Source organism: Prionailurus bengalensis, chromosome B4 (genome assembly GCF_016509475.1).
Source record: "Prionailurus bengalensis isolate Pbe53 chromosome B4, Fcat_Pben_1.1_paternal_pri, whole genome shotgun sequence".
In the NCBI taxonomy this organism is placed as follows: domain Eukaryota; kingdom Metazoa; phylum Chordata; class Mammalia; order Carnivora; family Felidae; genus Prionailurus; species Prionailurus bengalensis.
In genome coordinates, this window is record NC_057358.1 from 77,810,328 (window position 1) to 77,954,506 (window position 144,179).

Consider the following 144,179-nt stretch of genomic DNA (forward strand, 5'->3'; position numbering starts at 1 on the left):
GATCATCCTTAACTAGTTTCTGACTTTCCTGGGAATACTTGTAGTGTTTTCCTGCTAAGAATAATGTGGCTTTGTTGTTCTGGTTAGAGTCACACATGAATGCATCTGGGCTTGAGTTCATTCATCTTTTTTTTTAATGTTTATTTTTGAGAGAGAGAGAGAGAGAGAGAGAGATGCATGAGTGGGGGGAGGGGCCCAGAGAGACAGAGAATCCGAGGCAGACTCCAGGCTCTGAGCTGTCAACACGAAGCCGATGCAGGGCTTGAACCCATGAGCTGTGAGATCATAACTTGAGCCAAAGTCAGATGCTTAACCGACTGAGCCACCCAGGTGCCCCTCATTCATCTTTTCAGTGGAGAGTATTTGAAACTTTCTTGTCTCTCCCTCTCCCCACTGCCATCCACTGGATTTTCTTTTTCTTCTAACAGTCTTCCTTTTTATAGAGCATTTGCCATTTAATTGATATTTTTACTTACACAGAGTTGAGCAAAATTTCTTCGCATCAAAGAAATAGTCTCATTTACATATTCTTGTTTACTATTTTTTGCATTTATGTTTTCCCCTTTACCTACCCTTCCCCCATGCTATGATTTGGTTAGCTGATGGTTTTTTCCCCCCTAAAGAATTAGTTTTGAGGGGCACCTGGCTGGCTCAGTCAGAAGAGCATGTGAGTCTTGAGCTGGGGGTTATGAGTTCGAGCCCCATGTTGGGTGTAGAGATTACTCAAAGGAAAAGAATTAGTCTTGAGTATATATTTTCCCAGATTTATTGAGATATAATTGACATAAAACTTTGTGCAAGTTTCAGGTGTACAACGTGATGATTTGATACAAATGATTTACAAAATGATTTACAAAATGATTACCACAATAAGGTTAGTAATACATCCATTACTTCACATAACTTTGAGGTATATAATACAGTCACCATGCTGTACCTTAGATCCCCAGAACTTATGTATCTTATGACTGGAAGTTTGTGCACTTTGGCCGACACTTCCCCATTTTCCTTACCCTCCAGCCCTTGGCAACCACCATGGTACTCTCTTTCTATGAATTTGGCATTTTTAGATTCCACACATAAGCGATACTCTACAGTAGTTGTCTTTCTCTGTCTGACTTATTTCACTCAGTGTAATGCCCTCAAGGTCCATTCATATTGTTACAAATGGCAGAATTTCCTTCTCTCTTTTTAATGGTTATATAAGCTAAGTAATATTCCAGTGTGTGTGTGTGTGTGTGTGTGTGTGTGTGTGTGTACATGACATTGTCTTTACCCATTCATCTGTCTATGGATACTTAGATTGTTTCCATGTCTTGGCTATTGTGAATAATGCTGCAATAAACATGGGGATGCAGGTATTTCTTAAACATAGTGATTTCATTTCCATTGGGTATATATCCAGAAATGGGATTGCTGGATTATATGGTAGTTCTATTTCTAATTTTTTCCTTTTGAGGAAATATCATGACTTTTTTCCATAGTGGCTGCACCAATATATATTCCCACAAACGGTACGCAAGAGTCCCCTTTTCTCCACATCTTCACGAACACTTGTTACTTGTCTTTTTGAGAATAGCCATTCTAACAGGTGTGAAGTGATAGCTCATTGTGGTTTTGTTTTGCATTTCCCTGTTGATTAGTGATGTTGAGCATCTTGTCATATTCCTGCCGACCATATGCATGTCTTCTTTGGAAAAAATGTCTGTTTATATCCTTTGCCCATTTTTAATTGGATTTATTTTTTTTGCCATTGAGTTGCATGGATTCCTTATACCTTTTGGATATTAACCCCTTTACCAGATATATGGTGTGCAAATATTTTTTCCCGTTCCCATAGATTCTACTTTTAATTTTTTGAGATTTTTCTCCCATTGACTGCCTTTTCCTTTTGTTGATAATTTGTTTTGATGGGCAGAAGCTTTTAAGTTTAATGTAGTCCTACCTATTCATTCTTACTTTTGTTGCTTGTGCTTTTGGTGTCATATCCAAAATAATCATTGCCAAGACCAATGTCAAGGACCTTTTCTCTATGTTTTCTTCTAGGAGTTTTACGGTTTTAGGTCTTACATTGAAGTCTTTAATGCATTTGGAGTTAAGTTTCGTGAATGAAGACTTTCATTCTTTTGCATATGAATATCCAACTTTCCCAACTGCATTTGTTGAAGAGACTATTTTCCCCACTGAGTATTCTTGGCTTCCTTGTCCAAACGTTAGTTGACTGAATATGCATGAGTTTATTTCTGGGTTCTTGGTTCCGGTCCATTGGTCTATGTGTCTGATTTTATGCCAGTACCATACTGTTTTGATCGCTATAGCTTTGTGATATAGTTTGAAAAGTTCCCAAATACATTTATAAGCTCTATTGTTTTTCTGTTTTCTCATTTAAGTTTCTAGTTTTATCTTTAGGAAGTCTTTAGTTTTTCTGTGGCTCCTTTTTTAACTTTGTGAGTGGGATGTTTAATTCATTTATTTTCATTTTCACATTTATGTGTTTTACTATTTAAATCAATAAAATATTTTTGTCTCCAGGCTTCTGCAATTTCAGTTTTAATTTCTCTTCTTATGAATTAATTACTTAAGACTTTTTAAAATTCCATTTAGTAGAGTTTAAAAAACTTTGTGTTACCTATTTCAAGTTTAATTACATTATCATAATAGAATGTCATTAAGCTATAGAATTTATTCAGTTTTCTTTTGGTCTAATAGTCGATTCTGGTGAATTTTCCATAAGCCCTTCAAAAGATGTATTTTTTGTTTTCAAAGTATAGAGTTCAATATATATCAATTAGATCAATCATTTCAATTTTGTTACTCAAATGTACGTCTTTATTTTTTTGTATTGTTCTGTCACAGGCTAAGAGGGGTAAAATAAACTCTTACAATAATAATATCTGTGTTGATTCCTTCTTGTTTTTTCAGTAAACTTTGTTGCTATGTTATTTGGTTGCACAGGTATTTGTTAAATCCTCCTGGTAAAGTAAATCTTTATTGTTATAAAGTGCCTATAATTTTTACCTTAAACCAGTATTAGTAAGGTAGGATCTTGCTTTCCTGCTTTTCATTCCTTCCATTATTCCTTCCCCCCCGCCTTCCCCCACATCTTTCTTTATTTTGTCTATGTGGTATATTTTTTAATGCTTTAAAAAAAATTTTTTTTTTCAACGTTTATTTACTTTTTTGGGGACAGAGAGAGACAGAGCATGAACGGGGGAGGGGCAGAGAGAGAGGGAGACACAGAATCGGAAACAGGCTCCAGGCTCTGAGCCATCAGCCCAGAGCCTGACGCGGGGCTCGAACTCACGGACCGCGAGATCGTGACCTGGCTGAAGTCGGACGCTTAACCGACTGCGCCACCCAGGAGCCCCTATTTTTTAATGCTTTAAAAAAAATGTTTATTTATTTATTTTGAGAGGCGGGAGGGAGGGGCAGAGAGCGAGAGGGAGACAGAACCACAAGCAGGCTCCTCACTGTCAGCACAGAGCCCAATGCAGGGCTCGAACCCACAAACTGTGAGATCACGACCTGAGCCAAAATCAAGAATTGGACTCTTAACTGACTGAGCCACCCAGGTGCCCCTATGTGGCATACTTTTGCCCATCCTTTAAAACATACTGCGTCATCTTGCTTTGGGTGAGACTCTTCTATTTCGATGACAATCTGTACTTTTGTCCTTTGGCCAACTCAGGACAGCGATGTCCTGAAGTAGTGCCCACTGGCCTAGGGATTTGCCTGTTTGATGGAAGCCTTTTTTTTGTTTGATTATTTGTGTTTTTGAAAATGTCTTTATTTCACTTTCATCCCCTGCCTTTTTTGGCTATTTCCCGACATTTTTTTTTCCCAGGAGAAAATTGTGTTTTGTTTTAAGAGCTAACGGTGTGATTTTAATTAAAAAAAATTGCAGTATAGTGGATATAAAATATTACATTAGTTTCAGGTGTACAATATATAATTAGATCCAACAATTATATACATTACAACTTTTAATTATGAAAATTTCAAACATAGTGGGGAGATGAAAAACAAGGACAATGGACATCGGTAAAGCCTCCTCTGGATACCAGAATTGTTAACATCTTGCCATATTTACTTTATTCCTCTCTCTCTTTCTCTCTCTAGGCATATCTGTTTCTATATCTATATTGATCTATCATTCATTTTTAAAAGTTTATTTATTTACTGAGAGACAGAGGCAGAGAGAGGAGAATGAGAGAGAAGAGAGAGAATCCCAAGCAGGCTCTCCACTGTCAGCGGGGAGCCCGATATGGGGCTTGAACTCATGAACCGTGAGATCATGACCTGAGCCGAAATCAAGCATTAGACGCTTAACTGACTGAGCCACCCAGGCGCCCCTATATTGGTTTATCATTTAAAAGTAATTTGTATAAAATTTACATACATATGTTTTGTAAGTCCCTTCCAACAATTCTTAGGGGACAGGGACCAGAAGTTCTGGAGAGACCCAAACTAATAGGTTAGAATTAAATTGTGCTGGCATTAGTTCATTTTGCTTATGCCAAACAAAGTTGATTGTTTCTATATCTGTTTTAAGGCTGGATTTTTTTTTTTTTTTTCTCAGCTCTTCATTGGCTGGCCATCTCATAGCTCTGGGTGTCCTTGGTAAATCTAGCAAACACTCTTTCTTATATTTTATGAGAAAAGACCAGAGAACCTCTGCCTTCTTTAAAGAGGAAGCTGGCCTTTTCAATGTGGCACAAGATTAGGGGTAGAAAAAGACATATCAGGGAAATACGTTCAAATTCTGTGTCTGTTCCCTTTTGCCCCAGCCCAAATGTCTGAATGGGTCTCCTTTTTATTAACTGCAAAATAAAAGGCCTCAAGGGATGTTACCCTAGGAGCAAGAGTAGCTTGGCTTGAATTTATATCTATGTCAGATAATGCGATTCTAGAGATAAGTAGTTACGAGTTATTTTGAGAACTTCGTGAGAGTTTGTTCAGTGAGCTAATGAATGGGTATCCCTAGCAAGCTTTCCAAAGTGGAAACGATATGAAACGGTCATCTGCTGGGAAAGGGTAACAGAGGAGGAGCTCTGGGCTTTTGCTATGGGGAGTTCATGTTAATTCTAAAGGAGATTCACACTGTCGCAGTTCAATTGAAACCAATTCAATTTTATGCAGGAAGTGGCTGAGTGGAAATGTATTTCTAGGAAGCCACACAATGAAGTGCAAAGCATTAGTAGTTCTTGACCCAGCTCTGCTATTAACTGGCGTGGGCAAGTCCCTATTCCCGCCACACTTCAGCTTTAGAATCTGTCAAATGTTCTGTGTACATTTACAGATCCAAATAAATAAATAAATAAATAAATAAATAAATAAAACTACCATATAATCCAGCAATCCCATTTCTGGATATATACCCAGTGGAAATGAAATCGCTATGTTTAAGAAATACCTGCATCCCCACGTTTATTGTAGCATTATTCACGATAGCCAAGGCATGGAAACAACCTGAGTATCCATAGAGAGATGAATGGGTGAAGACAATGTCAGACAGATCCAGATAAGGGGATACAGAAAAGTTAAGAGTATATAGAATTCTAGGAATGTGAGCTGTTGAATGTGCTGCCACCTTAAGGATATCCTAGGCATACTGGCTAAAAGGGAAGGGAAGAACTTCCCTGCTTAGCATAATAACAAGCTCGAGAGGTCTTATCCCCAAGCAGATAAGATGTGGAATGAAACTGCCTGATTTCTAAGCATCTGCGTTTGACTAGAAACGGATAAGACAGATGTATTTCATTAATACAGATGTGTTTGGATCTGATATCAAGGACTTAGCAAATGGATCTTGGTTAACACCCACTTCTCCTAAATTCCTGAATGATCGCCCACCTGGATCTGGAAATCTCAAGGCTTCTTTTCCTCAAAGGCCTGCTTTTCTCTTGCGGTCTGCTCCCTCCTACCTCTGCCTCTGTGCAAATATCTTACTCGTGATTCCACATGAGGCAGAGTGTTGGTTTTTGCCATCTTAAGGGGGTTGCCTCTACTTGGTCTGGAGCAAGTTGTGAATGAGTACAGTCTGGGGAATTTCTGTGGACCACGTTGATGATGACGAATGGCGGGGGAGGGATTTTCCCAGTCAGGAGTCCACTTTCGTGGCGTTTCATTGTTCTTCCCTTATGATGTGTAGTGTTTCAGGCTGGCAGCAGGCTGTGAACAAAGAAATTATATGCGATAGTCTCTTCCGATATGCTGTGACTTGGCAAAGGGCTGAAGGCAAAACCATGCACCTGCATGACCTTTTTAGCTAGACAAAGAATCCTCTCTCCCCCCAGCCCCCCAGGAAATGCTCCCAGACCACAGCACAAACAAGCCCTAATTAAGTCTTTCCTCGGATCCTGATGTCTTTTCCTCTAACCTTTCCTTGGGTTTAGATGTGTAATTAAGAAGAAAGGGTGGGGGAGAACAGAATCAGGTATAAGACACAGCTGGGAATTGGGAGCTACTTAATAGCAAGTGAAGTCTGGAATCTGTTCTGGTGGCTCTTCTGATGGTTTGAACACAGCAAGGGATATGGTAAAATGATGGGGAAATTAAGATGCTTTTGATGAAAAAATTGGTTGCAGTTATGTGACTGAGCAATTTGCTCAGACATTTTGAGTTTCTTGTGTTTTTGCCTTTTTGTTTCTGCATAAAAGAATTTCAATGTTTTTCAGCCAATATTTAAAGATAATATAGGTGCTTGGTGCTTCCCTGGGAAGGCTGTGAACACACCCTTACAATTATATGCAAAATTTGAGGCTTTGTGTAGTTATCTGAAAAGAGAGTCCCATAGATTTTAATCATGTCCCCAGTGGGTTCAAGACCTGTTGTCTTCCCCCAAAGTTTAAGAACTACTGGAATTAGGGGCCCCTGGATGGCGCAGTCGTTTAAGCGTCCAACTTCCGCTCAGGTCATGATCTCGAGGTTCGTGAGTTCGAGCCCCGCGTCGGGCTCTGCGCTGGCAGTGCGGAGTCTTCTTGGGATTCTCTTTCCCTCTCTCTCTGCCCCTCCCTGCTCATGTGATCTCTCTCTCTCTCTAAATAAATAAATAAAAGCTTGAAAAGAAACCCTGCTGGTATTAGAGAAGGATCTGGAGACAAAATCTGGAAGGATAGCCATATTTGGAAGCCATGGAGGCATGATGGAGCCTGTAAAAGTTAGGGAAGGAAGGAAGCCCCAGACAGACTCATGGGAGGCAGTGAGTGGTTAAGCCTGTGTACTCTGGAATCAGATACACCTGAGCTCAGAGCTTAGCATCCTCTTCACTTATTAACCGTGCTGGCTGTATGATGGGGCAAGTTGTATCTCTAAGCTTCAGTCTTCAGTTTTCTCATCTAGCGAATGGGATGATAGAACCTACCTCGCAGAGTGATTGCAAGGATTGAGGTCATCCATGTAGCATGCCTCCTTGCTTCCCTGTGGAAGTGTGTGCACGTGTGTGTGTGTGTCTTTGTCTCTACTCGTACTTTGCTTTTTCCTGTGCATCGTATGCCTCCTTCTGGGCCAAGCACCTGTATAGGCCTCAAGAGGCCCTGCATTCGATCCCACTGTTTTTTCTGCTTTCTTTGGAAAAGTGATCTTTGCGACGTGGTGTCCTTGGCTGAATATCCGCCTTCCAGCTCCTCTAGAGACCGCTTTGCTGGCCGGGTTGAGAGCTGCATATTTGCACTTTTCCAAGCAGTTTAGGGAGAATTAGAGCCTAGAAGCCTAGAGCCTGGAGTGTGGAGCCAAGTGAGCCAGCCTCCTCTGGGAAGGAGAGACCAAAATAGTGCTGCTAGGGGAGAGCCTGTCTTCTGCAGCGCCTCGGATAGTGGCTGCCTCAGGCAGCCTCAGAGGCAGGTTCTGTGGCCTAATTCCTTTTGTAATTTGCACAATAGACCAGAAGATGGGGCTCTTGACCTTGGAGTCAAGGGCCAGAGGCTCTGACTTTTTCCACATTTGAACTGCAAGAAAATAGACCCACCAGAGCTCCCAGGAATGGTCTACCTCCTTAGGCCTCTCCCTACTCTACCCACTCATGCCCACTCCCATGGCTGGGAGCCGTATTTCTGGGGAGTGGGCAATCTGGGGGCACATCTTCCCTTTGAACACCGTTCTTGGCTCCTCCTCAATTACCATGTTGCCAGAGTCCTTCCATCTGACCTCCTGCCCCAGGTTTTCCCCTGCAACCCACCTTGCCCCTGTGGCGGATCCCAGCTGTGTTGCGTAGTGGCCAAGAACTCCAGAGTCAGACAGGCTCATCCCTGACTCACGTCCTCAGAGGAGCTCACCCTACCCCCCCTTGCCAATTACCATCTATCACATAGCCTTGCTATTGAGTTCCTAGCAGCCCTCATGATCTGTGATTACTGTTTGTTTACTTGCTTACTGTCTCCCCACTAGATCCTAAGGCTCAAGAGGGCATGACCCTGTTTTCTTATTCTTTCTCTGCCGTGTAACACAGGCCTGAATACACAGGTTCTTGGTAAATGTATTTTGAATTAATAAATGACCAAAGCCCAGCTTCACACCTGCCCGACCTTAAGAAAGCTGCTGAACTTCTCTAAGCCCCAGTTTTCTTACCAGTGAAATGGAGAAATAATGGAGATATTGTAACTATTACATAACACGATGCATGTATACCACAAAGCCTGGGGCCTCGTACACGGAAGCATGTTCCAAACCTTTAGCAGTGTCTTAGTTGCTATCATATGAGAAAAATAAAGTCTGAATTAATCAGCTAGTTCTCTATAATTTGGCCATATGTTTTATTTATTATTATTATTATTTATTTTTTAACCACAATTGGTACTTCACTACTACTCTTTATAACTTTTTGCTTTGGCTCAAATCATGGCTACTCTGAACGGGCCACGTACATTCCTGTTATTAAGCCTTTGCCCAGTAGCTGAGATGCTTGCTCTCCTTACCTTGGCTCAATTATTTGCAGATTTAGCTGTAACCCATGTCCTCTGTGTCATGTTCCTGAAGTGTCCCAAGTCATAAAGATCATTTTCTTTTCTTTTTTATTTAAAAAAAATTTTTTTTTTAACGTTTATTTTTGAGACAGAGAGAGACAGAGCACGAACGGGGGAGGGTCAGAGAAAGAGGGAGACACAGAATCTGAAACAGGCTCCAAGCTCTGAGCAGTCAGCACAGAGCCTGACGCAGGGCTTGAACTCACGGACCACGAGGTCATGACCTGAGCCGAAGTCGGACGCTTAACCGACTGAGCCACCCAGGCAGCCCGATCATTCTTTTCTGACTGTTTATTACCTTTGTTGTTGACATTACTCCTATCACTCTTATTTTTGTGAAAAAATTTTTAACATTTATTTATTTTTGAGAGACAGAGAGAGACAGAGTGTGAGCAGGGGGGAGGGGCAGAGAGAGAGGGAGGCACAGAATCCGAAACAGGCTCCAGGCTCCCAGCTGCCAGCACGGAGCCCGATCTCACAAACTTTGAGATCATGACCTGAGCTGAAGTCAGTTGCTGAACTGACTGAACCACCCAGGCGCCTCACTCCTATCACTCTTATTTTATGTCTTATCTTGTCGTTATGTTCACATGTCTTCTGTTTCCCTGATTAGATTGTAAGTCTTTTGGAGATAGTATTATATTTTAAATTTGTCTGCATCTTTGGTGCCATTTGGGCTTGTAAATAGCAGGCATTCAAAATATTTTCAATTGAATTAAAAGCACGTATATTTGTTAACTACTTTCTGTATGTCTAGCCTTCTTTGAGACTCCGTGGAGTATAGAAGGACATAAAAATAATTACTATCTTCAAAATACTTACAATATTATTTAAGTTAAAGTCAACATATACTAAAGTACTTAACTGGGGGCACCTGGGTGGCTCAGTTGGTTAAGCGTCCAACTTCGGCTCAGGTCATGATCTCACGGTTGGTGGGTTCGAGCCCCACATCAGGCTCTGTACTGACAGCTCAGAGCCTGGAGCCGGCTTCAGATTCTGTGTCTCCCCTCTCTCTGTGCCCCTCCCTCACTCACACTCTGTCTCTGTCTCTGTCTCTCAAAAATAAATTAGAAAATAAAGTACTTAACTAACCACAGCATGGTAACTGATAGAAGAAATGTATGGAATGCTATGAGGATTCACAGAAGGGAGAGATGACATCTCTAAGAAGTGTTGGAGAGAGTGGGATAAAGAAAGGTTTCTTGGAAGAGGTGGCCTTTGAGATTGACTTTGAAGGATGCTTAAGATTTTGATGGGCAAAAATGGGCGGGGAGGGGGGTGAATTCCAAATTCAAGACAGGATTAGTGAAGAGATAGAGACTGTGGCAATGAATGCTAAGGCTCAGAAACAGGACCAGGGGCTTATACAGGAGATCAGAAATATGGTTCTGCCCCAGGGACACTGAAGCACAACCTTGTTTCAAATTTTAGGGCCAATGCAAGGTGTGGTATGCAGGGGTTGAAACTTCAACGTGGACCCGACTATGTTCTCCAGATGGAGTTTCTTTCGGGGCTAAGGATTATTTGCAACCTTTTTTCCTCCTCTCTGATAATATGGATTCACCTACAGTCTGATGTTATAGTGCGTGTAAAGCAGAGACTCCTTTCCTCCTCTTGGGGACAGAGGGTTGGTCGGATTATAGCCAGCCTCTTTTCTTTCAAGCCCAAATCAAATGGAATGCATTACTTACGGTTTTCTAACCTTGCCTTAGATCAGTAGTTCTGTTGTTAAATCATAATTTGTCTTACATCATTTCTCGGAAAAGTTGGAAGCGTTTTTGTGGAATTATTTCAACCATCAGCCTGAGCTCAACTCTGTGCTTTTTTCCTTGCCAACCTAAGACCCACGGAGAAGACCTAGGTCGTACGGAGTCTGTGGAGGGGGGTCGGATCACTGCCTGCCCGCTTCTCTTTAATGCTCTTTCGTCTATCTGGCCACTAGTTCAGAGGTTGGCAAGTAATTTGAGAAGGGCCTTTCCCCTCATCGTCAGTTACTTCCTTCTTCAGTTCCAAGGGATGCTTCCCCAGAATTTAAGAACCCTTACCTAAGGAATAACATCAGAATTAGACAGAAACTTTCTCCGTTTTCAAGGGTCAGGTGCAGCCGCAAACAGAAGCATGAGATTTTCGATTTCTAGCAAGCGGTTGGAAGGACCTTTAAGCCTAGAGGCCCCTGAAGGGAGGGAGGCGGTTTCCAAGGCAACCGGGCCGGGCGCGGTAGCCTCCCCGGGCTCCCTCCCTCCTCCTCCTCCTCGCGGTAGCCCAGGGTACCGCCGGACAGCGTCCTCCCGTGCTCCGCGCGCTGATTGGCCGCACAGGCCGCACGCTGATTGGCTGCGGCGAAGCCTCGCGGGCCGGTGGCAATGGAGGCGGCGGCGGTTGATGGTTGACCGTTGGCTCCGGGGTAGGGGTCGCCGCTCGGGCGATCGGCTCAGAGCCGAGCGGAGCGCGCGGGCTGCTGACGCTCGGCCTGGAGCCCGCGGGCGAGACCTAGCTGGGTTCCGCCATGCCGGCCGGGAGTAACGAGCCGGACGGCGTCCTCAGCTATCAGGTAGGGCCCCGCCTCCCGCCCCTCCCCGGGGCTCAGCCTCCTCATCCTCTGCCCACCCTCCTGCCTCTGCCCCCGAGCCGGGCTCCGCAGGCCACTCCCTGAGGGCGAGGGGAGGCCGGCCCGGGACACCAGGGGGCGCTCCGGGCGTTTGGGGATCGGGCCGGGGCTGCGAGAGGGTGACCTTGGGCCGAACCTGGGAGCCGGCGGATCACTGCCGCATCCCTTGCGAGGCCGGCAGAGGAACCCTGACGGCGGCGGGCGGTGACCTCTGTACTCCTCGGGTACTCCCTCTTGGGAGAGAGGCTGGCTTCTGGCCTGGCGGTGTCCTGTTGGAACGTGGGAGAAAGGGTGCCCAGGGACCTCGCTCCGGTGGGGCAGGTCTCCTCTTTGTGTTGTTTCTGGAGACTTCTGGTTCCTCAGCGGCTCAGAGAAAGAGCTGGAAAGGCTGGAGGCTGGGGCCAGACTCCATTAGTGTGGCCAGCTTTATGAGTCTCGCCATCCCATTGGGCAGACAGCTGACAACTTCTGGCAAGGGAAGGGGGAATGGGCTGGGGAAGTGTTGAGAGGTCAGGAACAGGTGTTTATTTAAGGGAATGAGGAAACCAGGCTTAAGTAAGCCACAGCTCAACTGCTGGGGTGGCAAATGTAAGGAAAATCATCGGGCTAGGTGTCAGAGACTGCAGGCTCAAATCCTACATCTGCCTTGCGCTGGCTTTGTGACCTTGAGTAAGTCACTTGCCTCCTTGAACCTCAGTATCTCCATCTAGTAAAATGCGAATGAGAATACCTGCTTTGCCTTCACAGTGTCGTTTTGAGGACTGAATGAGGTGCTATTTGTCAAATGTCTATTGTGTGACAACCAGTAAGAGAGTGGTAGCTCACTGAATTCTCACTCCCCCCTTTCCTGTACCGTCAGGTGGTTGTTACTGCTCTGGAAAGAGAGATTGAAGGGGGGGGGCAAGTCTGAAGTGGGGGGGCTGTGGCGATGATGATGGGCCTTCTTAGGAAGGATGGTAAGTCTTGGAAACAAGTGCCATGTTGATGTCAGGGATGGTTTCTGTAAGGAGGCAGGGGAAACATTCTGAGTTTGTAGCAAAATAGGCCTCAGGCATGGACTCTCTCCTCTTCTTCCTGGTACTAGTTTGCCTCTAGACGACCCATGATTCCCTCTTTGCTTGCTCCATCAAAAAAGGAACCACATCTAAGATTTTGGAAAATCTTTCCATATCTGATCCCCCTAAGGCCTAAAAGCGTACTCAATCTATGTGGTGGGGATACAGGGATGAGCAAAACTATGCAATGTTCTTGTCCCCTTGGAGCTTCCTGTCTTGGAGGGTGGGGAGAAATAACCGTGTTTAAATCAAATAACCACACAAGTGTATTATTATGAACTGTGATAAGTGTTTTCAAAGACAGAGAGGCAGTCTCTCAGTGTTTCCAGCCTTGGTCTCAGACGAGAGAAGATTTTGCTAAGGAAGAAAATTAGAGATCTAAAGAATAAGTATCAACTGAGGGAAGAGGGAGATCAAAGGACCTTGGAAACAAAGAGAATAGCAGAAAGGGAACACATCTAGTTAGAGGGCCTGAAAGAAGGTCAGCGTGGCTGGAGCCACAGACCAATGAGGGGAATGGTGTGAGATATACTCTGGGGTCAAAACACAGAGCCATTATAGCCCGTCCTGAGAAAGTTGGTATTTATTTAAGCAGCGAGGGGAAGCCACTGAAGGGGTTTAAGCAGGGAGGGGAAGGAGAAAGCAAGAGCGAGAGTGAGAGCGAGAGCGAGAGCGAGAGCGAGAGAGAGAGAGAGAAAGAACGCTCGAGCAAGTGCATAGAGTGAGTGGGGAGGGGTGAGAGAGCAAGCGCCAATGAAATCATGATCAGATTTTCCTGTTGAAAGATGTCTCTGGCTGCAGTGGGGAGAATAGAATAGGCTGGAAAGAGTGTGAGGAGACAGTGTGCTTAACATGCAGAATGTGTACCAGTCGTATTGTCGAGATCATAATAACCCACAAGCTTCTGTTAGTGCTTTGTGAAATTGATAATTCCTGAGTGCTTCTGGGGTCGCACAGAAAATAATTATCTCCTTTACATCTAGTTCATGTAACTTTCTTGATCAGTGGGGTGAGGAGACAAAAAGGAATAGAGTAGGAACAGTAGGACCTCATGAAGGCTGGGTCAGGTGATGGGCAAATGGATACTTGAGATATAGGGAGGAAAGGAAAGGAGGACAGGAGGGGGAAAGGAAGTAGGGGTGATTTGGGGGACAAAAAGTCAACCGATTGAAAATTGCCAATGAAGCCTCCTATGTGCCAACTAGGCTGTGGGGGGTGGGGTGGGCGGAATGGACCTTGCAAAGAGAGGGATTGTGCAACTTGCTGTAAAGAGATTCTAGGCATCACATCTAAATATCACAAGTCTAGGCTGTTTTTTTTCTGGTTTGGACTATTGCACTAGCCTCCTACACTTCCCTCTGCTTTCTCTCTTGCCCTTCTATAGTCCACTTTCCACATGGCAGCCAGAGAGAGCTTTCAAAAACACAAACCATGCCTGATCCCATCTTGAAACCCTTCAGTGGCTCCCCAGTGCATTTTAGAGTAAAATCCAATCTCCTTATCATGGCCTACCAAACTTTAATGTGCTCAGGGACTTGTCCACCCTTTCTGACTGCCTCTCCCCCATTCTCTCACCATGCACCCCTGCACTGGCTTTCTTTCTGTTTCTTCAATATGGCAAGCTCCTTCATACTTTAGGACTTTTGTTCTTGTTGTTTTCTCTGCCTAGAACATGATTCTATCCAGGGTTTTATGGGACTTAATTCTAATATTACCTCCTCAGAGCGGCTTTCCCTGACCCCCACAGTCACTGTCTTTCATATGATCCTGTTTTATGTTCTTAATAGCACTTATGACTTGTCTGACGTGTTCTTGCTTGATTTCTATATTTTCTTTTTTGGAGAGAAGCTTGACGGGGGCAAGGACTAGGCGGAAAATCTTGCCATATAGCACAGTTCCTGGTATAAGATAGGCGCTCAGTTGCATGAGTGAATGAATGCCTTTCCTGTATCCAAAGTCAATGTGCTTCTCCTTCAGGAGCTCGCGGTCTTGGGGTTAGCACGGAACATCAGGTGCCCATGCTTGCTTACCGAAAAGCTGTCCCTTGTGTGCGGCTGTGCCTTTACTCAGGTGTTCCAGCTGGGAAATCCTTCCCCTCCTCTTCACCTAGAATATCCCATTTAGCTTTCAGGGTCTGGCTCTTTATCACTCTCAGAATTCATCACTCAGTCTTCTCTGCTCACAGCACCCACCAAGGGCTATTACTGTCTCCGAAGTATGTGCCTTTAATCACTCTGCATTACTGTAGCTTGGTCTTTGACATCTACACCAATGCCTGGCTTGCAGCGAGCACTTAATAACTGTTTGGGAAGATATATGTGGCAAGGTATACAAAGGTTACATTGGAGTGGGAAGAGACTGCACTGAGGGAGGCCAGCTAGGAGGCTGTAATTTAGGATGAGTTAATGAAGGCCTGCCTTTCTGAATTTTGATGGGATCTCTGGAGGTGGTTATCGAAATTTTAGGAGTCAGTGAACTCTTAAAGGGGTTAGGTTGTAAGGGAGGAAGAAGGGCAGGGGCGCCTGAGTGGCTCAGTCAGTTGAGCGTCTGACTTCAGCTCAGGTCATGGTCTCACAGTTTGTGAGTTCGAGCCCCACGTCAGGCTCTGTGCTGACAGCTCGGAGCCCGGAGCCTGCTTCAGATTCTGTGTCTCCTCCTCTCTCTGTGCCTCCCATGCTCATGCTCTATATCTGTCTGTCTCTCAATAATAAATAAACGTTAAAAAAAAAAAAGAGCAGAAAGCTCTAGGGAGAGCCCCTAGTTTGGACTGGAACTGAGGACGTCTTGTATCTTCTGAGTCCTCCTGATCAGCACTTTCAGAACTGAGCAGAAAGGAGTACTGGAGGAGAAGGCCGGAGTGGTTGGAACCATCAGCACTCCAGCCAAGTGGTTCTGGGAACTGCAGGGAGGTTCAGGGACCGTGTAAGTGACAGAGGGGGGAGCAAGTGAGTTTGGGTATTCACCAAGGTTTTTATGTGAATCAGGCCCGCTCAGAATGGAAAGCTTTGCAGAAATCTTCAGCATAGCGAGCCCTGGGAAATGGGTGATGATTGGGAAGGGTGGCCGATGAGAAGACAGTCACATTCCGTACCTTATGGTAAACCTGAAAAAACTCCTCTAAGCCAAGAGTTCGTGACAGAGACTGAATGCTAGCGCCCAATGACTGGCACGTGTCGGAGCCCAGTCAACACCTGCTGAATGTTGTTGAATAAAAACATCAGCCATAGCGGTTTCGCCTCTCACTACATTGCAGTGTACAAATCCGTATGGTCCCGCCCCCTCCCGACAGATGGGAGGTGTTCCTTTCCTAGGAGGGAGTGGGGGAAAACGAACATTCTCTGTACCTGGCTTTCCCAGCTCTGCTGGGGAGCTTCGGTAGGGGAGGGGTGGGCAGTCCTGACAAACAGAACTGAGGTAGTCTGGGGGACAATGCAGGCTGCAAATTTACTTCCTTCAAAATTTGTGGATAATTGCCTTAGCTCATAGTTTGCCTTGGCAGGGTAGCCGGGGCTCTCAGTCAAGACTGCCATAGTAGTTAGTAATCATTAGGACACAGAAAGCAACCGTGTTTATTCTAGATCTGCTGCCAGGTTACGGCAACAAATCTTAGATAATGGAGAGGTTGGTTGTTCCCTGTAAGGTAGTAAGTAATAAGTTTACTCTGGTCTTGGTAGTTAGGGAACCCTAATGTGTGTATTAGTTTCTATTGCTGCCATAGCAAATTACCACAAATTTAGTGGCTTAAAACAACACAAATTGATTATCTTTCAGTTCTCTACTTCACAAGTCCAATGCAGCTCTCACTGGGCTAAAATCGAAGTGTTGGCAAGGCTGTGCTTCTTTCTGGAGGCTCTGAGGAAGAATCTGTTTCCTTGATTTCTTCAGCTTTTAAAGGCTACCTTGTTTCCTTGGCTTCTAGTTCCTTTCCTCCACTCCAAGCCGCCAGCATAGGGTGTCTCAAACCCTACTTTTGGTATCACATCTCTTTCTCTGACTCAAGTCTTCTGCTGCCGCTCCCCGCCCCCCCCCCCAGCTCTTTAGGGATTCTTGTGATTGCATAGAGCCCACCAGATAATCCAGGATAGTCTCCTTATTTTAAGTTCATCTGATTAGCAACATTACTTCCATCAGTAACCTTAACTGGGGGGCCATTATTCTGCCTACCACAATGTACTAACTAGCAATCTTAATACAGAACAGGAGTTACTCTAGGTGGGGCTCAATAAAAGAATCATTTAGAAACTATAGCTACTTTGGAATTTGAGGCCCTAGCAGGCTGCTGAAGAGTCAGAATAGGAAGCTCATGGGTATTTAGGAGCTCATGGCCACTGAGAGGAGGTCCGGAACAGCTGCACGAGTCCTTGCGGAACCTTTTTTTTTTTTTTCCCCCCCCTCGCTATAGCAGTCTGAATTCAGTGAGGAAGTCAAATTCATGGGCATCTGTGGGCCAGATTCACTGACAGGGTGTCTAAAGGACCAGAATTCAGAGACTTTGCTGGCTGAAGAGAAAGGAAACGAGATGGAGAATTCTTGGAAGTCTGGTCAGTAAAAGGGCAAAGTACAAGTTTGAAGTACAAGGTTCTGGCACACTATGGGTTTAAGATGGCAATAATGTAGATCTTGAACTGTGGACATGAATGCATGATTGGGTGACTTGAGCTCTCTGAAATGACAGGGTTCTTTGCTTTTGGCAATAATAGCGTGTAATGTTAATTGTAAGAATACAGAGGCTTGAGTTTGAGTTCCTCCCATCCCACTTACCTCTTGTGTGATCTTACTTAGCCTTGATTTTAAGACTGTTGTGAGGATTAAGTGGGGTAATATACATATGTAAGGCACAATGCTAGGCGTATAGGAAGTGCTCAATAAATATTTGTTCCTGATACTCACTGTGTCAACTCAATTTGCTGATCAGAAACCCTGGAAGTCACTTCTGTATTTGCTGTTTTAAAAATGGTTAAAGGTGTCAGAACTCAATAACTGCTTGACTCTTTTTTGTTGGGCGTAAGGATGGGAGGGTGGTGGGGTGGAAGGATGTCATACACCATGTCTGAAAACATCGGATCTTTAGGAAAAAAGATGACAGGGGTCTCTGGAAGTGAAAAGTCGGAGACTGACTGCAGGCATGGAGGGGCAGTTGAGTTGGGCAGGTCCACCACCCCACAGGTCCGGAGTGGCGCTGCAGGGGACACGAGTCAGAGAGAGGGCTCCAAATGGACTCCACTGCCTGCCACCTTCCCCCTCCCCTGCAGCCTCCGAGGCTGCTTCCAGGAGCTGGAGCCATTATGTAAGACTCAGCCCTGACCCTGCCTTTTAATTTGTCCATTAACTGTAAGTAAGAATCTGGTCTGCTACTCAGGTATAGTTCATTCATTTTTCAAGGCTCATAACAAGATGTGCCTTGAAATTTCAATGTTTTAATGTGTATTTAACCCCCTTAGTTCTTTTTATCTTATCTAGTCCTTGAGGTAGGCACCCAAGTCAATTCACATTTACATAGTGGGCCATTGTCAGTGAGCTAGGAGGAAGGACAGAAAAGAGGAGACTTAGAAACATTGCCTTTTCTCTAGTTCACTCTCCTTTCCCTCCTCCCTTCTTTCCTTTTTCTCCCACACTTATATAACGTGGTTCTCATGATTTTAATCTTTTCTGAGTCACAAGCTTCCCTGAGAATCTGGTGAATGTTATGGACCCTCTTAAGAAAAATGTACACTTACACATAATCCTCTGAAGTTCATTCATGGGAACCCTGGAAATCTATGGATAAGAAATCCTCTCTGCCATAAATAATGGTGGTATCAGAGGACATAATAGCCAACTGGGGAGGAATCTGTAACAAGCACAGACCAATGAGACTTGATATTCTTTACTTTTTTTTTTTATGATTTTAAACAAACTTTGTATACACAGTACTTGAAATTTATGGAACATTTCAAGCAGACAACGAAATAGAAAGACTTGTAAAAGTGACTTGCTATGTACCCATGACCTGGCTTCAGCAATGAACACACACCTATGTTGTTTCATTATGTCCCCACACACTCTCCAAATCCCAGACATCATATTATTTCATCAGTAAAAACTTCAGTATGGGGCGTGTGGGTGGCTCAGTCGGGTAAGTGTCTGACTCTTGGTTTCGACTCAGGTCATGATCTCATGGTTCATGGGATAGAGCCCTGCAACAGGCTCTGTGCTGACAGCATGGAGCCTGCTTGGGATTCTCTCTCTCCCTCTCTCTCTGCCCCTCCCATGTTTGCTCTCTCTCTCAAAATAAATAAGCTTAAAAAAAAACCTTTAGTATGTATCACTAAAGATTAAAGACTTTCTTTTTATGATATCACTACCATGTCACAATATTGTTATTTTTTTTAATTAACAGTTAACTCCTTAATACAATCAAATGTCCGTGTAGTTGTTTAAATTTATGAGTGCCAGGGGTGCCTGGGTGGCTCGGTCAGTTAAGCATCTGACTTCGGCTCAGGCATGATCTTGCGGTTCGTGGGTTTGAGCCCTGTGTTGGGCTCTGTGCTGACAGCTCAGAGCCTGGAGCCTGTTTCAGATTCTGTGTCTCCCTCTCTCTCTGTCCCCCCCCCCCCCCATCTCTGTCTCTCTCTGTCTCTCAAAAATAAATAAACGTTAAAAAATAAAAGATAAAAAAAATTAATTTAGGAGTGCCTTTTAGTTTTTTAAATAGTTGGTTTACTTGAACCAGGATCCAAATGAGGTCCACACATTCACATTCAAGCCTGACATTTCAAATGCTTTGCCTAATGGTGTTTGACAGTGGCTCTGTTTTCTTTGGCAAGACAAAGAAAGTGGATGAACAATTATTCAGTGAATGTAGGCTGTGGTTAACCAATCTAAATTACCGAAACAAGTAGATTTTTCAACCTGAATATTTCAGGTGATTGACCTTGCTCTCCATATTTTGCTTTTATAGTTCTTAGAGTCATAAAATCAATTATGCCACCCTCCCCTCCTTCCTCTAGATTTCTGCTGTGTTCTATGTAATGCCAGGTATCTGTGGACAGTGCTAAGCATTGTAACCAATTGGTCCCTGTCCTTTGGATATTACAAACCTGCGGGGAAGCCAATACGAAAAATTATTCATATATATGAAGTTTTATGAGAAAATATATGATCATATGATAAAGAGTTCAGAAAACTAGTATTTATTCATCACAATTTTTATTTATTTATTTATATATTTTTTTAACGTTTATTTATTTTTATTTATTTATTTTTTCAACGTTTATTTATTTTTGGGACAGAGAGAGACAGAGCATGAACGGGGGAGGGGCAGAGAGAGAGGGAGACACAGAATCGGAAACAGGCTCCAGGCTCTGAGCCATCAGCCCAGAACCCGACGCGGGGCTCGAACTCACCGACCGGGAGATCGTGACCTGGCTGAAGTCGGATGCTTAACTGACTGCGCCACCCAGGCGCCCCTAACGTTTATTTATTTTTGAGACAGAGAGAGACAGAGCATGAACGGGGGAGGGTCAGAGAGAGGGAGACAAAGAATCTGAAACAGGCTCCAGGCTCCCAGCTGTCAGCACAGAGCCCGACGCGGGGCTTGAATTCACGCACTGTGAGATCACGACCTGAGCCGAAGTCGGCCGCTCAACCGACTGAGCCACCCAGGCGCCCCTCATCACAATTTTTAGATACTTACCACGTACCGGACATTATACTGGCTGCTAGGTACATAGTGGTGGACATAGGGACAGCACCCCCACTTCTGGAACTTACAAGCGTGCAAACCACTTACAGCGGTAAGCTACTGTATTGGGCTCTAAGAATATAAAGATGGCAACTTGTGGCTGGCACCATCAAGAAATCCATGATCTAAAAGGTAAGCTAGGCCAACAGGCACATGAAAAGGTGTTCAATGTCGCTCCTTATCAGGGAAATACAAATCAAAACCACACTCAGATATCACCTCACACCAGTCAGAGTGGCCAAAATGAACAAATCAGGAGACTATAGATGCTGGAGAGGATGTGGAGAAACGGGAACCCTCTTGCACTGTTGGTGGGAATGCAAATTGGTGCAGCCGCTCTGGAAAGCAGTGTGGAGGTTCCTCAGAAAATTAAAAATAGACCTACCCTATGACCCAGCAATAGCACTGCTAGGAATTTATCCAAGGGATACAGGAGTGCTGATGCATAGGGGCACTTGTACCCCAATGTTTATAGCAGCACTCTCAATAATAGCCAAATTATGGAAAGAGCCTAAATGTCCATCAACTGATGAATGGATAAAGAAATTGTGGTTTTGGGGTGCCTGGGTGGCGCAGTCGGTTAAGCGTCCGACTTCAGCCAGGTCACAATCTCGCGGTCAGTGAGTTCGAGCCCCGCGTCAGGCTCTGGGCTGATGGCTCGGAGCCTGGAGCCTGTTTCCGATTCTGTGTCTCCCTCTCTCTCTGCCCCTCCCCCGTTCATGCTCTGTCTCTCTCTGACCCAAAAATAAATAAACGTTGAAAAAAAAAATTAAAAAAAATAAAAAAAATAAAAAAATAAAAATAAAAGAAATTGTGGTTTATATACACAATGGAATACTACGTGGCAATGAGAAAGAATGAAATATGGCCTTTTGTAGCAACGTGGATGGAACTGGAGAGTGTGATGCTAAGTGAAATAAGCCATACAGAGAAAGATAGATACCATATGGTTTCACTCTTATGTGGATCCTAAGAAACTTAACAGAAACCCATGGGGGAAGGGAAGGAAAAAAAAAAAAAAAAGAGGTTAGAGTGGGAGAGAGCCAAAACATAAGAGACTGTTAAAAACTGAGAACAAACTGAGGGTTGATGGGGGGTGGGAGGGAGGGGAGGGTGGGTGATGGGTATTGAGGAGGGCACCTTTTGGGATGAGCACTGGGTGTTGTATGGAAACCAATTTGACAATAAATTTCATATATTAAAAAAATAGAAAATAAAAAATAAATAAATAAAAGGTAAGCTAGATAAACAAAGGACAAATCTAAAATAAAGGCAAGTTTATCCACCTAAAAGTTATTCCTTAGAAAGATCTTTACATGAGAGTTTTTTAGAGCTTAGATAGAAGTGAAACTGACAAGCTTTGGAAAATTGACCCAAAGTGCCTATGGTGGTGGGGAAGACATTGATGTTAAAGATGTATTAGAAGGTTTTTTAATAATTTTAACTAATTATAAAATGTGAAAAATTCATATTTCTAAATTAATATATTATTTTACATATCTGTAATCTTTTCAGTTTTATTGAAATATTTAGTATTTAGTAACTTTTTGTGTATCACTCAAAGATAAGAGTTATTTTTCAATTAAATTTTTAATTGAAATATTTGGTATTCAGTAAATATTTATGTATCACTCAAAGATAAGAGTTATTTTTTCAATTAAATTTTTAAAATTATTTTAATTTCCGTACAGTTAGTTTCAGGTGTACAATATAGCAATTCAACACTTCCACACACAAAAAAAAGATAAAAATTCTTTAAAAAATAAGCATAGTATCACCTAAAGAAAAAATAGCAATTTCTTTACTATCATAAAAGATCTCGTCAATATTCAAATTGGCAATTATCTCAAAAAAATCATTTAAAAAATAGCTAAAAAATTATTTGTTTGTTTGAATCAGGATTCAAATAAAGTCTGCGCATTGAGATTGGTTTTTTAAACCAATCTCTTTTAAACTACTGGTTTACTTTCTTTCTCTGTCTCTGTCTTTCTCTTCTTGCAATTGTTTGTTTTAAAAAAGGGGGAGGAGGAGGGAAAGGATTTGTTCTATAGCTTTATAATTTTGCTGATTGTATTCTCATGCTGGTGTTTTTCCGTGGAACTCTGTTTCACTGTATTTTCAGTAAATTGGTATTTCGATTTAGAGGCTTGATCAGATTCAGGGACAATTTATTTGTTAAGATTACCTAATGGGTGGTGATATAGTCTCCCATTAGGAGGCATATAATATCTGGTTGTCTCTCCTTGTGATGTTAGTGGCTGTTGAAAATCAATGCAATCCATTAGGGATTGAGAAATGGTGATGTCCTAATTCTAACATTCCTTTTTTGTTTATTCTTTTCTATAATAGGAAACTTCTCTCATCTCTTCTATGGTACTACTCTATGGCACAATTTATATAGGAAAGCTAGGATACATTTTTAACAGTTTCGAAAATAATGGGTTGGTTTGTTAGCATTCTTCTCCAATGGTGACCAATTAATTTTTATTTTTTATGTATTTTTTAACGTTTATCCATTTTTGAGACAGAGAGAGACAGAGCATGAGCGGGGAACAGTCCGAGAGAGAGGGAGACACAGAATCTGAAGCAGGCTCCAAGCTCTGAGCTGTCAGCACACAGCCTGACGCAGGGCTCGAACCCACGGACTGTGAGATCATGACCTGAGCCAAAGTCTGACACTCAACCAACTGAGCCACCCAGGCGCCCCACCAATTAATTTTTAAAGTGACATTGTGAACTCATAGATTTTAACATATCTGATCTATTCAATCCGTTGCAGTTACTACTGTTACTGATGCTCAAATTATCCTAAAAGGCAAGGGATCTCTTTAAGTTGACTTCCTAGTGGTCTGTGAGTGCCTTTTAGTAGACAATGGTATTTTAAGAGACCACAGTCTGGGTGCTAAGGATACTCATTGCTACTGGCTGATCATTTTTTCCAGGGCTTTTGAGTGGACGGAGCTAGGAAATGTAAATTTATAAATTTAAAAACATTTAAAGATAAAAATGTATTCTATATTCTTGTTGACTCATCCAATTCAAAATCAGGACTGAATGGTTTTTACTTAACTTCTGTCCTAAGACTGTATTTCCTTTTACCCCTGCTGAGAATGCCAGTTCTCAATGACATTGAGAGTGACAGAACAAGTTGACATGATCACGAATATGTTTATCTCACAATGCACAACAGCCTCAGAGTGATAGCACCAACACTCCCACCAACAGATAACTAAACGGTAGTTTAAGATCTTCTTAAACTCTTTTTGTCTTAGGGTATATACCACTGAGGATGTTCAGGCAGCTTATTGTATTTTACAGTTACTTGGAATAATATCTCTTGGAATAGTTATGTCATCAATTTGGCATTTGCTTTCATTTGATTTTTCATTTCTGGGAATTGCTTTTAAAATTTTTAGTTGTTTTAAAATTATGTGAGATATTGGGGCACCTGGGTGGCTCAGTCGGTTGAGTGTCGGACTTTGGCTCAGGTCATGATCTTGTGGTTGGCAAGTTCAAGCCCTGCATCTGGCTTGCTGCTGTCAGCCTGTCAGTGCAGAGCCTGCTTGGGATCTTCTGTCCCCCTCTCTCTGCTCCTCCCCCATGTGCACGCTCCCCAAAAGCAAATATTAAAAAAATAAAATAAAATTATGTAAGATATTTACAAAATAAGGTATTTTCAAAGAAGTCTAATTTTCTGTCCTTTTCTCCTCTAACCTATTCCCTCACTCCTCTATGGGTAACTCTTTAAAAATTTTTTTCATGGTGGGGAAGCTGGGTGGCTCAGTTGGTTAAGCATCCAACTTCAGCTCAGGTTATGGACTCATGGGTTTGTGAGTTCAAGCCCCACATCAGATGAGCTTGTGCCCCGCTTCAGGATTCTCTCTCTTTTTCCTTTCTCTGCCCCTCATTGGATTCTCTCTCTCTACCTCTCTCTCTGCCCCTTGCTCACTCATGCTCTCTCTCTCTCAAAAAATAAAAAAAGAGGGGCGCCTGGGTGGCGCAGTCGGTTAAGCGTCCGACTTCAGCCAGGTCACGATCTCGCAGTCCATGAGTTCGAGCCCCGCGCCAGGCTCTGGGCTGATGGCTCGGAGCCTGGAGCCTGTTTCCGATTCTGTGTCTCCCTCTCTCTCTGCCCCTCCCCTGTTCATGCTCTGTCTCTCTCTCTCCCAAAAATAAATAAAAAAAAAAACCGTTGAAAAAAAATTTTTAAAAAAATAATAAAAAAGAATAAATAAATAAACAACAGGAATTTATTTCCTAAAATTTTTTTCATGACTTATTCTTCCTTTATAGGTTTTTAAGTATAAGCAGATGCTTATGTTCTAATACCCTTTCTTTTTTTATATATAATTTTTTTTAAGTAAGCTCTATCCCAATGTGGGGTTTGAACTCACAACCCTGAGATCAAGAATCTCATGCTCCACTGACTGAGCCATCCCAACAACCTTTCTCTGATAAAAGTTAGCAAACAGCAAACAGTTTTCTCTACGTTGCTTTTTAAACTTAATATTCTATCTTGGAGATTATTCCATGATAGTAATAATATGAAATTTTAAATGTCTATAAACTAAATTCGTAAGTAAAACACTATAAGTATTGGAAGCAATCCAAGTGTCCATCGATAGATGAATGGATAAAGAAGGCATGGTGTATGCACACACACACACACACACACACACACACACACACACACTGGAATATTACTTAGTCATAAAAAAGAATGAAATCTTGCTGTTTGCAACATTGTGGATAGATCTAGGAAGTATAGTGCTGAGTGAAATACATCAGTCAGAGAAAAGAATACCATATAATCTCACTTATCTGTGGAATTTAAGAAACAAATGAATAAACAAAAAACCCAGACTCTTTTTTTTTTAAAGTTTATTTATTTTTGAGAGAGAGAGGGTACAAGTGAGTGAGAGACTGAGAGAAAGGGAAAGAGAGAATCCTATGAGGCGCAGGTGGGGCGGGGTGGGGGGCAGCGAAAAAAATACATATATATGTAAACATTTGACTTTCATCTACTTCCCTAGAAGTTAGTCTATTCAAGTTGCCCTCAAGAACTTTTTTGATTCTTCTTATCGGGGAAATGGATTGCTTTATATTCAGAGTTGCCTCATTTGAGGACATAGATGATAACTTGAAAAAGTGTTAGAACAGTAAGCTGGAAGTTTGAGCAGGATCTGGAAGATGATAAGGATTTGATGGAGAGTTGGGGGGATGGGGGAACGTTAGATGCAGGACATGTGAGCAAAGGCGTGAAAGTGGGAGCATGCAGAGTGCCCATGGGATCAGTGAACTTGGCTGGAGCTGCAGGTTTGATCAGAGAAATAGACTTACAGGAAAATCAGTTAAGATTAAAAAAAAAATAGTTCAGGGTCTTGATAAGGTAGGTGCCATTATAGTCATGATTTTAACAAAGAATTATTGAGCACCTACTCTGTGAAAAGTCTGTGTAGGGTGTTGGAGGAACAGTGGTGAGGAAGGCAGACAGCGTTCCTCCCTCAAGGAGCAGAGACATGTCATTACAGAGAAGCGCAGTGTGCAATGAGGGCTTATAAATGGGGGGACCTCACTTAGTTCAGATGAGGGAAGCCTTCCAAGGAAGTGCATTGAGGCTGAGATCTGTGGGATGATGAGTAAGTATTGGCCCCTGGTGGTAGGAGGTGGGGCTAGCAGGGAGAGGATGATAGTTCTAGACCGAGGGAGCAACACTCAAGGAAGAAAGTGAGTCTGGTTCCAGAACTGAAAACACGTCCAGTATGACTGAAGGGCACAGGAGTGTGGCATAGAGTAGATGAGAGATGAGAGTAGATTGGAGAGCAATCGCACTGGAGGACCTGATAAGAAAAGGAAGCTATCTCCCTGAAGGCATATAATAGGCACTTAATACACGTGGAATGGATAAATAAATGCATTTGAAATTTCCAATGTGGACTAAGAAACAGTCCTGCCGTGGGTAAGTGTAAGTAAATGAGCACAGGGTGCTTGTTTTGGAAAGAAGATCAGTTTGGTTTTAGACAACGTGGGTCTTGTGGTCAACATCCCAATGGTTTGTCAAATACTGAGTCAACAGTCTCAGGCTGTAGTTGAAATTGGAAGACTCAAGTGAGGGAAACCAAAGGTAGAGCGCTCTTGCTTGGGATTTATGGTTAGAGGAAGAAGACGAGCCTTAGAATGAGACAGGAGAGACTTGATCAAAGGAGCAGGATGGAGAATTTCAAGGACAACAGGCTCAGATACTGAAGAGAGATCAAGGAGATAAGTCGACACTAAAAAAAACAAACAAACATGTGGTTGACACCGCTTGCAAAATGCAGACGTGCTATGCACTTGCATTTGTGGGGAGGTAGAAAAGGCGTGATATCTGCAGTCACAAGACCAGAGTTCATCCCACCTCTGCCTTTTACCACATTTGTGCCCTTGGGCAATAATTACTTAATCCTCTCTAAGTCTCGGGCTGTTCATTTATAAAATGAGAAAGAGAATGGCTGTCATTAAAAAAAAATTTTTTTTAACATTTATTTATTTTTGAGAGACAGAGAGCAAGAGCGGAGGAGGGGCAGAGAGAGAGGGAGACACGGAATCTGAAGCAGGCTCCAGGCTCTGAGCTGTCATCACAGAGCCCGAAACGGGGCTCGAACTCACAAACTGTGAGATCATGACCTGAGCTGAAGTCGGTTACGTAATCGACTGAGCCGCCCAGGCGCCCCTGAGAATGGCTGTCATTTTTGCATCTCAAAGTTATTGTGAGGTTCAAATGAAGAACGTATGTAAACCATTGTGTTTTCTCCCCCAGGGGTTGCAAAAAGGGTCTGGCATACATGTGCTACTTAAGTGGATGTCTGAATGAACGTATGCTTATTACTATGGCTACGTATTTATATTTCAACAGAGACCGGATGAAGAGGCCGTGGTGGATCAGGGTGGGACCAGTACAATTCTTAACATTCACTATGAGAAAGAAGAGTTGGAAGGTAAGAACTGTCCTTCTTTGTGGTGGGGAAAATAAATGAGAGGCAGCCTGGTGTGGGAGGAGAATTTTGCCATCAGGAGATCTGCGTTTGAGCCCCGCTGACTCTTTTCTCACTACCTGTCAGACCTTGGGGGAAACTCACTCAATTCCCCTTAGCCTCAATGTCCTCATCTGTTAAATAAAACTAGGGATATTAATACAGAGAACAAACTGGTGGTTGCCAGAGGGGAGGTGGGTGGAGTGGGGATGGATGAAATAGATAAAGGGGACTAAGAGGTACAAACTTCCAGTTATAAAATAAATAAGTCATGGAGATGAAAAGTACGGGGATGTAGTCAATAACATTGTAAGTGACAATTGACAATAAATATTGTAATAATGTTGTTTGGTGACAGATGGTGACTGCACTTACCATGATGAGCACGGAGTAATGCACAGAATCGCTAAATCGTCATGTTGTGCGCCTGTATGTTAACTGTATAATTAACTGTATGTTAGTTATAATTCCACTTTAAAAGTAGGGATATTAATACCTTACTATTAGGTTCTAATAACATGTCCGATAGCAATAAGTCCGATAGCAATATTAACAAATGATCTCTTCTTGAGACTGTGAAGGACTCAGGTCAGCTTGTCAATTCCTGGCAATTGCCCACAAATATAAATGTAAACATGTACACAGTTTGTACAAGAAAATAAAATACGGATAGTTTTAAAAATTCAGCTTGGTTATAAAACCCTGTTTTTGCCCCATCTCCAATGTTTCCCATTCTAATGATACCCATTTCTGCCTGGTGTTTTTATCTAACTAAGACAAGAGAAGACATACACCCCTATTCTCTAATTCACAGCACAGAACTGTATTTAAAAAAACCCAAGTGGGGACGCCTGGGTGGCTCAGCCAAGGAAGTGTCCCGCTTGGTTTTGGCTCAGCTCATGATCTCATGGTTTGCGGGTTCGAGCCCTGCACCGGGCTTTGTACTGACAATGCAGAGTCTGCTTGGGATTCTCTCTCTGCCTCTCTCTCTGCCCCTCCCCTCCCCTCTCTCTCTCTGAAAATAAACAGGCATCAAAAAAAAAAAAAGCCCAGTTGAGGGGCGCCTGGGTGGCTCAGGCAGTTAAGCGTAGGGCTCTTGATTTTGGCTCAGGTCACGATCTCACAGTTCATAAGATGGAGCCCCACATCTGACAGCACAGAGCCTGCTTGGGATTCTCTCTCTCCCTCTCTCACTGCCCCTCCCCAGCTCACATGCATGCTGGCTCGAGAACACACACATACTCTCTCTCTCTCTCTCTCTCACTCAAAATAAATAAATAAACTTAAAAAAAAACCCAACTCAAATGCAAGGGAAAGGAGAGGGGTTTTTATTGATCTGCTCTGTCTACTTTACCTTATTAAGGCTCTTTTTTTGTCCCTGTCCCACCCCTAGATCCCCACATGACCGTTGGTAGTGCCCTTCCATTTTTCTTTTTCCCATAGGACCGGTTTCCTGATAAGTGGTGATGTTCGGTTTTATTAGAGAAAGGCTTGTGTCCAGTGTAGCTTTAATGAGAACCCACATTTGGCTCAAAAACCTTTGTTAAGTCTCTGCAGCGTCCCCTGCAATGTGGAAGACTATGATACAGCAACTTTCTAATGACTGAGACAGCATGTAAAATGTTCTCTCTGTACTGCTTGTTCCCGTGACTTTTTTTTTTTTTTTTTCATCAAAGTTGTGTAATCCTCAGAGAAAACTTGTCCTCTGGATGGGGAGAGTGAGAGCTGTAGAGGCTGACTCAGCCTCTGGGTTTGTTACCATGAGAACTTATGTGGGTGGCTCCTGGAGGTCAGTGGAGGTTGGACATATCAAGGTCAGGTTTTCTAAGTTATTTTTGACCAGATGGAAGAAGAGCCAATGTGGGTTTCAGCGACGGGGAGAAAGTGGAGAAGGGGAGGGCGTGGAGGTGAGAGGCTGACATGTGTTGAATGGCCCTCATGTGTTAGGCATTTGATGAGGCACTTCGTACCCGTTGTCTTTTTCATCTTCGCAGCAGCCCCGGTGGGTAGGTATCATCCCTATTTTACAGGTGGAGAAACTGCTCAGGGTCATTTAGCCTCATGGCGGGTGAGACTGGGCTGGCATTCTGCCCTTTCTATTCCAGCACACGGCCCGCGAGGGAGGCCAGCACTCAGCATTAATGCAAGGAAGGACAGTACTCAGCATGAGCCCCCCAGCCTCGACGTCTTGCTCCGTCACATACACATTTTTATATGGTATAAACATCATAGGGAATTTCTCTTGTTGCCTCACCCCTCCCTCAGCCCTGATAATCCTATTGCCTCTCTACCCTCTCACTGCACCGTGAGAGCACTGTTGTTCTCCGTTCAGCTGTCTGCGCTCACCAGACCTTTGCCCTCAGCAAGGAGGTAACCGTTGATGAACACTCTTGTCTGCCTGGGAGTAGAATAATAAACATGAGCAAATCCTCTTGGATCCTGAGGACCGGGTTCCACTCACAGAGGTCAGCTGAGTAATTGGCAGTGGGAGCATCTTCTCCAGACGACATCATCTATTCCTTATGCACTCACCATTTTGCTCCAAAAGGAAGCTATCTATCACGTCATTTCTAAGGGATAGTGTCTTGGGAAATGGTCCTTTATACATACAGCTTTTTGAAAACTAGAATCTTATCTTAGCACTTTTTAAAAAAGTTTATTTGTTTTTATTTTGAGAGAGAGAGTGTGCGTGCATGCGGGGGAGGTGCAGGGAGAGAGAGGGAGAGAGGGGATCCCAGGCAGGCTCCGCAGTGCAGAGCCCGACACGGGGCCTGAACTCACGAAATGTGAGACCATGAGCTGAGCTGAAACCAAGAGTTGGACACTCTGCCGACTGAGCCAGCCAGGTGCCCTGTTAGCACTTTTTAAATCAAACACTGTTGGCAAATGGAGGACAAATGGTGCCCACTTCTCAGGCCTGATGTGGCTCTCGAGCAGCTCGGGAGAGGGAGCCGGGGTCTGCTATAGGCTTGCTCATGCTGTAGGCTCTGCCCTGACTGACTGTGACGGAGGCCCTAGGACTCGGGCTGCACTTGAGTGCTGTCATCTCGAAGGCATGAAATAAAGTCAGTCCCACTTTGATAGAAGACAGAAGTAAATTGTGTTCCACCTCAATGTGTATGCCGTGATACAGGGTTCTGTGGCTGCAGATTAATCTCTGGGTCTTCTTTCCCCTTAATTTTCTACCTTCTGCTCCACATCACATAAATCATTCCCTCGCCCTTTTTCAGAATTACTTCAGAGATTTAGTCTTGGGACGTCGCTACAGACTTTGGAAGTGTGCGTCTTTTGGCGTAAGCTAATTCCATTAGTAGGAGAAGGCACATTAAACCATGACATTGATTCTTTTTGTATACAAGAGTCCAAACCAAATATTGGAACGGATTTCCAAAGATAAACTCAATGAAGAGCAGTAGTCGTCCATGATGTGCTCCAGTGGACTGTCCCGCCCCCAGAGGGACACAGAACATTGCTTTAGTTACAGGAATAATGGCTTTTTCCATTTTTCCTGGCGGGTCATTATTCCTGATTCACTACTAGACTTAAGGATCCTAGAACAGGTTTAGTGTCCTCTAATAAGTTTGTAACAGAGGTAGGAGCCTTTTGATCCTATTTATAAATTAAAAAAAAAAAAAAAGGCTTGCATCTGCTTCGCATGTTAGATTCCCCCCTGTGGTTATTGACTTTGAGTCATCCTCTAGCCCAGGGGGTGGAACAGTCTTCTGTATGTGCTAATGAGTTCTGCGTGGGCACTGGCTAAACAGTGTGTATGACATGCCCTCTGTGTTGGTAGGCCTGGTCTCCATCCGCAAGGTAGGTCACAGCTGTGACTTCTGTCCTGCTCCACACGATGCAGCGCCAGTCCACTGATGGTTACTCTCTGTACGTGTATACGTATTTATTTTGGGCTTGTTGGAGGGGAGGTGGGTTAAGTGGGCGACGGGCATTACTCTTGAAGCCAAGACTACACTGTACGTTAACTAACTTGAAAATAAACAAATAAAAAATAAAAAATAAACACACTAACGTCACAGCTTTCCCATAAGTCTTTCAAACGAATACTTGTATTTGCATACAGATAGCCCCCTTTGCACCTGGGTGGCTTAGTCAGTTGAGCATGTGACTTCGGCTCAGGTCATGATCTCGTGGTTCGTGGGTTTGAGCCCCGCATCAGGCTCTGTGCTGACAGCTCAGAGCCTGGAGCCTGCTTCGGATTCTGTGTGTGTGTGTGTGTGTGTGTGTGTGTGTGTGTGTGCCTCTCTCTCTCTCTCTCAAATAAATTTAAACCACCATAAAAAAAAAAGTAGCCCCCAAAGAGTAGATTTAGAAGGTGGAGTCTGGGTGAGTTGGTAGGTAGGTAGCGGGAAGAAGACTGTGGATGGGAAAGCAGTTGAACGGCCAGCAAGCTGACCATAGGATTCGTTTAGTGAAGTCACCAGACTGCCAGAGTCCAGTTAAATGGACTAGATTTTATTGACTCTGTGTTCATTTCCTAGTGTCCATTTGTTTGTCTTCACCTCTGCTGATCTCACCCAGAAAATCCAAGCCCCTGTTTCAGAGTCCTCAGCCTAGAAACTGAGGCCTGATTTTCTTACAGCCGCTTGGCCCTTCTTAGCTCTGACCCCTGCTGGGGTTTGTTTTCATTTCTGCCTGTCTCTGGCATTTTCAAAAGGTAGGCACTGTGGTTGGTTAGTGTTTGTGAGAACTGATCGGACCAAAAAAATTCTTAGAGAAAGAAGAGTCTTCCTTCCCTAAGATTTAAGCTTTACCTTCCTACAGAGGCGCCAAAGGCATCTGAAGGGTGTCTTCCCCACTATCCTCAGACTTGCCTAGTGGGAATTTTGGATACCAAGCAAAACCATGCATCACTCGCTCAACATTTACTGAGACTCTGCTGGAGTGCCTTTTTGCAGCAACAAGTAAGAATAGTGGGAACAAGTGAACCATCTTGGCTTCTCCAAAAACGACCTTGCCTGAGCCTTTCCTAGTTTGGACGTAGACCCTGGACTGGACATGAGAAGTCATTTGATCCAACCTCTTTGTTTTACTTTAATAATGGCAGCAAATTCGCCGAGAAAATGAGATCTGATAAAACAGGTTCTAACACCTAAGCACTGCCCCTCAATTCCTATTTAGAATGTACTTAAAATTACATAATACTAGCAATATACCAACAAAAGCCCCCAGTGGAAGTATTTAGAATGTGCTTAAGGAGAAGTGGGGGTCCTAGCCTGCCCAATAATCCTCTGGGGGAATTACTAGGAAAGGAAGCTAATGGTTGGGATGCCTCTGTTGAAGGGCTGAGAGTCACCCCTCGGTGAGGCTTTTCTTCACGCAAGCCAAGCTCGACCTGGACACAGTTTTACAACACGTAGGTCACTATTTTATTTTTTATTCTTGTTAAAAAAATTTTTTTGAAGATTTTATTTTTAAGCACTCTCAACACCCAACATGAGGCTGAAGCTCATGACCCTGCGATTAAGAGTTGCACACTCTACTGAAGGAGCCAGTCAGGCAACCCCCTAGGTCACTATTTTAGGGGCTGGTTGAAGTGGTTCTCTGGGATCTAATTATGCTTTTCACTGCCCATGGGTTCTTCATGATCTGTCCCTGCCTGCCTCTCTGACCTTTTCCTCCTCCTCTTCTTTCCTCTTTCCTCTTGCTCTGGCCCTACTGGCCCTACTTTGGCTTCGGAATTCGCACATTCCCACTGTAGAGCCTATGCACTTGATCTTGCCTTGCCCTGGACTGCTCTTCTCATGGCCTCTCCTCATCACTCAGATGTCGCCTGTGATCATCTTAGCTACAATCTCTCTTCTTCATTCCACCCTCTACCCCAAACCCTTCAGCATGTTTTTACTTGGGATAATTATCAATACTTGAAATAATATGTTGTTTTCATGGTGTCTGTCTCCCCTAACTAGAATCTGTGTCTTGAGGACAGGGACCTTGTACTTTTTGCTGTTGTATCCCCAGCCCTTGGAACAGGACCTGGAACAGTTCTGTGACTCCAGCCCAGGTCGGTCTCAGCGGTATACTACGGGGAACTAATTAACATACTATAGTGGAACATTATTAGTTAACAGATGGTATTTTATTGAGATGGCATTCAACTTAGTCATTTTCACATTTTATGGTTTTCACTGACAATGTCAGAGGTTTGGAATCCCACATCTTAGCAGATGACTTCTTCTGGCTCTGTATTTTTATTTCAATAAAGTTATGAGGTGACTACACTATGTTCGGAGATCTGCCTGTCAGAAATGTCCTGAGATGTGCATGAGTCAACACAGGATTGCCCTGAGACAGGATGAGGATGGGAGGTGTGATTCCACTGGATACTGAATATTTTATCCTCCTGCCTCTCAGCATTCAAATAAATCTCTCATCAGCTTTCCCTCCAGTACTGTTCCTTTTTTTCTTGAAGTATAGTTAACATACAGTGTTACATTAGTTTCAGGTACACGATGTAATGATTCAACAGTTCTGTATAGTACTCAGTGCTCATCATGATAGGTGTGCTCCTTAATCTCCATCATCTCCTTCACCTGCACCACCACCTCCCCTTTGGCAAACACTAGTTTGTTCTCTGTATTTAAGAGAGTGTGTGTTTGGTCTCTTTCTTCTTTGTTCGTTTGTTCTGTTTCTTAAATTCCGCACAGGAGTGAAATCATACGGTGTTTACCTTGCTCTGTCTGATTTACTTCACTTAGCATTATATACCCTTTAGGGTCCATCCATGTTGTTGCAAATGGCAAGATTTCATTCTTTTTTATGACTGAGGAATATTCCATCGTTTGTATGTAAATTGGTATAGCCACTGTGGAAAACAGTATGGAGGTTTCTTCCCCCCAAAATTAAAAATAGGATTACCGTATGATCCGGTAATTCCACTACTGGGTATTTACCCAAAGAAAATGCAAACACTAATTCAAAAAGATATATGCACCCCTATGCTTATTATAGCATTATTTACAAGAACTAAGATATGGAAGCAATCCAAGTGTCCATCCAGAGATGGATGGATAGAGAAGATGTATATATAATCCTGTTTCTTTTTATTTTTCTTTATTGCTTTGGAGTTTGGAAGGCAGGAGAGGTTAAAGAAAAGGAGGGAGACATAGAGAAAGGACTGTTAGAGCTGCACTCAAAGGCATGTTAACTCCACTTGGAAGTGGAGAGCACTTACTGAGGAATCCCTAAAGAAGTTGAGCGCAGTCTTAGGAAACCCCATTGCTATGGAAAGAAGATGAAGAGTTGGTAACTCTTTCCATAAAGTTCCCCTATCCAGGAAGTCTTCCTGGATTAAGCTTTACATTCTCAGGTTGGCTTGGACCTTCTCAATCCTCTCATGCTTTGGTGAGTCTTTCTTCTACCCTAAACACATTCACTTTGGTGACACATTCCTTTTGTGGCTCCTTTCAGATTAGAGGCCCTCTTAGGTTAGATTTTGGACTCCTGAGAAGTTATCTTCCCGAGAGAGGCTCTTAAGAGACGTTCCATTTTCTGTACATTTGTGCAGCAATGGCCATCTGTAAAACACTGTGCTTTGTTATGTGAGGGATTCCAAGAGGAAGAAAGTCTGACCTGGGACCTTGAGAAGCCTGCAGATGAATAGTGGGCGGTATTAATTCTAGTTCAAGGCATAAAATAAGTGCATGAGAGAATGTAAGCCAACGGCTCTGGGGATTTAGAAGGAGGAGACAGCACATCTGATTGGGGAGATCAGGAATAATAGCAGGAAGGAAGGAAGGTGCGTTTGCTGTGAATCTTGTGGAGATGAGCCAAGTCCGTGTCTGGAAGGCATTGGCACATTTGTGGAATAGCAGGTTGGTTCAGGTAAAGAACGTGAGATGGTGGCAGGCGTAAGCATCTGAGGCTGTGGAGAGGAGAAAGGGTGTCTGGGGTGGATGCAGAAGGGGTACATCTCTAGACCTGCACCCCCCACCTCCAGAATGTTTAAATGAGGTGACCGTGTGTGGGATTTCCACTTGAGTCTCTCTTGAGCTGATCACTCAGTTCTTTTAGAAGCCCCTTCCCTTTCTTTTCCTAGTGAATGCATGATTTGTCCTAGTAAAGAAACGACTAGAAAGGAGACTGGGGCCTGAGGGTCCTGGCTGCACAGAAGTGAGCTGTGATCAGAGCAATGCTTCAGGAAGACTCATTTGTAGGAATGAATCGATATGGGAGGAGGAAGGAGACTCCTGCTGTTGTCAAAGTGGGAGGAGAGAAAGCCTTGACATCCCTAATCTGGAGGATGTAACACTGAGGGGCATGGGGAATAGCTCTGAGGTTTCAGGCCTGGAAAGTGGAGAGAATGGTGATGCCATGAACAGAAACATGGAAGAAATGGGTATGAGCCTGACTTGAAGTGGAGGATCATGGGTTTGCTTTGGGATGTATTGAATTGCCATAGATAAAGATTTGGGTGTTATTTGAAGAAGTAAACTTTCAAATCGTGAGAGTAGATGCCAATAGAAAAAGGGAAGGGCCCAAGACCAAAACCTAGGGATTTTTCCTTTGGGGGATTGTGGAAGGGATGGAGAAGCATAGTCAGAGGAGTGCAAATGAGCAAGGGAGGGCAGGGGTACAGGAGCTAAGGGACCCTGGACCATCCATGAGAGGAAGTAGTCTAGGGATTTGGATACCAGGATAGCCTGGCACATGGTGGGCTCTCAAGAAAGGCTTTTGAGAGAGACATAAGATGATAGAGATTTGGTGATTAAGTGGTCCCTAATGAGGACACTTTCAGTGGCAAGTAGCCACATGTAGATGCTATGGAACAAGGAGATGGTGAGGAAAGGGAGCTAGGTGGGTAGACTGTTCCCAAAAGTGGTTTGATGGAGAAGGGAAGAGGACAGGTAGAAGCTTAGAGGGTAGCACTATATTGGGAAAGTTTCTTTTTACGATAGGAGAGACTTGGGGTACCTGGCTGGCTCAGTTGGTAGAGCATGCAACTCTTGTTCTGAGGGTCATGAGGTCGAGTCCCACATCGGGCCTAGAGTTTACTTAAAAAAAAAAGAGAGAGAGAGAGACTTGTAATCAAGAGAAAGCTGTGGAAGGGGTAGATAGAAAGGAGAGACTGGGGATAGCTGATGGAGTAGGATTCCAGATGCATGGGAGGCCACGCTCATTAGCCTGGCAAAGAGGAGAAGCTGGGGGAGAAAGCAAGCCAGGCTGAGATGGACAGAGGTCACATGAGACAGCCTAAGTCTTCTTAGTAACATATGAAGTGAGGTCGCCTGCCAGAGGGAGGAAGTGTCAACCAGGCTTGTGGATTTGAGGACAGTGACTGAAGATTGGAATGCTTCTGTAATGGAAGAAGCAGGGGATCAGTCCGGGATCTAGAGTGCCAGTGGCAGTAACTGGGCAGCACTGCGGGGGAAGACTAAGGCTCTGCGTGTCGGGGGTGGTAGCATCCCAGAAGCTACTGATTTTGCGCTTCAGGCCTGGCAGGAAAGCAGGGAAAGCCAGTGGAGGTGAGAGAGGCCTAGAAGTCACGAGCAGAATAAAATATTGCCTATAGAAGGAACAAATGAGTAGAAAAGGAGGACCTATGCAGGTATGCTGCGGGATCACTTGTTTTCTCACGTTCTTCTCTTCTTGTACAATATTTACTCTCTCTCCCTACAACCGCAGACTTGTGCTTCTTATGGTTTGTAACTAGTCTCTCACTTCTATTTGAGCTTGTTTATTCTACAACGAAGGAGAAAAAAGTAATGGAAACTGGTTCTAGAATGTATTGGCATCGTGTTAAGCATTGTACATACATGATCTTATTTACTGCTCATAAAAACCCTCTGAGTTTAAATAATAAGCTTTTAGTATTATTTGTTTTAAAAACAGAGAGAGATTAAAAAACTTGTTCCAGGTTACATGGTTAGTGAATGGTGTCGTCGAGTGTGGGACCCAGGCAGGTTAACTTGGGCATTTAACCACTTTTCTAAACTACCTCCCTTCCAAGACTTGCTGCGGTTGTCAGAGTGACTGTATTGCTTTTTTCCAATTGCTCAAATTGTCATAACAACGACTAGCATCTGTGTTGACCTTTATGGTTTGCAAATCAGGTTCATGCACGTTACTTCCTTTGATCTTAACACTCCTGTGAGGCTTGCAGCCACTGTAGGGTGAAGGAGTCTGTCAACTCCAAGGTCTCTATACATCTTTAGTCCTGGAAGTCTTTGAAGTTCTGCCACTAGAGTTGTGACCAGGCCAGAGAACTATGATTTTCTTTCTCTCTTAAATATGCTCAATTCCTTTTACTAATGGCATTCTCTGGGGTGCCTGGCTGGCTCAGTCAGAGGAGCGTGAGACTCTTGATCTTGGGATTGTGAGTTTGAGCCCCGTGTTGGGTATAGAGATTACCAAAAATAAGTAAATAAAAACCTAAAAAAAAAAAAGAAAAAGGCATTCTTTGCACAGACCTTCTGCTTTGTTCTAGGTCATAGAACTCTGTATGTGGGGGTTCGGATGCCTCTGGGCCGGCAGAGCCATCGTCATCACCGAACCCATGGCCAGAAGCACCGGAGACGGGGGCGGGGCAAAGGAGCCAGCCAGGGGGACGAAGGCCCAGAGGCCCTGGCCCACGGTAACACTCTCGGGACAGAGGGTGGGTGTCCATGGCTGGGACCTCGGTGAGGCTGAGGGAATGTGTGATGGACGTCAAGTAGGTGGTCTTGCTTCTCTAATCCTTTTGTAGAGTTTTCAGAGCTTGCTTCCAAGAAGAAATGCCTCTAAGAATCAAAAATACCTTCCTGAAAAATTCATATAGTTCAGGTCCCCCCAAATCAATGCCTATATAGATGAAATCATTTGCCGGAAAATTATCCATGCTTTTTGATCAAATTAATCAGATTTCCAGTTTGTTGTGGGTTTTCTTCAAGTGGTCTTAGCTCATAATTTTTCCCTCCCTTCAACTGCTTGCATAGAATAGGATTTTGGGGATGGGGGGTGGTAGGTGGTAAAGAAATGTTTTTGATCTACATTCAGGATTGTCTTCTCTATGTTCCTGAAGTTATAAGGCCCCCAGATGTGCTAAGTATAGCAGAATGTTATTTCTGTTCTAAGTTGAGGCTGGGAGCAGACCTTTCTCTGTGGTTGATTTTCCAGACACACCATCTCAGCGTGTTCAGTTCATTCTGGGCACTGAGGAAGATGAAGAGCATGTACCTCACGAGCTGTTCACAGAGCTGGATGAGATCTGTATGAAAGAGGGAGAAGATGCTGAATGGAAGGAGACAGCCAGGTAAGGCCCTAAAATAACCTGGGTCAAGATTTGCTTGGGTAGACCAACTTGGACCTTTCAGCAAGTGACAGGTCTGCTTTTCGTTTATTTCTTCATGGGAGAAGTAATGACTGACATGGGGATTAATGTTCCAGAGTCTTCTACGCGAAGTCTTGATGTCGGCCTCTTTGTGATGTCTTTGGTGACGTCTGTACCAATTGACCTTGAGCCTGGGATTGGTGGCAGAAACAACAGAACCTTTAGGGAGTCCTCAAACTTATTTAGGGCCCAGAGTTGTTCCTGGGCTATCTTGATATTATAGGTCTGGCTTAGAAGATGCCTCATGGGACCGCCTTGGTTTGGACCCAGCCCAGAAAATATAGCATAGGTGAAGACTTTTCTTCAGGTGAACCATAGAATTTTAATTCATTTGGGTTTTAATTTACTGGGAGTTTCAGAATTTTTGAGACAGCCCAACCTCACGGAGACCCCTGGAGTTATAGCTAACCTGACAGTAGGCTTCTGGGGGTAGCTGCAGAGTGACCAGGCTTGCTTGAGACTCAAACCCCAAAAGAGCCCTCTGATTAACCAGGGCCATGTCTGGGGCCTTCTGTAAATGACCAGTGAGCCTCACGGACAATATAAAGCCAGCATGCCTGAGCCTCAGGGAAGAAGGCAAATTGGGTAACTAGCAAAGTGTGGCTCTAGCTCTTATTGGAACAGCTCTTCCTGGAACCCTGCTATATCCTTGGACGTTTGCCATGGCTGGAGAGGATTAGACAAGCCAATCAACCTGATACCAAGTGAAAAGGCAATTCGTCTTGTTATTCTGTCTTTGCCAACTTCTAAAGGTCACATAGAGCTTTTTAAAAAGAAAAATATGATCATTTTATTAATATACCGAAATGATACCGATGAGATCTTTTTTTTTTTTTTTTTAATGTTTATTTTTGAGAGACAGAGAGAGACAGACCACAAGCAGGGGAGGGGCAGAGAGAGAGGGAGACACAGAATCCCAAGCAGGCTCCAGGCCCTGAGCTGTCAGCACAGAGCTCAATGTGGGGTCTCAAACCCACGAACCACAAGATCATGACCTGAGCTAAAGTCGGACGCTTAACCGACCGAACCACCCAGGCACCCTGAGATCTATCTGTCACACAAGTAATATGTGCTCATTATACAAAATTGGAAAATAAAGATAAGCAAAAAGGAGAAGATGAAAATTATGTATAATTTTACTACCCCAGGTATAATGAGGGATACAGCATTTGGTGTCTTATACATGTGTGTTTGTATTTTTAAATCTTTCTTTAAATAGAAATGGGATCAAACTGTACTCAATTTTGCACTATTTTATAACCTGCTTTTTTTTCACTTACCAATGTACCCTGAACATATAGATTAAATTACAACGTTCAGTATGATTATTCAGATGTCTTTCTTTGTGGCTTACATTAAAAATTCTCTCGTAAGGGGCGCCCGGGTGGCTCAGTTAGTTAAGCGTCTGACTCTTGATTTCGGCTCAGGTCGTGATCTTACGGTTCGTGAGTTTGAGCCCCACATCAGGCTCCACGCTGACAGCTCAGAGCTTGGAGCCTGATTAGGATTCTGTCTCCCTCTCTCTCTTCCCCTCCCCTGCTTGCTCTCTGTCTGTCCCTCTCTCAAAACAAACAAATAAACATTAAAAAAAATTAAAAGAAAATTCTCTTGTGAAAATCCTTCATTTTCTACCTCTGGCGTCTAGTTGTTTGTCACGCTTTCAGGTGGCTGAAGTTTGAAGAAGATGTCGAGGATGGGGGAGAGCGCTGGAGCAAGCCTTATGTGGCGACCCTTTCACTGCATAGTCTCTTTGAGCTAAGGAGCTGCCTTATAAATGGAACAGTCCTTCTGGATATGCGTGCAAATAGCATAGAAGAAATTTCAGGTAAGCGTAGGTGAGAGAAAACAGAGGAATGTTTGTTTAAATTAAGAAGTGTGGTGTGGAGGGGTATCTGGGTGGCTCAGTCAGCTAAGTGTCCGACTTCAGCTCCGGTCATGATCTCGGGGTCCATGAGTTCGAGCCCCGTGTTGGGCTCTGTGCTGACCGCTCAGAGCCTGGAGCCTGCTTCGGATTCTGTGTCTCCCTCTCTCTCTGACCCTCCCCTGCTCACCCCCTCTCTCTCTTTCTCTCTTAAAAGAACGAATAATCATTAAAAAAAAAGGAGTGTGGAGGAAAGAATAAAGTAGCTTTGTGTCATTACGGCAGTCACTGAAACTTCTCGACCTCAATGTCTTCAGCTGTGGGATGGGTTTTAATTTAATTTTGTTTTGTTTTTTTTTCAATATATGAAATTTATTGTCAAATTGGTTTCCATACAACACCCAGTGCTGATCCCAACAAGTGCCCTCCTCAATACCCATCACCCACCCTCCCCTCCCTCCCACCCCCCATCAACCCTCAGTTTGTTCTCAGTTTTTAACAGTCTCTTATGCTTTGGCTCTCTCCCACTCTAACCTCTTGAATTTTGTTATTTTTTTAAGCTTATTTATTTTAAGAGAGAGAGAGTGGGGGGGGGGAGGAAAAGAGAGAGAGAGAGAGAGAGAGAGAGAGAGAGAGAGAGAACAGCAGGCTCTGTGTTGTCAGCGTGGAGGTGGAGCTCAATGCGGAGCTTGATCCCATGACCTTGGGATCCTGACTTACGCCAAAATCAAGAGTCGGACGCTCAACCGACTGAGCCACCCAGGTGCCCTGTGGGATGGGTTTTAAACTAAGAAACCACTCTACCTATTTCATAGCCTATTTCAAATGACAGGGTGTTCGGTCCTCCATTTGCCTATTCATTTAGCACACATTTATTTTGTACCTACATACACTTGGTAATATGCTAGGCACAGGGAAATAAGATATAGTTCCTACTCTCAAGGAACTCACCTTCTAACGGGGGAAATAACCGTGGAACAATTTAAGTAAGTGCAACAACAGAGATATGTCTTGGTAATAATTAGAGGAAGGGGCAACTGGGAGTTGTGCAGAGAAAAAGGTGTTAAGGAAAGATTTGTAAACATGGCAGCTGGGGAAGACATGTAAGAAACTGAGCCACAGTACCCCCATTTTTTCAGCAAGATGTAATGGGAGATGTCTGATGGGGTTTCCTGATGTTGAGTGTTGTTACCATGTTTTAGGAATGGCGTTTGGGAAACACCTGGGTGCATGTGAAGGTTTTTCCCTCAGCTTGGCTCTGTTTGGCTAGACAGTGAATAAAGATTTCTTCAAGCTTTTCTGCAAGTGTCCAAGAGATTCTGCCTCTCCGGGATCACTTGGGGAAACAGGGGAGGGGTCAGCACTGATGAGACCCTGTGTCCCCTCTAAAGGCTCTAGGGGAAAGTTATTCCTTGCTTCTTCCAGCTTCTAGTGGCTCAAGGTGTTCCTTCTCAGGAATGCGTAACTCTAGTCTGCCTCTGTCTTCGCATGGACTTCTCATTTGTGTCTCTCTTGTGAGAATATTTGTCAATATCCTCCACGATGATCTTGAGATCCTTAACTTAGTTACGTGCGCAAAGACCCTTTTTACAAATAAGATCACAGTCACAGGTTCTGGGGGATTAGTACATAGAAGTCTCGAGGGGGCCACCATTCAGCTCGTTACAAAAGCTAAGAAGGGAGAGAGTTTCAACTCCTCAGTGTCAAATGCTGCAGAGAGGTCACATAAACATCCACTGAATTTAGCAACTGGAAGGCCATTGATTTTATCAAAAGCAATTTCATTGAGAGAGCCAAATTGCAGGGGACTGAGAACTTTATTTTTTGATTTTAATTTTTTTTTTTTTAAGATTTTAAAATTTATTTTTATTATTTTTTATGTTTATTTATTTATTTATTTATTTATTTATTAAAAAAATTTTTTTTTCAACATTTATTTATTTTTGGGACAGAGAGAGACAGAGCATGAATGGGGGAGGGGCAGAGAGAGAGGGAGACACAGAATCGGAAACAGGCTCCAGGCTCCGAGCCATCAGCCCAGAGCCTGACGCGGGGCTCGAACTCACCGACCGCAAGATCGTGACCTGGCTGAAGTCGGACGCTCAACCGACTGCGCCACCCAGGCGCCCCATATGTTTATTTATTTTTGAGAGAGAGAGAGAAGATGTGCACGTGCATGTGCCCACAGCATGTGGGGGAGGGGTAGAGAGAGCGGGAGTGGGCAGAGGATCCCAACTAAGCTCTGTTCTGCCAGAGCAGAGCCTGACAGGGGACTCCGACTCACGAACCGTGAGATCATGACCTGGGCTGAAGTTGGACGCTAACAACCTTAGCCACCCAGGTGCCCCTCTTTTGAAAACTGTAAATGATAGGAGAGAGAGAGAGAGTGAGACAGACAGAGTGCCAGAGTTAAAGGAGGGTCTGGGTTGGACATTCTTCTTTTACATTTTTTTTCAAGATGAAGGATCTTGGGACACCTGGCTGGCTCAGTCAGTGGGGCATGTGAACTCTTGAATTCGGGGTTGTGGGTTCAAGTCCCACGTCGGGTGTAGAGATTACTTAAAAATAAAATCTTAAAAAAAAAAAAAGATGAAAGATCCTGAAGCATGTTTATAATATGGGAGCAATAAACCCATCAATATAAAGGTTAAATATAGAGAAACCATGGATCTTCAGCTTGAATATTCAAAATAGATTTTCTTCTAGACTTGGATAGTCATGGATGGAGTTGGGGTTGAGAATAGGTTGAAGTTTTGGGAGGCTTGGGGATAGGGAGGTAGGACTGAAGTGTAATTGCTATAGTTCTTTACATTAGGTACCTGATGTATTCATGTTGGTGATAAGGATAGGTAAACTGTATCAAGTATTTACTGATACAGCACTTTGTATTTATTATCCCATTAATTTTCTGTAACAACTTTTGAAGATGGTTAATAATATCAGCGCCGTATTACAGATGAGGAAACTGAGGTACGGAAAGGTTATGTAACTTGCCCAAGATCACACAGAAAGTGATAGAAGTGGGACAGAATGTGGGCCTCTAGAACTCATACTCATTATTGGGATTTTTTTAACCCCCCTCAACTGTGTTGGTCTGACAGGTTAAAGGTTGATGGTAATTGCCTGCCTGGGGCACTTAGTTAACTGAATCATACACATCGGTTCCACCTTCAAATTGTCATTCGGAGTGTTCTACAGCTGTCGTTCCTCTTGACGAGTATAGCGATGTTGAAATGTTGGAGGAAGGGACTATAGAGGAACTTTGGCAGATAACAGAACAAAGTGGGTAACGGTGTGGGCTTTTGAGTCAGATAGTCTTGGGATTGAATCCCAGCTCTGCGACTTGCTAGATGTGAGATCTTGGGAAATTTTGTAACGTTTGGGCCTCAGTTTTCTAGATCTGTACAAATTGTTACAATACCACCTCCTTCTCAGAGGTTTCATTAGGATTTGATTGGATAATCTGTGTAAAGTTCATAGCATAGTTCTGGCACCTATTAAATGCTTGATTGTTTCTAATAATAATGATCTGTTATCTGCATAAAGTATAATTTGTCACAGCTGCTGTTGTCAAATAGATCTTTCAGGCCCTGAGGAATGATTGTACCTTGTACCTTAATGACCCTCGTGGAACTGTTTCTCCCACTCCTCGCCCCTCACCTCTCATACCACCCAACGCGGGCCTCTTTGAGTTCACTGACTGTCAGTCTGAGTGTTCACGTTAGCACCTGCTTTCCAGACCTGATCCTGGACCAGCAAGAACTGTTCAGTGACCTGAATGACAGCATGAGGGTTAAAGTACGGGAAGCCCTTCTCAAGAAGCATCATCATCAGAACGAAAAAAAGAGAAATAACCTCATTCCCATTGTTCGCTCCTTCGCTGAGGTTGGCAAGAAGCAGTCAGATCCACATTCGATGGATAAAAATGGTAAGATTATTAGGAGTGACCGTTCTTTTATTAATAAGACACTTAGGAACTAGTTGAAGATGCTAAGTTACCAGAGGGTACAGGCTATATTTGTCTAATATGTTTCCATGCTCACTTATACACAATATGGTTTGGTTACTGGCAAGATGGGGGGCTGGGACTGATGACCATCTATCTCTGGCCCTAGGGATGTTGCCTCAGATTGATCTTAGATTAGGGACACAAAATATAGTAGTATAGGTTCTTGAGTCAGACTTCGAGGCTTGAGATTCAGGCTCCACTATTTGCAAAGTGTGTGACCTCGGGCAGCCTCCTAAACCTCTTAAAGTCTCACTTTCTCCTCTGTGAAATAAGGATGATAATAGCATCTGCCCCATCAGTTTAATGTGAGGTTTCGATACGTGATTCTACGTAAATCCCTTAATCAGGTACATGACGGGTTGTAGACATCCCATGAATCTCAGCCGCTGTTTGGTTTCCTTCTCTGTGGCCAGGCAGGGTCTAATCTCTATGTCTCCCTGTCCCCACATTTACTGAATCACAACGTGCAGGGGATATGCCTGGGAATCTACGTATTTGAAACATTATCCAAAGGAGTCTCTGATATGCACTCCTGGTTAAGAATTCCTGCCTTAATAGAGGAACAAATATGTTCAGGAAGAAGGTGCGAAGTAGTAAGACTTCTGCCCTCCCTTTGGTAGTCCGTAAGGAGACATGTATGTGTGGGTCTTATCTGCACAGTCTTCTTAGCTCTTCTCTATGGGCCTTGCAGGACAGAGAGCCATAGCCAACGGGTGACGGATGGGGTGTGTCAAAGGGGGGAAAGGGCAGAGGCTCAGAGGATTCTGTCTTCTCTGAATAGGTCAAACTGTGTCTCCTCAGTCTGTTCCAACTACGAGTCTTGAAGTAAAAAATGGCGTGAATTGTGAACACAGTCCCGTGGATTTAAGCAAGGTGAGCAGAGACACGGGAGCTTGGCTTGTAGGCCTAAGAGTATTCCTAGTGGAACCGAGAGTCCGATCGCTGGAAGCCCGGTAAGCTTTGGTAGCTCAACACCTTTTGTCTAAGACCAGAACCCTTTCTGCAGAAAAGGAGGCCCCTCTGCCTGGGTCTTCTCCCTTTCACTCCAGCCTGCATGGGGCGGACTCAAGTTTATTCCACCAGGTTCGATGCTAGAACTGAGAGGAGCCCCCGATAAGCCTCCCTGACACAGACCTCCCGATTCTTCCAAAGTTGTTTTTGGTGCTTACTCTTCAGCAGCCCCTTCTCACCTTCCAGGGTTTTGCGGAAACAATATTTTTGCTCTTGTCTCCTAAAACTACTTTGCGGTCGAGGCTCTTCTTGGGGACTGTGACTTGGGCATCCTAAGATTTCTGCGGTAGCAGTGCCTCGCTGCAGCTTCTGGCTCAAGCCTCGATCTCCCTGCCTCCAGCCTCTCATTGCCCTGGTCTGTCCTCGACACCAGCCAGAACACAGATGGGGTCGCGTCACTTCTCTGCTGGGAAGGTTCCCTGTTTTATTTAGAAAAGCTGAAACCTCTGACAAAGCAGTCAAGTCTTTTAAGAGGGAAAAAATTTGACCGAGAGCTTCAAAAACAGTCGGTGAGAAAGCGTGGTGTAATGAAATTCAAATCAGAGGACCTGGATTTAAATTCTCTCTCTTAAAGGCTCCACTGGGCAAGTCAACTTCACCTCTCTGGGTTTCAGTCATTTCGTTTTTTTTGTAAATAAAAAATGAGGCTAATACCTATTTTATCCACTTTACAGAGGTATTGCAAGGGTCAAATGAAAGAGTGTGAGCAAACATTTGTTAAATCATGAGACGACAGGTGAATGTAAGGTAAGGGAGGTGGTTGATGTGTGAGGTGACAGCTCCTAGGTTGTCAGAGGGTTCTTTTGGACTTTCAGGTGGATCTTCATTTCATGAAAAAAATTCCCACTGGGGCGGAGGCTTCAAATGTCCTGGTTGGTGAGGTGGATTCTCTGGACCGCCCCATCGTTGCCTTTGTGAGGCTCTCTCCAGCCGTTCTTCTCTCGGGTCTGACAGAAGTGCCCATCCCAACAAGGTAAAGACAAGGGCAGCGAAACTCAGCGCATTCTGTCTAAAGCACAGATTTGTGTGAGCTCTGGTAGAAGAAACCAGCTAGTGCCAAAATTTGGGATTAACTGGGGAATGCTGTTTAAAATTCAGCAGTGATCTCACTGGGGGTATGTTGGATTAACCTCCACGCAGAAGAATTCTAAGACTTTTAAGGCTATGACTTTTAAGTAACTATAGTCTTGGGAGTGGAGAACTGAAGAGCATCCCAAGGGCGTATCACAGGCTAATCACTTGTTATGGTGAGAAGCCTGAGTCTTACCCTCTCAGTTCCACAGAGCCGTGTCTCAGGGAAATATGTCTGAGCCAAAGTACTGATGTCTCTTTCCACGGTTCTGGCAGGATTTGTATGGTTTGCAAATATGTCCACATTTGTTCAAAAGGCTATTCGTGCACTCTGAAGGTGGTGATTCAGGTGATTCAGAGCCCCATTAATTACAGAGTATTCAGATGTCCAGAACACAATTTCGACTCCTCTACAGGGCTTGATCATGTCAACTTTCTCTCCCCATCATTTGCTTATTAGAGCAATGAATGAGATTCAGAAAACCTTGACTTTGCACAACAATGGCATGTTTTAAAAAAAGAATTAAAAAAAAAAGAATTTTTTTTTTCCTATAGCAAGGAATTGTGTCTATGGAAACCCTAACAATTATAACCGCATTATTGGATGGAGTCGTACAAATACGTCCAATGCTCAGAGTGGAGCTGTTAGGTCAAGGCCACTTATATTGCTCCATCATTAGTCTGTCTCCTTTTATTGAAGTTACCACAGTGATTTCTGGTTGATAGGAGAGAGAAATGTTTCGCTGTTTGGAGAGGAATAAGATGCCACTTCTTTATGTCTTCTTATATAGTTTATAATTTCATCCTCTGTGTGTGTTGCCAGATTTTTGTTTATCCTATTGGGTCCGGTAGGGAAAGGTCAGCAGTACCATGAGATTGGCAGATCCATGGCCACCATCATGACAGATGAGGTATGCACCATTCTGCTTTTTGTTTATGCTGTAAATATGTGTTGAGTATTTACTCTGTGCTAGACCCTGAGTTATTTGTTGGGGATAAAATAATCACCCTTGCGGTGTCTTCTGGGAAGCAGGTTCAGGTCACTTCTCTGAATGCTTTTTGTGGGAAGACCAAACCTTCTGGGGTTATTTCTTCCTATATCATCTCTTCCAAGGATGCAGAGAAATCTTTTTCTGGGAAAATTATCATTGGCTCTTAGGATGCCTAGAGAGAAAGGTGTTAAGGCTGACAACCTTCTAGAGAGGATGGCTAATTGCATACATAAAAGCTATTTACATAAAGAACCCTCACTCTTATTCCACGTGAGGGTCAGGGGTATGAGCTTCCTTCCTAATGAAGGAATTTCATCCACTTTTTCCAACCATTATGATAGGAAAATTTTCCCATGTATCTTGCCTTGCCTTTTGTCCCATTCTTTGGGGGGATAACAATTATACAACTTTAGAGTCTCATCTTTTCTTGTACTAGCATACAGATATCTAGTTCTTTTTTGACCCATCTCATCTTTAGTTTCATTTTTTTATGCTTTTATCCTTGCACTTTTTTAAATGCTGAAGTTTTCCACATTGTCATGTCATTCCCCGTGACAGAGATAAAAATCATGAGGTTGTATCTGTCCTTCACCACATTCATTGGTGATTGTTGTTGTTGTTTTTAAGTTTATTTATTTATTTTGAGAGCAAGAGCATGAGTTGGGGAGGGGGAGAGGAGAGGGAAAGAGGGAATCCCATGTAGGCTCTGTGCTGTTAGCGTGGAGGCTGATGCAAGGGCTCGAACTCATGAACCGTGAGATCATGACCTGAGCCAAAATCAAGAGTTGGACGCTCAACTGCACAACCGACTGAGCCACCCAGGTGCCCTTCATTGGGGATTGTTTTAAGTAAAGTTATTTTCAACTTTCCTAAGGGTTTTTTCTTCTCTGTAGATTTTTCATGATGTGGCGTATAAGGCAAAAGAGCGAGACGATCTCCTGGCGGGGATTGACGAGTTCCTAGACCAGGTTACAGTGCTCCCTCCAGGGGAGTGGGACCCCTCCATTAGAATCGAGCCACCCAAAAATGTCCCTTCCCAGGTAATGTATGCACATTAGCCAATGGTGGCTTAAGTGTCACTTACTGAGTACCCACCATGGACAAAGCAAAGACCATGTGGGTAAATACTAAATAACTCAAGCTATAGCCCTGTTTTGGGCACCTAGAATGAACAGAGCAGTTATAAAAAATGAGTATACAGTAACATAGATTGGCTCAGGTGTGATGCGATCAGTCAGGATTACTCTAGGATAATTTTCAAGCCAGCTTTTGGAGGTTTGATGTGGGATGGGATAGGAGAGGAAAGCACATTTCTTGGGAGTATATTGTGAATGAAGCCATGCGACGAAAAGAGCAAGTTGTATAGAGAGAACAGGTGGAATCCCGCATACTTTGGGACAGATCAAAGGTGGCCAAGGAGCCCTTGTACACGAGACACCAGGCCTGGTGCTTTACAGATGCTAACTCAGCCCTCCCGGCAACATCCCCACGCAGGTATTTTTATCCTTAATATTACAAATAAATAAAACTATCTTCAATGAAACTATCTTCAGAGTTTTAAGGTGAAGTGAGATTATACAGAGGCAGATTTGAAACTGGAACTTAGGTCCCACCTGATGTCCAGACCTCCATATTTCTGTCTCTGAGCAACGCAGGTTTAGGAGTTAAGCACTAGTAGAGAGGGTGAGAAATTATATGTTGTTATTGTTTTTCAGGAAAGTCAATAAACTGCCCCAAATCAGTAAATGCATTTGAAAACTACAAACACATGGGTATTTGGGGGCTGTATTTGGATGATCTCATTATCACTCCCCGCTGTTAACAGGAAGGACAGGATAGATGGCTGACTTTACTAATTTTGTGTTCCTCTGTTGAAAGGAGAAGCGGAAAATGCCTGGAGTTCCAAATGGAAATGTTTGCCACATAGAACCGGAACCACATGGGGGCCACAGCGGGCCAGAACTTCAGCGCACCGGGCGGTAAGTTCTGAGACGTTTCACAGCTCATGCTGCTTACTGGGCTGAAGTTGTGTAAAGGAATGAGTCATAGTCTTCACTTTCAGCCTTCTTCTCTCTAGTATTTTGGCTGGGAATGACTTTTCAAATGGAACCACTGACTGTAATAAGCATTGTGAATTTATCAGATCTTGTATTCATTCATTCAAGTTTCTCAAACCACTGACCACGGTCTGTCTCACCTCCAGTCCTTTCCACACGTTGTTCCTTCTGATTTGAACACTCGTCCCGTCCCTCATCTCCTGGCTAACTGCTACTTACCTTTTTGTCTCAGCTTAGGGGTCACTTCCTTTGGGAAGCCTTCTAAGACTCTCTCTAGATGAGGTTAGGTATTCCTACTCTGTGGTGTCACAACTTTGAGCTTTGTCCCTCACCCGTCTGCCACCTTCCTCCTACCCCTTGGTTTACAGCCCTTCCCATACTTTATTATTATTGCTTCATTTGTTGTCTTCCTGCTAGAATGTTTGCTCCGTAAGGGCAGGGTGCCCATTATAATCCTAGCACCCAGCACGGTGCCCTGCACAGAGTGGACACTGAGTATCTGATGAACGAATGAATGAATACTTTTAGAGTGATCCCTGTTCTGTAGCATGAGTGGACTAAATATAGATAAATATTTAGTGGTTATTTATTTATTTTTAATGTTTATTTTTGAGAGAGAGAGTCAGAGAGAGAGAGAGAGAAAGAGAGCATGAGTGGGGAAGGGTAGAGAGAGAGGGAAACACAGAATCCGAAGCAGGTTCCAGGCTCCGAGCTGTCAGCACAGAGCCCGATGTGGGGCTTGAACTCACGAGCCATGAGATCATAACCTGAGCCAAAGTCGGACGCTTAACCGACTGAGCCACCCAGGTGCCCCTTGAGTGATTATTTTAAGTAAAGAAACTCCCTTAGGGTAGGAAAATAAGTAGTATTTTAGGGGTGTGGGTGGGTGTGTCTCAGAATAGTCAATCTACTCTTCTAGGCCCAGACTCTAAAGACAGATGTCCAAGGAGGAGGTTCTCTATGGAAGTTTAGGGAAGCAGGTTTCCAGACTAACTTTGATTTGCCAGGTAAGAAGGTGGTGAAAGAGGATGGTATTTTGGGTTGGAGTGACGTCTAGGGTTTCCCCAGATGGTGGGAGATGGTTGAGACCATAGTTCTGGTTCCATAAGTTGTACTTGTTTCTGAGGATCTGCTGGGTGGAGAGTCTCAGGACAGGACTCAGATCATGGAGTGAAGCTTTGTAACGTCCTCTACTTCCTAGCTTTCACCTCAGTTTTTTTCTTCTTTGCTTGAAGTTGCTTTCCTTATTTTTCTATCTTCAGTACCCAGTGGAAACTCAGGGTTTTCTAGAATTGTAGACAGTCATCTATTTTTCTACTCTTAGAAATTCAGGGAGAAGCTAGGAAAGGGGGCTTAGAAGCAGGAGAGATGGCACTTAGCTAGCAGTGTCCAGAATGGGGGTGTGTTTCCTGGCTGGAGGAATGTTTTTTGTTTTTTTTTTTTAACATTTATTTATTTTTGGGACAGAGAGAGACAGAGCATGAACGGGGGAGGGGCAGAGAGAGAGGGAGACACAGAATCGGAAACAGGCTCCAGGCTCTGAGCCGTCAGCCCAGAGCCTGACGCGGGGCTCGAACTCACGGACCGCGAGATCGTGACCTGGCTGAAGTCAGACGCTTAACCGACTGCTCCACCCAGGCGCCCCGGGAGGAATGTATTTGAGGGTGGGGAAAGATAATTGGGTTCTGGGGAGTGATCATGGAGGAAAAGAACAGCTCTTTGATGGAAGGGATCACTGAAATGAGGGAGCAACCTCCAAGAGTAAATTTAACATTTTCTTTAAAGTTGGGAGAGGTCTGAATTGGGTGGGGAGGCCTGGTATTGAGAAGCAGTTCAAGGGAAGCATCTGTCCCTAGAATAGGTTCCAGGATTGAGACGGTCCTAGAGGAGGTGGTGTTTTTTAGGGAAAGGGTCTTGGGTGTTTGATGGTATTTCAGGGTGGTGATATATCTTTTGAATATAAATGGTGTTCACACCCCAGGACTTAGAGTTTGAAGGTAGTGGAAATGAGAGCAACAGGGTTTCCTCCAAATGATTTGAAGTTTCAGGTTTCTTTTGGTGTTAGAGGAGAATAAACTAAAGTCCCAGGCCTTTTGAGGGGGTCATTTATAATCCAGTCCACGTGGGAGTTTGGGAGACCATTAGATTAGATCTCAAGAATTGTCGATTCTCAGAAATGGTGCCTGACATCCCAAAAGAAGATCTCATGTGGCCAGGATCATCACATGCTTACTCACAGTGTCAAAGTACCTTTACTCGCAAACTCATCTAGGGTTTGAGGAAGTTCTCCCTTCATGTCTTGTCAGGAAGTTAATGGAGTTGATAAAGCTGAAAGGAAGGGTTATCTAGGTTCAGGGCCCAGGGCTGCTTGGTATGGGAGATACCTCCTCTTCCTGAGTTCCCCAAATTTTCCTCAGAGCCCTTAGTAAAAGACCTCAAGACACATAGCCTTTCTCCTATTATAGCCTTGTAGGTCAGGTGACTTCATGCCTGCATCAGAGATTATGCTTCTGTGCCAACCCTTTTCTCTTTCCAAATCTCAAAGTTTGTAGGGAGTCAAAGCAAACCCTCCCCCATAGATGAACATCCTAGAACTTTCTGGACCCGCCTGGACTGCACAGACAAAAAATAGTTCTTCATACCATTAGTTGTGTTTCTCCGAGGTGGAAAACCTGCCTTGTGTGTGCCATGTTGCAAGGCCTGGGGCAAAACCTGGAGACTTAGGGGATGTTCTATTTGTCGGACGGGGAGGTATATGAAGATGGGGGCGTGTAGACTCTTAAGGCAGGAAAGGAGGCAAGTTGAAAACAGTCCTGTATTAACCTGAGGCCGGGCTGGAGCACAGTGTGTTGGACCTCCGTGATGCTGATGCATTCCTGTACATAACAAAGACAAAAGTCTGACTAGAGTGTTCCTAGGTCACAAGTTTCACCACAGGGAAGAGAAGGGTTTTCCAAGAAAGGGCTTTTCCAAGGCATATTTATGTACCTCGTTGGGGATGCCACTTTTGGGAAGGGTTAATGAAAAAAAGAACCAGGAGCTGCTATCTCGATGATTCCCCACCCCCCCAACACACACACTTCAAACAGGTTTCTTCCAAAGCACACCAGACAAATGGATGGCTGGGCTGTCCCTAAAGCCCTCCAGAGAAGGTCTCCCTAAGTCAGTGCTCCAGAGCCTAGTGACCCTCTACACGGGTAAGTCCTTTCTTGCATCAAGCTGAAATTCGTATCCCTGTGTGCCTCCTACCCCCCAAAAAACTTGAACATCAAAGGTAGTGTTGAAAGGGAAAGGAAGTCTCAAATGTGGAGAGAAGCATCCATGCCTGATCTTGTGGTAGCTGTGCAATTATGGTCTGATTCTATGCATGAGTGAGGGATAAGGCTGACTCCATAAATAGTAGTCAGAAATCATTTTATTAATTTATAGTTACATTATCCATAAGAGCCTCAGATCTTTTCTTTCCCCTTTTAATCACTGTTAGGCATGCAGATGCCCCCCCTTTCTATGGCTTCTTATAAATCCATTTCACATACATCTTCTGTCTGTGACTTACAGACGTTCCTCCCTGGAAGGGCCTCCTGCATCCAGGGGCTGAGCAATCGTGGCAGCATCTCAGGTTGCCAAGTGGGGTGAGGCTCATTATTACAGAAGGAGATTCTTCCCCCAGAATCATACCCTTCAGAGGAAGGTCATCGGTGATTAAGAGGTGATATTCACATGGTACTAGTTCTGTCTTGGTAAAGACCCAGAAACACTTGTGTCTTGCCCCAGACCGATCAAAACTGCCTATGAGGTCCTATTTGCACAGAGGAGAAAGCAAGGCATAGTGACACTTTATTACAAACTGGAGCCTTGGTTCCAGACTCTGAGGTGGAACTCTCACACTCTAGGTTAGACCCTATAGATAGCCCCTTACCTAAGCTAGCTTTGCCAGATAGACTACAAACAAAACGAGCTTTGCCTCTCTTCTCTAAGCCAAGAACCAGATTGTGATGTTACCGCTATAAACTGACGACGGTGAATCCCAACTATACCCACCCAAACCAGAGGAAAAGAACAAATAGGTAGAATAGAACAGTGTCCGCCCCGTGTCCACGAACACACTCATTGCACCTGGCTAGGGAGAGAAAGCATTCAAATGGAAAGAGAGAGCTGCCTGGGCCTTTCCCCCTGGTGTACAGGCCCCAGGTCACATGGTTCTCCTCCAGGCTCCCAGGCAGAGAGATGGAAAGAGCTGGCCAAGCCTCCTTTCATGAAAGAGTAGCTCATTTTTTGCTTTTGGCTTATTATAGAAAGTTTCAAACACATAAGAAGAGAGAACAGTATAATGAACCCCCATGTGCCCGTCAACGGTGATTAACATTTTGCCAGTCATGTTTTGTCTATTCCTCCCCACGTAATTGTTTTATTTTTATGTTTTCTAGATTATTTTAAACCAAATCACTGCTATCATGTCACTTTACCTGTAACTACTTCATTATGTATCTCTGTTTGATAAGGACATTTTAAAAAACAACGGTCATGCCATTATGAAATCTAACAAAATTAACAATAATTCTTTAAATTGTCTAATGCTCAGTTCACATTTAACTTTTAACTTTTTTTTTTCAACGTTTTTCATTTATTTTGGGACAGAGAGAGACAGAGCATGAATGGGGGAGGGGCAGAGAGAGAGGGAGACACAGAATCGGAAACAGGCTCCAGGCTCCGAGCCATCAGCCCAGAGCCTGACGCGGGGCTCGAACTCACGGACCGCGAGATCGTGACCTGGCTGAAGTCGGACGCTCAACCGACTGCGCCACCCAGGCGCCCCGACATTTAACTTTTTGTGATTGTCTTAGCCACATCTTTTTAGAGTTTTTTTTTTTTTTTTCTTCACATAGGATCCAGTCAGGGATTGCATTTGGTTATTATGATCCCATTCTGTACTAGCTCTCCTTCCTTTTTTTCTATGCCATTGGTTTGTAGAAGAGACCAGGTGATCTGTCCTGTAATGCTGAGTGGCATTTTTTTGTGACTCCCCTATCAACTTTCACTCTGGTGCAAAGACCTCACTCTAGAAAAAGTGACCCAGTTTGAGAACGCTCTTTCTTGGTATGGGATATCTTGCTCTTGATCTGTCTCATCCTTGGGAACTTGAGAGGGGTCCAGAAGTCCTGCCACCACGTCCTGTGGACTCTACGACTTCCTGATTCAGCCCTTGAGTCCTTCCACTTCTCCTCCTCCCAATCCCCTGCCTCCAGTCTTGCCCCGCGTTCCATTCATTACACCCCCTCCAGAGTGATCCTTCCAGAATGCACGTTTAATTATGTTGTTCTCCTGTTTACAATCCTTCGGTGACTTGACATGCCATCAGGATAAAGTTCTAATTCCTTAAAACAGTTTGCAAGGCGCTCTGTGACTTGGCTTCTCCAGCTTCACCGTTCCCGTCTGTTGGTATTTGCCCCTCACACTGTCTTATCGAGCTGTATCTGCGTTAGCACTTGGACCCCGCCATGCACTCTCACCTCCAGGTGTCACCCACGCTAGCCCCTCTGCCCCATCTGGCTAGCTCCTGGTCCGTTCTCTGAGTCCCCGTTGAAATCTCCCTCCTGTTCTATGCTGCCGTGGCACCCTCACAGCACTGCCTATCACCTGTGAGGCGATAGAGAAGGGCTGCGTGGTCTTGCTCCCTGCTGCATCTCCCGTCCCTGGCACAATATCTGCTACTACTTGTCGACCACATGAACGAATTCTTACGTTAATTTCTCAACAGTAAGGTGGGTAGCTGTTCAGCGTAGGGAAGTGCATGTGATGGGGCTCTTTGGCTAGAATACGTATATAATAAAACTAACGATTTGAATACCTTGAATGGATTTTGCACATTTCCTCCGAACAGCTCAGAATTTGCGGTTTGAAGCGATTACTTAATTTCACGTTAATTTTTTGGGAACTCTTTATTGAATGGGCAATATGCACTCCCAAAGCAATTCTCTTTATGCTCGGGATAATCATTCAAATCCATGCCCTTGTTTGCAAATGGAATGTGTGCTGACCCCGGAGAGATTTCTTGTACTGGGGCTCACATCGAAGCCAAAGCATGTCTTCAGAGCACATTTGAAGTGGCTTTCAAATGTGCGCTGTTCAAATACTTCCGTGGAAGAGGGACTGCGTTAGAGGCCTGTTTGCCATGTTTCCACAGGCTGTTTGGGGGCTTGGTGTTGGACATCAAGCGGAAGGCCCCCTGGTACTGGAGCGACTACCGGGATGCACTCAGTTTACAGTGTTTGGCCTCCTTTCTGTTCCTGTACTGTGCCTGCATGTCACCTGTCATCACCTTTGGGGGATTGCTCGGAGAAGCCACTGAGGGACGCATAGTAAGGACTTTTTACCACTTCTCTTGGCCCCAACAGGAGTTAAAACATTGTGTTGGCAGGGAAGTCTGCTGAGAGGAAAATCCCCCGGGCTAGGGCTGAGGAGATTGGATTCTTTCTACTGAATACTGTGGTCTTCTGATTTCATACCAAGCAGCAACCTAGTTTTCCCTTTAGAACCGACTCTTGTCTGCTAGCACATCAATGTCACTAGCTGACTGCCCGGTTGAATTGCCTGGTGCTCAAAAGGGTGGAAAATGATAGATCAATGTCATTTGAAATTTAATGTGACTCTGAATGACGGTTCATAGTACAAATGGTATCACTGTGCTTTCTGTGTATATTTAAGTACTGAATTGAGTCACTGAAGAACAGGACTTAGTTAAGGAATCCTATGTGGTTGGATTTGGGCACCTGGATTATCAAGATGGTATCCGTTTACAGGAGTATTAGACCGTGTGTATACTTCACTCTTGCTAAAATGAAATACAAGCAAATGGCTTGTCAGGGCACACACGAGAGCTAAGTCAGTAATGTGTATAAGCCCACGCTACTGGTTACAGATGGGCTATGGACTCTGATGATTTTTTTCCCCCCTCAGAGTGCAATTGAATCCTTGTTTGGAGCCTCCATGACTGGGATCGCCTATTCCTTGTTTGCGGGACAGGCTCTCACCATCCTGGGAAGTACTGGGCCAGTGCTTGTATTTGAAAAGATTTTGTTCAAATTCTGCAAGTAAGACATTTGGTTTTCTGAAAACTCTAACTGGATGTGTTATTGTGCCGTTAGGGTTGAATGCCAGGATCCCGGGCGAGCATAATCAGGCAAATATTACTCTGGATTGTAAAAACCTAACGAAAGAACATCATTTGGTCTGTTGCCCTGCCCCCAGGTAGTACTGTACCTAAAATAGTAGATCTCCTAATCTTAAAGAGCTTTATTAATGTCCCTCAGCCATTGTTGAAGTCTTGACTTTTTATCTTTTTAAAAAATTTATTTATTTAAATTCAAGTTAGTTAACACACAGTGTCGTACTGGAGTTTTCTTTCTCTAGCTAAGTCAAATTCCTTCATTTTCATTTCAAATCAAGTTTTTTAAAGTTTATTTATTTATTTTGAGAGAGAGAGAGAGTGCACACAGAGGGGACAGAGAGAGAGAGAGAGAGAGAGATAATCCCAAGCATGCTCCCCACCATCAGCACGGAGCCCATGTGGGGCTCAAACTCATGAACCGTGGGATCATGACCCAAGCCGAAGTTGGACGCTCAACCGACTGAGCCACCCAGGCGCCCCTTTCAAGTCAATTTTTAATTTGGCCTAAGACGCCCCCTTCATATTGTGGTTGCTACTGATGGTAGGGGCTTAGCAGTGCCTCCTTTCCCTATCAAATTTTTTCTTCATTTTGGATTGGACGTAGGAGCATGTGGAACATGGGCCAGCCTCTTTTTCCTAACTGTAAGAATAAGATCTGAATCAAGTTGGGCAGTAATGGCAGAAATGCGTGTGGCCGATTCCTTCCTTCTCCACTTTCCGTGTCCTTGCTGTGGCAGATACTACCTGTGGGGCAAATATTACCCGTGGAGCAAATCTTTGGTCACAGCTGTCCCTGGGCATCATTTAGGAGTAAAGTACAGTCAGAATTAGGGGTAAACTGGGTTGCGGTACTGGAATGGATGAGATGAGATGAATTAACCACATTTCTGACCCTTTGTCTTGTAATTCACCCATCCATGCTTTTTGATGAACTTTGGTTTTGTTTCAGAGATTACGCTCTTTCGTACCTCTCCCTGCGAGCCTGTATCGGACTGTGGACTGCCTTCCTGTGTATTGTCCTTGTGGCAACTGATGCCAGTTCCCTTGTCTGTTACATTACCCGCTTCACTGAAGAGGCATTTGCCTCCCTGATTTGCATTATTTTCATCTATGAAGCAATAGAAAAGCTCATTCACCTGGCAGAGACCTACCCCATCCACATGCACAGCCAGCTGGACCACCTTAGCTTGTATTAGTAAGTATGCTTTCTGCTTGTCTTTTTTTTTTTTTAATTTTTTTTTTTTAACGTTTTATTTATTTTTGAGACAGAGAGAGACAGAGCATGAACGGGGGAGGGGCAGAGAGAGAGGGAGACACAGAATCGGAAGCAGGCTCCAGGCTCTGAGCCGTCAGCCCAGAGCCCGATGCGGGGCTCAAACTCACGGACCGCGAGATCGTGACCTGAGCTGAAGTCGGACGCTTAACTGACTGAGCCACCCAGGCGCCCCCCTTTTTTTTTTTTTTTTTTAAATTGAGCAGTGGGCCTGCGTTTACTGGCTGATGCAGTGTACCAGGCAGTACTTGCGCCTTTTGTTAAGGAAGTGTCTTGCCCCTCTGTGAAATAAGGCTTAGATAGGGATGTGGAGACCCCAGGGGGCCTGCCAGAGAACAGCCAGAAGTGATGACAGAGAGGATGGACTAAGAACGAAACTCAGAGGGGACATGAGGAATGCTTTCCAGAGCACGGGCTTTTGGTTCCAGGCACGAGACAAAAGTAGGCTGCAAAGGTAGCAGGGAGAATTCAAGTGAGTTATTGGGAGGAACTTCTTTTTACAAGGATTTGTGAGTCCCTGAAGCATGTTATCAGGATCGTCTGAATGTATGTACAGGCTCCTCTTAGGAATCGTTAGGTAGAGATATACTAACAATTCTTTGCAGATCCACAGGTCTCTTACTCTGTTTCCTAAGGATCTAGTAATCTATTTACTTACATAGATTTCAATGCAAGAGACTGTTTTCTTCCCATGCCTGATACAGTTTGGATCAGGGGGAGAAGAAACATGGTATTTCGCCATGTTGTCAACCATCCAGGAGAGTCTGGTCCTAGAAACACTTCTTCTCTGGAATAGTATTCTCCAAATTATGACTAAAGATCCTCAACCTTTAGCTCGGTACATCAAATTCCCTGCCTTCTGGCTGTACATTTCTGATGTGGAGGGCCTGGTTGTAAAGTGAACAATTTCAACCCGAAACTGTCTGAGCAGAGAGCACACTGTATGGAGGGGTCTGCCAACTAGTCACGGATACATTTTTGTACGTTCTGCGTATTCATTTATTCCCCTTTTTAAGGTCAGAATTCATAAAAAACTTTTGTTAGAATTTGAAATTATTTTATTACAAAATAACAACCATTAGGGGAGTATAATCTTTGAAGCCTAGTGGATTGCTGATTGGCATTGGAGTAAGGTTCATTCTTCGACCTTTTTCTCAATCATTCATTTATTTGTTTAACAAACATTTGTTGAACACTTACTATATGCCGGGCATGGTTTTAGGCCCTGGAGACAGCAGTGAACATGGCAGACAAAGGATCTGCCCTCATGAGACCTAGTGGGGGAAGATTGACAAAAGTGACCAGCCTTGGACTGAGTAGACTTTGGATCTGGACACTGTAATTCTGTGTTAATACAGCTCAAGGTGGGATTTTTCTTAGTTGCATTCTACCGTTGGAGCTGTGAAGCTAGAACTCCCCAGCTCTTTAAATCATTTTATGTTAGTATGTGGAACTGATTTTTTAAAAAAATATATTTTATTGTCAAATTGGCTTCCATACAACACCCGGTGCTCATCCCAACAAGTGCCCTCCTCAATGCCCATCACCCATCTTCCCATCTCCCCCACCCCTCATCCACCCTTGGTTCTCTGTATTTAAGAGTCTCTTGTGGTTTGCCTCCCTCCCTCTCTGTTTGTAACTATTTTTTTTTTTCTCTTCCCTTCCCCCATGGTCTTCTGTTAGGTTTCTCAAGATCCACATATGAGTGAAGATATATGATATCTGTCCTTCTCTGACTGACTTATTTCACTCAGCATAATACCTTCCAAGTATGTGGAACTGATTTTTTAAGAGCAGTTTTAGGTTCACAGCAAAGTTGAGCAGAGGATACAGAGAGTTTCCATCCACCCCTTGCTCCCACACATGTGCAGTCTCCCCCACTATCAGCATCCCGTGCACCAGAGTGCTAAGTTTGTTGCAAACAATGAATTTACATGGAGACATCATTATCACCCAAAGCCTATAGTTTACATTAGGGTTCACTCTTGGTGTTGTACATTCTATGAGTTTTGATTGATCTATAAATAATATATCCACTATTATAGTATCATACAGAATAGTTCACTGCCTTAAAGATCTGTGCTCTGAGGGCACCTGGGAGGGGGCTCATTCGGTTAAGCCTCCTACTCTTGGTTTCAGCTCAGGTCATGGTCTCACAGTTCATGAAATGGAGCCCCGCACTGGGCTCCGCACTGAGAGTGTGGAGCCTGCTTAGGATTCTTGCTCTCTCCCTCTCTCTCTGCACCTCCCCTGCTCATGCTTTCTCTCTGTCTCTCTCTCTCTCTGTCTCTCTCTCTCAAAAAAAAAATATTTGGTGCTCTGCCTACCCATCCCTCGGTACCACTCCAAACCCTGGCAAGCCTTGATCTTTTTACTGTCGTCATCATTTTGCCTTTTCGGCAATGTCATATAGTTGTAATCCTGCAGTATGTAGGCTTTTCTGATTGGCTTTGTGTACTTAGTGTTATTGCCTTAAAGGTCTTTAATGCCTTTTAATGGCTTGATAGTTCGTTCTTTTTAGTGCTGAATAATAGTCCATTGTGTAGTTATAGATATAGTGCATCCATTCACCTACTGAAGGACATCTTCGGTGCTTCCAAGTTTGGGATTGATTTTGTAGACCTAAATGTAGGACTTTATGGCTTTCCCTATTACGTCTTATTTTGTTGATTTCCTCCTATTACAATCTACTGAGATCTTTTTGTATTTTAATTCTGTTGTACTATATCCTTAGAAGGTATGCTCATTAAATCCACAGAGGATGCAAAGTTAGTGGGAATGGCTATGTTCATTGTGGGACTGGGAGGCCGCATGTTGGCCAGAGGGACAAGTCTGATCTGGTCTGGTTAGGTACAAGAGGAGACCATGGTGGTGGGATATTACCAGGAATAATGCAGTGTCGGGACAAGCTTGCATCACAATTCCAGGAGCCTCTGATATTGAGAGCATATTGAGAATGTGGCAGGGTATAGAGAGCAGGAGATATCCAGGCTCGGAGAAGACTGTTGAGAGCCAAATGGGGTAGCAGGTCCTCCTTGCTTTATAGATTGAATTTCACGGGAAGGGCCTAAGCAAAAGAAACTAAGCAAGGAGACCACCAAGAACCATTCTGTGCCAAGCTTGGTGGTCGGCACAATTTAATTTAAGGCCCATGTGCCGATTTGTGTCTGTGTTTATAATGGCTGACTGAAAAATAAGGATGTGGTTGGGCTTACCCATGGGCCTCAAGCAACAGGACCAATCTCAGGGACCTGAGATGGGCAAAGGAGAAACGAGGCAGGCTCTGACAGGGGCTTTAGTCCAGTCATGGCTAAAACTATTTAATCAAATACTTGGCTGCTTTCCTCAGGAATCCTTTTTTCTTGTTCCCTCAGCTGCAGGTGTACTCTCCCAGAAAATCCAAACAACCATACCCTGCAGTACTGGAAGGACCACAATATCGTGACAACAGAAGTCCACTGGGCCAACCTGACTGTTAGCGTAAGTCTGGGAGTTGTATTGTAGCACTGTGACTGCCAAGTTTAAGTGCGGTAGCCCTTCAGCATGGTCTGGCGTTTTCAAAAATAAATGTTGTTTGTTTGTTTGTTTGTTTATTTAAACTATTCTTGCTGACCCTTTTCCCCAGCAAAAGTTCTCTTGTACATAAAGGGAAAAGAAGATTGCCTTTCTCTTCCCTCCCACGTACACCCTACCCAGGGTCCCTGCACTAGGGATATGTGGGGATGAAACCGGGCAGGGCGGGGGCACACCCAGGTTTCTGAGGCTGGCAGAACATTCCGATTTGGAAGTCCTCTGTAAGATAAACAGTACGAATTGCCAGAGCCCTCCCAGAGCTTCATGCTTGCTTGGGACCATCCTGGTTTCATTTTCCAAAGCGTCTAAGGACTCTAAGTAGTCACCATACTCAGAAGGGGCCTGTGCAAGCCAGAGCGCCACAAGCACACGGGTCAATGGACACTGCCGGCAGCCTGCGCTCCCCAGCAACCGAGGGACGACAGGGAGGGGTGGGCTCAGAAGGCCAGAGCTATTTATTCCCTCGTGCCTGCCTTTCATCACCCAGAATGCTTGTTCCCGCAGGAGTGCCAGGAGATGCACGGAGAGTTCACGGGATCTGCGTGCGGCCATCATGGACCCTATACTCCTGATGTGCTCTTTTGGTCCTGCATTCTCTTCTTCACCACCTTCATCCTCTCGAGCACCTTAAAGACATTTAAGACAAGTCGCTATTTCCCAACCAGAGTAGGTAGCACCCTCATACATTTCTTCCGCGTTAGAATTCTAATATAACAGAGTCTATTCTCAGCTTCCATGCTGCTTGCTGAGTAGAGTGGCAGGTGGCAAGTTCCAGATGTCCCGGCAAGCCCCACTGTGGCATTCTCTTCTAGTGTCTGGCAGCCTTTCGTAAATGTGTGGTGCGGGCTGAGGGGTTAATACTCAGGATTTTTTCGATTAAAAGTGCCGGGCGATGGGTGCCTTGCTGGCTCATTCAGTAGAGCACACAACTCTTGATCTTGGGCTCGTAAGTTCAAGCCCCACATTGGTGGGTAGAGATTGCTTTAAAAAAAGAAAAAAGTGTCAGGGGAGTTTAAGGGGGTTCTGCAAAAGCTCTTAACCCTCAATTTCCAGAGTGCTGTGAAGTGTCCTTTCCAGGATGCTGGGAGATGGAGTATGCAATAGCTGGAGCTGGCTGCTAAATATAGTAAAGCGGGATGATCACTTTGGATACGTAGGGGACCCCAAAGTCTCTTCCCAGGGATGTCTCTTGTGGCAGTTTGTGAAATCACCAGGGACATTGACTGCAGCAGCCAGAATACTCCTGACTTGGTTTGCTTGACTCTTTGAAGCCTCAGTAATCTGATACAAATGGTGCTGTTTGATCATGACCAGTTCTAGTAGAGCGGAATCAGAGGCTGGGTGTAGAGCGGCGAAAAGGGGCCACTTTTGCTTTGAAAAGGAGTTCAAAGCATGAGAAATGGTGGGTTTTCTGGAAGTGAGGGTTCGGTCAGGTACATTTGCAGGGCAGGAAGTCCGAATGGCTGGGGAGCTCAGTTGATTAGCTGTCTATGGTACACTCATGCAGGAAAAACACATTCTTAGACTTCCCCGATGCTACATTGTAGTTAAGGGAAACATATTGAATTAGTTCTGGGTCATTGTTTCTGATGTGGACAAATAGTTAATAAGGGCAGTTCTCTACTAGCTACTAGCTGAGGCCTGGGTTAAGTGCTGTCAGGGATATAGAAGTTTAAAACATGGTCTCTGCCATCATATAGGAAGGAGAAATATACGAAATGTACAGGTCCATTTGATACAGTGTAAAGGGTTGGGCGCCAACCTGGGATGCAAGGGGTCATAGGAGTTCAGAGGAGGGAAGGGCCACTGGGCCCCAGGATGGTCAGATGGACCCAAGATGGCTCATGATGGTGGGGGCAGGTACAGGTTCAGAGAATTGTGTAACATTCAGAAGAGAACTGACAAAACCAGGGCCAGGAAGCTGCAAACCTCAGGTTTCAAAGGAAAACAAAGTCAGGTTAAGATATATTTTGGATAAGATATATTTTGCTCTGCCTCTGTTGGAAGTTCAGATTAAGGCAGACACTGGGCGTTTTAGAGGCATTGTATTTTATAAAAGCTGAACGAAACTATAACGTCCTCCTAGGCACAAAATGGTGATGAGTGCTATGGAGAAATTTTTTTTTAATTTACATCCAAGTTAGTTAGCATATAGTGCAACAGTGATTTCAGGAGTAGATTCCTTAATGCCCCTTGCCCATATAGCCCATCCCCCCTCCCACAACCCCTCCAGTAACCATCTGTTCTCCATATTTAAGAGTCTTTTATGTTTTGTCCCCCTCCCTGTTTTTATATTAGTTTTGCTTCCCTTCCCTTATGTTCATCTGTTTTGCTATGGAGAAAATTAAGCAGAAAAGGAGCATAGGCGGTGCTGGAGTAGAGAATGGTGACCAATTGCAAGTAGGATCATCAGAGAAGATCTCATAGGGAAGGTGATCTTTGTATGAACATAGGGAGGTGAGGGAGCTACCCAAGAAGTTACTTGGAGAAAAAGCATTCTAGACAAGAGGGATAAGCAAGTACAAAGACCCTAAGGTGGGATGTTTAAGAAACAATAGAGTTGGGGGGGGTGCCTGGGTGGCTCAGTCGGTTGAGCGTCTGACTTCGGCTCAGGTCATGATCTCACAGTTTGTGAGTTCGAGCCCCGCATCGGGCTCTGTGCTGACAGCTCAGAGCCTGGAGCCCGCTTCCCATTCTGTGTCTCCCTCTCTCTCTGCCCCTCCTCCGCTCATGCTCTGTCTCTGTCTCTCTCTCTCTCTCTCTCTCTCTGTCAAAAATAAATAAACATTTAAAAAAATTTTTTTAAAAAAAGAAAAGAAAATACACAACGGAGTGGTCTGTATGGCTGGAGCAGAGTGAACGAGTGGGAGAGCGTTAGAAGCTGGGCTTCTAATGATTTCAATGTGTGGGCCTCATAGGCCGAGGCCTTTTGGGTTTTTATCTCAGTGAAATGAGGAACCATTTCAGGGTTTTTGTGGATTGACATAGTCCAACTTGTATAGTCAGTCCAATGGCTTTAAAGGGGGGCTGAAGCAAGTGTCTGCTGTACTTAAGAGAGACAAGAGCTGATGGTGACCTTGGTCTGGGTAGGAACAGTGGAGGTGGTGAGAAGTGCTCAGATCCGGGATTTGTTCTGGAGGTAGAGCCAACAGGGCTTGGATGCAGGTAGATGAGGTGTCGGGCATGAGGGAGAAGAGTCGATGCTGTCACCAAGGCCCTTGGCTGGTACAAATGGACCTTAACTGGCCCCAGAAAATCTTATTCCAAGTTCTCAGAACTATTGCCCAGACCTGGGCACAAATGCTCCAAATAGAGCTCTTCCCAGTCAGGGTGGTCACATTAGAGTTTGCCAAATGGTTCATTCTCCCTCATCATATCCACCCTTTGGGGGTATTAACTTGGGCATATTAACATATTCCTGTTGTTTACATGTGGTTGTATTAATTCAATTATAACATTAAAGCATTCTTCTGAGGACTTTTAAACCTTTTACATTGCAAAATTCTCTTCTACTGCATTGAGCCTAATAAAACACTTTTCCAATCCTTTCTCATGCCAGGTACGCTCCATGGTGAGTGACTTTGCTGTTTTCCTCACTATCTTCACAATGGTGATTATTGATTTTTTGATTGGAATCCCATCACCAAAACTTCAAGTTCCCAGTGTGTTCAAGGTAAACAGCTTTCAGGGTACTTGGTGCCCTCATGTGGTTTCCTAGAATCTGGTCCCAAGTGAATTTCAAAGGCCTTTCCATATCCTAATCCTGCGTTCTGCAGTCCCCGAAATCTAAACTTTGTCCCTCATGCCTTACCTTTCAGAAGAGCAAACTCTTAAGGCTTGGCTGAGTTCCAGCCACAAAACTCCAAGAACAGAACATCTAAGGTGGTTTAATGAATGAAAAGTTAAGATTTACAATAGTGGAATGTGCATGTTTACTTAAATACATACCTCATACAGTGGAAATGTGGGTCCTTGGAGCAAGTCTGGTTAATAGCACTTTCCTTGAGCTTCAGCTGTGTATGGGCACTGGGAAGGGGTAAGAAGTTAAATTGGGGTTGGCCCCTCTCCTTCAGGATCTTGCCTTGTGAAAAGGTGAGCCGGCCTGGGGGCTTCACCCACGGTCTAATGCTCCTTCCTACCAGAGTAACCGGGACAGCTCTTCAACCCTATTTCATCGTTTCTTTATGTAACTCTCTACAATCTACAATATGTTGCTGAAAATGTATACATAAAAGAACTAAAACAAATGATCTGTATGTGGGGACTCCAGATCTGTTTCAGTGTAAGGGCACCGAGTAACAGAGAAGATGGGAAGGCTGAGCTGGGTTCCATAGAGCCCCACAGACCAGAGGGGAGGGAAAGCCTGGGCATACTCAGTGACTGGAGAAGAATCATAAGATGAGAAGAACAGGAGAGGCTGGGGAAGAGAAAGAAGACAGGAAGAAAGGCAGCCCTTGACTTGTAAACATCCCTGTACCCTGTGCCTTTGTCTTCCCTTTCTCCCTCCCTCCCTCCCTGAAATAGGCCCGGTTAAAAATATCTCTTTCCATATTGCCTGAAGATTTTTTATTTTATTTCGTTAAATGCACTGAAATGCCATCAGCTAGAAATTTGTGGATTGAAAAACACCCTTCTTAAAAATATAATTCCTTTGAGAATATGTCATTCTCACCTTTGTGTGAATGAGGGCAATCAGCTTTCTTTCTAATACCTAGCTGAGGTCAGCCCTCCAGGAGGAATGGATTTTGTGTAAAAATAAGTAATTTGAGAACCTTGAGCAGTCCTTGGAAAGGTTCCCTGATGGGTAGGCTTAGATAGTCAGAAAGTGCTGAATTTCTGGGACATCTGGGAAGAAGGCCCCCGGGAGGTAGGGGAGAGATGGGAAGGGAAAATGGGAGAATGTCAAAGACAATGCTGCTTGTTGGCAGGCCTTGCTTTCAGGAAGCAGAGGAGAAATTTTCTTCCTTCTTTCCTTCCCTGTTATACCACATGGCCCCCAGTGATGAAAACCCAGTCTGGGGCGCCTGGGTGGCGCAGTCGGTTAAGCGTCCAACTTCAGCCAGGTCACGATCTCGCGGTCCGGGAGTTCGAGCCCCGCGTCAGGCTCTGGGCTGATGGCCCGGAGCCTGGAGCCTGTTTCCGATTCTGTGTTTCCCTCTCTCTCTGCCCCTCCCCCATTCATGCTCTGTCTCTCTCTGTCCCAAAAATAAATAAACGTTGAAAAAAAAAATTAAAAAAAAAAAAAAGAAAACCCAGTCTGAAGGCTAGTACTATTACTAATGTGTTAATGTCAGTCAGAGTTTAGTAAATTTTTGTGTTGGCCTAAGAACTTAACTGTCACATAGAACATTGTTACGAAGGAGACATAGATCCTATAAACTTTCAGAACTTAGCCCATTCATGATTTGGGATCTGGTGACATTGTTGAAGAGTCTTTGAATCCTAGAGTCACGACCAATGGGGAACCAAGTACTTTGGATGCAACAGTCTTTGCTTTGTTCATTGAATTTGGTTCAATTCTGAGCCAGTTTGTATGCCCAGCCTTTCATCTTCCATTACTACTTGCCAAACAAGGGGAACTTTTCTTCCCCAGAGTACCTGGGGGAGTTTGAGGATGTCAAAAGTACCCTAAGAGAGTTTAGGTATGTCATGAACACCCAAATAAGATTTATGAACAGTAGTGGTCTTATAGGAGCATTGGAGAGGGTCCTAGATTAAACAAGCCCCAAGTTCAGTAGTCTTGGGCTCCTCTCTCAAATCTCTAGTACCTGGGCTCCTGTTTTACTGCTGATGGGAGAAGGCCCCTGGGCCGACGCAATCTAAGCCCATGAGATTCCATGCAACTGGCTCTACTTTGCCTTTATTTGTGCTGTAGACATGCATTATATGGCTTCTGGAGGGGAGCAATGAGGAGGATATTCTAAATTATTTATATTTGCTTTAATTATAATTGTGTTAAATTCTTTTTTGTCAATAGACTTGTTATTTTACTTGGGCTAATGTTAAGTTAAAGGTGGTGGCGGGTTTGGAGAGTAGGGGCAGGAAGTGAAGTATTAATGAGTGTTTCACAGGAAGTTGATAATCGAGGATTGACTCAAAGAGGATTTGGAACAAGGTCATAGATTTCCTAAGAAGTTGCTACTAAGGAGTTACTTTCTTGACTTTTGTTGTTGTTGTTGTTGTTAGGATTCTCATTTAGGAGTAAAAACAATGTGGATATTGTGATTCAGTTTAATCTCTTTTGCCCTAATGACTATAGTTAAAGTACAAAACAAAACTTTATTTTTTCCCCTTTAGCCAACAAGAGATGATCGAGGGTGGATTATTAGTCCCATTGGCCCCAATCCCTGGTGGACTGTGATAGCTGCAATTATCCCAGCTCTTCTCTGTACTATCTTAATATTCATGGACCAGCAGATCACAGCTGTCATCATTAACAGAAAGGAACACAAGCTCAAGGTAACAAAAAGTTCTGACCTCGAGGACGAATGGTAGCCGGTTACTTTTTTTTTTTTTTTTTTTTTTTTTAGGGTAAGCCCCTTTAGACAAGAACTATAGAACCTGGGTAAAAGCAGTCATAGAAGGAGCTCATAAAATGTTTCCAGAGGTTTCTGATTCCTCAATTAGTGACAAAGATTGGTTTGGAGATGAAACCAGAGTAGAGCATGATGAAATGGTGTGAAAGGAGCTTGGACTCTGTTAGTTTCCGCTCAAACCTGTGCGGAAGGTGGGTGGGCACAGTTCCTTGTGGTCCCTATACAGGCTTGTCTTTCTGAGGTTCAGGTCAGGGCTTGGGCCACTGTTTCCGAGAGTCAAGTATTCTCCCATTGGTGTCCTTTACTGGAGTTTCCAGACTGAACCTTGAGTCCAAGGATTCCAAGGAGGTAGGTTTGAGTCCAGCACATTTATCGGTGAGAGGCTTCATGCCTTCATCTCTGTTCTTCCCTTACTTAGAGTAGGCAAATCCATATTTGGCAAGGATCTGGGGGTGTTTGTGTGGAGCCATTTACCTCCAACTCCTATATTGTCTACCACTAGAATGGTCAAGGTGTGCCTTGGCCTCTGGTTACTCTGCCAAGAAAGGATGAATCTTTGAATGCATGAGACTCAGGGTGAAATCTGGGGACACTTGAATGAAAAATGGATATGGCATGTATATGACAGGGTAAGGTTTCTCTTTTTCTTCTCTGTTCCCTCCAAACCAGGAGGGGCTGGAAGACTCATCTGGGATATCTGGACCCCTTCTTCCTTACCCATACACTCCCTCCCGCTTTGGGCCTGAGGCTCTTAGCTCACTGTTCTGTGCCCCACTACAGCCAGCCCATTGGTGGTGACAGAGACTCTATTTCCCCACAGAAAGGCTGTGGCTACCACCTGGACCTGCTGATGGTGGCCATCATGCTGGGTGTCTGCTCCATCATGGGCTTGCCCTGGTTTGTGGCGGCAACTGTCCTGTCCATCACACATGTGAACAGCCTCAAACTAGAATCTGAGTGCTCTGCTCCTGGAGAACAACCCAAGTTCTTGGGCATCCGAGAACAAAGAGTGACGGGCCTTATGATCTTTGTGCTGATGGGCTGCTCAGTCTTCATGACGGCCATATTAAAGGTAATTATTCATTCACTCGTTAGATGGATATTGACTGCCTGATTTGTGTCAGGAATTCTGGGAATACAGTGATAGTGAAACAGATACATGTACAAATATCTGTCCTGAAAGAGCTAACTCTAGCAGAGTAAAGCAGATAAGGAAGTTAGTTAAGAGGGGCACCTGGGTGGCTCAGTTAAGCATCCAACTTTGGCTCAGGTCATGATCTCACGGTTGGTGGGTTCGAGCCCCACATTGGACTCTGTGCTGACAGCTCAGATCCTGGAGCCTGCTTCGGATTCTGTGTCTCCCTCTCTCTCTGCCCGGCTCCCACTCATGCTCTGTTTCTCTCTGTCTCAAAAATAAATAAACATAAAAAAAAATTAAAAAAAAAAAGGAATTTAGTTAAGAACACAAAAACGAGGGGCGCCTGGCCGGCTCAGTCAGTGGAGGGTGTGACTCTTGATCTTGGGGTGGTGGGTTCGAGCCCCATGTTGGTGTAGAGATTACTTAAAAATAAAATCTTAAAAAAAAAAAAAGAGGAGGGGGAGGATAAGAAAAGAAAGAAAACAAACATAGTAATTATAGAATATGATAAATGATTAATGGAAATATTTGGTGCTCTCTGGTGCTATAGAGAAATAAGGGAGTGCTGTTTTAGTCCGTGTGGTTGGAGAAGGCCTCTCTGCAGAGATGGTATTTAAGATGAGATGGAACTGGTCATGCCATGGATGGTGGGAGATGGCATGGGGGAAGGGAGAGAAGCAGTCTAGGCAGGCCCTGAGATGGGAAGGAGTGATATGTATACTAAGAAATATCAGGGCCGGGGAGCCTGGGTGGCTCAGTCAGTTAAGCGTCCGACTTCAGCTCAGGTCATGATCTCGTGGTCCGTGAGTTCGAGCCCCACATCGGACTCTGTGTGACAGCTCAGAGCCTAGAGTCTGCTTCCGATTCTATGTCTCCCTCTCTCTCTGCCCCTCCCCTGCTCATGCTCTGTCTCTCTCTGTCTCAAAAATAAATAAAAACATTAAAAAAATTAAAAAAGAAAAAGAAATATCAGGGCCATGTGGCTCAAGGCTGGAACACAATGAGATGAGAGTGAAGACTAGGTGGGGGCAGATCATGCAGGGCCTTGTTGAGTCTGGTAAAGGTAACCTTTGAAGAGTTTTAGCAGGCAAGGGACATGATCTATTTAGTATTTTTATTTATTACTTTTTTTTTCTTTTTAAAAAACATTTATTATTTATTTTGAGCATGCCTGAGAGCCGGGGAGGGACAGAGAGAGAGAGGGAAAAAGAGAATCCCAAGCAGGTTCCACATTGTCAGTGCGGACCCCGATGTGGCACTCAGTCCCATGAACTGTGAGATCATGACCTGAGCCGAAATCAAGAGTTGGACACCCAACCGACTTAGCCACCCAGGCGCCCCCCTCCCCCATTTAGTATTTTTAAAAGATCACTCCGGCGATGTCTAGAGAATAAGTTTTTAGGGTTGGGAAAAATAGAGAGACTAGTGAGGCTATAGTATAGGTGGGAGATGATGGTGACTTGGCTAAAGAAGGTTGTAGTAGGGCTGGATAAAAGGCATGTCTTCTGTGTATCTTGGAGGCAGATCCAAGGATCTTGCCGGTTGACTGGATGTGGAATGGAGTGTGGAAAAGGGAAAGATCAAAATGCCTTCCAGGTTTTGGACTTGACCATCTGGATGGAGAGTAGTGATATTTAAGATGGAGAAGACTGCCTGAAGGAGGAAATGATTTTGTGAGAGGTGGTGGGGCTATGGACAGATTTTGGGTGAGATATCCAGGAAGCAACTGAGTGAAAAAGCTAGAGGGAGGCTCTGGATTAAAAATATAAATGTGGAAGTCAACAGCAGTTAGTGGTATTGAAAGCCATGGGAGTAGATCAGATCGCTCAGGGAGCAGGGTAGATGTAAAACAGAAGTAGGACCAGAGAGATGAGCAGAGTCTAAGGAGCTCCAATATTTAGAAGTTGGGTAGAGGAGGAGACAGCAACACAGACTCAGAAGGAGATGCCGGAAAGGTAGAAGGGAAACCATGGTGTCAGGGAAGCCAAACGAGGGGAATTTTTCCAGAAGGAGGGATTGGTTAGAAACTGTCTAGAAAGATGAAGACTAAGCCAAGCCATTGGATTTGGCAATGAGGAGGCCTAACATGACTTGACGAGAGCAGATTCAGTGGAGTGATAGGGCAGAGGCTGAATTACAGGGGAGTGAAGAGTAAATAGGAGGTGAAAAGTAAAGGCAGCGTGGGCAGACAACTCTTTCAAGAGATTTTTCTGTGAAGTGGAATGGAAACTAGGCAGTGGCTGGTGTGAGGTGTGGGGTTAAAAGAGGATTTTTTGAAAGATGGGAGACACCTCAAACATGAGAAAAAAATATTTAGTTTTGTGGGTGGAAGGCTTGTGTCTGGGAAAAATGGGGTGAAAAGGAAAGTTCTATGGCTGTAACGCCAAACCCCAAACATTCTGGAGCACTTACTTGGCTCCCTTGCCTCCTTTCCCCTTCTTTTTTGGTGAATCTTCAACCACCCCAGCCTGCACTGCAAGTGCTATTTAGGGGTGACAACTGAGAGAAATGGGAAAGGATTTGGAACCATCTTCCTGGCTCCTTACTTTCCACCCAATCTCGCCACCTCTCCTCATACCCCCTGCCCCCTTCTACTCTCTGTCCCCAGCCCAGCCCCTGCTCCCACCTCTGGTCTGCCTGCCATCTGGAGGAGCCCAAAGATTGCCGCTCCTCCAGGAAGGTAACCACAAAGCCATGGGAGTAGGCATCGCCTTGCCTTCCTAGAACTGGCTCAGAAGGATTCTTTCAGAAAACCATTCAATAGTTCCGACAAGCAAGGTTAGCACCAAACTGAGATGTCTACTCACTGTACAGTTGAAACAGCGTAAAATCCAATGGGGACTTTCTAGTTCTGAGAATTATGTTTGAGAATGTTCTTTAGCCTCAGAATAAAAGCAAGTCAAGTTTAGTCTTCAGCTATGAGACTTCCCTTGCCTTAATTCCATACGCTTCATTTCCCTACCTCCTAGAGTTGCCTTGAAGATTACCTAGATTGCTAGGTGTGATACGATAGGTGCGTATGTATATATTCAAGTGCAATATAATAATGTTGCTGTTTCTCCCCAAATCATTCTCCCTCTGATACCTCCCCATTTCTACCCTCAAGTCTCTGGTTAACAAAAAGGAAACTTTTCAGTCCATGTTAAAATACACCAAATCCCTGAGATGATTGCTTGTATGATTAGAAAAAATTTGAAAGGTATCGGTTCCGTACAAGAGGGATGTGTGTGTGTCTGCCCATCCCCATGGAGGAAAAAGAACCTGACGGATAAAATGTGAGGCCTAGGATTTAACTAGGGCTGGATTACACATATGTGTAATCATTTCATTTCAGAACAAAATAATTTTTATCATTGTCAGCTTCTGGTTTTGCTTCTACTTCTAAATCATGCAAAGGCAGCAGAAACTAATGCAATGTTTACGTGGTGATTTTGTGACTTTGTTTCCTTGGAGATTTAAAAGTTTATGTAGTCTTGAGTGCATTGTGGTACCATATTTAATTTCTGGTCTTTCTGCCCTTTTGTCTTCAGTTTATCCCAATGCCAGTACTCTATGGAGTTTTCCTCTACATGGGAGTTTCTTCTCTACAAGGAATTCAGGTATGGCATGCTTCTGCCAGGGCAGTGTTTTTGCACTGGGAGCTCATCTGTCCTGACCAGGGAGGGAGAGCTCTCCCAGAAAAGCACAAATCCATTCTTGAGAAACTATTTCCTAGTCTTACTGGTTAAGCTATTTTAGATATTTCTTTGGACATTCGCTAAGTCATTTGGACAGTCAAGTTGGCATGATGATGGTACAGAGACTTATAGGATGACCTGGCTTGATTTCAGGGTACCCGTCATCCATTAATTATTCAACAGACAATTATTGGGCATGTGTTAACTGCTAGGTGCTTTGTCAGATGCTAGTAACTTAGATCTGAAAGGCTTGTCAAGAGCCAAACTGGCTTCCACACATGGACCACACTAGTGTTAGCGCTAGGCTACAGTGTGAGAGAGGGAGCTCAACTGGGGGTCTGCTGGTGAAGAGATCGGCAGTAGTGGGGGCTGCTCCAGGTAAGCAGACATTACTTCCTTCCCTACTCTGCCTTTTCCCATCCATCAACTCATTCCTCTGAGTCCTCTGCATGGAAAATCAGGACTGGGCACTGATCATTTGGGTACCCCAGATGTTATGATAACTTAGTTTCTTCTTCTATTGGTGGCTGGTTCCTCTTTGTTTTTATGGAATATCCAGTGGTCACTCTTACCCCCTGAGTTTTAATGTGACCTTCGGCAGGTTATTCAATCTCTCTAGCTCTCTGTTTTCCTATTGCTAATATAATGCTGGTCATATATTCTATCTCCAGAATGTTATAAAGTTTTATTTTATTTTCTTACTATAAATAATCAATGAAAAGCTCCAGACTCCTCAAAGAACAAGTAGGAGATTTGGTTTTGATACTAAGCAGAAATATGGAACTGGCTTATTTTGTATTCAGCACTCCCTGAGAAAGATCTCTCAGGAGCCAGTGTGGGATAGAAGAAAGACATTTTCTGATTCTAGAATTAGAAAGGATGGATTTAGGGGTGCCTGGCTGGCTTAGTAGGTAAAACACATGACTCTCAATCACAGGGTTGTGAGTTCAAGCCCCAGATTGGGTGTAGAGATTACTTAAAAAAAAAAATCTTAAAAAAAAAAAAGATGGATTTAAATTTTGATTCTGTCATTTACCAACCCTTAGCCAAATTACCTGTCCTCTCTGAGACTCAGTTTCCATTCTGTCCAGTGGAAACTGTATTACCTACCTTTCAGAGCGGGTGATATAAGAGACGAGAATGGGCCTGACAAGGCTTCTGACCCAGAGAAACCTCCTGAAAATACATGCTGGTTCCTTCCTTTCAGTTCTTTGACCGTCTGAAGCTCTTTGGGATGCCTGCAAAGCACCAGCCGGATTTTATCTATCTTCGGCACGTGCCCCTGCGCAAAGTGCACCTCTTTACCCTCATTCAGCTGACCTGCCTTGTCCTACTCTGGGTCATCAAGGCCTCTCCGGCTGCCATTGTCTTCCCAATGATGGTGAGTGAGTTTTAAAAAAATTATTATTATTTATTTTTTAAAATAGTGGTGAAACCCACACCACATAAAATTTACCATCTTAACCATTTTCAAGCGTATAGTTCAGTGGCATTAGGTACTTACATTGCTGTGCAACCATTGCCACTGTACATTTTTGGAACATTCTTATTTGGCAAAACTGAAACTCTGTACCTATTAAACAATGACTCCCCATTCCCCCTCCCCTAGTCCCCAGCAACCACCATTTTGTTTTCTGTCTCTATGACTCTGACTACTCTAGGTAACTCGTATGGGTGGAACCATAAAGTATTTGTGTTTTTGTAGCTGGCTTATTTCACTTAGCATAATGCCTCCGGGGGCTCATCCATGTTGTAACATGCGTTGGATTTCTCTTTGAAAGGTTGACTGATATTCCTCTATGTGTACCTATGTATATATATGTGTATATATATATATATATATATATATATATATATATGTATATACGTATATACATATGTGTATGTGTGTATCTATGTATATATACGTATATATGTATATGCCACATTTTGTTTATCTGTTTGTTCATTGATAGACTCTTGGATTGCTCCCGATTTTTGGCAATCGGGAATAATGCTCCTGTAAACATGAATTGTACAAATATCTGTGTTCCCACTTTCAGTTCTTTGAGGTATATACCTAAAAGTGGACTGCTGGATCATATGGTAATTCCATTTTTACTTGTTTGAGGAACAGTCGCATCATTTTATATTCCTGCCAGCAGTACACAGGGTTCCAATTTGCCAATGTTTGTTTTCTGTTTGAGGGGTTTTTGTTTGGTTTGTTTGTTCATTCGGTTGTTGTTGTCGTTGTTGTTGTTTGATAACAGCCATCCTCACCGGTGTGAAGTGCTATCTCATTGTGGTTTTGATTTGCATTTCCTAGTGGGGCTGAGCATCTTTTCATGTGCTTATTGATTATTTGTATATTTTCTTTGGAGAACTATCTTTTCAAGTCCTTTGCCCATTTTTAATTTTTATTTTTTAATGTTTTTAATGTTTTTATTTATTTTTGAGAGAGAGAGAGAGACAGTCAGAGAGACAGTGCATGAGCAGGGGAGGGACAGAGAGAGAGGGAGACACAGAATCTGAAGCAGGCTCCAGGCTCTGAGCTGTCAGCACAGAGCCCGATGCGGGGCGTGAATTCGTGAACCACCAAGATCATGACCCGAGCTGAAGTCAGACTCTCAACCAACTGAGCTACCCAGGCGTCCCCTTTTGCCCATTTTTAAATCAGATTTTTTGTTGTTGTTGAGTTTTAGGAGTTCTCTGTATATTCTGGATATGAATCCCTTATTAATGGCGAGTTTTTTGTTTGTCTTTTGCAGGAGCAGTATTATTTGGGGACTTTGAGGTGTGAATACATGTGTGTAGCAGGTTGCCATGTTTACTTTCAAGTCCGTCAGCCTGCCTTCCTCCCTCCCTTCCTTCCTTCTTCCTTTTTTCCATCCTTCCTTCCTTCCTTCCTTCCTCTCTCTCTTTCTCTCTGTCTTCTCTCTCATGAATCTGACATGGAGAGGATTCTTCATGTTTATAATAATTTGCATATTATAGTTCCAGTTTAGAATTTATTACAGTCAGAAGTGTCTAAAGTGGTGGAAATGCATTGTTTTAAGCCCCTGGAAGAGAGGAAGAGGTTGGTCCATCACTGATAAGTGACTGGGACATCCGTACCTTCTTTCGAACTGAAGCAGAGGCTTTGGAAAAGGGACCAGGGAACCTGAACTGTGTATGGTGTAACAGGTGATAGGCTGCTTCCTGCCACTGGGATGGTGATGAAATTCTTGCCACCTGACCAGCACACTGTCTCATCTTCTCCTGTTGCCTCCTCTCTCTGGCTCACCCTGTGTCACGGGGACGCTGAGAATTGTGGGCTGTTTGAAAACTACCCAAAGGGTGGGCCTCTAGAGAGAAAAGTCAATGAGGCTAATGTTTGGTATTTGTTTAGGGACTTTTGAGCTCTGTCTTACTGGGAGAATATTCAAAGGTGAAGAAACTAGGGTCAGGGAATTCTTTTTCTCTAATCTTCTGCATATATACCTCCTGATGGGTTTCTCAATTTTGTCAGAGTACACATAGGTTTCTGCATTTAAGTGTTATATTCAGGGGTTGACCATTTGGTTAAAGAAACAGCAAATTCCTGACAACTTCTTGGGAGGGATACCATCAATTTTGGATTTGTTGGGGAAATAGTTATGGAAATGAGGGAGAAATATGATTGAAGGTAGTAAGCCTGATTTGCCTCATTCCTTCCCTAAGCCACCAGATGTAGCTAGTGAGCACCTGTCAATCCAGGCAGGTCATTCTGGGTTATTATGAATTCCCCTTTGGCAAAAATGGCCTTTTATGGGGGGGGGGGGGGAGTGGAACAGCAGTTGATACACCCTGTCCTGTAAAATTGAGGAAATTAGCTGTCAGATATTAGAGGCAAGTCACTTTCTATTCCCTGAGCCTCAGTATCCTCATTTATAAAATGAGTGTCAGGCCAGACCAGAGGGCGGAGACAAAAAACACTAGTGATCCATGATGCAGGCATAAAGCAAGGAGTTTGCAGGGAAATGTATAGGCAGAGGATCAGAGGGAATTGAGGTGATCCTTCAAGGTCCCTTCATCCCATGGTGAGGCATGCTTGGGCTGGGTGCAGCTGGCCTCACCATAGCTGTGCTCCCGCAAAGGCTTTCCAGCCCACTGCTGCCCAGCAACCCTTCCTGCTCATCCCATGACAGGGAAGGGCAACTCTTAGGGCCATCTGAGGATGAAGGGTTTCTCTTTTCAAGGAGGGAATTAAGTTGGTTTCTTTCTAAGTTGTAGGGTTGTTATGATAGTTTAATAAAATATTGTATATAAAACACGAAGGTGAATATTTAGTATCTGGTACAAGGAAGGCACTCAGTAACAGGCAATTATTATTATTATTATTATTATTAATTATTATTATTAGTTTGATTTTCCTTGACATGTCCTAGTGTGCTGTGAAGATAAGACTTTGCTTTTAACTCCGGGAAGAAAATGAGCTCTTTTCATCCCCTGTCTTTATTTTTCTTCAGGTTTTGGCATTGGTCTTTGTCAGGAAAGTCATGGATCTCTGTTTCTCTAAACGAGAGCTGAGCTGGTTAGATGATCTCATGCCTGAAAGTAAAAAGAAGAAGCTGGACGATGCCAAAAAGAAGGCCAAGGAGGAAGAGGTCGTAGTTCTTGGACCAACTGTACACTTGGGGGCAGCTTCAAATTACAGAACATAGGAAGGGCCACATGAGAAGTCAGCATGTCTAGAATCCCAGGGGTTATATTTAGGAGTTGGGAAGATTACTCCAAAGATGTTTTTAGCCGAGAATGGAGCAAGGATTCTTGTCCCTATCTGTCCTTTATTTTTAGACACGATAACCCGTTGTGTTTCCCTTTGTCTACAGTCTGTTCTTATTATCAGATCTAAGGGTTCGTGTTCTCCTAAAAGGCCTAATTTGACAACTATACAAAACCTATTATCTGTCATGTACCTAATGGCAGATGGTATTGTGGTTGGCACCATGCAAAGACAACTTGCATAGGACTTTCTGTCCTTCCTCATTTCCCTCAGCGCTTGGCATCTGCTGTTCATACAATGGACCCTCAATCAATGGCCTGTACGTGCCAAGAATGGATGTGTAGCAAAACAAAAATCCCAGACCAAGAAATGAATGAGCCGGAAAGTGTTTCCAGATACAGTTAGTGCCTGAAATAGGGTCCTTTGAAATGCATTTTAAATGGCATTTTTTCTAATATCTTGAGTTTTTGAAATCTTGTATTATTTTTTCCAGCTTTATTGAGATATAATAAACACATAGCCCTGTGTATGTTTAAGGTATACAGCATAATGACTTGATATAGGTATATATTGTGAAATGATCACCACAGTAGGGTTCCCTAACACATCTGTCACCTCACATAGTCACATTTTGTGTGTGTGTGGTGAGAACTTTTAAAATTTACTCTCTCGGCAATTTTCAAATACACAATACAGCATTGTTAACTATAGTCACCATGCTGTACGTTACATCCCCAGAACTTACTTGTCCTATGACTGAAAGTTTGTCCCCTTCAACCGCCTTCACCCTTTTCCCCCACCCCAGCAACAACCAGTCTGTTCTCTGTTTCTATGACTTCAGTTTTGTTTTTGTTTTGTTTTGTTTTTTTTTAGATTTCACATGTAAGTGAGATCATATAGTATTTGTCTTTCTCTGACTTATTTTACTTAGCACGATACCCCCAAGTTTCATTCATGTTGTTGCAAATGGCAAGAGTTCCTTCTTTTTTTATGGCTGAATGATATTCAATTGTATATATATACCTTTTCTTTGTCCATTCATCCACTGATGGACACTTAAGTTGTTTCCATGCCTTGGCTATTATGAATCATGCCGCAGTGAACATGGGCTGCAGATATCTCTTCAGGATAGTAATTTCATTTCCATTGGATGTATACCCAGAAGTGGGATTGCTGGATCATATGGTAGTTCTATTTTTAATTTTTTGAAGAACCTTTATAGTGGCTGCACCAGTTTACATTGCCACCAACAGTGCATAAGAGATCCCTTTTTTCCATATCCTCACCGGCACTTATCTCTTGTCTTTGTGATAATAGCCATTCTGGCAGGTGTAGGGTGATACCACATTGTGGTTTTGATTTAAATTTCACTAATTATTAATTATGTTGAGTACCTTTTTATGTGCTTTCTGGCCATTTGTATATCTTCTTTGGAAAAATGTCTATTTAGGTCCTTTGCCTACTTTTAAATTGGGTTATTATTATTGCTATTGAGTTGTATGTATTCCTTATATATTTTGGATATTAATTCCTCACCAGGAGTTAACTCCTTACCATCTATGGTATTAACTCCTTACCATCTATGGTATTAACTCCTTACCATCTATGGTTTACAATATTTCCTCCCATTCCATAGGTTGCCTTTTCATTGTATCGACTATTTCTTTTGCTGCACAGAAGCTTTTAATTTGATGTCATTCCGCTTATTTATTTTTGCTTTTGTTGCTTGTACTTTTGGTGTCGTATCCACAAAATCATTGCCAAGAACAATGTCAGAGTCTTTTCCCTATCTTTTCCCTTATTATTATTGCTATTGAGTTGTATGTATTCCTTATATATTTTGGATATTAATTCCTCACCAGGAGTTAACTCCTTACCATCTATGGTATTAACTCCTTACCATCTATGGTATTAACTCCTTACCATCTATGGTTTACAATATTTCCTCCCATTCCATAGGTTGCCTTTTCATTGTATCGACTATTTCTTTTGCTGCACAGAAGCTTTTAATTTGATGTCATTCCGCTTATTTATTTTTGCTTTTGTTGCTTGTACTTTTGGTGTCGTATCCACAAAATCATTGCCAAGAACAATGTCAGAGTCTTTTCCCTATCTTTTCCCTATCTTCAAGGAGTTTTACTGCTTCAGGTTTTACATTTAAGTGTTTAATAACATTTTGAGTTGATTTTTGTGAATGGTGTAGCTTATGAATATCCAGTTTTCCCAGCAACATTTATTAAAGAGACTGTCCTTTCTCCACCAAAGGCTCTTGGCTCCCTTGTTGGGTATTAGTTGACTGCATATGCATGGGTTTATTTCTGGACACTTAATTCTGTTACATTGTTCTATGTGTTTTCTGTTATTAAATTTTTTTAATGTTTTTATTTATTTTTGAGACAGAGAGAAACAGAGCATGAGCAGGGGAGAGGCAGAGAAAGAGAGGGAGACACAGAATCTGAAGCAGGCTCCAGGCTCCGAGCTGTCAGCACAGAGCCTGATGCGGGGCTCGAACTCATGGAGTGTGAGATCATGACCTGAGCCGAAGTCGGACGCTCAACCGACTGAGCCACCCAGGCGCCCTGTGTTTTCTATTATTAAATAAGCTTTAACAATTCGATGCACAAAAGCAATGGAGGAAAACTTTAAAGATTGCTGAAAATCACTACACAAAATGTGAAGTTTTCAAGCATCCCAAAACTCTATAAACAAAATTTAGAAATTACACACTCACACACACAGAGGCTTACCTTGTTTTATTATGCTTCACTTTATTGCATTTCATAAATGTTGTATTTTGTACAAATTGGAGGTTTGTGGAAACCCTGCATCAAGCGAATCCATCAGCATCATTTTCCCAACAGCATTTGCTCACTCTGTGTCTCTGTCTCATACTTTGGAGCTCTTGCAGTATTTCAAACTTTTTCATTATTATTATATTTTTATGGTGATATGTGAGTAGTATTTATGATTCACTGAAGGCTTAGATGGTGGTCAGCATTTTCTAGCGATAAGGTATTTTTTCATTAAGGCATGTACGTTGTTTTTAGACCTAATGTCTTTTAGACACTTAATAAATTATAGTATAGCATAAACGTAACTTTTACATGCAGTGGGAAGCAAAAAATTGCTTCGCTTTGCTTTATAGTGGTAGTCTGGAACCAAACCTACAATATCCCTGAGGTATGCTCGTACATACATACATATGTACATACATACGTACGTACATACATTTATTTCCTGATTTATATAAAATTTTAAGTAGTGATATGTTTTTTTAAATTTTTTTAAACTTTATTTTTTATTTTTTAAAATTTACATCCAAATTAGTTAGCACATAGTGCAACAATGATTTCAGGAGTAGATTCCTTAGTGCCCCTTACCCGTTTAGCCCATCCCCCCTCCCACAACCCCTCCAGGAACCCTCAGTTTGTTCTCCATATTTATGAGTCTCTTCTGTTTTGCCCCCTCCCTGTTTTTGTTATTTTTGTTTCCCTTCCCTTATGTTCATCTGTTTTGTCTCTTAAAGTCCTCATATGAGTGAAGTCATATGATTTTTGTTTTTCTCTGACTAATTTCACTTAGCATAATACCCTCCAGTTCCATCCATGTAATGGCTTGCAAATGGCAAGATTTCATTCTTTTTGATTGCCGAGTAATACTCCATTGTGTGTGTGTGTGTGTGTGTGTGTGTGTGTGTATATATATATATATATATACCACATTTTATTTATCCATTCATCCCTCGATGGACATTTGGGCTCTTTCCATACTTTGGCTGTTGTTATAGTGCTGCTATAAACATGGGGGTGCATGTGTCCCTTCGAAACAGCACAAGTGTATCCTTTGGATAAATGCCTAGTAGTGTAATTGCTGGGTCATAGGGTAGTTCTATTTTTAGCTTTTTGAGGAACCTCCATACTGTTTTCCAGAGTGGCTGCACCAGCTTGCATTCCCATAATTTTTTTTAACATTTATTTATTTTTTTTTAATTTTTTTTTTAACGTTTATTTATTTTTGAGACAGAGAGAGACAGAGCATGAACGGGGGAGGGGCAGAGAGAGAGGGAGACACAGAATCGGAAGCAGGCTCCAGGCTCTGAGCCGTCAGCCGAGAGCCCGACGCGGGGCTCGAACTCACGGACCGCGAGATCGTGACCTGGCTGAAGTCGGACGCTTAACCGAATGAGCCACCCAGGCGCCCCTAACATTTATTTTTTTGAGCGACAGAGATGGAGCATGAGTGGCGGAGGGGCAGAGAGAGAGGGAGTCACGGATTCCAAAGCAGGCTCTAGGCTCTGAGCTGTCAGCACAGAGCCCAACACAGGGCTCGAGATCATGACCTGAGCCAAAGGCAGATGCTTAGCCAACTGAGCCACCCAGGTGCCCCAGTAGTGATATGTTTTAAGAAGAAAGTAAGGGGTGAGGGAGTTACTCTATTTAGGGTGATCAGGGAGGACTCTAAGGACACATCCTAGCTGAAATCTGAGGGCAAGTCATGAGACTATCTGGGAGTAGGAACATTCTAGGCCAGGGGCATGGCAAATGCCAAGGTTTTGAAGCAGGAATGAGCTCAGTGTGCTTAAGGAATACAAGAAAGCCAGGGAGCCTGTAAGGGAGAGAGGTAGCAGGACACTAGTTAGAAGTCTGTGACAATAGCTCAAGCAAGAGATGAAGGTGGCCTACGTTAGGGGAGAAGTGGTGAAGTGGCTGGTTTGGGACTTATTTGGAAGACAGAGTTGACAGGCTTTGCTAATGGATAGCAAGCATGAGAGGAATCAAGGACAACTCTTAGATTTTTGGCATGAACAGTTGGTTGAGCAGTCATGCTACTTAATGAAGCAGGTTTGGGAGAAAAACCAAGGCATCTCTTTGGGATGTTAAGTTTGAAGTGGCTGGTAAACATTGTACTCCATATTTTTCCAAAGTTTCTGAAGTAAACATGTATTTTTTTAAATTATTTTTTCACATTTAATGTTTACTCATTTTTGAGAGACAGAGAGAGACAGAGCATGAGCAGGGAAAGGGCAGAGAGAGAGAGAAAAGGAGAGACAGAATCTGAAGCAGGCTCCAGGCTCCGAGCTGTCAGCTCAGAGCTGACGCAAGGCTCGAACTCACAAACTGGGAAATCACGACCCGAGCCGAAGTTGGACGCTTAACCAACTGAGCCACCCAGGCGCCCCAATATGTATTTGTTAATACATGGTTTACTTTATAAAGTTATTTTGAAAATGAAATGAAAGAAAAATAATGAAGACTTCACCCCAAAATTGCACATCAGCATCCAATATTTATGTTCATTTCTTCATGTTCTCTTTACGTCCTTAACATAGTTTTCATGTAACTGTAATAATTGTTTATTTGTGTGGGGGAGGTGTTTTTTTCTGGTTTTTTCTTCTCATCTTGATTTCATGACACTTTCATGTTTCTATGTGTCTATATAATAGATAATCATATTTATTGTTTTAATGGCTGCATAATATTCTATAGTGTTTTCTCATAATTAATTTAAACTTTCTTCCCTTGTGAAAATTTACAGTTGTTTTAGGATATATTATTAAATATGCTACTTCAAACATCTTTGTATGTATTTTTTTCTCTAAATTAGTGAATTTTCTTTAAATTAGTGGGATTCTTTTTTAAGACAACATTTTGTTATAGAACATTCAAATAAATGCAAAAGTAGAAAGAACAGTCAGTATTCATATTTCCCAATTGCCTTATTATTTTTTTTAATAATCTGTTTGACTCAGGATTCAAATAAGGCCTAAATATTGCAGCGGTTGATATGTTCCTCAAATTTCTTTAGGGGTCCCTTTCTATCTTTTTTTCTTTTTTGTTGAAGAAACTAGGCCTCTGACCTGTAGGATTTCCCACCATTTAGATTTTACTACCTATGTCCCTTGGTGTCATTTAACATGTTCTTCTGTCCCCTGTGTTTCTAGTAAATTGGTAGTTGGATCTAGAGGCTTATTCAGATTCATTTTCTTTCTTCTTTTAAAAAACACTATTCCGCAGGTACAAATATATCTGGTTGTCTTTTTTTTGTGATGAGGCAGATCTATGAAAGAACATAATTACACTCTTTCATAATAAATGTGAGAGAAATTAGGTAGAAATTGTGGTAAGAGAAAAATGGGTGGTGTAGACTCATGGTTTTCCTTGGTCTCAGATGTAATGTCTTCTTCTCTTGCAGGAGGCTGAGAAGATGCTAGAAATGGGGGGAGACAAGTTCCCCTTAGAGAGCAGGAAGTTACTAAGTAGTCCTGGAAAGAACAACAGTTTCAGGTAAAACTCCCCAAACTCCACAAGGAGTTGACTGTTTTTTTGGTTGTTCTAGAAACAATCTGGCTTTGTGGTGGGGGGTGGTCACAAATGCGATCACTGGTATAAAGAGCTAATGTTGAGCCTCTCCATTCCAACCTGGGAAAACACCTTTTCCTTCCATGCTTTACTGAGCACCTGCTAGATGCCAGGTACCACCCCAGATGCTGGGAAAGGAGAACAGAGGTAAGGGAGCCCACATACTGAGCGTCTTCTCTGTGTTAGGACTGTGCTGGAAGCTTTACTTATGTATTCTCATTTGATCTTTGCAGCAGCTCTCTGATAAAAGCCTCATTATCCACATTTGTCCAATGAGGAAACTGAGGCTTGGATGGCTTTAGGTAATTTCCCCAAGGTCACAATGCTGCTAAGTAGAAAGTTTAAGAGACAAACCCTAGTCTTTGTATTCATCAGATCAGTGCTCCCTCTGCCTTTCTCTGCCATTTTCCGGAGATGAATAGGATATGGCCTTTGTTTCCAGAGAGTCCTCAGCCTGGGGGGTGTGGAATTCCCATGCTTAGGCAAGCCTTTGTCGAGGGGCAGAGGCAGCCCCTTCAGTTTGACTCATGGCATCTCTGGTCCTAGGAGCCAAGGGGGAACCAAACTGGGGTCCCCCAAATTCCTTAATTTCTGCCAAGGCTCTTAGCTGCCTTCTCTAGCTAAGCTATTGCTCACCACGGGACACGGGGCACTAAATTGGTCCGTTAGTGGTTTTATTCCCGGCATTTTGTTTCCACTGTGGAAGAGGTACACATAAGCTGAAAGAAGCCCAGAGGCTGAGAGGGGGCAGAAAAGGAAGAGAGAGGGGATCAGGGTCATCTAGATCCTGGATAATTTATTGCCAAATCATTGAATCCATTGTGGTTTATACTGAGGGGAAAATGGGGAAAGTTACATCATTGGGATTTTTTTTCCAATTTTGATTTATTTACTTTTGACAAATAAAAAAATATATTTAAGGTGCATGACATGGTGTTTTGATATCTGGACACATTGTGAAATGGTTACTGTCATCAACGTAATAACATATTCATTACCTCTTATAGTTATCATTCCTTATTTTGTGGTGAGAACACTTGACTTCTACTTTCTTAGCAGATTTCAAGTATATAGTACATTACTATCAACTATGGTCCCCATGCTGTATACAGGTCTTTAAAAATTATTCACTTTATAACTGCAAATTTATACCCTTTGATCACTATCTCCCCTTCCACCCCACCTGCCCAGCCTCTGGTAACCACCAGTCCACTGTCTGTTCCTAGGAGTTTGACTTTAAAAAAAAATTTTTTTTTAATGTTTATTTATTTTTGAGAGAGAGAGACAGGCAGAGTGCCAGCAGGGGACGGGTAGAAAGAAAGAGAGAGGGACACACAGAATCCGAAGCAGGCTCCAGGCTCGGAGCTGTCAGCACAGAGCCCGACATGGGGCTCGAACTCAGGAGCTATGAGATCACGACCTGAGCTGAAGTCGGATGCCGAACCAACTGAGGCACCCAGGCGCCCCATCTTTTGGCCCTTTAAAAAGAGACTGGCTTGTAGAAAATTTCCTAGTACTCTGGGCTTCTAGGAGACCAAGGACTCGATTCAAGGCCTTGATTGTCCTCTTACTGACATTTGACCTTGAGTGATCACTTAGTTCTGAGAGCTTTGCTTTCTGTACCTTCAAAATGAGGATGTTAATCATCTCTGATTGATAGTGAAGATATTGTAACGAGTGCTTTGTTAACTACAAATGGCAAGCATTTGGCCATGTAAGTGAGAAAACCAACGAAGACTGCTTAGCCCCATGCCTGGCACACAGCGAGCCTAGCACACAGCGAGCGTTCAGTAGGGGGTGGCTCCTGAGGCTCCTGTTGACATCATAGCACTGTCGGGGCAGGATGGCGGTGGCACGGCTGCCTGCCACGTGGCACAGCAGCCCAGCCCTCAGCACCACCTCGTGGGCCACCTTGCCTCTCTACATTCCAACCACCTAGCTCCTGGTGCTGCTGAGAACCGTTAGCTGAGCCCCCTCAGACCTACTCTTTCCCGCCTGGTGGGGTGTGATCACTATAGACTGAGATATGTATTTTATTTGTGTGTCCTATGTTTATTGTCCTAAGCATTGATTTCAGATGTGACCCCTCTGAGATTAATATATCTGATGAAATGCCTAAAACTACGGTCTGGAAAGCTCTCAGTATGAACTCTGGAAATACAAAGGAGAAGAGGTAAAGAGAACTATAGTTGCTGATTTTTGTTTATTTCGTGCTTTTAAAAATAGCAATCATGTTGAAAGTAAAATATATCTAAGTTGTAAAATTAAATTTGTCTAAAAAATATCCCTTCCGGGACTGGGGCCTAACCCCAGGCGAATTGCTATATGCCTCAGAAAAGGAAAAAAATGTTTTTTTTAACTATTTGCACAGATGTGCTGTTTTGAGCTGCCCATTTACACAGCCAGCCCCCAAACCAAGGAGTATGTGGATGCGTACATTGCCTTTCTCTATCTAGTCACCTGAATCCTCTTTCCAAAAGTTCCCATTTCAAAATCTCTCTGGTTACCGGAACCACACAAACTGGAAAATGGCCAGAATGTCCAGAGAGTGTCGATCATGCCAATACAGACTCCACCTATTCCAGTCATTCCATAATGAGAACTGTTGCCAAGGAAAGATTCGAAATATTAAATTATAAACAGGTTTCTGGTTTCGGAAATGAAAATTCTGTGTATCGTTTGCCAATAGCATAGATCAAGTTTAATCAGGTTGCTGAAGAAAATGCAAGGACTTGAGGCATCTTTGCCTGCACCGAGCGAGCGAGGGTGGCTATGTACCCAAACTACTTGAATAATTTAGTCCAAACACCATTTTAAGAAATCAGCCTTTAATTAAAGGCAAAATCTGAGGTCTTATTAAAGGCAACTTTTCTAGTTAAAAAAAAAAAAAAAGCAGTAGGCCAGGAATTAGGGGGCCTGGTCTAACTGTTTATTCCGTGTGTAACCCGGTAGGCTACTGTTTCTGGCACTCAGTTTACTGAGCGGTAAAAGGGATAATAATAACTGCCTCACTCATAAGAATGCTCTGAGGAGGAGCTGAAGTACTTTGAAAAGTCACAGCCACCAGTGGGTGGTAGTGGGAGGTTATTTCTTCATCGAATGGGTTAAAATAAATCTGTGCTGAATGTGAGTGAAATATAGAATCTTGTTTCCTTCAGAGGAAAATCCAGGCAGCTGTCGAAATGTATAACGCACATGGTTATTTTTAGTTGAGAACTAGTCTACTTGTAAATGAACTTAAAATATAGCCAGATCCAAATTGTGGTGACATCTTCAAAGTGTTGTGTTAAAAGCAGGAATGAATCATGTGTTCCCTTTTTGTCTAATTGTAACACTTTTATTCAGTCTCTTCAACTAAAAAGTCTTTGCTGGGAAGGAAGATTTGGGCCGTGAGGTGCCTCAGGGAAGTTCTGGTTACAGAGAAGATGTGAGTCTCTCAGAGAAGAAGCAAGACCGAGTCTGGCCCTGCCCGTGGTCATGTCAAAGCCATGCCGAAGCATTCAGTTACCCGTGCTGTGCATTGGAGGGCACCCAGCTATCCCCATACCAGCAGCCAGTCACCAGATGTGGACGTGAAGCAGAAGACCACCTCCTGTTGGTACTTCTTCCTTTCTCTTTCTCTTCAGAATTGCCACCAGTGAAGACCCAGCTTCCCATTTTCCAGACATTTTCTCTGAAACTCTCTGCTGGTGAACAGAGCCATATGGATCCATGCTGCTGCTGAGGGTTCCTTCGATGAGTTCCCTCTTCCTAAAGGATGGGATGGGGGAGTAGGAGGAGAGCAGAGAGGAAAGGAAAGGCTCTCCCGCCCTGTAGAATCTGCAGGCTCCCAGGCAGCCCTGGGCCTGGGTTTGATGCCTACTCTGGGGGATGCTGGTCAGACCCAGAGGCTGTCAGGAGGGTCTGCCGTTAGGACAGTCGGCAACCTGGGCATCGGCAGGGGCCCACCACCACAGCCAGAAGATGCCTCTGCCTCGGAAGCATCTTTATCTAAGCTCCCTAGCAGCAGCCTGTGTGACTCAGCGAGAGCCTTGGATGATGAAAGGGCCATGAGGGACACCGGAGTTGTTTAGCTCAGACAGGAAGAAGGTCGGGGGAAATCGATAATGATAAGCGAGGATGAGCAGCTTCTCTTGGTTTCGTTAAGGCTAGACCAAGAGAACGAGCTTCGATTGCTACAGAAGGAGTTGGTTTAGACACTAGGAAGGACTTCCTAGCCTGAAGAGTTGTCATGGTGTCTGCTTTCTAGACACCTGCGAAAGGTTTGATGATAGTTGTTTGTGAGCAGAAAAAGAGATAAGGTGTTTTTACTGGCCACGTGGAAACATCCATGTCTTGCCGCTGTCTCTTGAGGACGCATTCTGATTCCACTCCTGGAGAGATCCAAGTGCTTACGTAATGTCTCCCTAGCTGCCTTAGTAGCGAACCGTCATCAACTCAATGGACCAAAACCACCTTCAGCCATGTGGTTTCTTCATCATCATGAATTTCTTTCAGTTGACAGATGTATGACTCTCAGATGTAAAAGACCACACTGGGAAATGAACTGTAAGTGGTGAGATTAATTTTGGTATTTGGTTGAAAACTATATTTATAGTTTCTCTCTACTTTTCTCTGTTGCAATGAATATCAAGGGTTTGGACTCCAGTGTGTATATCTTCCCTTCCTTTGTGCACAGAATGTGACTAGTAAGCGTGTCGGTACCCAGGGAATTCGATCCTATCAGTTTTCCATCCTGGAAGACCTTTGTACAGTGGGATGTTCTTTCAGGTTCCTCTCCTTTCGTAGGTGAAGAGTTGGCTACAAAACTTCACTGAATGTTGCATTCCTTAGCCTCTTAAAACATATCAGTGTATTCTGGCCTTGCTCCTTGGAGTAAGACTCCTTACGCCTTTGAAATGGAAGGAATCCCGCATTCCTTGACCATTTCCACATCTCCTAGGACCACACCTCTTTTAACACACAGATGGTTTTCAAAATATTTAACAACTGGTACAGGATGGACACCAACCACTCAGAACGGATGCCTGCTGTAAGCAAGCAGCGTGCAAGGCAGTGCCAGTGCCTCGTGACCAAACATCATGCTACTTGCGGACATTAAAGTGATATCCCGTTGAACTGTGGGTATTGCTCCTGGTTTGTGCAATTTCCGCTCACAAGGCTGTTTTATGCAGAGCCTTGGCTTCCCTTTATATGGTGCAGACAGGAACAGGCATGCATCTTCGAACTATACGGGCATTAAAATCTTGGCGAACCAAAGCTTCACATTTGATCACTTTAGGAGAAATGTAATAATTGTACCCATTTACCTACCTAGTGTAGAAAAATCAAAAGGCAACCTGTCAATGGGGAAAGCTTTCCTGCTGGCTGACTTTCCCTGCCTCTCTCCGGCAGCTTCCTTGAGCTTGCCTCCTCCTTTGGCTTCCTCGTCCCCTGAGAACACTCCCACTTTCTTCCTCCATCTTGTCCCTCCCATCTTTTCCTGCCACCTCTGTGTAGGAAGGTTGGTGGCTGCTTCTCCCGTCCCCCTAGTCTCAGCACAGCTGGAAGGAATGTGATAGGGAAGAGCCCATCGTACAACAAATGAGGTGGCAATATCACTCAGAAAAATCTCTCTCCTATTTCATCGATGTCTCACGATGCCTTCCTTGTGTAGGCTCTCGAGAGCAGAAACCTGTCTTTATTAACTCTGTGCAGTGCAGTTACCGGACCATGTGTGTACTTTCAGGCCTTCCTGAGCCACATCCTCCCAGGTTACTGCGCCTTAGGAACGTTAGTTACTCTGGAAGCCTGTGCCAATCCTTTTAGGCCATTACATCTTTCTCAGATAACGGCCAGCCTCATTCCTGCTACATCTCAGTGGTAGAAACCATTCCCCCCTACTCTCATTGTCTCCCTTTTCCCAACCCCCACCCAACCCTCAACCCCGGTCCTACCTGCATGCTTCCTTGCTCAGGTCTGTGGCCGGTGGCTATGGTGGCACAGTCAGTTTGGGCAGTGTTGGGGACAGGAAACTGGGAGTGGAGGTGAAGCAGCAGCAGCGTGTATGTGTGTGTGTGTGTGTGTGTGTGCGTGTGCATGTGTGTTCATTGGCAAATACGAGTGTGTCCATGAGGTGTCACTGCTGCTATTAAATAGTTTTGTGTACCTAAGCTGGGAGGGGGACATCAAAAAAACATGATCATTCCCCCCTCTAGGGGTTCTCTTCTCAGACTCCTCTGATAGAATAGCTTGAGGGCAAATATAGGCAGATTAGTCTATAGGAAAAGATGTTTAAACTCAACGTTAAGTAGAAACTGACGGTTTCTCCTTGGGCCAGAGAAGCAGTCCACCTCTTTTATGACAAGGGAGATTTCAGGAACGGTTTGAGCGTTTGCAGGCTGGTGCCCTGATGGGCTGGTGACGTCAAAGTAGGAAGGGAGGGAAGCCAGGGATTGAAGAAACTGATGGTAAGTGAAATCTTGGTTCTAATGGTAAGAACTGGTGTTGCTGAGTGGTTGGGTTACTTCCTAGCTCATGACCTTTAAGGGAAGGGTTGGTCTGGAGAGAAGGTAAAGCCCAGCAATCTAGTATGAACTTGCCAAATACGTTCGGTTGCATAAAATGCAGGCTAGCTCTTTGTGGCTACATAAGATTTCCAACTTCTGATGACGGGCTTCTCGGGAGATCTGGTCTTTACACATACAGCTCCTGTCCCCATCTCCTTAGTCATATAAATTTGCCTTTGGGATAGAGGGGCAGGGAACCATTTATTCCAAAAGATGGTGTGAATAGTTGCTATTTCTCTTTGTCTGGGATGTGATTGGCTTCTAAATTAGTCACAAATCTTTGGTAAAAATCTGGTAAATGCTAAGTCTCAGGCTTGCTTGACATCTCAGGCTGTGAGAGCTGTGACCTTCAAGAAGTCTCTGTGCTTTCTGGGCATCCAAACAAGACAGTTCCCGAGTCTACTTTATTTTCTACCCACTTCGCTCTCCAGACTTCCCTCTTCACAGAGGAACCAACGGTTCTCCCTGCGTCTTCTCTATGAACTTTAATGTCTGTGTTCTGAGCCTCTAGGTTTTCCTGAAGCAGGGGAGAAGGTAGGGACCCTGGCTTTCCTTTCAACTGGCATCAGAAGTCCCATCCAGTGTGTCCTCTCTGCTGCTGCTTCAGCCTCCTCATTTCTTCTTCTACAGGAGCGTTAGCACCGCCTCCTAGGACTGTTCAGCGGTCTTTGCTGGCTTGTCACTGCGTTTCCCTCGGACTTCTCAGGTTTCCAAGCCACATCCTGGCAGGACATTCAGGAACCCTGCACTGAATGTTCTCAGCCTTCTTGATTTTCTTTTGGTTGTGGCTGTCAGGCCTCCGTGATGTAGAAATCCTTCCTGCGGGCTCTGACTGGCCAAATGAGACATCATCCAAGTTCCGCCCCTTTTACTGACTCAGCTTCCTTGGCTTCCTCACTTTCTCGAGCCGCCTTTCTTCTCCTTTCTGCCTCGGTCTTTCAACTCCTCCTTGGATGGCAGTCAGAGGTCCTAAAACCCACCACCAGTTGGGGGTGGTGAGAGAGGTGAGGATGTTGGGCAGAAAGGGGACTTTCTGTTTTCCTTGCTTGGGCTGAGGGGCTACAGATTCTCAAGCCCTCACACTCGTCCATATTTTGATAGAAACAGAAAAAGATATCCCCAAATCAAATCGGAGTGGGTTTTCAACCAAATCTACTCTTTTTGATTCTTGGTGCCCTTGTTCGCTTACACGAATTGTAGAGAATGGGCAGCTGACTCCGTTAACATTTCTTTGCTAGAAAGGAGGCTAATTTTCAAAACCAGAAGAGATGTGAAGGAACTGTATCAGTGCGTGAAGCATGAAAAGAGGAAGGGAGTGTTATGTGGGTCTCTTCAATAGGAAAATTCAGAAAGTGGAATGATTCATCCATAGGCAAAATTCCTCTAGGACGTTCTGTGCTCAAAGGGAACGGAATGGTTTCTGATCCTTCTGAAAAGGAATGGCATTTTTCTTACACCTAACCCACTTTCAGCATTGGAGAGTACAGAAGGCTTTCTTCGAGCTGATGGCGTTAATATTTCCTGAGAGAGAGAGAGAGAAAAGCTACCCACGGCATGTCTCCAAGCCCGGCAGGAAGTAGCTTGGGCTTCTCTAGCAGGTTTGCAACGGACCCCAACGTGCAGGTTTTCGTACATGCGATCATGCTGGAAGCAGAAGTACCAAACTGAATGTGCAATGACTCCTGCAAAAGAGGCCAGAATCCTCTTCCCCACTCCTTTCTCCCGTATTCCCTCCTCCAAGATGCTGAGCCTCCCTCATGTTGATCTCTGTCTGTCTGATTGGTTAGATACGGCTGCCCTAAGCGAATGGTGTCAGGTGGAGAGCAGAGCACGCTTCCCGCGGAAGGGGACAACTCGAGGTGCTGGTACATTTCTCTTGTTTTCTATGTTCTTCTTTCTAGTAGGTCTCGTGTAGAGATAGAGATATTTTTGTTTTAGAGATTCCAAAGTATATATTTTTAGTGTAAGAAATGGACCCTCTCCACCCTCCATGGTGTGAATAGAACCGAGAACAAATGTGTTGTGATAATCCCATAGCAATCTGTGGTAGGAATAGGACCCTCTCCCTTGCCACCAGGTCTCACGGTGTGTGTCTGTGAACCAGGGGAGGTGATTGTGACACCTCTGCCTGCCCAGACCTTCCTGTGCTCAGTGGGTGAAAAATAAAGTCTGTGTAAACTGTTCACACCTGTGGTATTTTTTGAGCCCGAACCAAGGGGCTGAGCCAAGGCCGGCCAGTTTCAGAAGGTGGGAAAGAGTAAAGGGGGGTCATGAAGGTGGTGGAGAGAGGAGGGAGGGGTGTCTGCTGGGCGTGCGTTAAGCAGGGCACATGCACCTCCTTGGGGTCGACGCCGCGCAGTCCTTGGGGCAGAGCCACGGAGGGAGGCTCTTAGGGCCCTTTCCCTGGGGACTGCCTAGACTTAGGTTTGGGGTGGGGGACAGGAGAGCAGGAAAAGATAGCCCCCCTTGGAGACACAACCGGGCTGACGAGAGCGACTGCTAATATTTAAGGACTCTACTGCCTAGAAATCCAGATTTTAGGGGCGCTTGGCTGGCTCAGTTGGGAGAGCATGTGACTCTTGATCTCGGGGCCATGAGTGCGAGCCCCACATTGGGTGTGGAGATTACTTTAAAAAAAGAAAAAAGAAGTTACTCCTCCCTTAAAAAAAAAAAGAAATCAAGATTTTAACAATCGCTATCACTTGGAGTGTTCTGGGTTTGGGGGGAAGGGGGGTGCCCCATTTATCTTCTTCTCAAATCCAACCGTTGGAAGGTTGGAGAAAAGGGGAAGAGGGAGGCAATGGCGTAAGAACAGAGAGACCAGTGAGTGGGTGAAAGGCAAGGGTGTGGGGAGAGCCAGTCAGCAAGCACCATGGAGTTCCTAGAAAGGCACCACGTGAGGGCACCCTGAGCACAGAGCGCAGTGTGAATATTAAGGAGAACAAGGCCAAGTTGGACGATGGACCTAGAACTCACTAGCTCTGGGGGCTTTTGCTGTCTTTTGGCTATTTAAAAACATCCTGACGGTTTACACACTATGTCATTTTGTCTCGGAGATCCATGCTTAAATTGCATCGAGTAATGGGCAGCGGATGGGAAGGCTGCTTGTGCAGGACGTGGGGCCGGCTCTGATGGGGGCTTGGGGGGGGGGGGGAGCATTTAGCCTTCTCGTGTCCCAAGGACTAGCCTCCGGCTTGGGAAGGGTTCCATTAAGTAATACATGAAAAGTGCTTGGAATGGCACGCGGCCCATGGTAAGCACATAGTTAAGTAACAAGAAATCTGGAGGGAGGCGGTGCCTGGTGGTAAATGCGGCAGCAATCACATCAGGACTCTGGTCGTGTTCTCTGCAGTTCTCTCGGCTCTCCCCTCATCGTCATCACGGGATGGCTCCAGAATTTCCAGGCATCACATCAGCCAAACGCAGCAAGAGAGAAGGGCATTTCTCCAGCTTCTCTCTCTTTCAAAGGGGAAAATTTTCCCCAGAGCCCCCCACCATGTCATTGGTCGGCACTGAGCCACCTGCCGTCTCTCAGATGGGAAAAGGGACGGGATTCCCTTGCGTAGCTTGGACCACTGAGGCTGTATTCTCTGGGGTTGGGCTCATCTTCCCTGACCGTGCTGGTGCTCCAGTACCTGTGCAGAATTAGGGTTCTGCTTGTGGGGAATAAGGCAGGGGCTAGGCGTGATTAAATATCCCGAAGCGTCTGCTGCAGAAGGCAGGAGTGCCCGAAGCAGGGGCCTCCCGCAGAGCAGCCAGAACCTCACTGAAGGTCAGTGGCTCTCCACCTGACTTGACCTGAGATTCATCTGAGGAGATTTCGAACCTATGGTGCCTGGTTCCCACTCTACACCAGTTAAATGGAACCTCCGGCTATAAGTGCAGGCACTCATACCTGTTAGATTCTCTCCGGACGATTCTGACACACAAGGCAGGGTTGAACATCATGCTTCGCCTTGGCCCCACTCGGCTCTTGGCGTCTGTTTCACTTCCGGCCAGCTGATTTCTCAGCCTTCACTGTGTAAATGCTCGTCCACACTAGCTCCTCGGCAACATTAGTGTCTCCTTGACCCACCACAGCCTTGACCACCTCCACGTTCTTTCACCTTCACTGGGTCTGTGTCTCCAAATCAGACTCCCAGGTTTGAGGATGTGATGGGTCCCTCAGCAGGTCACCTTGGAGGTCCCGACCAGACCGTTGGGACTGGGGCCACTCCTGGGCCAACTAGCTGAAATTCAAGCAGTAAATTCAAGCAGTAAAAACTATGGCAGTCAAGGGGTGTTCCTTCAGCAGAGGCTGTCGTCACTTGTCAGTTCCTCTTGGAAGGAGACAAGGGCCAGGGAGGCACAGCAATCGACGCGTCTGGTTATCTTTGTGACGCCCAAAGGCTGATCCCCAGGTCACAGACCTGGCCACAGACTCACCCCTTTTACCTCTTGGTTGTGTTTGCTTACAGGGACACACGGGCACACGCCTGCAAGAAAACGGTACAGGTTAGGAGCACTGCTCCCTCCTTCCACCGTTGCCCCCCACACGTCCCTGATGGAGCACACTTGACTGCATCTCACATGTCCGGTGCTCGCTAGTGGAGGGGAGCACGGAGCTTCTGTCGGGAGGCAAAGTGGGTGTGACTGAGGCTCTCAGCAAGCAGCAGTGAATATAACAGGTAAACCAGGCACAGGCCTGCCTGAGTTCAAGTCCCAGCTCTGCCTTGACAGCTGTGTGACCTTGGGTAACTTGCTTCATCTGTGCCTCCCATTTCTACACTGCACAGTGGAAGTGCTAGGACCACCACCATCTAGGGCCAGGGGGAAGGCTAAATGGATCGCCAAGCATGGTGGGGCCGGCCTTGTGTGCCCTCCGTGCCCCCTCTAGTGGCAGCCTGCTTGCCGCCCCGGTCCTTGACTCTGTGGCTGGGTGGTAAAATGGGTCGCTAGGGCCAAAGGTAAGGAGTCACAGCACTGCAACCTTTGTCTGGGCTGTTTGTGGGTATTAACTCCGAGGAAGGAAGGGGCGTCACTTGAGTTTCTTGGCCAAAGCCATGTTCTCCAGCTCAGCTTCCACCCGAGACTTTAATGTGGGGTTTTGGGGTGCTTGCCCAGTAAGATTATCAGTCTTTGTTTGGGTGTATGCTTCCTAGGTCCAGGGGGAGAGGCAGGGTGACCCAAGCCCCTAAGGGTAATGGCCATTTCTCCATTATTACCATGGCCCCCAATGCCCCGCCCCACTCTCAGAACTTACAGAATGAATTACAATCACCTGATTTCCTTCATGGCCACGATGGGTAAGGAGTAAATGCCCAGGCCTTGACCATCCAGGCAGAATAGTAAGTTTTCTAGTAACTTCAGGCTATGTGATTCCAGGGCCGATTTTGAGTCCTGTTGCCCTCAGTTTCCACTCTGCCAGCTGCATGAGGTTCCTGTCCGTGGGGTCCGCATCTAAAACACACACCTGCATGTACACAGAAAATAATTAAGAAGACTTACCGAAAATAAAAGCATTAGAGAAATACGAAATAAGAGAACATGACAGTTTTATCGCTTGTGAATGGCTGAAGTTGAGGAAACGAGCCCAGTGTTCCAGAAAGTACCTAAGATATGGCCAGGTATGCAACAATCTGTTTGAATGAATGACCAAGGGCAGTGACAACAAGTCCTGAGCAATCCTGAGAAAGTTTTCTCCAGAAGAAGAACTTTAGGATGCACTGGTAAGAGGCAAAGAACTTGAACTGATCAACTATTTGGGGAACCCGAGTGAATAGTCGATGGTGGTCGAATGTTCTCATCGTAAGTCCCTGCATCCCTCTCCCAAAGTTTGGTGGAGGAGAACGGTGGCTTCAGTGTAGCTGGCCCCACAGGGAGCCCCGTGCCCTCTTCAGAGGCTGCTGGAAAACAGAGATGTCCAAAGCAATGCCCTTGAGAGGAACAGATGGAGAAAATGAGGAAGACATTCAGGGAGCCCTGGAAGCTGGTTTATCTCATCATCGTCCTGTGAAGGGTGTGTGGGAATAAGGGTTCTCAGAGGCCCTCCAATTGGACTTCTATCAAAAATAAGACGGCTTATGTCAAGCACAGTGGTGAGGACCATGGGTTCTGTGGGGTGTGCGAGGGCATCCCTTCGGAGCCTCGGAAATCAGGCCTCCAAAGATGAGACCGTCTTGGAGGAGGGGAAAAAAAGAGGGTGTGGACCAGGTCCCAGAGGCAGGAGTACTGATGCAAAGTTCTGAGGCCAGTGAATTTGAGTGGTTTGCTTGCAGTCAAAAGTGTTGTGTAAGGAAGTAATTCTACATAAGTTTGGAGACGGAGGAAAGAAGACCTTGAATGCCAGGATAAGAAGGAGTGAGTTCCTGTAGCTCCAAGCCACAGTCAAAACGGAAATGTACGTTTGCTCTGGTGGTGGCAGCGAGGAAGCACCGGAAGAGGGAAATCCGGAATGGGTGGCCAGGCGCGGTGTGGGGCCGGGGCAGTGGTGACGAAGAGGGAGGGCAGACAAGAAAGATGAACTGAGGGAACAAAATTGAGTGAGGGGAAACACAGGTGGCACGAATCTCTCTCTAATGTCACACGTCTGCGAGAAAGGAGAACTGATTTGATGGAGCTTCAGAGGACAACAGCCGGGACAACCTCTCATCTCTGCACAGGCAGATTTGGGCTCAGTGTTAGGCACTCGGGCAAAAGCTGTCCGAGAAGGGAATTCACTGCTCCGGGAGCCTGTGGGCACCCAGCGCTGGAGGTGCCCCTGGGGGTGCGCAGGGAGGCCATCTGCCGAGAGAGCGCAGGTGTGGGAGGGCCCGTGACTCTGCAGCAGGGACGGGGTGGGAGCTGCAGACAGACGACGTTACCTGCGAGGAGGATGAGCCACGGGAGGGTGGTGATGAAGGAGTGGGTGGGGAACAGATGTCTGAGTCGAGTAGACGGAGCGAGCGGTGCGGGGAAGAGAGTGAGTGGGATGAGGTTGTCTGCTTCTGAGGCCGAGTGTGAGGATGGGGCCTCCGCACTGAGTCCCCAGTGCTCTGGGGCTGGGTCTTTGGGCTGTGTGGGTCCCAGGTTACATGGCTCTAGGTTAAAAAAAATGCAGGGCTCCAGAAGGACACAAGAGGGCAGTTTCCTGGCTGTCCCTTGCCCCCCACCTCCTATCATAGGACTTCCAGGCTCTCTTGTTAAAAGACCCCAGAGCCAACTCATGTCTGCTCATGAACTTGGTGACCTCAACGACCACCTCTCCATCTGGGCCTTGGTTCCGGCTCTCGGTGCCATGCCCTGTGCCGAGTGAGAGCCACCCCTGCCTCTGTCACCCACTGCAGACATGCTGTACTGGGCCAACACCGCACGTGCCAATGGCAGTGCTGAGCTGTCCTTCCCGGTCCAGGGAAAGGAGGCTTTCCTCCCAGCGTCAAGGCCCCGTCTGCCATTGGATTCCCAAAGCTGGTTAGTTGCCCTGGTTCATCAGGTGTGTCAAAGGAAGAGCGTTCTCTACAAGGTGGCAATTGCCTGGGGGCCCATGTCCCCTTTCTTCAAAGGGGTGGAACAGGCTGACCTCTACTACTAATGCCCTACCCTGGTCCAACCAGTGGTGTCCAATATCAAGGTCATGCGGGCAGTGGAGGCCGTGAGTGGGGCTTGCTCCCAGAAGGAGGTATGGGGAGAGCTGGCCTCATTGCTCATGGAGCATCCCCAATATAAAAAAAATTACCATACCCTGAGGGCTTAGCGTGTGTCAAATGCCGGGCCAAGTGCTTTAAATTTATAATTCACTTAACTCTCACAACAACACTTTGAGGTAAGTATTGTTATTCCTTTTTTACAGGTGTGGAAACTGAGGTTAAGAAAGTTAAGTGATTTGCCTGATGATGGCCAGTCCGTAGATGGCAGAGCTAGGATTCAGACCTAGATCTTTCTGAGTCCAAAACGCATCCATGCTCAAAAACCACATAACATTGTTCACTGTTCTGACCACGCTGGTTCAGCCTTGTCCAGTCTGGGGCCAAATGACCACTTTTTTGAGGGCCGAGTAATTTGGTTTGGCCATATCTACGCCGACTTGCTTACTGAGCTAACAAATAATGAGGGTGCCGTCCCCAGTGCTTAGGACACAATGGTGAACAAACTGGTGGAGGTTCCCAGTCTAGAAGGGGGTGACATAAGTGAACACATTACATTGAGGAGGAGGCTGATCTCACCAACACGATGAGCAGTTTGGAAAACTTCTGGAAGGGACCTCGGTCTCCTGGTCGTTACATGGCCCTGGGGAAGGGGAGGTCAGGAGATGGGGTTCTGGTCCAGACTCTGCTCTTCACCAACTTCAGTTTCCTTCTCCGTCTCCAGTTTCTTCATCAGTATAATCGCGGGGTCACGTTTAGATAGTTTCTTAACTCTCTTCTGAGATCGATGTCCCCCGAGTCCAGAATGGGGGCAGGGATTGATCAGCAGGGTGAACCCTGGACTTTGGGTGTGGTGAACCGGGAGCCACAAGGGCGGGGCAAACCCGGAACCACAGGGCGGGGCAAACCCGGAAGACCAGACAGCAACGAGGCTGGGGAATCGACCAGAGACATCTAGGAGGGTCCAAGCAGGCTGGAGTCTGGAATCCAAGAGGCAAAAGCTTGAGGTAGTGGCACCAGGAGAAAGAAGTCCCTTGCAGGACCTAGACCCCCAGGGACCCTCTCAGGGGCAGCCTCGTGCCCATGTTTATATGTGGACCCTGCCATTATTGACATTGATGAAAGTCCAAACCCATGGGGGGGGAGGGGGGTTGTGGTCTCTGATCTCTTGCCTGGAGGAGGCAACACAGATCCATTCAGATCATCACTAGGTCATACACTCAGCTTTGTACACCCTTTAATGAGTTATTGGAAAAATCTAACCAGAGGGAAGCTGCAATATGTTCCTGGAGTGATAGCCGCACTCTCAGACAACCCTGTGACCTTGCAGATCAGTCCCTGGGACTGGAGTCCTCATGCCGCTGGCAACAGTGTGACCGGGAAGGGTGGAAATGCACCCCCTCGGAGGAAGGAGTGACCTGTCTAACCCTCTAGATCGGGCCTCCGCCACCTACATGACAAATATATCTCACTGCTGGTTATCTTACCAGCTTCTCTGCAGACTTGATGGAAGCTGATCATTCTGCATTCGGTCCTGTCCTTCCCGTCCTTGGCTCCTCCAACCCCCCTCTCCCCACTGATTTCTTCGCATCCCCCTCTCCCCTCGCACAGGACAAACATACCAAGGGATGTCATGTCTCAGAGAACACCGTGGGGCCTGTCCTCTCCGTCCCCCAGCTCCAGGTCTCACCTGGTTCCTGCTCACATTGACCCTCACGGTACAGGTGCAGCAAGGCCCTCTCCTGCCCCCCACATCTCTCCCATCTACCTACTCCTGTCACCCTCACCAGAGAATCAGAACCAGATGAGGTAGACGGATGCTGTTGGGCTATACACGGTTTCAAATAAAACATACCTTTTGTGGAGCGCTGGATAGTAGGTATAATTATTCCTATTTTATAGATAAATAAACCAAGGCTCAGAGATGCTTAGGAATTTTCCCAAGGTCACACAGCTATTAGGTGGCAGATATGGCTCCGAAGCACTTTCCACTTCCTGTTCCATTAATTCATCTCCCAGAACCTCTGAGGGAGGCTTTCTTAAGTATTTTAAACTGACGCTTTTTATCCAAATACGAAATTGTTTCGTAATACTAAGCATGCTTTTTCCTACTCTATATTCTGCCCCCTGACTGCCCCCCAGGGAGGCGGTGCATCTTCACAGGAAGACATTCTTACCCCAGCTCCTGAGGGCCATGAGCTACCTTAGAGTGACAGGATTCCATCTGGGGAGATGCCAACATTCCCCTAGACTCAGCCAGAAGCGTGAATCCGGAAAGAAAGGTTTCTGCCAGTGCCTTAGAATGGGAACCGCAGTTTTCTCTGAGCTGGAATCAGTCAAAGCGCAAAAGAACAGGCCTTCGGGATCCCACGGCAGGAGCAGCAGCCGGTCCCTCCTTTCTCCTTCGCTTGGACCAGCTGGGTCAGAAAGAGCCCAGGTTCCCCAGAAAACACCTCTTCTCCCATTCGGTTTGTCTCGAACAGGAGGGGACTGACAGGACCCGGCCTCTTTCTTCGCAGCAGTCTTTTTGCATATGGCATCTTATTCGATCCTGGAAACTGCCCGAGAGCAATTATTCTTATTTCCTTTTTAGAGATAAGAACATTCAGGGGGCGCCTGGGTGGCGCCGTCGGTTAAGCGTCCGACTTCAGCCAGGTCACGATCTCGGGGTCCGTGAGTTCGAGCCCCGCGTCGGGCTCTGGGCTGATGGCTCAGAGCCTGGAGCCTGTTTCCGATTCTGTGTCTCCCTCTCTCTCTGCCCCTCGCCCATTCATGCTCTGTCTCTCTCTGTCCCCAAAATAAATAAACGTTGAAAAAAAAAATTAAAAAAAAAAAAAAAAAAAGAACATTCAGGGCTCCAGGGCCAGTTAGTGCTGCCCTTGTGTCCCTTGCTGCCTCCTGTCTAGGTCGGTACATTTCACACCCTTTCTTTTCAAAGTGGACATTTACCTACAGTTTGTTTCCTGGGGCAGATTTTAAAATTTTATCATGGAAGTCAGTTATAGACCTGTATTGTCCAATATGCTGTCCACTAGCCTTGTGTGACTATTTCAACGTAATTAAAATTAGAGATTTAAAAATTCACTTCCTCGGTCACACCAGCCGCATTTCAAGTGCTCTGCAGCCACAGGCAGCTAACGGCTCATGTATTGGACAACACAGAGGAGAATATTCCCATCGTTGCAGAAAGTTCTATTTGACAGTGCTAGTTAGTACCAAATACTTAGAAGATACAGAGAATGATAAGGCCACGTAGGAGTATAAATGTACTCATTTTCCATTGCGGTGTAACGAGTTACTACAACCTTAGTGACTTATATAACAGGCTTCCTATCTCACACTTTCCGTGGGTCGGGAGTCTGGCCACAGCTTGGCTGGTCCTTGGCTCAGGGCCCCTCACGGGCTGTAATCAAAGTGTCAGCCAAGGTTTCTGTCTCGTCTGAGGCTCAGTCCTTCTTCCAAGATCATTCAAGTCATTGGGAAAATTGAGTCTCTTGCAGCTGTGGACTGTGGCCCTCAGCTCCTAGAGGCTACTCAGCTCCACGGGCCCTTTGCACCGTGATGGAGTGCTCCTTCAAGGCCAGCAGGGGAGCATCTGGTACCTCTAGACCTGCTCTTAAAGGGCTCACCTGATTAGTTCAGGCCCACCCAGGACACCCTCCCTTCTGATCAACTTAGAGCCAAGCGATGAACCAATTTTAATTAGGTCTGAGAGAGGTCCCGACCTTTGCCATACAATGTAACATCAGGATGGAGTGACGTCACATCACCTTGGCTGTAGTCTCTTGGCCAGGAGCACTTGTTTCTAGTCTCACGGGTTCCACCCACCCTCAAGGAGAGGGGATTGTACAAAAGGTGTGGAGACCAGGGGGCAGGAATCACAGGGGCCAACTGATAATTCTGCTCACTACCACCAAGTATTAGTACGAAGAGACAAGTAGTGTGAAATAGTATGAAAAGACGCAAGTCAATAGATCTGTAATTCTGCCATTGACGAGAACCCTTGCTAGCATTCTGTTAGATTGCCGGCCCGTCCCTTCTGAGCCTATTTCTTTTCTACTACTAAAATCACGCTGTATGTACAATTTGAATCTGTTGTTGTTGTTGTTTTACCATTATCAGGCCACGAGAAAGTCATTGCAAACATCATTAGTGACGGGATAACATCCTACCAAGGGATATATTATGATTTCGGTAACCAGTTCCCTCTTGTCGGACGTATATGTTGTTAATCATTTGCCTGATCTTATCAACACTGTGACAAACATCTCTGTGCATAGTTTTTTTTTTCTACATGTCACAGTATATGTAGAATAGTATTGACAATGGAAATTATTAGCGTAAAGAGTACAGCGATTTGTAAGACTCTTGATACACCTGACGGCTTTCTCCAGAATGCCAACTGCTCTTCCCCCAGCAGGGGGTGCGCATGCCCACTGCATAGGTCGTAGTTTGGGACTTCTTGGGTTTGGTCGCGTTGAGATGGTTGAGCCTCCCTGAGCAGGACCACAGGGTCTCCAGGTTAACGTCTCCACCTCCTCTAAACCAGGGAGGGGTAGCCCAGATTCTTCATCAGCCTCCACGATTTGAACAGAACCTTTCGCGAACGACACAACTCTTCCTTTGTCTGGAGAAACTGAGAGCTGTCTCCATTTTACCTGCTGTTTGAGCACAGCACAGGTGCACTTTTCAAGAGAGGAAGTTCAAGAAATGTTTTGAAATGTGAAAGATCTGTGCTCAGACTCTGGGGGATTTTTCAGGGACCCCCCCCCCCCCACATACTGGTTTATTAGAGAACAGCTTCCCCCTTCTCTGCTGAGATTCACATGATGGAGAGGATATTTTCTGTTGCAGGACCGAGCATGTTCAGCGAATAGGGAAAACTCTTCTATTTTTGAATTCAAATTCACAATGCTTCCGACGGCAGACGCGTGGGGTTTCCACACCAACAATTCTAACTGCCTGCAGTTAGTGTAGATACCACAGGTTCAGGGCTCTGTCCCACAGGACTGCCCCCCACACACTTTAGAAGCCAATTGCAAGCAGTGGGTCCCCAGATTACTCACAACTTCTGTCTAACTTGGCTACAAGCCAGAGGTTCCCATGACCTCCTCTTTTAGGTTTGATGATTCACTAGAGTGGCCCCTAGAACCCAGGGAAGCAGTTTACTTATATTGCCAATTTATTTCAAAGGATATTTTATTTTATTTATTTGTGTGTGTGTGTGTGTGTGTGTGTGTTTTATTTAAGGACATTTTTAATTTAATTTAATTTAATTTAATTTAATTTTATCTTTGTTTTTGTTTTATTTTGTTTTTAAATGAATGAATGAATTTTTAAGTTTACATCCAAGTTAGTTGGATGCATATAGTGCAACAATGTTTTCCAGTGATTCATCCCCTATGTATAACACCCAGTGCTCATCCCAGCAAGTGTCTTCCTTAATGCCCCTTACCCATTTAGCCATCCCCCCTCCCACAACCCCTCCAGCAACCCTCAGTTTGTGCTCTATATTTAAGAGTCTCTTCTGTTTTGCCCCCCTCCCTGTTTTTATATTATTTTTGCTTCCCTTCCCTTATGTTCATCTGTTTTGTCTCTTAAATTCCTCATATGAGTGAAGTCATATGATACTTGTCTTTCTCTAATTTCGCTTAGCATAATACCCTCTAGTTCCATCCACGTAGTTGCAAATGGCAAGATTTCATTCTTTTTGATTGCCGAGTAATACTCCATTGTATATATATACCACGTCTTCTTTATCCATTCATCCATCGATGGACATTTGGGCTCTTTCCATACTTTGGCTATTGTTGATAGTGCTGCTATAAACATGGGGGTGCATGTGCCCCTTTGAAACAGCACACTTGTATGCCTTGGATAAACACCTCGTAGTGCAATTGCTGGGTCGTAGGGTAGTTTTAGTTTTAATTTTTTGAGGAAACTCCATACTGATTTCCAGAGTGGCTGCACCCACCAACAGCACCAACATGTGTTTCCAGAGTGGTTGTGTTCCCACCAACAACACCAACTTCTGTTGTTGCCTGAGTTGTTAATGTTAGCCATTCTGACAGGTGTGAGGTGGTATCTCATTGTGGTTTTGATTTGTATCTCCCCGATGATGAGTGATGTGGAGCACTTTTTCATGTGCTGGTTGGCCATCTGGATATCTTCTTTGGAGAAACATCTATTCATGTCTCTTGCCCATGTCTTCACTGGATTATTTGTTTTTTTGGGTGTTGAGTTTGATAAATTCTTTATGGATTTTGGATACTAACCCTTTAGCTGATAGGTCATTTGCAAATATCTTCTCTCATTCTGCCGGTTGCCTTTTAGTTTTGCTGATTGTTTCTTTCACTTTGCAGAAGCTTTTTATCTTGATGAGGTCCCAGTAGTCAAAGGATATTTTAAAGGATACAAATGAACAGCCATGCCAAGAGATATATAGGGTGGGGTATGGAAGGGTCTTGACGACAAGAGCTTCTGTACTCATGGACTTGAGGTGTGCCACCCTCCCACAACTTAGAAGCTGTACTTTTGGGATTTTTATATAGAGACTTCATCATTCAACCATGATCAATTATTAACCCAATTTCTAGCCCCACTCCCCTTTCTAGAGGATGGGGAGGGGGGTGAGGCCAAAATTTCCAAGTTTCTAATCATGGCTCTGTCTTCCTGGTAACCAGCCCCCATCCAGGAGCCATCCAGGACCCACGCAGAGTCACCTCATTAGAAGCAACCACCCAGGAAATTCCAACGGATTCAGGAGATCTGTGTCAAATGCCTTCTACCACTAAGAAAATGATAAGGGTTTTAAGAGCTCTGTGCCAAGAACCGGGAGCAGAAACCAATATATATTTTTTCTATTGTTTCATACTCAGGATCGCCCTTTGTGCTCCGGTCACGCGGGAGAGGGGCCGAGGCAAGGTCTCGGGCATTAGCAAGCCTTCTCCCTGCTCGCTGGGCCGAAACTCCTCTCCCCATCTGGCTGTTACTCCAGCCCTTCATCCACGTTCTGCCCCTGACTAGCTGTGTGACCCTGGCTAAGACACTTCCCTACTTTCCGTATCAGTTTCCTTCTCTGGAAAGAGAAGATGCTGAGTTTCGGTGAGTTTAAGGTCACCTCCGTCCCTATCACTTTATAATACATTTGAAATTACTCTGCCACAACACAATGTACATATTATGTATTTATAGTTTATTTTGTGGCACATAAATATCACGCATTGCCATTCAGAGAGGGAATGGATCTGTGCGTTTAGTCCACAAGCATTTATTGGGCGTGAGCAGGATTGATGCTAAGCTGAGAGATATGGAAATGATGTAGGGACACCTGGGTGGCTCAGTCGGTTGAGTGTCTGACTTCGGCCCAGGTCATGATCCCGTACTCTTGGGGTTCGAGTCCCGCGTCGGGCTCTGTGCTGACAGCTCAGAGCCTGGAGCCTGCTTCAGATTCTGCATCTCCCTCTCTTTATGCCCCTCCCCCATTCTACCTCTCTAGCTCCCCAAAATAAATAAACATTAAAAAAAATTATTGAAAAGAAATGGTGTAGGGTAAGAGAATCTGAGATGCTGGCTTTGTGGGACTTGGGTCCCAGGAGGGTGGGCTGGGGGGTACAGAAAGTAATAACATGATCTAGTAACCTGGCTCCCTTATTCTTGAGTCCCGGCAGCCATGGGCCCCCAGCATTAGGCTGGAGCCCTACACCTTCCTCATTCCTAGTCTGGGATGTGTTCCCGAGGTCTTTCTTTCATGGTAGAGCCCATCCAGAGCACCACTCAGATGGCCGCCAGACTCTGAAAACCACCGCAGCCCAGATTCCCCAGCTGAGTCTGCCTCGCCCCTCGGAATGGAATGCTTGGGGTGGACGAGTTTGCCAATCCCCCTTTACAGGGTCTGCTGGTCTCTCCCGGGGAGGGGAGTGCAGACAGGGTTGCCACTCTGTGTTCATGTGCCCTGAGAGGTGCCCAGCCGAAAGGGAGAATGGGAGCTGGGACCAAGCTCACGCTGCACTCACCAAGCTGACACACGCTGTGCCCTAACACGGCCGTGTTTGGTGGAAGAAAGAACACTTTTTTCAAAACTGCACAGACACCCTCTGGGCTGACGGTGGCTCTGGGTTTCCCAAGCTCCTGCAGTTCCTGTCACTTGTCACCGCCTTGGCCCATCATCCCTTGGCACGTCTTAGAGTTCCTCCCCTCTTCTCACCCACCGACATGTGACTCTGGGACCTTGTGACCTGCCCTTGAATCCCCGTTTCCATCCTCAATACTGCCCTAGCCTCAGACTCCAGACTGATTCTGTCCCTGGCTCATTGATTACCTGAGCTGAGAATCAGTGTATCTGGGGAAAGCCTGGTTTCTGTGCAAGCCAAGTGCCGGAAGCATCAGTAGGAAAGTTCAATAATATAGGGAAGCATGTTCCTCAAAGAAAGGGGTTTCCTAAGGACATAAGCAAAGGGGCTGGTTAGGGAGAGGCCGAGGAGGACACGAGCATCGATATTCCCTGGATGTCCTCTCTCTCAGAAGGCAGCCTTGCTCCAAGCAAATCCCCAGGGCCTCAGACAAGCCGGAGGTGGTCCCTCAGGATCTGCAGCAGCAGGTTCCAAGGGCACAGCTGACCATATAGGGGAGCTTTCTCGCCCACACCTTTATTATCTTTACTCTATGGTCCTCTCTTTGCCTCCTTTTGGAATAGGTTGTTGTCTCACAAGAATCCTGCGCCTGCCCAAGCCCCCACACTGGTCTGTAAGGAGACTAGACTATAAAAGTCTTCAAGACAGGGCCCAGACCTATGGTGTTCATCTCTGCATTTCCAGGAAAGCATGCAAAAGATGCTCATTAACCCTTCGTTAAGTAAACACATGGCCTGGGGTGCCTGGGCGGCTCAGTCGGTTAAGGTCTGACTCTTGATTTCAGTTCAGGTCACGACCTCATGGTTCATAAGATCAAGCCCCATATCGGGCTCTGCACTGACAGCGCGGAGCCCGCTTGGGATTCTCTCTCCCTGCCCCTCCCCTGCTCACGCTCTCTCTCTCTCAAAAATAAACATTAAAAAAAAAAAATGAACACATGGCCCAACTCCAGGCAGCATTAATCTGCAATTATATGCTAATGGGGTACAAGGACATTTAAAGAGACGACAGATCCACACCAAATAGATTAATCACAGAACAGGCTCAGCTGGGTCCACGGCAAGGGTCTGCTTCCTGGTGTCTGTGTGGAAAAGGGTCAACTCGGCAGGCCCGGCGGCTCAAACCGCACGCCTTCTGGAGAAAGGCTCGTCTTCCGGACTGTCCTTGATCAGCTCCTGGAGATGACGTTTGAGCCCTTAGAATACCCTGCTTGATAGGAGTTTTTTTCCCCATGCTTGAGGCCTTGGGTCATAATTCGTCAGCCTGACCAGTTTATGCCAACAAAGTCACTATGGTAATGCCCATTTTGTACGCATGAGGCCCAGGACCATGGGTATCAGTCTGACCTCTAGCAGGGCAGGGAGCTAGAAACCGAGTAGCTCAAATCAGTCTCGCCTGCGATGTATCGCCTGTAAAACCCTGGCGACTCCCAGTAAAACCCTGGACCACAAGGCTTGGCTGTGCTTCTCTAGCTGACAGTGCTTTGCACGGGTGCTCGCATGTAGTCTCCGGCAGCATGAAGGACACCCTCGTGCGACTCTACTGGGAGGGGACCCCTGGGAAGTTGAGCCTCATTTCTACCCGACTGCACCCCACACCCGTGTTCTCTTCGCTGACTTCAATCTGTAGCCTTCTGCTCTGATGAACCACAGCTGTGGGTCTGGGAGTTTTTCTGAGTCCTGCTGAGTCTTCCCAGAGAACCTTCGAGCGTGATGGTGGTCTTGGGGACCCCCAGCACGAGGTCTGGGACGAAAGAAGCGGAAGAATCTGCCTTCGGCGGCGCCGATGCCTCTTCACAGAAACCATTCATTCATGCAACAAACGTTTCTTGAACACCTGCGGTGCGTGGATGTCCCGTTCCAGGCCTGGAGAACACCAGTCAGTGAAACAGAGACCTCTGCCCTCACGGAGCTAGGGTTCTTGTGGGAGCAGGGGGAGAGGCTACAAGCAACAAAGAATAAATAAGATAATAAATGCTCAGGTGGCTCAGGCGGTTAGGCACCCGCCTCTTGATTTCGGCTCAGGTGGTAATCCTGTGGTTTGTGTGTTCGAGCCCAGCTTGGAGCCTGCTTGGGATTCTCTCTCTCTCTCTCTCTCTCTCTCTCTCTCCCTTTTTCTCTGCCCCTCCCCTGCTCACTCGTGTGCACTCTCTCTCTCTCTCAAAAAAAAAAAAAAAGTCAAGCAGAGGGGCTCAGGGGTGCTGGGGCGAAGGCGGAGCCCATTGGGAAGGCAGGCGTGGCTTGGAGATGTGGGAGCTGGCTGTGTGGGTGGCTGCTAAGCCAGGTCTCTGCAGGACAGGCCCCGCCCCTCCAGCGCTTCTCATTACTTAACGAGCACCATAATCCCTGCGGGAGCTGGCGCACAAACCAGATGCCCGGACCCCTTTTGTGTGAGTGGAGGGGGAAGGAGGATTCGTATTTTTCACAAGCACTGCTGGTGAGCCTGGCACTGGAGGTCTGTGAACTGCAGGTGAAGACACAGCCCAGCAGGCCGCCCGAAGGTGGCTAAGACAAGCCCCTGCCCTTGAAGAACTTCCTCTTAAGTCAGAGTGGTATCGGAGCGCCTGGGTGGCTCAGTCGGTTAAGCGACCGACTTCAGCTCAGGTCACGATCTCGCGGTCCGTGAGTTCGAGCCCCTCGTCGGGCTCTGGGCTGACGGCTCGGAACCTGGAGCCTGTTTCGGATTCTGTGTCTCCCTCTCTCTCTCACCCTCCCCCGTTCATGCTGTGTCTCTCTCTGTCTCAAAAATAAACGTTAAAAAAAAAATTTTTTTAAAAAAACCACAGAGTGGTATCTGGGGGCGCCTGGGTGGTTCTGTCGGTGAAGCATCCAACTCTTGGTCTTGGCTCAGGTCACGATCTCATGGTTTGTGAGTTCGAGCCCCTCACTGGGCTCCCTGCTCTCCCTCTCTTCCCCTTCCATCCCCCCTCTCAAAATAAATCCATAAATTTAACGGAAACTATTAAAAGAAGAAAAAAAGAGGGGTATCTGGAAAAGCATAATGCCTTTTGGAGCATCTCTCTGCCATTTAATACCTCCGCGGGGCTTTCTGAGTTGACAGTTGCTGAGAGTAGAGAACTCTGCGGGGACACATCTGGGAAGCCAGGGTAGGAGGGGTTAGGGCACAGTGATGAGCACTGCCATGAAAACGTAGGTTCCCAAGGCCAACAAAGGAGGCCCCGAAACACCGGAAACGTCTCCTCCGGGGAAGCAAGAGGGCTCTGAATCCTCCTAGGCTTTCTCAGAGGTGGCCCTGCCTGAAGGGACAGCGTCTCTGGCCACCGAGGCTGGATAAACAAAAGGGGCCTTGGAGAAAGTGGCAAACGCCGGTCTTACAGCCCGGGTCCCCTCACAGCTCCTCCACCCGCTCTGTGTCCCTCCCTCAGCATCAGTGCTCGCCCCTGAAGGCTCCTGGCAGCTCCTGACTTCGGAGGACAAAACACAGGCGGGTTCTGGAGCTGCTTCACCCCAAGGCACCAAGATCTGCAAGTACCTTGGAGTTCGCATGCCCCCCGGGCAGTCGGCCAGTGACCCCTGGTGCAGGACTACGACAAGAAAGAATGGTCTCTGTGCCCCTGGCTGGGACAAACTCTGCTACAACGTCTTCTCCAGGGCTCCCCACTGGATCAGGCTGAGGCTAGGACTTCCCCTGGAATTGAATACTGGCTTCTCCGTCCCTGTTCTGCTTTCCCGCATCGGAGTGGGAATATTTCTTAGTAAACCACTTGCGTGTGAAGCTTTGTCTCGTCTTTGTCTCATTCAAGCACAAAAGCAGCCTGTGCCCTGGCTCACAGCTCTTAGGAGATGGGACAAAATGAGGGGTGAGGTGGAAAAACGGAACCTCTTCCCGTGGCAGCCCAGAGAAGCGTTCCTCCCCGCTTCCCCAGCCTGGACCGCCAAACCTGCCTTGCCTGGTTTCTCTAGAAAGGACATTGCTAGTGCTTCAGGAGGCACCAGGCTTCAAACTGCCGTCAACTACGGGAAACTGAAATGCAAACTCAGTATCAATTCCAGGCAAAACCAAGGATGTACATCTGGAGCCCAGAGTTGGGGCAAATAACTTCAAAATTCAGAGAGGATTTACCTTTGTTAGCAAGCCTAGAAAGCGGTCAGACTGTTCAGGGGCGAGGAGACCAACACCAGAACTTGTCTAGACAAGCAGACTCTCTGTCCTATCTTTGCTCAGCCCGCCCTCTGCTGGAGTGACTCATGAACAGCGGCTAGTCGGGAGGGACAGAGCCAAAAGCAGGTTCCAGAATTCTCAAATCCCACCCATCCTTCAGGGTGCAACTTAAACGTCACCTCCCCCGGGAAGCCTCCCCTGATTCTTGCTGCTGGAAACGAGTTCTTTGTTCTGTGAGTCATTAGCCACTTGGGGCATTAGCACATTAGCAGAGCCCAGCGCTCAGAGCCAGGGTGTAACGGGAAAGGTTTTTATTTTTTTTTTATTTTTTTATTTTTATTTTTTTTTCCTTTTTCTGAATTTATTTATTTATTTATTTATTTTTAATTTTTTTTCAACGTTTATTTATTTTGGGGACAGAGAGAGACAGAGCATGAACAGGGGAGGGTCAGAGAGAGAGGGAGACACAGAATCGGAAACAGGCTCCAGGCTCCGAGCCATCAGCCCAGAGCCTGACGCGGGGCTCGAACTCCCGGACCGCGAGATTGTGACCTGGCTGAAGTCGGACGCTTAACCGACTGCGCCACCCAGGCGCCCCGGGAAAGGTTTTTAGATGGCAAAGAGAGGTGGGAAAAGAAAAGGGGTAAGGAATAAAGGAGGAATGGGTTGAGCATGGGTCACTTCTGACGACAGTGCCTGGATAAGGCTGGGGAGAGGTTGGGGCATTGGAGGGAAGCCGAAAGGTATCAGGACTCATTTACCCTGAGTTAGAGGTTCCAGAAAGGTGTGGGACAATTATCAGACGGGCCATTGCATCTTATAGGACCCAAAATGAAATTATTGGCTTAAAATGCAAAAAGAAAACAGTACAACAGAATTAATAAATAACTGTCAGTTAAGCATAACATTGTGACAACTTCATTAATCGCTAAATTTAGCATTTTAAATATTCATTCTATTTGAAAAAGAATTAGTGGGTTAGACTTTCTCACTTCCTGAGTAGAATTCCCAAGTAGAAACAATGACTCCTAAGAAATTGTAGCCAATTGCAAATTAAATATTACTCATAGCCAAATAATTTCCAAAGCAAACTCATAAAAAACTCCTTGCAAATTTCCAGGGCAAAATTACATTTGTTGTAGGATATGAGCACATTTTAATATATTCAACATAATAAACGTAGGAGTCCCTGGAGCTTACAAAAATTTTAAATGGCCCTGTCAAAGATCAATTTCCTCTGTCCCCTCAATTCCCCCCTCGATGACATCACAGGCTTTACCTGCCACAGACAAGCTGCTTCCTTCTCTGAAATGCAAACTTATCTTCTCGTCCACCTGCATGGGCCCATCCCTTACAATTAACTGAGTCATTAAATGCTTGGAATAGCTAACTGGAAAGTCGTCCTGTTCTCAAGTGTAATTCATTTCTTGTGTATATTTCCTGAGCCTCCCATGCATTTACAAACAAAAACTGAATACATATTCTCCACCTTCCCCTTCGACAGAGCTCCTAATTTCTCACACTACCACGTTCCTTGCCCTTTCTACTTAACAGTTGAATCCCCTTTTTATTTTTTTAATGTTTATTTATTTTTGAGGGAGAGAGAAAGCGTGTGAGTGGGGGAGAGGCAGAAAGAGAGGGGGACAGAGGATCTGAGGTGGGCTCTGTGCTGACAGCAGTGAGCCCGATGTGGGCCTCGAACTCACAAACTGCAAGAGCATGACCTGAGCCAAAGTCGGACGCTCAACGGACTGAGCCACCCAGGTGCCCCCCTGAATCCCCTTTTTAAAACCCATAACTGTGAGGAAACTACTAGTAGCTTCCCCCACCCCCACCCCCAAATGGTCAGAAGGGGAAGAAACTTACAGCCCTTCAAAAGGCAGAAGCAGTTTGTGTCTAGTTAGCAAACACTGAGCTACAGAATGTAGTGAAAAGGATGCCTGGGTGACTCAGTCGGTCGGGCAACTGCCTCTTGATTTCGGCTCAGATCACGATCCCAGGATTGTGGGATCAAGCCCTGTATCGGAATCCATGCTGAGTGTGGATCCTACTTGGGATTCTCTCTCTCTCTTTCTCTCTCTCTCTCTCTCCCTCTGTGCCTCCCCTGGTCTCTCTCTTTCAAATAAAAGGGGAGTAGGGAAACAAGTCATGTTACAGACACAACTTAGACTACCGGATGCAGAGAATGCCAACGTCAGAGTGTATGAAATGAGTGAGCCCTAGAGAAGCCTGATGGCCAGCGTCCTATTTTTCCATTTGCAAGAGAAATGGTGATGAACATGTCTCTCCTCTTCCTCCGTTGTCTTCCTCCTCCTTTCTTCCCTGTCTTGTTCCTGCTAGAGATAAAAATGATTGCCAAGAAGTCTGGAGGAATAGCCACCTAGAAGCAAAGGGAGGCCAGTTATTCAACAAAAGCTGAGCACACACTGGGTAGGGGGTGAGGCCTGGTCGTAGCAGAGCTGCGGAGAACTCGACACTAATCAAGAGATCAGAGAAGCTGGGCTTGAGTCCTTAGTTAAGGGAGGAAAGGAAGAGATCCAAGGTTTGGTCGTGTTTTCTCTACTTGCATCTAAAAACCTAGAGAATTCAACACAGTGATTTTTCTTCAGGGGCGGCCGTGTATCATCAGGCAGGAGGGCCCAGCTGTGCGCAAGTCCCTGTTCCACGGCACTGACTTTGTCGGGGAGAAAGACCACACACAAATGCGTGGCAATTATGTGACATAATATCAGGTTGTGATCAGTACTTTAAGGACACAGAAAGCAGGGGGAGGGGGCAGAGACCGTCAGGATGATGGGGGGAGATGTGACTTTAGACAGGGTACCCAGGGAGAGCCTTTGGGGGTGCAGTGGCGTTTGGGCAGAGACCCACAGAAAGCAAGGGACCGAACTGTTCTAGTATCTGCATAATGAGCCTGCCGAGTAGTGATAGCACTTTGCCGTGCAGTGGGCGGGGAGGGGGACGAGGTTGGGGAGCTGGTTACGTCAGCAGAGGCCCGGGCTCAGTAGTGCAGTGAGACCAACATGTGAAAAAATGAAGTGGAATCCAACAGGCAAGGAAACATCAGAGTGCATTGTGCGTGGTACAGTAAGGATAGTTCTGGGAAATATTTGTTTCAAATATATACGTGTACATATATTAAGTCATAACATAAACAGTATGTCCTTTTTAAAAAATTTTTAACGTTTATTTATTTTGAGAGAGAGAGAGAGAGAGAGAGAGAGAGTAGGGGAGGGGCAGAGAGAGGGAGAGAGAGAGAGAATCCCAAGCAGGCTCTGCACTGTGATGCGGGGCTCGAACTCACGAACTGTGAGATCATGACCTGAGCTGAAAACAAGAGTCAGACCCTTAACCGACTGTGCCACCCAGGTGCCCCATGAACAGTATCTCCTACACTAGGTGTCCCAGTGAAGAAAGTATGAAGGCCACTGATGCAAAGGTGCTTAATCTGGACTGGGATCATCTTTACACACACACACACACACACACACACACACACGGTAATGTGTATAACATCCATATACAGTTGGCCCTTGAACAACATGGTTAGGAGTGCCAACCCCTATCTATGTATAACTTTTGACTCTCCCCCCAAACCGAACTACTGATAACCTGTTGACCAGAAACCTTACCGATAACATAAAGAGTCAGTTAACATATTTATACGTCGTATGTATGACATGCTGCATTCTTACCATAAAGTAAGCTAGAAAAAACAAAACATTAAGAAAATCACAAGGAATAGGAAATACATTTATAGCATGTACTGTATCTATTAAAATAAGTTTGCTTATAGGGGCTCCTGGGTGGCTCAGTCTGTTAAGCGTCCAACTTCAGCTCAGGTCATGATCTCACGGTCTGTGAGTTTGAGCCCCGCGTCGGGCTCTGGGCCGACAGCTCAGAGCCTGGAGCCTGCTTCCGATTCTGGGTCTCCCTCTATCTCTCTGCCCCTCCTCTGCTCATGCTCTGTCTTTCTCTGTCTCAAAAATAAATGAAAAAGATTAAAAAAAAAAAGTTTGCTTATAAGTACACCGGCACAGTTCAAACCCGTTTTGTTCAAGGGTGAGTTGTACACGTACAGTGATAAACTTCTTGTTTTGGAATAATTTTAGGTTTATAGCAAAGGTATAAAGATAAAATAGAGACAGTTCCCATATGCCTCTCATCGAGTTTCCCGTAATGTTAACATCTATTACGGTGGTATATTCGTTAAAACTGGATACTAACATCGGTACATTACTACCAACTAAGTCTCCGTTTGGATTTCAGTCATTTTTGCAGTTTTTCGTATTCAGGATCCGATCCAGGATGCTGCATTGCATCGGGTCATCGTGTCTCCTTAGCATCTCTGGTCTGTGATGGTTCCGGGCTTTCCTTTCATGCCCTTGACAATTTTAAGCAGTATTGGTAAAAGGTATTTTGTAGACTGTCCCTCAATCTACAAACCCTCCAGCGTTTTTTTCTCATGATCAGAGTGGTTTTCTCACGATCAGAGTGTTGTTATGAGTTTTTTGTTGTTATGTTTCCTTTTTTGTTTTTTTTTAAAAAAAAATTTTTTTTTCAACGTTTATTTATTTTTGGGACAGAGAGAGACAGAGCATGAACAGGGGAGGGACAGAGAGAGAGGGAGACACAGAATCGGAAACAGGCTCCAGGCTCTGAGCCATCAGCCCAGAGCCTGACACGGGGGGCTCAAACTCATGGACCGCGAGATCGTGACCTGGCTGAAGTCGTGACCTGGCTGAAGTCGGACACTTAACCGACTGCGCCACCCAGGCGCCCCTCCTTTTTTGTTTTTAACTAGGCTTCACATCCACTGCAGAGCCCAGTAGGGGGCTTGAACTGAGCTCAAGACCTGAGCTGAGATCAAGAGTCAGCCGCTTAACTGACTGAGCCACCCAGGTGCCTTGTTGTTTTGAGTTTTTAGGAAGAATCCCACAGAGGTCAAGTGCCCTCCTTATTGTATCCTCTTGGGGGGTATTTATTGTGTTGCTCAGACGGTTCCAGCTTTGACCATTGGGAGATTTTTCCGGTTGGCTCCTGGGTGTCTTTGACATCCTTTTTTAAAATATACTTGTTTGTTTTAGGGACAGCGGAAGCCGGGGAAGGGCAGAGAGAGAAGGGGACAGAGGACCCAAAGCAGGCTCTGTACTGACAGCAGAGAGCCCGATATGGAGCTGGAACTCATGAACTCTGAGATCATGACCTGAGCCGGAGTCTGATGCTCAATGGACTGAGCCACCCAGGTGCCCCCCACCCCACGGCGCCTTTTCTTTTTCTCTCTTTTCTTCTTCTTTTTTCTTTTTAGCACTTCCTTACTTTCTCGCACTACAAGTGGCTGATCTTTATATTTTTAAAGTCCTGCTCTGCAGTGTACCACTTTGTTGTTTTCCCCAGCAAAAAAAAAAAAAAAAAAAAGCCTATTTGTACCATTACGTTAGACATGAGGTGTAAAGGGGGACGTGAGGAGGTGGAGACTCTCGCTGTCCCCCAATATCCATTCTCCCTTCCTCCAGAATTACAGAGGTCACCCAAGTAAACCTACCTCTGCTAGACTTTTGCAGCCAGATGTACCTGTTGACCGTCCTGGCCAATGATTTGCACGAGAAGTGATGTAAGCCACTCTCAAACTCTCGCCCTTAAAAGGATGGAACAGGAGGGGCGCCTGGGTGGCTCAGTCGGTTAAGCGGCCGACTTCAGCTCAGGTCATGATCTCACAGACCGTGAGTTCGAGCCCCGCGTCAGGCTCTGGGCTGATGGCTCAGAGTCTGGAGCCTACTTCCGGTTCTGTGTCTCCCTCTCTGTCTGCCCCTCCCCCGTTCATGCTCTGTCTCTCTCTGTCTCAAAAATAAACGTAAAAAAAAAAAAATGAAAAAAAGGATGGAACAGGAATGAGCTCCCTGGGTCCCCTCCTCTTTCCTGCTGGCCGACAGATGGCGAGGCCCACGGCAGCCAGCTCCTAGTAGCTGCAACAGCAAGAACCCGGACCCGGGTCACGGAATGGCTTTCCAGCAGCTGAGCTGAGGGAGTCCCCCAACCTGTTCTCTGTTTCTAGGAGTCTTTCTTACACCACACCAGCACAACAAAGCAGACCGCCCGAAGTCGGACGCTTAACCCACTGAGCCACCCAGGCGCCCCAATACCTTGGGCAGGGGTCCTTCTGGTGGTAACTTCCGAGCAAGGCGCCAGGGGGTGGATGCTACCCTGCCAAGGAGTTAAGGACCCCACAGCGGAACAGTACAAAAGAGTCAATGTTGTCTGTCGTCTCTGGGCCTCAAGAAGCACACCCATCCCAGGGGCGCCTGGTGGCTCAGACCCCTCTCTTCACAGAGACCAACAGCCCTCACTCCTTCTGTTGTGTTTCAGTTATGTGATGTGAACTCCCTCCTGTCTCTTCTCTTGACCTTCTCTTTCAAGAAATAAAATCCCAGGTGCCCCACAACCAGAAAAACAAAGCCAACTTGCGCTTCATCCCTGTTCCCTGTCCACTGTTTATCTCTCTGCTGACACTTCTATCGTTGGTATCATAGTGTTTGGGGATGCTACTTTCTTACCCCTCTTGTGGCGGATTAAAAATGACCACAGGCCCTTGGCTGCTTTTCCCACCAAGAAATGGAGTCTGTTTCTCCACCCCTTGAATCTGGGCTGGCCTTTTGATTTGCTTTGGCGGATAGAACATGGCAGAGGCGATGACTTCTAAGCCAGGCTCAAGAGACTTAGCAGCTGTCACTGTGGTCTTCTTGGGACTCTGCCCTGAGGCCATCGTGCTGAGAGGAAGTCCAGGATAGGAGAGCTGGGGAGGGAGAGAGAGGCCCAGCTCTGACATTCCAACCGTCTCCGCGGAGGCCCCAGCCGGCATGCAGCTGCATGAGTGGGGCCCTGAAACACCAACATAGAAACTGCCCTTGAAACTCACAGAATGATAAATAATAAACCGTTGGTGTTTTAAGCTACTAAGTTTTGGGTAGTTTATTGTCTAGTACATAACTGACACATTGACAGAAGTCCTTTTATTGAGTGCTTTTGCTCTCCACTCACCCAGAGGTTTTCTTCCCTTGCAATAGTAGAATATTTATCTACCGCCCTTCTGTCCCTAGGTGTCCCCAGCTTAGGGCCCCCAGCCATAGGGGGAAAGAGCCCAGCCTTCTTGTGCAACTAGCTATGCCGCTGCTAAGAATGCGTGCCCAGCATGGGGATGAGCAGCCCAAGCCAGGAAACTAGACCCCTTTTCCAAATGACAGTTGTCAAAGAAAAACAAGATGTCTGACACTGACATCAAAGAATAGTGTGTTCTTCAGTGGCTGGTATCCCACTGTCTGTTATTGGGAGGAATTTAGCAAGCCAAAGGGAGACACGATGGCAGATGGAAGAGGCCAAGTGGTGGCCTCTCTGTGGAGTCAAGAGAGTAACGGAATAACTTCCGTTTCCAAGATGTTTTTTTTTTTTTTTTATTTTTATTTTAGAGAGAGAGAGAGGGGTATGCAACCAGGGGAGAGAGGCAGAGGGAGAGAGAAAGAGAGAGGGAGAGAGACAGAGGGAGAGAGAGAGAGAAAGAAAGAAGGGGAGAGAGAGAGAGAGGGAGGGAGAGAGAATCACAAGCAGAGTCCTCACTCTGCATGGAGCCCAATGCGGGGCTCATCCCGTAACCCTGGGATCAGGACCTGAACCAAAATCAAGAGCTGGGTGTTCAACCAACTGAGCCACCCAGGAGCCCCTCCAAGAAGTTTTTTTGTTTTTGTTTTTGTTTTTAATATTTTTTGGGGGGGTCTTTGGATTTCCAGGTAAAGAGACATTAACAGAGATATGGAAATCAATTCACTCCAACAAACTCAATTCTGAGCCCCTATTAAGTGCCACAGCACACGCATTAGGGATGAAGCAATAAACACCACCAGCCCTCAAGGAGGTCAGTTCAGATCCAGAAGGCTGGCCTGCAGTGGCAATGAAGAGCAAGATATCTGCAGCAGCTGCGATATGACCTGTGGCTTCCATCAGGTACCGCTAATTCTACTGGAATTTGTTGCCTACATTTATATTTAAAGATGCTGCTGGGGCGCCTGGGCGATTCAGTCGGTTAGGCCTCCAACTTCGACTCAGGTCACGATCTTGCGGTCCGTGAGTTCGAGCCCCACGTCAGGCTCTGTGCTGACAGCTCGGAGCCTGGAGCCTGCTTCGGATTCTGTGTCTCCCTCTCTCTGCCTCCCCATCCCCCGCTTGTGCTCTGTCTCTGTCTCTCTCTCTCTCTCTCTCTCTCTCAAAAGTAAATAAACCTTAAAAACTGAAAACAAAAAGACTGCTAATTTTCAGGTAGTAATCAGTGAAAGTAAAGATTTTTTTCCCATTCAAATACCGAGGCCCTGGATTGAGACTCCCCGGTGTCCAGCCCAGCAACTAAAGAGAAAGCAAGACAGTTGTTTCCATATTGTCGAGGTCCAGGCGCTTCACCCTTCACCACACAAGCAGAAAGGGTCAGCCTCGCTGGGGGGAGCCCAAGCCCCAGCAGTCCCCAGCCCTCCTGGGGTGGCTTGAGGTGGGACTGTCAGGCACTCAAGCCATGCTCTCAGAGCCGCTTGCCTCCTCATCCCCTCAAGGAGCCCACACCAATCTTTGTGACGAGCCCCTGGCTGGCCCCCAATTTCTGCCCCCCGTGTCACTTGGGTTTGCAGTGGCCTTGGCTTGCCATGGTACCTCATTTTTTGAGGCCTGAAAAAACATTTATCTGAAACAATTTCAAACTCACATTAAAGTTGTAAGGATACAGGAAACTCAGAATACGCTGTATTCATGTTCACCAACTTTTGCCAGTGTGTGTATTTGTTTTCTCATTCTCTTTATCCATAGATATTTTTATATTATAGGCATCTATGTATGCATATGTACATGTATTGTATACACACGTAGTATTTTCTAAACAATTTTTGAAAGGGGATTGCATACATCATGCTCCTTTCCTCCTAAGTACTTCACAGTATATTTCCTAAATATTGAATGTGCTCTTCTGTTTGCACATTACAGTGATCAAATTGAAGAAATTTAATGTCGACATATTAATTTGATTCATCCATAATACACATTCCAATTTCTACAACGAATTCAATAATGTTGTTCTTAGCAATTTTTTCCCCTGTGCAGGATCCAATCCAAGAATCAATAATGCACTCCGTTGTCCTGCCTTCTTGGTCACCTTGATTCTGGAACAGTCCCTCAGTCTGTCTTTGTCTTTCTAGTCATTCATACTTTTGAAGACAAAAGATACAGACCAGATATTCCATAGAAAGTCCTTCACTTTGGGTTTCTGCAATATTTCCTCATGACTAGATGCAGGTTATGCATATTTGGCTAGAATCGTACATAACTTAGTCTTGTTAGGAAAATCGCATCAGGAAGTTTGTGAAATTCATCTGCCCCTTATTGATGATATGAATTGTGACCACTTACTTCATGTGTTGTCCAGTGTCTCCAGTGTGTTTTGATGATTTTTTTCTCTTGTGATTAATAACTAACATGAAGGTAGCTATTCTGAGACTAAATATTCAGTTGTTCATCCAGCCTGTCTGCACTTGACTTCATAGGCATTGGCGAAGCTTGCCTGAATCCATTGTTACTATTGTGGTTACAAGATGGTTACTTTTAAAACTTCATTCCTTCCGTATTGATTAGTATTTTTTAACGTTTTATGTCAATTCCAGTTAGTTAACATGGAGTATTAGTTTCAGGTGTACAATACAATGCATCACCCTGTGTTCATTACGACCAGTGCACACTCCTTAATTTCCTTCACCTAGTTCACCCAGCCCCGAACGACCTCCCCTCTGGTAACCTTCAGTGTGTTCTCTATAGTTAAGAGTCTCCATATTTATTAGTCAGGATTTATTTATCTGCTTATCTGAGTTTTTAAAATCATTATGGACTCATGGATTCTTATTTTATTCAATGGAATATAATACACAACTCTCCTTGAGTATTTTGATGCTTAAAATTTTGACATCCCAGATTTTGCCAGTGGAAGCCGCAAAAAGCTGATTCCTGTGTCTTTTTTACACATCTCCATAATATTTTTTAAAGTTTATTTATTTTTGAGAGAAAGAGAGACAGAAAGCGTGAGTGGGGGAGGGGCAGAGAGAGAAGGAGACACAGAATCTGAAGCAGGCTCCAGGCTCTGAGCTGTCACCAGAGCCCGACGTGGGGCCCGAACTCACAAACCGCAAGATCATGACGTGAGCCAAAGTTGGACGCCCAACTGATGGAGCCACCCAGGCACCCCTTCATCTATGATATTTTTAAAGCACTTCCTTACTTTCTGGCGTAACAAGGCATTCCAGGCTCATCTTGTACATTTCCTGCTCTAGCTCTGGACTTAGCAATTTCTCCAAGGACCCCTGATTGACTAAAGAAGATATACTATTAACCAAGAAGCACATAAAAGGATGTTCAACAACATTAATCATCAAGAAATTTGTGTTAACATGTGGTTGAAGGATTAAAAAAAAAAGAAATTGGTATTAAAACCACAATGATAAACCACTGCACACTCACTAGAATGGCTAAATATAAAAGAATGACAATAAAAAGCGTTGGCAAAGACGTGGATGGCCAAAACGCCTGTTCATCTGCTGCTAGAATCACTCTGGGAAACAAATAGACAATTTTCAAATAAAGTTACGCTTATAAAGTTTTATATTTCCCATGTGACCTAGAAATTTTATCTCCACGTGTTAACCTAAGAAGAATGAAAACGTATGTCCACGTAAAGCCCTGGCATGAATGTTCAGAGCCACTTTGTTCATAAAAGTAAGAAATTAGAAACAAGGCAAATGTCCATTAACAAGTGACTGGATTAATGCATTGTGGTGTAGCCATACAAGGGACTGTTACCTTGCAGCAAATAGAAATAAACTACCAATACATGCAACAACAAATGATCTCAAAAGCATCATGCTGAGCCAAAGAAGAACAAGAGTATATACTATACGATTTCATTTGTATGAAACTCTAAAGGAGATAACTCGAATCTTTGGAAATAAAAAGCAGGTAAGTGGCTGCTTGAAGCTGGTGGCATGTTGTGGGGCTTAGCTGGGAAGGAGAATCATAAGGAAATGGGGATAATAGAAAAGTTCTATATTTTGATTTGGGGGCTGGGGTGTTTATGAGGGTGCATGCATTTATCAAAACTCCTCAAACTGTATACCAAAAACGGATTTATTGTACTGTACATAAATTACATTTCAGTAAAGTTGATGGGAAAAAAAACTATATAAAAAGTATGTTCAGAGAAGTGTCACTTCTTTCCCTCTTTCACTGAGTCTTGGGCTGGAGCTGACTTGTTCTTGCTTGGGAGCGATGATTCGGTGAATCTCTGTAGGAAGTTTGAAATTGACCACAAGAGGATTTACACCGATGAAACTGGCAAATGTATAAACTAGGGCTTTCGTTTTTATTTATTTATGCATTTACTCATTTGCAGAGAACTGATTTACCAGCCCACCACTGTCTCTATCTTACCGACTCTCCAACCTCAGATAAAGCATGGCATTGGTTTCTGGTTTTGTCTACCGGTGTCTTTCTATGAAAATCAACAGACACATGTTTGTTTTCTTTTTTTTAATTTTTTAATGTTTATTATTTATTTTTGAGAGAGAGGGAGACAGAACACGAGCGAGAGAGGGGCAGCTCCGAGCTGTCAGCGCAGAGCCAGATGCGGGGCTCCAACCCACGAACCGCGAGATCATGACCTGATCCGAAGTCGGACGCTTAACCGACTGAGCCACCCAGGTGCCCGACGTGTTTGTTTTCTTATTTCCTTTCTTTCTTACATAAAATGTAGCATACTATATAAGCTGTTTTTTGCAATTTGCTTTTTCTCACTTAACAATATGTCCAGGAAATCACTCCAATTCAGTTCATAGAGCTTGTTTTCCTTCTTTTTTCAGCTGCATACAACGTCACTGGGTGACCGGACTATACTTTACTCAGCCAGTCTCCTACTGTGGGACATACAAGTGGTTTCCAGTATTTTGCAGCTGCACGTAAGGCTCTGATAAATAACCCATGCCCGCAAAGTTCTGCGTTGTTGGAGTTGTCTTTTGAAATTAAATCTCTAGAAGTGGGATTGCTGGGTCAAAAGGCACACGTTAGACATTGCCAAACTCCTCTCCATAGCGTTATACTTCATATTTTAACCAGCAGCGTATGAGAGCGTCTGTATCCCCGCATACCTTGCCAACCACGTATGTCGTTAAGCTTCTGAATTTTTGCTAAATTCTAAGGATGAGGAATGGTGTCTCAGTGTATCTTCAATTTGCATTTCTATTATAATGAGCAAAGTTGAACTTCTTTTCATGCCAAAGGGTAGGGTGCACACTCTTGCCCCCATCCTACAAAACCTTTCTTGTCTGACCAAGCCTGAGGCTTTTGTTTCACGCCACTGAGAAGGAATACGATCGGCCCACCTCTCTGTGAATTTGCACCCAGTTCTCATCAGCTGTCTCTTCCTAGGTCTCTTCCTCTGTCCTGTGACAGGGGCTTGATGGTTGAGGGAATTCTCAGAAGGGAGTGTGGATTGAGCAGTCACTACAAGCATGAAAGATGCTGAGTGACGATCAGTACTGAAAATCTGTGCTGGAGCCCCGATGCCCGTTTCCGATAAGACTGCTACTGACAATTCCTTCATTCAATTGATATTTTTTTTTTTTGAGTACTACCATGTGTAAAGTACTGATCTAGGCACCACAGAAAACACCATTTTTTTTTTCATTAAAAATACATTATGGGGGGTGCCTGGGAGGCTCATTCAGTTAAGCGTCCGACTTCGGCTCAGGTCATGATCTCATGGTTCGTGAGTTCGAGTCCCGCGTCGGGCTCTGTGCTAACAGCTCAGAGCCTAGAGCCTGCTTCAGATTTTGTGTCTCCCTCTCTCTCTGTACCTCCCCTGCTCATGCTCTGTCTCTCTCAAAAATAAATAAACATCAAAAAAAAATTAAATATATTATGGAACATTGCAAATGTAAACAAAAATAGAGAAAACATATAATGAAACTCCATGGACCCATCACCCAACTATCAACCCATTTCCAGTTGTGTTTTCACCTGTATACCATGTGCTCCTCTCCCCATAGCTTTACATCATTCCATGTGCAAATAGTTCAGCGCAAATTTTCAAAAGATAAAAACATAACTACATTACCCTTATCACACCTTAAAAATTAATGATAATTGCTTACTAGCAAATATTCACTTAGTTCAGGCTTGCATGTTTGTTTTTACAAGTTTGTTCAAATCAAGATCCAAATAATTTCCATACACTGTAATTGACTGATAGGTCTCTGAAGTTTCTTTTCATCCAAAACTTCTCCCCTTTCTCACCCCCGACCACTGACTCCTCTCTTCCTTTCGACTTATATGTTGAGGAAACAAGGTCATTTATGCTGTGGAGTTTCCCACATTCAAGATTTTGCTGATTGCATGCCTATGGTAGTATTTAAAATATACCTCTATCTCTCGTATTTCTTTTAAACTCAGATTTTTCGTTATTTATTTTTGCAAGACTCTTTCAGACAGGCACAAAATGTCTGGTTGTTTCTCCTTTTGAGATGTCAGCAGCCATGTTCAACCCATTATTAGTTCTTTAGGGAATGCAGGATGGTGATATTTTAATTCTACCATTCCTTCTTTATTAGCTGGAATATTTCTACAAAGAGAGGCTTCTCATTAGCTATTTGATTATCTGTACTTATGATTTCCATAGGAAAGGCAGGATAAATGCTTGAACCCAGTTTTTAACCCAAGAATCGGTTCTTAGTATGAGAAATGCAAACTGAACCTGTCATGGATCCTGCCTTCATAGAGCTTCCCTTCTAGTAGGGGCATAAGACATGTGGACAGAGTGATAAGAGAAGCCAAGGAGCACAAAAGGCCCTGAGCATACCCAGAAGGCCATGGTCCCTAAAAGGCAGAGCAAGTTGGGCTTCCGTCCTTCTGGAGGCTGGGCTTCAGGGACCTTGTAAAGGTGGTGGAATTTCAGCTGAGCCTTGAAGGATGGAGGGGGCGGGGTAAGAAGCACCAGGAAGAACCCAACATCAATTCTGCCATTCTTCTTTGCCAGGGCTCACGTCTTTCAGAAATAAGATAATTTTATTTTTCCTCGCAGTTCCATGTGGCCATAAGACAAAGCTCCGGTCTATGGGCTGTTATTAGAAGAAGTAATCTGAACAATTCCCAGGTTGTACCCTTAAAAAAGGGGGCAGACCTTTTCCGTCCCCTCCCTCCATCCTGCTGCTCACAAAGTAGGTGATGTGGTGCACCATCTTGGAACAAGAGGTCCAGGAGGCACCATACGGATGGCTGAGCGACAAGCCAGAAGGAACCGGCTGGATCCTGGATATATTCCTATGAGCCACGATACCAGCCCTGGACTGCTGTCCAACTATGACAAGAACAGGAATAAACCTCTTCCCCTGATGGAGCAGCTGTGGATGGAAGCGCCTTCTGGGGTCTCCCTTGGAACACGTGGTATCCGCTGGCACTGGGAAATAGCGGGGAAGAGAATCCAAATCAAAGAGTGTAGGGCCTGGAAAAAGTGTAAGGCCAGGGGAATGTTTTCAGTAGTTGACACATTGAGGAAGAAGAGAAGAGAGCCACCAAAATCATCTCCCAAAGTCTGTAAAAGGTGGGGTTAGCTGGCATTTTTGAAAAGCATAGACTCTCCCTCTTTCCCTGCAGTTTACTCAATGTGAGAGTCAAGCAAAATGTGCTTGTTACATTAATGACTGGAAGGCCTTTAAATTCTCTAATGTTTTCTGCATAGCTTCCCAAATTATTTTGTAGAAGCTTTAGCATTCACAATGTAGGAGCATTTAGTATTCACATTCAGACTTGAAATTCACTTGGCTTTGGGCTTTGTGTAGGGTAGGAAGTAAGGACAAAGTTTCAATTGTTTTAGAAACTATCTTTCTCCTTTTGCTCTACAGGGATAACTGTGTCACAAATCAAAGGTATCTGGTAATTCTTACTGAAACAGAACCTGCAAATACCCTCTGATCCAGTAAATCTGCTCTAGATATACAGCAAATAGACATGCATTCGTCTGTATGTATGAAAGGACAGATTTGAGAATGTTTACAACAGCACTATTCTAAATAGCCCAGTAGACCACCCTATTGCATTAAAATCATCAAACTTGCTGAGAGACTAGAATTTCCTGATTCCAACCTCTAAATAGAAAGGATCATTATATAAGTGACAGAGATGCTAATTATCGCTACAATGGCAATTGTATTACAATATTGGAATTAAACATGGAATTAAATTAACATGTTGTACACCTTAAATTTGCACAATGGTATGTGTCCAATATGTTTCCATTTCTTTAAAGGTTAAAAAAAAAAAAAACACACAACCCCAAACCAGAACAGCCCTAAAATGAAAACAGCCTACATGTCTATCAGCAGTAGGATGAGGGAATCATGGTATATTCATGCAATAAAATAGCACTCAGCAGTGAAAACAAGTGAGCTAAACTATATACAATAACTGATAAATCTCACAGAGATGTTGAGGGAAAGAAGCCAAAAGTAAAATAATAGAAACTATCTCAGTTCTGTTTATATAAAGTTTAAAAATAGGCAAAACTTATCTGTGCTCTCAGGTTCCCTCTGGGGAGGGAAGTAGATAGAGTTAGTAACAGGGGTGGGTACTGAGAAGGGTTTCTGAGGTGCTATTAATGTCCTGTTTCTTTCTTTCTTTTTTTTTAAAGTTTATTTATTTATTGAGAGAGAGAGTGCAAGCGGGGAAGAGGAGCAGAGGGAGAAACAGGGAGAAAATATATTTTTTTTTGAGAGAGAGAGAAGGCACAAGTGATCGAAGGGCAGAGAGAGAGAGAGAGAGAGAGAGAGAGAAGTGGCACTTACCCAGGGCTCACCCAGGGTGTTTTACCCCAAGTTGGGCTCGTGCTCACCCGATGTGGGACTCGACTCACCAACTGTGAGATCATGACCTGAGCCCACGTCAGATGCTTAACAACAGAGTCATCCGGGCGCCCCTAATGTCCTACTTCTTAATCTGGGCAGTGTTCGCGATAACGCATTGAGCTGCACGTTTCTAATATTTGCAATTTTTAAATCTGTATTATACCTCAATCTAAAGTTATTTTATGCAAGGAGTTGGCCAGCGTGTTACCGGAAGTAAGGCTGAAGAGGGGTGGCTGGAGCTAGGACAAACCACGTGGCCTGCTCTGGTTGCAGAGTAGCTGTTGGCATTTCTGCAGTGAAGCACGGAAACACACAAGATGTTTGATACACGTGCGAAGCAATGTTTGCTATAAAATGATAGCTAGAAGCAGGGTGCCTGGCTGGCTGAGTTGGTGGGGCACGCGACTCTTGACCTTGGGGTGGTGAGTTCAAGTCCCACACTGGGTGTAGACATTACCTAAAAATAAAATCTTCTGGGGTGCCTAGGTGGCTCCATCGGTAAGGCATCCGAATTCGGCTCAGGTCATGATCTCACGGCTCATGTGGGGCTCCGTGCTGGTAGTGCAGAGCCTTCTTGGGATTCTCTCTGTCCTCTCTCTCTCTGCCCCCCACCTTTGCCCACACTCTCTCTCAAAATAAGTAAATAAACTTTAAAAACCAAATAAAAATTAAATATATTTTTTAAAAATGATGGATGGGAGAGGAAAATGAAGCTAGTAGTCAGATTTCAGCAAATCTCCAATACCACTGACTATAAATGTACCATCATTTTAATAAACCACTTATAAGGGGAAAGTGTTGCTAATTAAATGTGAAACCATGCCTTAACAATGGTCCTGGGTGACACATGAAATGGTCCTATCAGCTTCTCATTGCTTTGAGATTTCTTTGGTTTATTCCATGGGATTTGACAGTTTTCTTACCTTCGGTTGCCTTGTTTGGCTTATGGTATTATGACAGACATTGCTTATGCACATATTTTAGATACAAAATTGAGCACAACCTCATCTAGTTGTGGGTCTGTCTCTTCTTTTCTTAAGTCCGGTAAAACTCTTGGTTGGTCCTTACAAGATATTTTTTTTTAAGAGTTTTTTTTTTTAAGTTTATTTATTTTTGAGAGAGAGAGGGCGGGGGGCAGGTGCAGAGAGAGAGAGGGAGACACAGAATCTTAAGCAGGCTCCAGGCTCTGAGCTGTCAGCACAGAGCCGGACACAGGACTTCAACTCATGAACTGCGAGATCATGACCTGAGTGGAAGTCGGATGCTTAGCCCACTGAGTCACCCAGGCGCCCCAGTCCTTACAATAGAATTTAGATTTGGGCCATTCCTTCAGGGTGGAATTTTTACTTTATTACCACCAATCTGCCCCCACTGCTTTGTTTCTCTGCCTTCCTGTTACTATAATAATCTTTTGTTTCAATGGGCAATCTTTTAAAAGATATTTTAAACATCAATTAGACTCATCCGCAGTGATGCCAATGGAATGGCTATGGCCAAGTTCACACATGTGAAGACAGTGACACAGCTGCTGCCTGGCCGACAGTGACTATAAGAGGCTTCTCGATTTCAGAGATGTTAAAATGTGAAAAAAATGTGCATCTTAGAATTGATGAATCAGTGTGTTGAAGGGAAAGGCAAAGTCAGAAAATTACTATTTACAGAGTGAGAGGAAGTCTTACATACTTGCATAATTTGGGCTGAAAATAAGCAGTGATGTATTTCAAGGATCTAGAAGAAAATCAGGGAAGAGGTCAAAAGAAAATAACAGAGTTTGCCTAAAATAAATATACTATGCTTGATAGAGGCTGGTCTTCATTAACTTGACATGGAGAAGCGTGGCTGGTCTCCCTCTCCCCTTGGGAGACAAGGTGGTGTGATAAATTAAAGCAAAGGGGTGTTAGTAAATGTTTACCAACTGTCTCTCTGGAAAAAATGGGCACATGTATGTGTTTATTATAAATTTTGCTGATATAAAGGATGTATAGCACACAGTTCACAAATTATATTAAATCTATAGGACTCCGTTATAAAGTACCATATCGCCAATTAGCCAACTGACTCCCACAGAACACTTTTCTGGATTTCTCCCTCTTTCTGTATCCAGAGCCAACCTGCGGTTTCAAGTGACAAAGGTCACAGCTCTGACAAGAATATTGGTTGATATTTTTGTTTACGTTGATGAATAAGGGCAAAGTGAAGCCACAAAGACGTTTGTTGGAACCTCGCTCACCCGTCAGCGACAGAAGTGACTTCTTTGGTGAACCAGGTAACGGTCTTCTGATGCTGAAAGAATCCTTCCTCGACGTGTTTGTGTTGTGGAAAATGCAACAGCTCTAGACACGGCATGATTCTGAGTGTAGTCCACGTGATTAACACGTCCCACCACCTGCTTAAGTCTAGACAATTGACACAATGATATTAAGCCCTGATTTGTACTTCGTGCCAAATGCTGAGTTGCAAACGCTCCCGTCGTGGCCAGTTTCAGGCTGTCAGTGTGATCTTACCAACGTGGAGATGGGAAGAGGTGGGCAGCTGCATTTCCACCCTACAGATGTGAGAGTTGTAAATAACCTTAAAGACACAGCCACTAGTAAAAGGTAGCGATCGTAATTGGGAAGGGATGAATTTTGAGTATTTATTACCTTGATCTAAATATAATTTATTTAGTTATAAGTGTGCATCATTTAATTTTGTTCAAGTTTATTTGATTTATTTTGAGAGCAAGACTGAGAGAGAGAGAGAGAGCGCACGTGAGCGAGGGAGGGCAGAGAGAGAAGGAGAGAGCAAATCCCAAGCAGGCTCTGCACTGTCAGTTCTGTCCCACAAACCGTGAAATCCCGATCTGAGCCGAAATCAGGAATCAGATGCTCAGCCACCCAGGTGCCCCCATTTAATTTTTAATAATGACCGTGTTTAACAAGCTCCCAAATTTCCTGAAATTTTAACTATCAGCTCTTGCAAGCCTCTGTGAGTCAGCTCCGGCACACCTCTGCTTTCGAGTCAGACGACTTCGGGTTTTTATTTGACTTTATCAGTTCCTTGTCCTCCAGCCACGGACGATGTGCTTGGCCCCTCCAAGCCCAGTTATTTCTCTATAGGACTAACGATACCCACATCACAGAGTCGAGTTGTTGAGGATGGCACAAGATCAAGTTTGTGAAGTGCCAAAGTCAACACCGAGTAGGAGCACAGTATTCACTCTTTTCTCTTCCTTTGCTTTTTCTCTGGTCTGATGCATCTGCTGATTAAAATGATCTTCCCAAAACAGAGAGGTTGCTATGGCCTCCTTCAGACTGACCCTGACATTAAGCATAAACTGCAATTTGCTATCAAAGCCCACATCTCACCAATCTCAGTTTTTCATTACTCCCCTGGAGTTGTCTGTGCCCCAACCGCAAATCTGTTGACATCTCCCCCATAGTCCTTGTGGATCCCATCTCCACACGTCTGTTCCCCGCATTTCTTCCCGCTGAGATCCATGTACCACTGCACCACCACCCTCCTTCCCCATCAAAGCGCACCCCCATGAGACTTCCTTTGTTAGCCCCAGCTGCTAATAACGTCTAACCTGTACTGAGTGCAGGGCATACGCCAGGAATCGTGCAGAGTGCTTTATGGTCATTAGTGCGATTTAAAGATGAAGAAACAGAGGCACAGGGAGAGTGAATAATTTGCCCAAAGTCATACAACTAGTATATGGTAGAGCTGGGATTGCAACTCAGGGGGTCTGACTCCAGAACTTGGGCTCTTAGATATCATGTACCACATAACTGCCTGAATAATTGCTTTTTTTTTTTTTTTTGAGAGAGAGAGAGAGAGAGTGGGGGAGGTGCAGAGAGAGGGGGACAGAAGATCTGAAGTGGGCTCTGTGCTGACAGCGGAGAGCCCGAAGCGGGACTCGAACTCACAAACTGTGAAATCATGACCTGAGCGGAAGTTGGATGCTTAACCGACTGAGCCATACAGGCACCCCCTAAATAATTGCCTTTTAAGATAAATTACCTATGTTTGTTTCATGTTATGTATCATGTATGATGTTACATATCATGTTCTTTGCCTTTTCCACGTCTAGGTTTCTACGCTTTATCATAGTACCATCTTCTTGAAGGCAAAGGTGTTCATTTACCAAATATTTACCAACTGCTCTCCCCATATATCAGGCGTTGGGGATATAGGACCAGTCCTTGGTTAAAGAAATGACAAAACATCCATATAGTAGAATACTATGCAGTTATAACAAAGAATGAGAGGCTCTTTATGTAGGGACGTGGGAAGATTTCCAAGATATATTACTAAGTGAATAAAAGCGACATACAGAACACTGTTCACTATGCCACCTTTTGTGTAAAATATGACAAGGGGTTAATAACTTTCCTGCGTGTTTTTACCTGGTAAAATAAAAGATATAGCCTTTGCGATTTTCTTTTAAGATTTTATTTTTAGGGATTTCTATACCAATGTGGGGCTCGAGCCCACAACCCCAAGATCAGGATTCTCATGTTCCACTGACTGAATCAGCCAGGCACCCCAAAGATTCAGCCTTTGTCATTATGAAGTTCACAGTGTATACAATGTACTATAATAACGCTGTAACTGGTGAACAATCGAATCCTGATCTTCAAAAAATATATATTTTTAAGTCTTCACAAATCCCTAAAATCACGACGACCATCATGGCAGCGATGGCTGTTTATTAAAGTCTCACGAGGGGCGCCTGGGTGGCTCAGTCGGTGGCGCGTCTGACTCCGGCTCAGGTCGAGATCTCGCGGTCCGTGAGTTCGAGCCCCACGTCGGGCTCCGTGCCCATTGCTGGGAGCCTGTTTCGGATTCTGCGTCTGCCGCTCTCTCTGACCCTCTCCCGTCCGTTGTCTGTGTCAAAAAAATAAATAAAGGTTTAAAAAAATTAAAAAAAAAAAGTCTCACCATCCCCTCCCACAATGTGGAGCTGTTGTTCTAAAGTGGCTTCTGGCAAAGGATTATATGTTCCAACCTTCCTTGCATGTGGGACCATACGGTTAAATTCTGGCCCGTGCGGGGCGCCTGGGTGGCTCAGTCGGTTAAGCGTCCGACTTCGGCTCAGGTCATGATCTCACGGTTCGTGAGTTCGAGCCCCGCGTCAGGCTCTGTGCTGACAGCTCGGAGCCTGGAGCCTGTTTCAGATTCTGTGCCTCCCTCCCTCTCTCTCTCTGACCCTCCCCCGTTCATGCTCTGTCTCTGTCTCAAAAATAAATAAACGTTAAAAAAAAATTAAAAAAAAAATTCTGGCCCATGGAACATAGGCCCAGGTGATGTGACCACTCCTAGGCCTGGCTGTGAAAACTTCGTGTGGGATCTGCAGGCTGAATAGTGACATCCAGGAAGTTCTTGAATGACTATGTGGGACAGACCTGCTTTATTCCCCTTCCTGGCCGTCGGCCGCTGGGCTGCACGTGAGAAATGCAAGTCTATTGTGTGTAGCCAGTGAGATGATAGTGTTGATCCATTATTGCAATTTCTAGCACTTTCATCGATACACCATTCTAGTATAGAGGTTTCCGCTCACAAAGCAACTGAACGTTTTGAATGACTCTTTCAGATTCTCACTCATTTATCTTATCTGATGAGCCTTTTCACCCGATACTGATGGCAGGATCACCCAAATCACAGAGCTACACCAACGGCACGTGTGACAGCTCACTTTTTAAGTAACCCAATATTTCCATTTTATTGCCAGAACTATATTTTCTTAGACCTTTTGGCCTCTGTCTCTGGTGTGTTAACAGCTGCCGTCTTTCCTCATCTTTTTCTACTTTTTCTAATTTTATTTTATTGTGAGATGCATCATACATACAGCAGAGGGCATAAAACAGAGTTTTTAAGAAAAATTAGGAAATGAAGACCTGGAAAGTGCCACTCAAGTCGAGAAACAGAACACTGCCGTCCAGTCGTCCTTTTCCAAAAACGATTTCCTTCCTTCCCCCACAGACGAAGCCATTATCCTCACCTTGGTGATAATGCATCTATTGCGTTTCCTTAGAGTTTTACCACCTGTGTCTGATCCCTAAACGCTGCAATGCAGTTGATCTGTTTTTGAACTTTGTCTAAAGGGAGTAATCGTCTCCATGCACTTTGCGTCTTGCTTCTGTGTCCAACATGATGTTTCCTACGGAGCTGGTCAGTTCATGTTCATTGCCGTAGAGCAGTCCTGCCTGTCACCTCTAGAGGAATGACATTTGACTATTGTAAGCATTGCTTTTGTGAACATTCTTATCGACGTGTCCCGTGGCAGATGAGCATGTGTTTCTCTAAGGGAGACACCTGAAAGTAAACTTGCCAGGACACGGAATAGCCCATCTTCAATCTGACTGGATAACGCCATGCTGCTTGGTTATCCCGATGGCGCCCTGATGGTTTGAATCTTGACTTCAGGAGTTCTTAATCCTAGACCCCTGTCAGTTGTCTGTGTTTCAAATATTTTTCATACCCAACACTTTATCTTTTCAGTTTCTTTATGAAATCTTTTGGAATAGACACTCTTAATTTGATCAGGTCTGGATTTACCTTTTCCTTTGTAGGTAGTGATTTTTGTGTCTTGCTTAAGAAATCCTTCTTTTATTTTTAAAAAAATTTTTTTTTCAACGTTTATTTATTTTTGGGACAGAGAGAGACAGAGCATGAACGGGGGAGGGGCAGAGAGAGAGGGAGACAAAGAATCGGAAACAGGCTCCAGGCTCCGAGCCATCAGCCCAGAGCCCGACGTGGGGCTCGAACTCACGGACCGTGAGATGGTGACCTGGGCTGAAGTCGGACGCTTAACCGACTGCGCCACCCAGGCGCCCCAGAAATCCTTCTTTTAAACTTTGACGTCATGAGGTTTTCTTCCACCACCACCCCCCCCCCAGTTTTATATTCAAAGCTTTTATAGTTCTGGCTTTCACATTTAGATCTTTATTTCAACTAGAAGTAGAGGTCTTAACTTTATTATTTTCCATGTGGTTACTCAATTGTTCCCCCACCATTTATTGAAAAGTCTGCCATTTCCCCATTCAACTGCAATGTCTCCTGTGATCATACATCTAGGTTTCATGTATGGGAGGTCTGTTTCTGGGATTTCTTTTTTATATGTTTATTTATTTAGTTTTTGAGAGAGGGAGACAGAGAGAGAGATCAGGGGAGGGGCGAGAGAAAGAGAGAGAATCCCAAGCAGGCTCCATGCTGTCAGTGCAGAGCTGGACACAGGGCTAGAACTCATGAACGTGAGATCATGACCTGAGCTGAAATCAAAAGTCAGATGCAGATGCTTAACTGACTGAGCCACCCAGGCGCCCCAAGATTTTATTATTTTTAAGTAATCTCTACACCCAGCATGGGGCATAGACTTAGAACCCTGAGATCAAGAGTCTCACGCTCCACAGACTTAGCCACCTAGGCACCCCTGTTTCTGGGGTTTCTATTCTGTTCCACCTATTTGTCCAACTCTGTGCCAATACCATTTGTTTTTTCACATTTCAGTTTTCTTTTTGTCATTCATTCAACACTTTTATTTTGAGTATCTGACAGATACTGTTCTAGATACCGAGGATGAAGCAGTGAACAGAGTAGACAAAAATTCCTGCCCTTCACCCCTCCAGAGTTCATGTTCTGGTGGGAGAGTCAGATGATAAACAGATAAATCAGTGAATTACACAGTATGTTAGATAACGGTACGTGTTAACCAGAAAAATAAAACAGGCAAGGGCAATCGGAAGTGTTGGGGGTGGGGCTGAAAGTTTGGATAGGATGGCCAGGGAAGGGGTCCTTGGGAAGGACACAGTTAAGTTCATGTCTAAAAGGAATAAGGGAGCACCCTGTGGCTCTCTGGAGGAAGAGAGTTCCAGGCAGAAGGATCAACAAGTGCAATTTATGTGGCGCGCCTGGTGTGTTTGAGTGATGGGCGAGACCAGTGCGTGCAGCATGAGTGAAGCCACAGGCCGATGGAGTCAGAGAGCTAGCAGGGGCCAATCGTGGGGGGCCTTGTAATTCACAGATTGTGTCTTTCACTGCTACTAGAGAGTTTTGAGTGGGATAACTGGATCTAACTTCTATTTAAAAGGATCCTTCTAGGGGCGCCTGGGTGGCTCCGTCGGTGGAGTGTCTGACTTCAGCTCAGGTCATGATCTCGCGGTCTGTGAGTTCGAGCCCTGCGTGGAGCTCTGTGCTGACAGCTGGGAACCTGGAGCCTGCTTCCCATTCTGTGTCTCCCTCTCCCTCTGCCCCTCCCCCACTCATGCTCTGTCTCTCTCTCTCTCTCTCTCTCAAAAATAAATAAACATAAATAAAATAAAATAAAATAAAATAAAATAAAATAAAATAAAATAAAAGGATGCTTCTAGATGCTGACTTAAAGAAAGACTGAAGGGGGCCAAGGTAGAAATAGGGAGGTCAGCTAGGAATCTTTTGAAACAAGTCAAGACAAAGAGAATGGCGATTTGGACCTGAGGTAGATGTGAGAGAAGGTAGACTCTGGATTTGCCGATAGGTCAGATGTGGGGGTTGAGAGAAAGACAGTCGTCAAGGGTGACTCTGGAGTTTCTTCTTGGGGACATTTAAAAGGAATAAACTTTTTATTATTTGGTGAGCATTACTATACATAGAATGCTGACAAAGAGAGGAGAGAACCTCAATATGACGTAGTCACTGGGCCAGACTCATCCGCCACCCCCTCTGTCAATGACAACCAAAGCAGATTTCTTGGAGGAGGCTGAACCCAAGCTAGTATTTTGAAGGACACGTGAGAATTGGCCAGATGAACCCCGGGCATTGCAAATACAAACATGGAATGAGTAAAGGTCTAGAAGAGTGAAATGGCACAGGGCCGACATTTCTTTTTATTTTATTTTTATTTTATTTTTATTTATTTTTATTTATTTTTTTAACTTTTTTTTTCCAACATTTATTTATTTTTGGGACAGAGAGAGACAGAGCATGAACGGGGGAGGGGCAGAGAGAGAGGGAGACACAGATTCGGAAACAGGCTCCAGGCTCTGAGCCATCTGCCCAGAGCCCGACACAGGGCTCGAACTCACGGACCGTGAGATTGTGACCTGGCTGAAGTCGGACGCTTAACCGACTGCGCCACCCAGGTGTATTTCTAAACTTTCTCAGTTCACTGCACCCTCAATGTTCTGGTGACTTTTTCATGGCATTGGGCAAAAGTAATGCCTAACAGTTCCATTATTGACTAACTAGGTCCAAGTAACTTAATAAATATTTATGTCCTAATAACTAAGTAGCAGCTGGAAAAAATAATACATATAAGTTGAAAGAAAATAATCTTTTTATTCTACTCTTAAGTTATCACAATGACCTACTAATGACGTCACTGTGGGACATTGGGATGTGTGCATCTGTTGCGCACACACAGTTTCTCGGATGTTGGAATCCGACTGGACACCGGCACCATAATTTCCTCCTCTATGCTGATTTTCACATGTGTTTGCTTTTTGTCATAGCATCTCTTGAAAACCCAGCTTTGCAAAGAGATAATCTTGCAAGGGAAGCTTGTCATCTAACATTGAAATTGTCAATTACCTCAGTTACTAGTTTGTGCAGTGTCTGATGGATGTTAATTATTGGTGCATTTTCCTCAAAAAGGTTAAAATATCTCCCAACTCCCCGGTGAGTTAAGTGTCCTGGGGTGCCTTGGTACACAGTTCAGAAGCTGCGGGCAGTGGACATTTGGGGGAATTAAAAGCATCTCAGCACTGCTAGGAGATGACATGTTTGTGCAGGGAGGGAGTAAGAGGAAATGAAGCTAAGCTACTAGGCAGCAAGTAACTTATGCAAGGGATTGTCTGTCACATTACACTTTATCCAGGCCCAGTGGAGTGCCGGGAATGTATCCTCGTATCCTCGTAATCTCTGGAAATGCACATTATAGCTGAGCAGATAGACTGCTCATATAAATTATATCTGCAATACACTGTGATTATTTGTCTAACAAAAATAATACTAAATGATTGGTTGTGACTTGGGAGGAAGTTAGAGAAAGTGTCATAAAGCACAGAACGTGTATGGTTGTATTAGTCAGCTACTGCTGCATTCATGCTGCATAACAAACCACTCCGAAAGTAAGTGTTCCTCACTCACAGGTCTGTAGGTTGACCACATCTCAGTCAGGGTGGGCTGGATTCCAGGCTTGAGGATGCAGGGGGTCCAGTTCTGCTCCATGTGTTTCTACATTAGCCCTGGACTGGAGACTGCTTGGGGACATTCTCTTCTCAGGGTAGATCTTGGTGCAAGAGACCAAACAAAATGGTGTACAGGCACACGTAAAGCCTCTGCTCGGCTTGTGTTGTGCTAACTTTCTATTGAACTAAGCAACTCACACAGCTCAATCCAAAGTTACTGAGGCGGGGAAATAAACTCTGTTTACTCCAGGACATTGCAAGGTCATATGGCTGGGAGAGGGAAGCAAAAAACCTTTTTTACTTAAGTTTTAATTTTAATTCTAGAATAGTTAACATACAGTGTTATATTAGTTTCAGGTGTACAATATAGTGATTGAACAATTCTATACATTACTCAGTGCTCATCATGGTAAATGTACTTTTAACCCCTGTTCCCCTATTTCACCCATTCCCCCCGCCCCTCTGGTAACCATCAGTTTGTTCTCTATGTTTAAGACTCTGTTTCTCAGGATGTCTGGGTGGCTCAGTTGGTTGGGCATCCAACTTCAGCTCAGGTCGTGATCTCGCGGCTCATGATTTTGAGCCCTGCATTGGACTCGTGGCTGTCAGGGTGGAACCTCTCTCTCTGCCCCTCCCCGCTCACAGTCTCTCCCTCAAAAATAAATTAAGAACATCAAAAAATACTCTGTTTTTTGGTTTCTCTTTTTTTCCTTTGCTCATTTGTTTTGTTTCTTAAAGTCTGCATATGAGTGACATCATATGGCATTTGTCTTTCTCTGACTTAACTGCACTCAGCATTATACTCTGTAGCTCCATCCATGTTGCTGTAAATGGCAAAATTTCATTCTTTTTATGGCTAAATGATATTCCATTGTGTATGTGTATACATACCACATCTTCTTTGTCCATTCACCTATCAATGGACACGGGCTGCTCCATAATTTGGCTATTGTACATAATGCTGCAATAAACATAGGGATGCTTGTGTCCCCTCTGAATATGTGTTTTTGTATTTTTTTGGTAATCACCCAGTAGTGTGATTACTGGATCGTAGGTAGTTCTATTTTTAAATTTTTGAAGAACCTCCATATTGCTGTCCACAGTGGTTGCACCAGTTTATATTGAGGGAAGCAAAATTAATAACACTCTGCTAACAATACCCCTGTCACTGTAGTAACGGCAAGAAATGATTCGGACAATGTCAGTGGGAAGGAGGATATAAAGTCAAAAGCATTAAGGAGCAAGAGCTCCCAGGACTTAGGGTCCACTAGAAATGAGGCAAATAAAGAGCTTTTCTATCTTGAGCATGTGTATAATAAACTATGAGTTACAGAGTGGTTAGAAGGAGCTGGGTACCATTCTAAGTGTTTATGTGCACTAATAGAATCTTGTCATAACAACCCTGTGGGATAGGAGCTATCATTGTCTCCATTTAACAGATAAAGAAACCAACACATGGTAGTTACATAGCTTGATGATGTTTAGATTTGAATCCCTGACATCTGGCCCCACAGTCCACGTGGCTGACCACTATGACTACTGACTCTCAACCATGCCCTTCAAAGAGTGGGCTTACTGCACAGCATGCATAGCAGTACCATCAGTGGGGTCCAGATGCTGACCTTGAAGCATGAGGTATGCTCCTGTAGATAGTGTCTGACCAAACTCATTGGTAAATTATTTGCAAAGCCATAGTAAAAAGCAGGATAAGCCAAAAGTAAGATAAACCCAAAGTAGGATAGTCCGAAAGTCCACAGGCTAACACATGAGGCACATTGTGGCCGGGGATGTCGCACCGGCTGCAGTGAAAAGGAAGAACAAGTGATATCTTCCATATTGCCAATATTTCTGCAGGGCTTGCCACTGTGGGAGGAGATTAGGAGTAATCTCAGAGATAAAATCTTCAGACTGGAGTCTGCTGGCATCGCAGCAAGCTAAGGAATTAAATCCTGTTTCCACTGAAGGGAGCAGTAAATTTAGAGGAAGCAGTAATGTCTGGAATGAGAGATAGAAGATGAAGTAAATTATTATTGGGTCAAAGGGCAGAAAGAAGAAGTGGGACAGAACATCCCAAAGTACTTGTGCTGGATTTCCATCAGGGAACTCTGGACGACCTCCAAAGGTGGTGGCGCCGCCGATGGGGATAGAAGCGGAGGGTGATAGGCTCTGAGAGGGGAAGGGTCATCGTTGCACTTCACAATTTAAACATCTGTGTACACCAGACATTCTTAACCTGGGGTTCAAGGATGGGCTTCACAATCGAATGTAAAATTGTGTGTGAGTATATGTCCATAAGTGTGCGTGGGTCTGCGAATTTATCTGGGAGGAACGACCTACAGGTCTCATCAGATTTGCAAGGAGTCCTTGACCCTAAACACATCCGGAACAACTGATCTTACAGCATCTCCTTGAACTAACACCTTGGCTCCTTTCCTCGGGGGCGGTCTGTGTTGTTGCTGATCAGCTCTGTGAGAACATTCTTCCTCGTTGTGAGCTGGCATCTGTCTCCTAGGAATTCCCTTGGTTTTGCCCTCTGGAGCAACACTGGGTAAGTCTAATCCCTTTTTCATCTTTCTAAATGGAAACTCATTTCTCAGCATATTGAGCTCTTTCCTGATATGAGCTTAGTTGTTAAAGGAAATCCTTGACATTTTTGATGACTTCCAAGATTCTCATGGAGTCAGCAAATATTCTCATATTTTGAAAAGTTTGTAAGATTACCTACCTGAAGCTTAAAAGTTACAGATTCTGTTACTTGATCTCCATGTGATCCCAAAGGCTGAATTCCCACGTTTGTTAACACATTGGAGAAAGGATAGAGAACTCTGTAACAACCAGAGGTTTGGAAAATGCAAAATATAAACTATTTACAAAAGCATCTATTATGAGAAAAGGGTTTCTTTATGTTATGAGATGGGATTTTTGAAAAATCGGTGACCTCAAACTTCTTTTTCAAATGTATTTACACATTGACTTTCTTATACATTATGCTACATAAAGCTTTAGTAATTCCAATTTTAATCATTTTTTTGTGAATTTCTCTTTCTTTTCTCAGCCTGATTTAGCTACCATATTGGAAACTGGCGTTTCATCTCTGCGTGTAGTATGAGGCCTGCTGCAATTAAAACCGACTTCTAGGGGTGCCTCGCTGGTTCAGTTGGAATAGAGTGTGACTCTTGGTTTCGGGGTTGTGAGTTTGAGTCCCATGTTGGGTGTAGAGATTACTTAAATGAACTTGAAACAAACAAACAAAGAAAAACAACTTCTGGTTCAATTACCTGGAGCCCCCTAAGCAGGCAATCACCAAATGTCTGCTGATGTAAGAGGGGAAGAAACAAAAGGTCATTCTTTAAGTGAGTATGTATTGAAAACCTCCTGTGTACAAAGGATGCAAAGTTCAAGTAGCCTGAGAACTTACAGTTTAATTTAGTACCCAAGTAACGGTAAGCACTTAAATTCACATATTGACAAAATAGCACAACAAAGAATTACTGCTAAGAAGTCAGCAATATAGATAAAATGGAATGACAAAATATATTCTAATTAATCAAAACAAGGCAGGAAAGAGAAGAAACAAAGAACAGAAGGAACTAGTGGGAAACAGCACAATGTGAAATTTAACCTCAACCATATTAATACACACATGAACTGTAAATGGTCTAACCACCTCAATTGAAAACCAGAGATGTGGAATGCCTTGGTGGCTCAATCACTTGAGCATCCGACTCTTGATTTGGGCTCAGGTCATGATCCCAGGGTTGTGGGATCAAGCCCTATGTTGGGCTCCAAGCTCACTGTGGAGCCTGCTTCAGATTCTCTCTCTCTCCCACTCCCCCTCTCCCCCATTTACACACTCTCTCTCTAAAATAACAATTACAAAAAAAGATATATGGGAAATTCACAAATATTTGAAAACTAAAGAATACACTAAAAATAATCCATGAGGCAAAGAAGAAATCAAATGGGGAAATTAGAAAATTTCTTATCTGAATTATAGTGAAAATCCAACATATCAGAATTTGTGGGATACAGCTAAAGCAGTGCTTAGAGACAAATTTATTACAATAAATGCCTATTTTAGAAAAGAAGCAGGACTCAAATGAATGACCTCAGCTTCCACTTGAGAAACGAGGGAAAAAAGAGCAAATGAAACTCAAAGTAAGAAGAGTAAAGGAAATAATAAAGATCAGAGTGGAAAGCAGTGGAATAGAACACACATACACAAAAATCAGTAGAGGGGTGCCTGGGCTGCTCAGTCAGTTAAACGTCTGACTCTTGATTTCAGCTCAGGTCATAATCTCACAGTTCATGAGTTCAAGCCCCGCCTTGGGCTCCTCGTTGACAGCACAGAGCCTGCTTGGGATTCCCTCCCCGCCCCCCTCTCTTTCTGTCCCTCATCTCTCTCTCTTTCTCTCTCTCAAAATAAATAAATAAACTTTAAAAAATTAGTAGGGAAAAACCAATGTAACCAAAAAGTGCTTCTTTGAGAAGACCAATAAACTTCCAGCCAGACTAATCAGGAAAAGAGGGAGAGAGAGAGAGAGAGAGAGAGAGAGAGAGAGAGAAGACACAAATTCCCAATCTCAGGAATCAGAGAGTTAGCATTAAAGATTCTGTAGATAGTAAAATAATAATATGGAAATATTATGAACAACCTTATGCCCATATATTCAACAGTTTATATGAAATAGAAATTCCTTGAAACATAAACTATCAAAGTTCATCCAAGGGAAAAAAAATCAGAATAGCTCTACATCTATTAAAGAAATTAAATTTGTAGTTTATTCCCTGGGGGTACCTGGCTGGCTCAGTCAGTAGAGCATGTGACTTGATCTTGGTGTTGTGAGTTACAGTCCCACATTGGGCATGGAGCTGACTTTAAAAAAAAAATTTTTTTTTCTGGGGCACGTGGGTGGCTCAGTCGGTTGAGTGCCGACTTCGGCTCAGGTCACGATCTCGCGGTCCGTGAGTTCGAGCCCCGCATCGGGCCCCTGTGCTGACAGCTCAGAGCCCGGAGCCTGTTTCAGATTCTGTGTCTCCCTCTCTCTGACCCTCCCCCGTTCATGCTCTGCCTCTCTCTGTCTCAAAAATAAATAAATGTTAAAAAAAAATTAAAAAAAATTTTTTTTTAAAATAAACAAAAAAATAAAACTTTCCCGGGGCGCCTGGGTGGCGCAGTCGTTAAGCGTCCGACTTCAGCCAGGTCACGATCTCGCGGTCCGTGAGTTCGAGCCCCGCGTCGGGCTCTGGGCTGATGGCTCAGAGCCTGGAGCCTGTTTCCGATTCTGTGTCTCCCTCTCTCTCTGCCCCTCCCCCGTTCATGCTCTGTCTCTCTCTGTCCCTAAAAAAATAAAAAAAAAATTTTTTTTTAAATAAAACTTTCCCTCAAAGAAAACTCCAGGCCCAGATTATTTCACTGAGCAATTCTGCCAAACATTTAAGGAAGAAATAATATGAATTCTACACAAACTCTTCCAGAAAAATAGAGGAAGAGAGAATATTTCCTAACCCTTTCTAGGAGGTCCACATTACTCTAGCAGGTCTGCATTTCTAGGAGATCCGCATACCAGAACTAGACAAGGAATTATAAGAAAACCACAGACAAATACTTAGTGAACACGGATGCAGTAATTTTTACCAAAGTGTTAGTAAGTCAAATCCAGCAATATATAAAAAGTGTAATTCTCCACGATCAATACGTTATTCTAGGTTGGTTTAACATGTGAAAATCAATGGATGTAATATACCATATTAACAGACTAAAAAGAAAAGCCACATGCAGAGAAAGGATTGCAAAGTTCAATATCCATTCTGATAAAAACTCTCAGGAGAGTAAGAATAGACAAGACCTTCCTCAACATGATAAAGGGGATCTAGGAAAAACCTACAGCTAGCATCATATCTAATGATGAAAGATTGAATGTTTTCCCCCCTAAGATGAGGAAAAACAAAGATGTTTGCTCTTACCACTTCTATTCAACACTGTACTAGAGGTCCTAGCCAGTGCAACAAGGCAAGAAAAAGGAACAAAAGGCGTTAATATTGGAAAGGAAGAAACAAAACTGTGTTTATTTGCAGATGACATGATTGTCTTTGTAGAAAATGTTGTAGAATCCACAAAAAAAATCTACTAGAGCTAATAAGTGAATTTAGCAAAGTTGCAGCACATACGATTAATATACAAAAATTACTTGTACTTCTATATACTACTAAGGAACAATCAGAAATTGAAAATTAAAATACTATTCAATAGCATAAAAATATGAATATTTAGGAGTAAAACTCAGAAAAGTGGGCAAGACTCGTATTTTAAAAACTACACAACACTGGTGAGAGTAATTAGAGCTAAAATAACTTTACTGTGTGTTATTGTTATGATGTCTGTTCTCCCCAAATTGATCTATAGATTCAGTGCAATCTTGATCAAAATCCCAGGGGGCTTTTTTGCAGAATTTGATACGCTAATTCTTAAATTCGTATGGAAATGCAAAGGATCTGAAACAGCAAAATCAATATGAAAAAAAGAAGAGCAAAATCAGAGGGTTTACACTATCTGACTTCAAGATTTATTATAAAGTCAAAGTAATCAAGACAGTGTGGTATTAGTGTTAAGATAGACACATAGATCAACAAAACAGAATAGAGAGTACAGAAATAGACCCTCAACATACCTGAACGATTTGTTTTTTAACAAGGGTGCAAGTGTAATCAGATAGTGTAGGAACAACTAGATATCCATGTAAAAGAAACCCAAAAAACCTCCGATATGACTATAAAAACATCATCCATAGAAGAGAAGATACTAAATCAGACTTCATAAAAAGTAAGAATTTCTACTCTTTGAAAGACACCATTAAGAGGATAAAGATATGCCCAGACTGGGAGACGATATTTACAAATGACATATCTGATAAGAGACTTCTATTCAGAATATATCAATCCCTCTCAAAACTCAATAATAAGAAAACAAACAGCCCAACTTTAAAAATAGGCAAAGGACTTGAACATACACTTCACCCAAGAGGATTTCCTGGTAACAAATAAGCCCACGAAAAGATGCTCAATACCTTAGTCATCAGGAAAACGCCAATCAAAACCACAGTGAGATACCACTACTTACCTGTCAGAATGGCTAAAATAAAAAAGACTGGTCATAGGTAACGTTGCCAAGGATGTGGAGTAACTGAAACTCTCATATGCTGTTAGTAGGAATATAAAATTGCACAATCATTTTGGAAAGCAGGTTGGCCCTTTCTTAATATGTTAAGTATACACCTACAATTGGACTTAGTCATTCTATTCCTAGATATTTATACCCAAGAGAAATAAAAGCATACACATGCAAAGCATATTCATACAAAGGCTTGCACACAAACACCCCTATCAGTTTTACTTTTAATAGGCAAATCTGGAAATAACCTAAATGTCATCAACAAGTGACTGGATAGACACATTGTGATATACTCCTATAATGAACACTACTCAGCAATAAAAAGGAATAAGCTATTTATAGACAACTGAATAGTCAACAAC

The 144,179-nt window shown here is 44.5% G+C and overlaps 1 protein-coding gene across 7 annotated transcripts; it reads left to right on the forward strand.

Moving 5' to 3' along the window:
* Window positions 1-11,301: 11,301 nt before the first annotated feature.
* On the forward strand, window positions 11,302-92,861 carry SLC4A8 (solute carrier family 4 member 8). 7 transcript variants are annotated; one of them, XM_043563951.1, is made up of 25 exons: window positions 11,302-11,511; window positions 27,242-27,323; window positions 37,801-37,947; window positions 38,469-38,604; window positions 40,347-40,507; window positions 44,283-44,471; window positions 45,334-45,425; window positions 46,379-46,536; window positions 47,458-47,545; window positions 48,520-48,666; window positions 49,505-49,605; window positions 55,868-56,042; window positions 56,641-56,774; window positions 57,801-58,046; window positions 61,499-61,604; window positions 62,202-62,363; window positions 65,257-65,370; window positions 67,995-68,156; window positions 69,054-69,305; window positions 72,902-72,970; window positions 74,256-74,429; window positions 77,515-77,652; window positions 83,964-84,055; window positions 86,196-86,303; window positions 87,476-92,861. In XM_043563951.1, the coding sequence occupies exons 1-25, from the start codon at window positions 11,467-11,469 to the stop codon at window positions 87,486-87,488; spliced, it is 3,291 nt and encodes a 1,096-aa protein (XP_043419886.1). In that variant the 5' UTR covers window positions 11,302-11,466; the 3' UTR covers window positions 87,489-92,861. The 7 variants fall into 7 exon arrangements, with proteins under 7 accessions (XP_043419886.1, XP_043419884.1, XP_043419885.1 ...); XM_043563949.1 differs by having other exon boundaries at window positions 11,305-11,511; window positions 37,801-37,968; XM_043563950.1 differs by having other exon boundaries at window positions 11,305-11,511; window positions 37,801-37,968; window positions 86,208-86,303.
* The last annotated feature ends 51,318 nt before the right edge of the window (window positions 92,862-144,179 follow it).

Excerpts from the sequence above, each read along its gene's own strand:
- SLC4A8 (XM_043563949.1), top strand. The coding sequence starts at position 11,467 with ATGCCGGCCGGGAGTAACGAGCCGGACGGCGTCCTCAGCTATCAG. Across the intron at positions 45,426-46,378 it reads GTCCCGTGGATTTAAGCAAG|GTGGATCTTCATTTCATGAA; the intron begins GTGAGCAGAGAC and ends TTGGACTTTCAG. Across the intron at positions 69,306-72,901 it reads TCATGACGGCCATATTAAAG|TTTATCCCAATGCCAGTACT; the intron begins GTAATTATTCAT and ends TTTTGTCTTCAG.